The sequence below is a fragment of the Lynx canadensis genome, chromosome B4, assembly GCF_007474595.2.
Source record: "Lynx canadensis isolate LIC74 chromosome B4, mLynCan4.pri.v2, whole genome shotgun sequence".
NCBI classification, from domain to species: domain Eukaryota; kingdom Metazoa; phylum Chordata; class Mammalia; order Carnivora; family Felidae; genus Lynx; species Lynx canadensis.
In genome coordinates this window covers 133,795,170-133,933,935 of record NC_044309.1, presented here as the reverse complement: position 1 = coordinate 133,933,935, position 138,766 = coordinate 133,795,170, and the positions used below count along the sequence as shown (strand labels likewise).

General features: G+C 52.9%; 4 protein-coding genes across 10 annotated transcripts in view; 2 read left to right on the top strand and 2 right to left on the bottom strand.

Moving 5' to 3' along the window:
* The window catches only part of ZC3H7B (zinc finger CCCH-type containing 7B), a 60,796-nt gene extending 9,135 nt beyond the window's left edge, over positions 1 to 51,661 (bottom strand). The window contains exons 1-16 of one of the 4 annotated variants that reach the window (XM_030320761.1): positions 51,423 to 51,661; positions 26,577 to 26,635; positions 22,758 to 22,791; positions 22,426 to 22,623; positions 21,309 to 21,467; positions 18,421 to 18,501; positions 17,571 to 17,627; positions 11,068 to 11,110; positions 10,101 to 10,294; positions 9,431 to 9,752; positions 8,409 to 8,467; positions 7,482 to 7,581; positions 5,877 to 6,038; positions 3,617 to 3,822; positions 2,445 to 2,545; positions 1,304 to 1,485 (exon numbers count right to left, since the gene is read on the bottom strand). In XM_030320761.1, coding sequence (XP_030176621.1) covers positions 1,304 to 1,485; positions 2,445 to 2,545; positions 3,617 to 3,822; positions 5,877 to 6,038; positions 7,482 to 7,581; positions 8,409 to 8,467; positions 9,431 to 9,752; positions 10,101 to 10,294; positions 11,068 to 11,110; positions 17,571 to 17,627; positions 18,421 to 18,501; positions 21,309 to 21,467; positions 22,426 to 22,623; positions 22,758 to 22,791; positions 26,577 to 26,629 — 1,951 coding nt within the window. In that variant the 5' untranslated portion in view covers positions 26,630 to 26,635; positions 51,423 to 51,661. Of the gene's footprint in view, positions 1 to 1,303; positions 1,486 to 2,444; positions 2,546 to 3,616; positions 3,823 to 5,876; positions 6,039 to 7,481; positions 7,582 to 8,408; positions 8,468 to 9,430; positions 9,753 to 10,100; positions 10,295 to 11,067; positions 11,111 to 17,570; positions 17,628 to 18,420; positions 18,502 to 21,308; positions 21,468 to 22,425; positions 22,624 to 22,757; positions 22,792 to 26,576; positions 26,636 to 37,781; positions 39,453 to 41,306; positions 41,398 to 41,423; positions 41,682 to 51,422 lie in introns of those variants that run through there. The other 3 variants (XM_030320762.1, XM_030320760.1, XM_030320759.1) reach the window with 3 other exon arrangements.
* A 9,438-nt stretch (positions 51,662 to 61,099) lies between these two features.
* RANGAP1 (Ran GTPase activating protein 1) lies at positions 61,100 to 94,002 on the top strand. 3 transcript variants are annotated; one of them, XM_030320756.1, is made up of 16 exons: positions 61,109 to 61,377; positions 64,528 to 64,677; positions 70,025 to 70,152; positions 73,068 to 73,127; positions 76,826 to 77,005; positions 79,726 to 79,860; positions 82,596 to 82,754; positions 84,001 to 84,114; positions 84,534 to 84,633; positions 84,720 to 84,804; positions 85,815 to 86,001; positions 86,941 to 87,060; positions 89,077 to 89,179; positions 90,371 to 90,459; positions 90,717 to 90,838; positions 92,952 to 94,002. In XM_030320756.1, the coding sequence occupies exons 2-16, from the start codon at positions 64,566 to 64,568 to the stop codon at positions 93,019 to 93,021; spliced, it is 1,764 nt and encodes a 587-aa protein (XP_030176616.1). In that variant the 5' UTR covers positions 61,109 to 61,377; positions 64,528 to 64,565; the 3' UTR covers positions 93,022 to 94,002. The 3 variants fall into 3 exon arrangements, with proteins under 3 accessions (XP_030176617.1, XP_030176618.1, XP_030176616.1); XM_030320757.1 differs by lacking the exon at positions 86,941 to 87,060 and having other exon boundaries at positions 61,100 to 61,377; positions 92,952 to 93,041; XM_030320758.1 differs by lacking the exon at positions 82,596 to 82,754 and having other exon boundaries at positions 61,103 to 61,377; positions 92,952 to 93,041.
* A 5,829-nt stretch (positions 94,003 to 99,831) lies between these two features.
* CHADL (chondroadherin like) lies at positions 99,832 to 111,185 on the top strand. The gene is made up of 6 exons (XM_030320753.1): positions 99,832 to 99,886; positions 101,395 to 101,563; positions 102,116 to 103,822; positions 104,401 to 104,567; positions 105,664 to 105,862; positions 111,101 to 111,185. The coding sequence occupies exons 1-6, from the start codon at positions 99,879 to 99,881 to the stop codon at positions 111,125 to 111,127; spliced, it is 2,277 nt and encodes a 758-aa protein (XP_030176613.1). The 5' UTR covers positions 99,832 to 99,878; the 3' UTR covers positions 111,128 to 111,185.
* On the bottom strand, positions 108,721 to 129,331 carry L3MBTL2 (L3MBTL histone methyl-lysine binding protein 2). Of its 2 annotated transcripts, none has more exons than XM_030320754.1 (17): positions 129,238 to 129,331; positions 127,157 to 127,400; positions 125,749 to 125,882; positions 122,410 to 122,533; positions 121,567 to 121,646; positions 119,835 to 119,952; positions 119,260 to 119,394; positions 118,899 to 118,987; positions 115,480 to 115,711; positions 114,965 to 115,041; positions 114,683 to 114,787; positions 113,869 to 114,016; positions 113,381 to 113,463; positions 112,823 to 113,057; positions 112,275 to 112,340; positions 111,177 to 111,293; positions 108,721 to 110,791 (listed from the first exon to the last, which is right to left on the bottom strand). In XM_030320754.1, exons 1-17 carry the CDS (start codon positions 129,259 to 129,261, stop codon positions 110,679 to 110,681), a joined length of 2,124 nt encoding a protein of 707 aa, XP_030176614.1. In that variant the 5' UTR covers positions 129,262 to 129,331; the 3' UTR covers positions 108,721 to 110,678. The 2 variants fall into 2 exon arrangements, with proteins under 2 accessions (XP_030176614.1, XP_030176615.1); XM_030320755.1 differs by having other exon boundaries at positions 108,721 to 109,358.
* Between the last annotated feature and the right edge of the window lie 9,435 nt (positions 129,332 to 138,766).

The following is a 138,766-nucleotide window of genomic DNA, read 5'->3' as shown; positions in this document are numbered from 1 at the left end:
AACGTGGCCACTCCGTTCTTCCAGTTAGTCTGGTCAAAAATCTTGCAGTCGCTTGATGCCATCCTTTGTCTCATGCTTCGTATCCGGTCCATCGACAACTCCACTGGCTCCACCGTCAACGTATCCCCAGAGTCTGATCACTCCTTCCACCCTGCTGCTGTCACCCTGGCCTGAGCCACACCTTCCTGGGCCCCCTCTGTCCACCCTCACCCCTGCATTCTCTACCCAGTAGCCAGAGCGAGTTTTTAAAAATACTGATCAGACGCTATCTACCCACTTAAACCCTCCAGACCCTGCACATCCTATCTAGAACAATCCTAACTCTGTGTACGGCCTAGAGACTTGTACACACGTGGGTCCTTACCTACCTCTCAGGCCCTCCTCCCCCCATATGCTCAGCCACTCGGCTGTCACAGACAGCCTTTCTGTACCAAGCTTGCTCCGGCCTCAGGGCCTCCAGCTTTGCCATTCCCTCTGCCAGGCATGCTCCCCTTACCCTTCCTTGCTCAAATGCCACTCTCCTCGGAGAGACCTTATCCCAAATGCCCCAGCCTGAGTCCCTCCCCATCCCATTGCTCTGCCTTACTTTCCTCACAGCACTGAGCACATCTGAAATTACATAACCCTATTTCATCAACTCTAAGAAGACATCAATTGTTAGATGCACCATTATTTTATGTTACACCCCCCCAAATGCTAATTAGATTACCACACGCAGTGGGGGATGGGGGGGTATGTGCATCCTCGAACAGATGGAATACGGGATTTATTACCTACTTGTTGCACTGCCTGCCTTGCCCCCGCTTACAGATATCAGATGTTCTCTGAGAGCAAGGACCTCGAGTAGTCTTGCTCGGTCCCTGACACAGAGCAGGTACACTCGTCATCCTATTAGATGAATGAGTGAGGGAGTGATATCTTTTCATCTCCTCAGCTCTGAGGTGGAGATTAGGATCCCCAGTTCACGGATGAGCAAACGGAGGCTCAGTGAGGGGGAAGTGACCTTGCTGATGACCAATCAGGCAGCCCAGCTCCGCCCCCTCTCCCTTTTCCGTATGTGTTTCCCCCTGGCACGGCTTGGATAGGGATCAACCCAGGACCCTCCAAGCCTGGAAGCTCCCCGAGAGCAAGGCTTTGTGTCCTCTGTGATGTCTGGGGAGCACTGGCTCCTGCAGAGGCACCCCTTCCCCCGCTAACCGCCCCTCCTGAACTCGAGTCCCCCTCTGCCACCTGCCACGGGCCGGCCCATCCACCCTCAGCCAATTGTCGCCGCCCTCTGCCCGCCCCTGCCCAGCCCCCTCACCAGAGTACTGCTGCAGCAGCCAGACTTTGAGCTCGATGAAGCTGTGGGCGAAGTGGCAGCTGTCCTCCCGCAGGCAGCCGTAGCGCACCTCATGGCGGCACACGTCGAACTGGAAGTGCTCCTGGAACTGGCGGATCTTGGAGTACTTGAGGGAGGTGGAGCGGACGATGTGCACCAGGCACCTGGCGGGCACGGGGGCGGAAGGCACAATGCAGTCTGCAGCCCCAACACCCCCTACCCCCACTGCCACTATTCTGGACAGGGCCAGTCTCCCCAGTGCCGGGCAAGCCTGAGGGGAGAGGCTTCTCCCTGGGTGTTCCTGCCCTATTAACCACTTCTAGAACACAACACCACAATAGGCAAGACATGGGGATCCTACACTCGGCTGTATGCTTCTCCCCTGGCCTCAAGGCAGGGCCAGCTCAAAGGTAGAGCTGCCAGCAGGAGGGCACAGATGCCACCTGCTATGAGGCTGGGAGAAGGGAGGGCCTGTGGATGGGGGAAGGGGCAGGTTCCCCAGCTCAGTGCTCCAGAGCCACTCCTGCGGCCAGGGGAACGATCATTGAGCATCTCCTCTGGGACAGGAATTTTAATTACGCTCACAGCAACTCTAGCAACTTTACAGACAGGGAAACCAAGGGTTGCACGCAGGGCATAAAACAGGCATTGATCGGGCTGGGATCTGAACCCAGGTTTATCTGACCCCAGGGCCTGGACTTTATCATCCATGCTGGGGCAGAGCCAAGGGAAGAGGGAGCGAAGGTTGAGTGTCAGACCTGACTCAGCCCCTCCCACTCACTGTCCAAGGCCAATGTCACGACAGTGGAGGGCACCAGATGGGAGTCGGAGATGTGGCCTCCCACGTGCCTGTTGCGTGAGCTACTCCCAAGCCTCATCAGTACAACAGAGACTGTGTCTCCTCCCTCATAAGACAGAGGAGACCATTCAAATACCCGAGAGAATGCCTGGAATATAGATCTCAATAAATGGGGTTTCATCCTTTCCAGGTGGATGCTGGATTCTGCCCCTTGCCTTGACGCCCTAAGTCAACCCTCTGGCCTCAGCTGCTCCCCAGGCACCTGAACTACCCCAAGTCTCTGTGTGCCCCTGGTCCCAGGCCCGGGCTGTGAGTCCCACTCACTTGTTGTTGTGGAAGCTGTGCTTGGCAGCCAGGTTGGAGCAGACAGACGGGGAGTCCTTGGTGCCTTTGCTGATGATCCGGGGCTTACTGTCAAAGCAGATCTGTCCGAGGAGAGGGTGGGCTGGGACCTGGCATGGCCACCCGGGGAGGGACAGACTGGGTCCCTGCAAGCCCTGCCCTGAGTCAGGGGAGTGAGAAAGGGAACCCCAGGATCTGTGGCCCCTATCTCTCTGGCTCTAGCTCACAGCCTGGACTGTAGCTCTCGCTGGTCCCCCACCCCAAATGCCTGGGGCGGGGGGGTGTAACTCCAATTCTCTGAGCCCGAGTTTCCTCAACTGTAAACTGGGGTAACCATGCCCGCTGTCCCATGGGTTCACTGTGAAGCTCAGAAAGGACATAACAGAATGGCGAGTGCTTTGAGAGCACATGCAGCTGCAGCTGGGAGCGGTGATTCCAGGCTGACTGCTCTGAAGGGAGCAGCTGGTCCACCTGCTCTAAGAGCTGGGGGGAAGGGCCGGCCATGCAAAGGGTCGGGGTTGGGCTGAGCTGCACCAGCAGCCTGGATCCGGAGCTCTCACTCCACGGACGTGGGCCTGACACTGTCACTGCCCTCATCATGCTCTGATCGGGCGGGGGGAAGCAGGGGGCCAGCAGGGTCATCTGGGGCAACTCAGGGGAAGGAACTAACAACAACTTGGTGGCGCTGCTGGGATCAGAGTGGAGCCTCGGAGGGTCTGAGATGCAGAAACACAGGGAGGGTACTCCCAGGACAGGGGGCAGCCTGGACACAGGCAGGGGAGTGGGCAGGAAGCTGTAATGGGCATTGGAGTCAGCACAGTGAGACAAGGAGGTGTGGGGAAGATGAGTACTGAAAGCCCCCGGCGCCGAGCCTGGCCTTTGATGGTCAGAAGGAAAGAGGGGGTATGATTATCTCTCTTTCTGGGCTCAGTTTCAGCCTCCCCCAAATGAGGGGGCTGGATAGGATCTGGGCTTTAGCATGCTAGGGTCCAATGGACCTTTCTGACAGTCCAAGGACCTACTGATTCTAAAGTCAGGCCTCCCAAACCCACGGTTCCAAGATGGACATTTTATAATGGAGTGCACTGGGGAGCCCCTCCCCCAGCCCCATGTGCGCCATTGACCGTGGAAGTGGCAGGCGAGTGGGCAGATACCTCACAGAGGAAAGTGAAGATGCCCTGGTGCTCCTTAAGGAGCTTGGCGATGGTGAGGCTGCCACGCTTGACGCCCCCCAGCGGGTCAAAGAGCAGGTCACGGTTGAGGGTGCCCTTCCGCTCCTCTGTCCACACGTCGATCTCCTCCTGATGGTAGGCGAAGGTGCAGTTATCCCCGTACTTACAGTCCTGCTTGTTAATCATGTCTGCAAAGAGGCAACAGGACACACGTTCTGCCAGGCGGGACGGCAGCCCGCAGAGCTCCTGGGACCGCCACTGCGGCAGGCCGGGCCCAGGTTCATCTCCGCCACGGCGGGGGTGGGGGGGTTGGCCTGCTCATCACAGGACTGGGGAGGGGTCCGGCAGCAGAGCTGGGGGAAGCCCTTCTCAGGCCAGGTCCCTTCTTTGCCCTGCACCTGTGTTGGGGGGAGGACCTGTTTTTCCATCTACAAAGCATGCAGTTACCCCACCCCACCACCTCACAAAGCAGCCTTATGTGGGTCGGGCAGGATGAAAGGTAGGATAAAGGGCTTTGGAGAGGAATACAAGCCTCTACATAAACAGGAGGGGTGTTTCTCTTACTATTCACCAGGAAAATACCATTGGTTAAGGGCCTAGGCAGATTGGGCTGGGATTCCCTGGGATTCCTCAGCTGTCGGTCCCATAAACAGAGAACTGGGTTGTTGTGAGGGTTAAGTGAAATAATAAATAAAACCCCTGGGGACCAGGAGGGCCTGGCGGGCTCAGGCGGTAGAGCGTGCGACTCTTGATCTTGGGGTTGTGAGCCCAAGCCCCACGTTGGGTGTGGAGCCTACTTTACAACAAAAAACAAAAAACCGAAAAATTCCTGGGGACCAGGGAGCTGGGAGGGCAGCAGGCTCACAACCCAGAGCCCTGCCATTTCCTGGGGGCAGGAACTGCTTTTCTTCCTTCCTCTCCCCTGCTCACGCTCTAAGTCTGCACTGCCCCATCCTGCTGCCAGACCGCAGACACACGAGGACAAGTGAGCCGGTGCACAGATGATCACCACCGGCTGCTCTGTGCTGGAACCAGTCCTGCATCCCTTGGGGAGCCCTGCAGGGAGTGGCTTCCTAAGATCTGGGTGCCGCTTGACCAAGTTCAAAGGAGTGTGCAAAGGAGTCAGGATTCAGTGTATTTGGGGGGTGGTTAGGGCAGAGGGGGGGACTTGTAAGGCTCACAGAATTTGGACTTCACCCACACTGGCCAGGGGACAGCTGAGGCCTTTGAGCCCAGGAGTGACATGTCCTCAAGATCCTGCTGGGAGGACAGCAAGCTGGTCCAGAAAGCCTGGGGCTACTGCCACGAGCTGGGTGGGGGGACAAAGGCAGAGCCTCCCAAAGTCTCAGTTTCCTCACGTGGAGTTGTGAGGAGCGTGATGGTGCGTACAGAAGGGTGGCACGATAAAGCGCTTTACAAGGTCGTGATTGTTCATGCAGTGCCAGGTAGACTGCGCCAAGACGCTTGGTCGGGAAACAGAAGACCCCAAATAAGGTATGTGACAAACGTCCGTCAAATACTGGCCAAATCCACATGAGCCAGAAGTGAGGAAAATGACAACATAAGCAGCTTTAAAAGCTACTATTATCCACTCTATGTTAACTGACTAGCATGTAAATAAAAACATAAAAGTGATACTGAAAAAAAAATAAATAAATAGGGGCACCTGGGTGGCTCAGTTGGTTAAGAGTCTGACTTCAGCTCAGGTCATCATCTCGCGGTTCGTGGGTTCAAGCCCCGCATCGGGCTCTGTGCTGACAGCTGGGAGCCTGGAGCCTGCTTTGTATTCTGTATCTTCCTCTCTCTCTGCCCCTCCCCTGCTTGTGCGCGCTCTCGCTCTCTTTCTCTCTCTCTCTCTCTCACAAATAAGCTTAAAATAAATAACCAAATAAATAAAAGCTATTATTCATCAAGCCCTTTACTATGTGCCAGTCTTAGATGCTTTATGTGGATTCTCTCCACATCTCTCCAACAGCCTTTGCGACCCTGCAGTGACAACCACCACTCTCTGTGAACTGCTTGACCCTCCCACTCAGTAGGGGCTCCAGCTGGAACGGAACATCTTGAATATTCCCACCAGTCTGTGGAGCTGTCGGGGTGGGGAGCTAGACGCTCACTCTGGTGTGGGATTCATCCTCGGTGAATGGCCACCAGTCTACCCGTGATGAGGGGCAGAGCCCAGGTGGGCGTGAGAGGAGCGAGGCCCCGGCTGTGCTGCCCACCCCTGCCGCAGCCCACCCACCTTTGCACAGGTAGTAGGAGCCCACAAAGCTGGTCTTGGTGGGCCGGGGCCGGATCCGCTTCCAGGTCTGGTCCTCGGAGCTGCGGAGCCGGCCAAGCAGGGTATCGCGCTTGCACTTGTGCTCGAGGCCCTCCCGGTAGGTATAGTCACCCGCCCTCGGGCCTGTGGGTACACGTGGACAGAGACGAACTTCAGATGTAGAAATGAAGGCTGACAGTGGATGGGCCCAAGCCGTGGGAATTGGACTCCTGCCTAAAAACACACCTCCTTCACCTGGGCTTCCTGCCAGTTCCTGCCACACTCTTCCTGGCCACACGTTCCCTGGAGGCAGGTTGAGGGGAGGCCCCCTCCAAAGCACCCTTTCTAAGGCACCCAGCCCCCTTCCTGACCCTCCAGTGAGCCAGACATTTTGTGTTTCCCTAGAAGGTATCGTGAAGACAGTACCTGGCAGAGAGCAGGTCGGCCCCTTTCTGGTCCTGCCCAGCGTGGCACTGCCCCGATTCACCCTCCCCCGCCCTGCTCCCGCCAAGTCTTCTGACGCAGAGCCTCCTCTGCCCTAACAGTGAGGAATCAGCCCTTGTGGGGACCCCGAATGACCTGGCTGTGCCAGCACCAGGTGCATAGCAGTTCATGGGGCGTTTGTCAGCTTCTCGGCACAGGGGCAGCAGGCGTGTGGACTGGGGAGGCAGTCCGAGGTCCTTGTGAGGAAGAACTTCGGCGTGGGCATAGCCATCCAACAAGATGGCGCTCTGTTCCCCACCCCCGCAAGCCCCTGGGAACTTTGGTGAGATGACTCTCATGGGTGACATGTACGTGGCAGGGGGATGAAGGGGGACGTCTTGTAGGGGGTAGACGACAGCAACTAGACAACCTCTAAGGTCCTGTTAACCCTAATACCCCTGAGACAGAGAATTCTAGACTGCTAAGATTTTTAACCCTGGCATCCTAAGAGAGTATCCCATGAAAACTTCAGGGCTTCTGGCAAATGAGTCTTAGTCTAGAATTCTGAGATTCCAGGCGTGCTGAAAATGGTCTCTAGGCATTGGGCATCTATTCCAAACTTCTGTAGCCTCCCTTGGATTTGGGAGCTGGGGATTTAGGAACCACATTTCCCAGACTCCTTTGCCACCTGGGTTCCAGGCAAAGTTTGCATTCGCCAAGGAGATGCAGTCGTGAGAAGCGGACCAAGAGGTGGAGGTGGAGTGAGGTGTGGGCCAAGGTGTCCCTGCAGCAGCCGGCGGGCCTCCACTCCATGGCCAGGAACCAGCCTCCGGGCTGTGGGCGGCTGTGGTTCAGGCCAGAAGGTCCAGCGGCCCCCCCGATCGCTGTGTGGAGCAGCACAACCCGACTCTGGTCCTCAGCCTGTGGAAGAGCAGCCTAGAGGCCAGTGGAGCCTCCCAGCTTCCGCTCCTCCAGCCCTTCTAGCAGTTTTGAAAGCCCAAACTCCCATGTTCTATGCCATCCAAACTCCCCCGCCCACCTGCTTGAAATACCCGGCGGGGATTCTGTTTTCCCATGCTTCTGACGGGTACATGAGGGTTCTGTTATTTTGGGATGTGATACTCTCCAGGTTCCCAATATCTCTGGACAGAGGGGTGACATTACCTGTTTTAGGGTAACAGAGTTGGCAGGCCTGCTTGAACTCGTGGGTGGCAGCCAAGGGGTTCTTGATGAGCAAGGCGGTGTTGGGCATGGAGGGCTCTGGCTGGGATGGGAGGAGGGTGGCCATCTTGGGCACTGGACCATGGCCAGAGCCACCAGGGCCAGCCTGGGCACCAGAGGCTGGGGGACTCCGTGACCGCCCCCCGCAACCCACTCAAGATCAGAACTGTAGCCCAGTACTACCCTCCTATTTCTCCTACCCTCCCGGGCAAGGAATTCCTTGTAACACGATCCAAGAATCTATAACATAGGGATCAGAATACCCTAGTGGGGGTACACGGGTGACCGTGACCTTGGCCCAGAATCTTCCTTTGAGCAAAAGCCCAACATGAAAGCAGAGAAACAGGAATGGCCCGACTGGGACCTGTGCACATGCCCTCCCCACTCCCAGCCTCTATCTCCCAAGCCCCCAACACATCAGCAGCTGGGGAAGGAGGCAAGACTCAGAGAGGTTAGGTTACTTCCCCAGGGCCACACAGCTCGTGCCTAGGCTGAGGCCAGAGTGCAGAGCGCAGGCTGCCTGACACCTGCTCAAGTGCTCTCCTAAACTCAGAACCTGGCTGAGTCCCGAGAACAGGGGTGTTACGAACCCCGGAGAAGTTACTTAACCCCTCTGAGCCCCAACGGCCTCTTCTGTCGGACAAGGGTTGGGCCGTGCCCTCAGCTCACCCTGCCAGCAGGCGGCTCAGTCCAGAAGGGCTAGGAAGAGACCATCTCTGGCCCATCCATTCTGAGGGTGCCTCTCCTTGGGAGATGCAGTACCCCATCTCATGCAGAAGGCTCACCCCTACTTTCAAGCCCACAACCACTTCCCTGCCGCCCCTGGGAGGGCCCAAAGTGCCTGGTTGTGGATCTGGGCCAAGTACTCACCGAGGGGGCTGGTTTCTGAGTACCACTTGGGGGACGATGGTCCTGGGACTTGGATTCCTCTGGGCAAGAAAACACAGGGGTCACCTGTTCTGCTCTGAAGGGTGTGAGAAGCCCTCTGAGGACTTCTTTGTATGCATTTCTAACTTGTAGGAACCCCCCAGGCCACACATCCACTCCTAATTTGTGCTGATCCCCTGACTCTACTCTCAAGACCACTGCCCAGGAACAGAGAAGTGTCCCAGCCTGCACATGTCTATCCTGTGCTTACCTGCTGTGGTCCCCACTGCCCCTGGGAGAAAGCCCAAGCTCTCAGCTTGGATCAAAGGTCCTCTGACACCAGCCTCAGGTCTTCAAGGCCCTTCCCCTCTGGTTGACTACTCTACTTGTCAGCGAGTCTGCCCATCAGGCAGGCCTGTATCCTACTGCTCTTTTAAGACCTTCTCCTTCAAGACCTCGCTCAGCCATTACCTCCACCAGGAAGTCTCCTCTGACCCCAGAGCTGAGTGAAGCACATCTGTGCTCCTGCAGCCTCATGGATCCCCAAGGGATTCATCCCCTGGGCTAGGTCCAACTGTCAGAAAGCTGGTCCAGTAAGGGCCCAGACAGGTCTGCTTCCTCTCTGGGTCCCTGGCACCCAGCTCAGAGTGGTGATGAAGGAGCTTGCAGGCTCGCACTGCTTCCCCCAGCCTCAGGAACATCCCCATGGGATCCTACCGGCCTGCCCCAGAAGTCTGGGCAGAGAGCAACATACTGCAAGTCTGGAGTCCTGGATTCTCCCAGCTCTGCTGTTTGATCTTGAACAAGACACCCAACCCCTCTGGCCTCAGCCCCACACTGTGCTGAGCACTGCAGGAGACACAGCAACTCAGAGGCCATTGTGGCTCTGGACCACAATGGGGTGAGAGGGCCTGGGCTTTGGCCGAATAGAGCCATAATCCTGATTCCAGTCTCCAGAGATTGGCGATGTGGTGGCACTTGAACAGTCAAGGGGGTGGGGGTGAATGTGCCCACCCAGGTCTCACCCACAAAGGAGTTGGGCTTGTCCAGGGAGCCACGGGTCGACCCAAAGCTGTCGAGGGCATCCAACCGGGTATCCGAGTATGGCAGCAGGTCGAGGGAGTCCAGTGCGGAGCCTGGGGGGTCGAGGGCATCCAGCACAGAGGCGGCCAGCTTCTTGGAGGGGTCCATGACGAGGCCAAAGGAGGCAGGGGGCAGTGGGCTGGAGACGGGAATGGAGCCACCCACTACAGGTGGCAGCAGTGGGGTCCCACCGGGAAACACGGGTATCAGCTGGGGCAACTCGCTGGGCACGCCGCTGCCAGGCAGGCCTCCCTGGACCAGGGACTGCGAGGTGGGGAACAGAGGGAGGGGTTGGAGGAGAACTCGACCACCCAGGCCTGGGCAGAGACAGGCACTGTGGACCCCAGGCAAGCCAACTCCTCTGTGCCTCAGCCCAGAGCCATCCCACGAGTGGAGCTAAGGATCTTCGTGGTCCCTCTGGTTGTGTATTCTAGAGCTTCAGGTCTGTACCCCAAGCAGGTCGCTTTCCCTCCCCAGGCCTCAGTTTCCCCAACTGTGACATGGGAATGGGACCCTCCCTCCACCCCTTGTGGGACAGGTGATGAAGGTGCTGGGGCCCTGGGGAGGGGGAGGGGATCAGGGGAGCAGAAGAATGGGGGCAGCAGGGCTCACCAGTGAGTCCAGGAGGGTGTCCAGCTCCGGACCAAAGACATCCCCGTCGGAGAAGTCGTCCAGGCTCTCAGTGCCAGGGAGGGCCCTGCTGCTGCTGTCCAGGGGGACCAGCAGGTCCAGAACGTGAGGGAACAGGGGCATTGTGGGGGTAGAGGGGAGGGGGGCCGGGGAGCCTCGCAGGTCCACGTAGCAGTCTGTGGACGGGAGGGAGGGTTCAGTAGCTGCAGGGGGTCCTGCTTGGTGGGGGGTGGGATGGGGAGGTGATCCAGGGCCCTCGGGTTCTCCTGCAATACCTTCCCTCCTTTCCCTAGCTCCTGTCAGGAATCCTGCCTGTCCCGCCCACCTTGACCCCATGCCTGGAGGCTCAGTCATAGTAAAAGAAGGCCTCTACAAAACAGGAGAGGGTCCTTCAGTCCTACAATATCTCTCCAATGGGCCTGGCCCAGTGCCTGAATATTGTCCCCCTGGGCTAAGCAATGCCCTCACTAAGGGACACTTTTTAAATGTGACTCTTGGGGCGCCTGGGTGGCGCAGTCGGTTAAGCGTCCGACTTCAGCCAGGTCATGATCTCGCGGTCCGGGAGTTCGAGCCCCGCGTCAGGCTCTGGGCTGATGGCTCAGAGCCTGGAGCCTGTTTCCGATTCTGTGTCTCCCTCTCTCTCTGCCCCTCCCCCGTTCATGCTCTGTCTCTCTCTGTCCCAAAAATAAATAAACGTTGAAAAAAAAAAATTTAAATGTGACTCTTCCTGGAAGCCAGTGAGGAAGAGAAGGGGACTCTCAGTTGGGAGAGGGGCTGGCCTGGAGTGGAGGACATGAGACCAGTGTTACTTTACTGTGTGGCAGACCCCCCACCTTCCTCTCCCTGAGGGGGAAACCCCAGGGCAGGGAGCCCTCAGGCCCAGGCTGGGAGCGTCTGAGCCTTCCTGGGGTCCCATCTCCACCCTGTCCCCTCAAATCAGGGACACTACCTGTTTCGATGTCATCTATGGATCCCAATCCATTGGAAGTTCCCTGTGGGAAGAAAGACACAGAGGGTCAGGCAGACATGGGCTAGGAAGTCCATGGTACCTCCTCCATGGTACCTCACCTCAGTGACCATTGTTGGTAGTTTTTAAGTTTACTTATTTTTGAGAGAGAGAGAGAGAGAGAGAGAGAGAGAGACAGAGAGACAGAGACAGAACACGAGTGGGGGAGGGGCAGAGAGAGAGGGAGACACAGAATCTGCAGCAGGCTCCAGGCTCTGAGCCGTCAGCACAGAGCCCGACACGGGACTCAAACTCAAGAATTGTGAGATCGTGACCGGAGCCGAAGTTGGGCACTTAACCGACTGAGCCACCCAGGCGCCCTGGTATTTTTTTTTTTTTTAAGTAGGCTTCACACCCAGTGCAGAACCCAACGTGGGGCTTGAACTCACAGCCCTGAGATCGAGACTTGAGCTGAGATCAAGAGTTGGATGCTCAACCGACTGAGCCACCCAGTTGCCCTATTGCTGGAATTAAGCTCGGGTCTGGACAGGCAAGAGTCAGGAGGCAGGAGTCACACAAGTCTCACATCTGCCCTTTGCTGGAGGAGAGCCCCGGGCGGGGAGAGATATAACCTCTGAGCCTCGGTTTCCTTACCCATCACAGCATAGGGTCCATACCCCGGGCCAGGTGGCTAGGATTTTACTGAGCCCTCCTACACCTGTGCCCTGCGTGGATAGTTTGCAGCTCTATGACAAAAGTGCCACCCCTCGAATCACCAGTGTCACTCCCCCAATTACAGCCCCAGGCCGAATGAGCCCTGGTGAGATTCCACTGCCACTGGTGGACCTGCTGTTGGAGGGAAAGCTGGGCCTGAGCTTGCTCTGTGGCCTTGCCAAGTTCCTCATCCTCTCTAGGCCTGTTCCTTTTTCTGTGGAGTAAGGATAATACAGTCGCCCACCTTCTAGGACAGTTAGAAGTTTGAAATCACTTGACATTTGCATAGAACTCAGAACAGTGCCTGACACACAGGAAGTGCTCTCTGTGTCTGTCAGGAGGCTGGCCTGGGGGGCCTGGGTGTTTCCGCTCACCAGCCTCCACATTCTGTCCCCACAGACTCGCCTGCCGCATCGTCCCTGCCTGGCGTCCCCCTCTGGCTGTGGCCCGAGTCATTTCTCGAGCCTGGCACATCCTCCCCTTCCCCAGCTGGGCCCCTGGGTGACCCCACGTTCTCTGTGCACCCACCGAGGGAAGCAGGGGGACCAGAGCCTCACTGCTAGCCACGTGGCCCCGTGGATCTACAGTGGAGCCAACAGCAACAAGATTTACCCAGGGCCCTGCCTCACGCCAGGCCGGGCCCGCAATTTACAGCCAGACAAGCTCAGCCCTAGGTCCAGGTGCCCTGAGAGGTGTTCTCCCCCACACAGAGGAGACATTGGTCCAGGGACGCGGCCACTCCAGGGCCAGAGAGGGGCTGTCTGACCCCAACCCGGGCACCTGCACAGAATACCTCCTTCTTGTGCCCTGGAGCCTGGCCCTGCACGGGGAAGTTGTGCCGTTCAACGTCCGGGGCGGGGCGGGGGTTGGCTGCACAAACCCAGAGCTGCCGTGCTGGGTCACAGCTGCTACTCCCACGGGAAGCATATGAAACACGTGAGGTGGGGACAGAGGTGCCAGAGGAACGTCTCTAGGGACGGCCGTGCGTCTCCCTGCTCGGTGCTGTCCACGGCTCGCCGGGGCCCCTGCCAGCCACCCAGCTCCAGCCCATCATCTCTCCCTGCCCCTTCCTGCTAGGGACACTCAGGTAGCAACGAGTATGGAGCGCCTCCGCCCCGGCGAGCCTTGTGCCCGTGGCTGTCACAAAATGGCAGGCCCTGGCAGCTCTCCGGGAGGTGGAGTGGCCACCTCAGATAAGGGTGCATTCAAGACCTGAACCAAAACACAGGCCCGGCTGTAGCGCCCGGCTTCTTCCGAACTAGAACTAGTCTTGTGGCCTGGGATACGCGTTTCTCTCTCCCGCCGCTAGGCCTGTGCTCGAGCTGTGTCTCTGTCTTTGAGTTTGGCTCCCTCCTCCCCAACCAAGGCTGCCTCGCGTTCTAATCTGTTCCTAGAACTCACGGCCTTCCTTGTGTCTCGCCCTTCACGCTGCCGACGGGAGCGCTGGTACGGACCCTGTGCCTGCCCGTGTCATCTCCAGGTCGTAAGAAGCTCCCGGTGGCTGCAGCTCATGAGTCCCCACTGCCGGTCACACACGTGGAATGACTTACTGGCTGAATGACTGGGACTCCTGGGCTGGGGACCCCTGCCAGGATCCCCGCAGCCAGGCTCACACACGGTGTGTGTGTCAAGCTTCCAGGTCAGGGGATCTGGCTGGAATGTTCCCCCCTCACTACTCTGTGGAGCCTTAGGCCACCGTGTGTGTACATATGCATGTAAGTACGTGGCTCTGTGTGCGTGGTACGTGGACACAGAAGCGTGTGGATGTGACTGGGCGTATGCACGTGCGTGTGTGCATGTGGACACGCGCAGCACCACGTGGCCCACAGAGGCAGGATCTGTGGGGTCCACTCTGCTTGGGCTCCTCACAGACCCCGACCCCCATGGCCAGTCCTGGCCCCTGTGCACGTGGTGGGGGCCCCAGCACGGTTGCGGGGATGGTTTGGCAGGGGCTGGGGTGCCCAATGCCATGCGTGGCACCATCGTGGTCCCCTGGCTGCAGACTCAGTGGACACTGAGGGCGGGCCCTTGTGGAGCCGGGCATCCCTGACCTGACTCCAAAGTGGTGCCAGGCAGAGGCACTGAACAGAGGAAGCCATGGTCCTGCTCTCAGATGAGCTTGTCAAGGAGCCCACACACACACACACACACACACACACACACACACACACACACCATCTGGTGCGTGAGGAGGAGGTGAGGAAGGAGAGGGAGGGCAGATCTAGACTGCAGGGGGCCCTGAACGCCAAGCAAGAGTATCCGGAGTTATTACTTCTAAACAGATGCTTTAATTAATAACCACTGAGGGTCTCCATGCTGGGGAGAGACTCATGAGGCCTGGCTGTCAGAGTTCACCCTGGGGAACAAGAAGGGGAGGCTAGCCCAACCTGGAAGACTGGGATGTGGCCTTAACCAGGGCAGTCACTGTGGGAAGAGAAGGAAGGAGCAGGGGTACCCCATCACGTACCTAGCCAGGATCACCCCAGAGTAGTCCTTTAAGGTACAACATGTCACTATCAGCAGAAAACAGAAGGGAGCCCCTGTTGCTTGAGCTCTAGGAATGAGGCAGGAGCCGTTGATACCCAGAAACTCTGAATCGGATTTGCCTGGGGGCTCCTGGGTGCCTCAACTGACTAAGCGGCTGACTCCTGGTTTCAGCTCAGGTCATGATCTCTTCATAGTTTGTGAATCTGAATCCACATCGGGCTCCACACTGATCAGCGCAGAGCCTGTTTGGGATTCTCTCTCTGCCCCTCCCCTATCTGCATAGAAGGAAGGAAGGAAGGAAGGAAGGAAGGAAGGAAGGAAGGAAGGAAGGAAGGAAGGAAAGAAGGAAGGAAAGAAGGAAGGAAGGGAGGAAGCTAGCTTTAAAAAAAAAAAAAAAAAAGAAAGAAAAAAAAAAAGATCTGCCTGAGTAACTCCCTGCCTCCCTAAACCCTCTAGAAAGAGGAACGAGGAGCCCTGCACAGTCCCCTCTAGCCAATATGGCCTCCTGGCTGTTCTCCCCACACACTGGGCACACTCCTACCTCAGGGCCTTTCCACTAGCCATTCCGTCTGCCTGGTCCCCCAGACCTCCTCAAGGCACACCCCTCACCTTCAGGTTTTTGCTCCAGTGTCTCCTCACTGAGGTCTTCCCTGCTCACTGTTTAAAACTGCAACCCCTCCCAATTGCCCCAGCATTCCCCAGCCCCCTTCTCCACAGCACTTATCACTTTTTATTTGTTGTCTCCTCTAGTTAGACTGTAAGTTCTACAAGGGTGGGGCTCCTTGACTATTTCTTTCTCGGCTGTATCTCCAGTGCCTCAGTCAATTCTATGCTGGGCACATAGGAGCCCTCAATAAATCCCTTCTGAATCAGGAGCACCCGAGTGGCTCCCTTAGTTAAGCATCCAACTTTGATTTTGGCTCAGGTCATGATTTCCCTGTTAGTGGGATCTGTTTGTGTCAACAGAGCAGAGCCTGCTTGGGATTCTCTCTCTCTCTCTCTCTCTCTCTCTCTCTCTCTCTCTCTCCCTCTCTGCCCCTCCTTGCTCTCTCTCTCTCTCAAAATAAAGAAATAAACTTAAAAAAAAAAAAAAAGGAAAGGAAAGGAAGCAAAGTATCATTTACAAAAACAAAAGAAAAACGCCCTTACGAATCAATGAACTGAATCAATACTCTTCCTCTCCAATACCTTTCCAACACTCCTGTGACAAAGACTCACCTCACCAGGGGGTAGGTGGTCTGGCTTCTATCTAATGTTCCAGCCCCACTAGTGCCCTGCCTCCCTTCCTCTGGGTTCCTCCCATACTCTGAGCTCCTCCAAGCCTCAGGGCCTTTGCATATACCGCCCCATCTGAAATGTTGTTTTACCAGCACCCCATGCGCTGCCTACTCTGCAAACTTCCGGTCTCATTTTAAAGGTCACTGATGCCCAGTCTAAATCAGGCCTCCCTATTCCAATGGCCCATGGCTCCCCACACGTTGTCTTTACAGCTTTCATGATGGTTTGTAACCAGAAATAATCAGGCTAGTGTCCATTCGACCTGGACTGTGAGCTCTTTGAGAGCAGGAACCACGATTGTTTTCTTTTCCATGTACCTACTCCAGGCTCAGTGGACTCAGACAAGTCACCCAACTTCTTGGTTTCTCCTTGGTAATAGGGGTAGGCAGTACCTCCCTCAAGCAGTGTGAAATTATTTGCAATTGTTCAGTCAGTCAGTCAGTCAGTGCTATAGTCTGAATGTTTGTGATATGTTCAACGAATGTTAAGTTCATATGCTGAAATCCTACGCCCCAAAGTGATAGTATTAGGAAGTGCGGCCTTTGGGAAGTGATTAGCTTGAGGGTGAAGCCCTCATGAATGGCATTAGTGCCCTTATAAAAGAGACACCAGAAATCTCCCTTGCCCCTTCTGCCATGTGAGGTTCCAGCTAGAAGGTGCCATCTGTGAACCAGAAACCGAATTTGCCAACACCCTGATCTTGGACTCCCCAGTCTCCAAAACCGTGAGAAATGAATTACTGTTGTTTATAAGCCACGTAGTTCACGGCAATTTGTTAGAGCAAAATGCTATAGCTTTTTTTTTGAGCATCCAGCATGTGCCAGGCCCAATAATATCTGGTTATGATCCACAAGGAGGGCTGTACGGGCAGATCCACACTGGTCTCCCTCAGCACCCAGGAGTCCCAAGGGCAAGGATGTGCCTAACTCAGCTATGTTCCAGCTCCCAGCCCAGGGCCAAGAAGGGGTCCCCTGGGAGTTTGCTGAGTGAGTGAATGAAAACCCTTAACGCTAAGAAGGCAGGCGGGCCTGCTGCTGCTTTGCTGTGGGATGTTGGCCAAGTCCCTTCCTCACTCTGTGCCTCAGTCTCCCCTTACGTACAAGAAGGCAGGACACCAGCCTCCACCAGCGCTCTTAGAGCCCGTCCCTGGTCTTCCAAAAGGCGTCGAAGTCTACCTGAGCATGTGTGGTGAGCAGTGGGAGAGTCCAGTGTGTGTGCTGGGCCCTGGCACCGCCCCGAGGGTGAGCCAGGTCTGTTGGTGGTGGCACAAGGGTCTTGGCCCCGAGGAGTGGGGACGTCCCAAACCCAGGGTAATGCTGTAGTCTCAGCAGTTACTGCTCCTCAGCTCCCTCAGGTGCCACACTCCTCTGGGTATACTCCCCTGTTCTGGGCGAGGGACAACACCCCTGTTTCACAGCTTTAAAAACTGAGGCTCAGAAGTGAAGGTTCTGCTCAAGACCACAGCTTGCATGCTGTGGAAGTGTCAGGTGTGAGCTCTGACCCCCACTTCTGTGCATCTCCCTGGCAGTTGCTTAGGCAGGGGTATCGGGAAGGGTCTCAGTGGGGGGTGTACACTTGAGCTGGGCCTTGAAAATGAAAAGGCAGAGAAAGCAGGGTATGGAGGAGGGGAGACATTTGAGACCCAGAGGCCTAGATGCAGAATGGCCAGTGAGGAGGAAAACAGCAAAAGAAGGGTGGGGGTGAGACTTCCCTGCCCATAGTGGCCGCGGCCTGTCCCCACACTTTGCCCCTGTGGTCACAGGAGGCCCCTCTTAAGAGGTGGAGGTGCTGTGCGTCCCAGAGGTGTTATTAGTCTCATCCAGGCCCAGGCTATCAGCCAGGTGCATGGCTCACATCAGTGGGGGCTGGGACAGATTGAACCCAGCCCTTCAGTCTAATGGCCCAGGATCCACTGCTGGGGGCATGATACCCCAGAGAGTGAATCCAAAGCTCTCTTGAGGGATGAACCAAGATAGGTTGATACTGGGGGCAGGGAGGGAGGCCTGGGGTCCCAGCCCCCATCCTACCTGATCCGCCAGGCCAGCTGCAGTGCCATTACTGAGCAGAGAAAATGTTTCCAATTCCTGCAGGGATTAGAGAGGTGGGAAGAGATGAAGGTTCGGGAAAGATGCTCAGGGTCCCATCAATTAGGGCAGCTGGCATCCATAGTGCCCTAAGGCTCCCTGCCCCAAGGCCTGTCAGAAGTTACCTGTTCTCTCTCTGGAGCAGATTTGGACGTTTTCTTCCTGTAACTGTGACCTGGCAGAGGACGGACCTCCACATACATGCTCCTACTGTGTGCCAGGTGCCACATCAAACATTCTTTGATTTTGATGATCCGCCCAGGAACCCCCTGAGATGGGCATAATCATCCCCATGTTCCAGATGTAAAAACCACAGGGGGGAAAGAACTAACTTGCTCAAGGTCACAGCAGACTCTAGAGCCGTACCCTCTCCTACATGCAGCTTCCTGGCATACAATAGGTGCCAAGTGAATAAGTGTGGATCTAAACGAGCCAAATAGATATCTGCATCATACAGAGGTTATGTGAGAACATGAGGCGGAAAAGACACCAGTGTCATCTCAGGCCATCTCGGGGGTGCTTAAGTCGGCCAGGGCAGGGGAAGGAGGAGGTGTTAGCAGCTGGTGTCTAAGGTGAATTGGAAGCTTTGACTGTTCTCTCCTTTTTCCGAAAGGTTCTGGAAGTCAGTCCAGGGCTTTCGGCCAACAGAGAGGGAGGATCACCTGTTATCATTCCTCTCTGTCCTGGCCTGGCCCTGGCCACCCTCCCCCACTTCTCCCCAGAGGTGCCTGGGCTCCTTTCAGACCTCCCCATCTCCACCCCCGTGGACTCCCAGCACCCAGAGCCCACCTACCTGGGGCCTCTTATACGCTTTCCGAACTCGAAGCCCAAGCTTCTGAGCCAGCTCCTGACCAAGCTGAGTTACGCTCTCATCCTGCAACAGCAAGACACAGGGTGGAGGGGGTTAGTCTGCCCTAGCTCAGCAGCTGTGCTCCAGAGACCTTGAACAGCACTGCAGGGAAGGGGTGGGGGGGGGTCTGCTGTTACCCCAAGTTCTACAGATGGAACCAGCCGAGCGCCCCACCCCATGTTACTGACAAGGAGGCGAGGCCCTAAGAGGGGTCACTGGCTGCCCAGGTCACACGACTAGCATGTGGTGGGGCTGAACCAGAACCCACGCTTCCCTTTTTCCCTTTCACTGTGGGGAGGGGAAAGGAATAATTTTTGCTTTGGATTTTAAAATTATCTTTTTATTTCTAGGGGCACCTAGGTGGCTCAGCCAGTTAAGCATCCGACTTCAGCTCAGATCATGATTTCATGAGTTTGAGCCCTGTGTCGGGCTCTGCACTGACAGTGCTGAGCTGGCTTGGGATTCTCTCTCTCTCTCTCTCTCTCTCTGTCCCTCCTCACTTGCACTCCCTCTCTCTCTCTCTCAAAAGAAATAAACTTTAAAAAATTTTTTGAAAAAGAGGTAAAATTAAATTATCTTTCTATTTCTAAAATTCAGCAAGGCGTAGTGTCACTCTACTGTAGACGGTTGAAATGTTGCAGGGAGAGCAAGAGCTCCCCTGGATCACCCCCTTCCCCATCCTCACACTAGGCTCCTCCCCGGAGGGAGCATGCCTTGTGGTCTGATGTGCTTCCCTGCAGCTCTTTTCCAGGAACGTGCATAACGTGCCTACAGATCTATAAAGGATGCTCAGTTTTGTTTTGTGAGGATTTTTTTCTTTTTTTTAACATAAGTGAGATCACATTATACCTATCGCTCTACGACTTACAACTTGCTGCTTTCACCACACGATGTCCTGGAACTCTTTGCAAGGAAGGACATGTGGGTCGTGCCCGGGCCCACGGGAGCAAGAATGCAGGAAGTTTGGAACATAGCCAGCCGGCCCACAGTTAGCGCTCAATAACAGCACCCAGCATCCCTTCCTCCCTCCAAGGCTGTGTTACTGTATATGCATTAAGTGCCAGGCAAGGGCTAGGACCAGAGACGCCACTAGCAGAGGGCAGATGGGGCCCAGGCCTCGAGGAGGCTCCAGTCTAGTGGGAGAGACTAACCAGTAAAAAAGAAACGGTGACTGCGGTCCAGGCAGCAAAGAGGCAACAGGGATGCTGTAATACCCCGAGCATTTGTCCACCTCCCTACCTGACGAGCTCCTGGAACCCAGGGCCAGAGTCTGAGTCATCTCTGGTCCCCAGTACCCAGCACGGAGCAGGGCTCAGCCAGTATTTGCCAACAAAGACTGGAGCACGGGGGGATCCCCCAACTCAGAGTCAGAGGCCCTAACTGGGCCCTGGAGTCCTCACCTGTACAGTGAGGTAAGCACCACCCTGCCTGCCAAGGAATGGCAGACATGAGACTTGGATGTGGACGTGCTGGGAACACTAGGAAACGCTGTAGGACCAGGGACTATTGTCATAAGAAAGGTTCTCAATTGTGAACTAAGCTGAATCGGAGACGCATGAAAAATAAACAAAAGGACAGTAACAGTGAATGTTTTCTGAACCTACTGTGTGATCTTCAGATTCCATCCTCATAGCTCTATGATGCCTGGTATATTACCACCCCCGTTTGACAGGGGCGCAAACCGAGGCTCAGAGAGACTAAGCTGTGTGTCCAAAGTCATACAGCTAGTAGGTGGCTAACCCAAGATTAGAATTCAAACCCAGGCCAGCTCTCTGACACCAACATCCTTGACCACTATGCGCATGGCCTCCCACTCTCTGTTCTGACCACCAGATCCTTCCTGCTTCTTCTGGTCCTACTCAAGCCCACCTTCCTCCAGGGAGCCCTCCAAGATCCTGATCACTCCTGGGCAGAATTGAGCCTTTTCTGAGCCCTTTTACACTCATTGTTTCAGGGATAAAATAGGAGGGGTGCTTCATAGACAAGGAGCTGATGTGCAGACGGGGGAGGTGTTTTGTCCAAGGTCATGCTGGGGGTCAGCGGTGGAGTCAGACCTAAACCCCAGGGATGTTTCCACGTCTCCCAGCAGACTGTGGGTCCCTGAAGGGCACAGATCTGGGTAGTTCGTGGGTGCTTAGTAAATACTTAAGTACTTAAGAAGTGGGTGAATAAAGGAGGAGGGGGCATGCACCCAGCTGTGTGTGGGCCAGGGCAAGCAAGGCTCACTACTGGTCAATTCCCTGCCTCTCTCCCACCTAGTGACAGCTTGGACATCAGGACCCCCACACGTGACACCCCTTTGAGTCCTTATTGCAACCCTAGAGGTTAAGAGTGCCAACTCTAGGGGCTCCTGGGTGGCTCAGTCAGTTAAGCGTCTGACTTCAGCTCAGGTCATGATCTTGCGGTTCGTGGGTTTCAGCCCACGTTGGGCTCTGTGCTGACAGCTCAGAGCCTGGAACCTGCTTTGGATTCTGTGTCTCCCTCTCTCTCTGCCCCTCCCCTGCTTATGCTCTGTCTCTCTCTCAAAAATAAACATTAAAAAAAATTAAAAAAAAAAAAAAAAAAAAAAGCAATGCCAACTCTAGAATCAGACTGCCTGGGTTCAAGTGTGAGCTCTGCAGCCCACAGCTGTGATTCCCGGGTAAGTTCCTCCGTCTAACTCAAAGGGCTGATGCAAGGATTAAGTGAGTTAATACACACTGTGTATTTTCAGCAGTGCCTGAAACACAACCAGAGCTCAGTGTAAATATCAGTATCTGCCGGTCCACGGCACAGGGGGGGAAAACACGCTCAGCAGAGCCCAGCCCTGCACCAGGAGTCAGGGCACTCACGTGGGGCCGCGCGAGGGAGCACCGGCTGCTGCATTCATATGCCTCCTTGTGACGCCCCAGCTCGCTGAGGGCACGTGCCTTGCGGAACAGCGCCCGGATGTTCTCGCCGTCCAGGCCCAGCGCTTTCTCACTGTCCTCCAGCGCCTTCTCATACAGGCCCTGCGGAGAGGAGTGGGAGGCCACACGGTCAGCTCTGGTTATCTCCCTCCCACCCCTTTCCCTGCAGAGACGGGGGAGGCTGGAGGATCGGGGAGGGGGCTCCAGAGCTCCAGGAAACACCTCTGACATTCATACTCTGGTCAAGGGCAACTGTATGTCCAGCTCAGGGGGCTGCAACGGGCACTGGCAGGCCACTGGAGGTGGGGGGATGGCCTTCAAATTCTGCAGCAATGAGCCTGGCCATTCAGACACACCTACTTCCATATCTGCCTTCAGCTGAGAACTTCATGGCCCAAGAGTAATCAAGGTACCTCTGAGAGGAAGTGAAATCAAGAAGGCAGCTCAGGGTACAGAACACGGTGTGAACAGGTACCTGGTAGACCTGCTTATCCAGAACAGTCCACTCTGGATTGCAGAGGTGTTAGGGGGTCCTCTAAAGAGCTCACGGCAGAGCATCCCTAAGGATCTGGTGAGTGACTGAGTCAGTGAGCAAGCAGGACAGGGAAGAGGAGGAGGCCAGAGCTTTCGGGAGGATGGGGGGAGATGGGAGGGAGCCCAGGAGGAAGGAGCAGGAGTGGCCAGGGGTTTGCAGAAAGAGGCAGTGCACGATGAGGGTAGCGGTTTTCAGTCCTGACTCCCTACAGACTCCTATCCATGCCCAGGCCAGCCTGATGAGCGTCTAACAGTCTAACATCTAACTTAATTCATCGGGGGTGGGGCTCAGGCATCCGTATCCTTACAAACCACTTTTTGTACAATGTATTAGTACTTTAAGGGCTCTCCAGGTGAGTCTGTGGTGCAGCTGGGGTTGAGAGCCACGGAAGCAGGCGGTGACACTCCCACAGGAGGGGGTGGAGGAGCCGGGCCTGCAGAGGCTCACTGGGGTGCGGGCCCAGCTTGGCTGGGCATCTGCAGGAAACGGCGGGCAGAGTGAAGAGGGGAGGGGGTGCGGGCTCACCATGGTGAAGTAGCAGGCAGCCCTGTTGACATGTAGCTTGCACAGCAGCTCCTGGGGTAGGGCCACCTGGTCGGAGGCAGCGTAGTCGGCCACGTTCAGCCCCTCCATGTACTGTACCAAGGCCTGCTTGTAGTCCTTCTCCCGGAACAGGTCATTGCCCTCAGCAAACAGGTTCTGCACCAGCTTGAGCAGAAAGGCCTGCCAGGGAGTGGGGTGCAGAGGGGGCTCAGGGGTCTGCATGCGGCCCCAGCCCTGGCACCCGGCCTCTACACCCCCCTTCTCCTGGGCACCCCTGCCCTTTGCCTTCCCCCGGCCCCGCCGCCGATGCTCACCTCATATTCTTCTTGCTTTAGGGGTAGTGTCGACCTAGCAGGAAAAAGGAGAGAGACACAGAGTCTGGGTGAGCCCAGGGGTCTCAGCCTCATGGAGGCCCCAGGAGCCAGAGCCAAAGGCCACAGATCATGCCAGGAGTGGGCGCCTCTACCTCAGACCTCAGATGTCACCTTGTGGATTGGGGTAAGGGAACAGCAGCTTTTTCTCCCCAGACTAACACATGCTGGTCTTCCGTTTCTGCTGGAAGGGAGGGAGGAAGGCCTTGTGTTTGCCCCAGGCTTTCCGGGTACAGATGCTGAGAAGGCCAGCCAGCTGGTCTCTTCCTGAGAAACCAGTTCTCTGGGAATGACCGTGCCCCCGACACGCTAAACTTGTAAATGCAGGACCCAGGCAGCAGGAAAAGTCCACCTCAGGTCCCCCCAGTTGGACAGCTTCTGCCCTTCTCCCATCCCAGCCCCCCAAACACACATGACCTTGGCCAAGGCCAGGTCAGAGCCTGACTCCTCATTCCAGCCCAGCAGATGGGGCTGTGGGCACCCTCTCCTCCCCTGTGGCCCACAAAATGCCAGCTCAGTATAGAAGAAAGCATCAGTCCAGGAGAAAAGAGCCACATCTGTCAGGCTAAAAGGCTAAGCTAGAAGAGCAGCTGGGGTTTGTCTCCCGGTCCTTCATGTCACAGAGGTGAAAACAGACACTCAGAGTGGACAGTGACTCAGCCAAGGTCACACAGCAGGTCGGCATCAGAGCCGGGACTAAAGCACAGGGCTGGGGCTCTTTCCTTTGCCCAGAGCTGCTGCCGGCACCTGGGCAAGAGAGAGCAGCCTGAGCCAGTCAGCCAAAGAGGTGAGAGAAGACACCGAGGTCCCTCCCCTGTGTGTGTGAGGGAGGTGGTGTCCCTGATTGTGACAATGGGGCTCCCATCCTGCCCTCCTTGCTTCCCCACCGTCAGGGGCCAGGGCCCATCGCTGTTCCCTGTACTGCCCAGCCAGGCCCCACGGCTACCCTCCTTCCTGGCTTCCCACCTCCAGCCTCTCCCCTCCAGCCCCAGCTCCCAGGTCAGTAGCGCACACTCTGACCTGAAGGTCACCTCATCCACACAAGCCAGTGCCACCCCACCCATGCAAGCTGCTTCACAGCTCCTACAGTGCTCCGTGCCCAGAGGTGCCTAATAAATGCTAAGCACACAAAATCTACATGTGATAAAAGTTAATTTTAAAACCAGCAGGTCCTACTGTGTTACCCTGTAAAGCAATCCCTTAGGAGACTAACACAGGGGTTCCCGGGAGGCTGTCCTATCGCTGAACCTTCTTGGAGCTCCTCTCTGGAAAGGGGAAGGAGGACACAGAGCGACCTACCATTTACCTCCAGCACAATGCCTCTGTGAGGGAAGGGGCCTTGTCTCATTTCGCAGGTATGGAGACCACCCAGGGAGGTGGGGGGGGGGGGGGGGGCTCAGAAGGCAGGGCTCAAAGGTCCAGCTCCACGGAAATCAGTGACTTAAGTTAAAGACAGAGTTCTTACGAAACACTGTATCTGCAAGACTGGCCTCTGAATAAAATTTGAACACTCCCCCCAAATCAAAGCCCTCCCTAGGGGCGCCTGGGTGGCTCAGTTCGTTAAGCAACAGACTCTTAATCTCGGCTCAGATCATGATCTCCCGATTTGTGAGTTTGAGCCCCGCATTGGGCTCTGCACTGACAGTGAGGAGCCTGCTTGGGATTCTGTCTCCCTCCCTCTCTCTCTCTCTCCCTCTCCCCCGCTTGCACTTTCTTTCACTCTCACAATAAATAAATAAACTTAAAAAAAAAAAAATCCCTCCCCCAAATGGAAGACTGGCCTAGAGAAGAGGGAAAGGTGGGCCACAGCCCTTGCAGTGGCCTGAACAAGACAAAGTGACCGTGTTCCAAGCTGAGGAAGGACAGCATGTGAATGTCAACACAAGCACCATCAGAGCGATGGGGACACTGTGTGTGTGACAAGGGATCCAGTCTGTGGTGAAGAGGCAGGTGGTGTTTTAGAGGTCTGTGTGAGAGAACAAAATTGGGGAGTTTATATGAGGGCATGTAGACATAAATCCTAGTTTTGTGGGGATTCCTATTTAAGAAAAGAAACACAAGGGGCATCAGGGCGGCTCAGTCGGTTGATCATCCAACTTTTTTTTTTTTAACTTTATTTATTTTGAGAGAAAGAGAGAGCGAGCGTGTGCACACACGCGAGTGAGTGAGCGGGGGAGGGGGGGAGGGGCAGAGAGAGAGAAGAAGAGAGAGAATCCCAAGCAGGTTCCGCCGTGGAGCCCCACGCGCCCTCAAATTCACGAACTGCGAGGTCATGACCTGAGCGGAAATCTGGATCGGACACTTAACTGACTGAGCCACCCAAGCGCCCCGATCATCCAACTTTTTAAAAAAATATTTTCTTCTTTTTTTAAAATGTTCGTTTATTTTTGAGAGAAAGTACAAGCGGGGGGAAGGGGCAGAGAGAGAGGGAGACAGAGGATTGGAAGTGGGTTCTGCGCTGACAACAGTGATCCCGACACAGGGCTTGAACTCACAAACCGTGAGATCATGACCCAAGCCAAAGTCGGGGGTTCAATCAACTGAGCCAACCAGGTGCCCGTATCCGACTTTTGATATCGGTCCAACTTTTTTTTTTTTCTGGTCCAATTTTTGATATCCGTTCAGGTTGTGATCTCTCAGTGCTGGGATCGAGCCCCATGGTGGGCTCTTTGCTGAGCAAGGAGCCTGCTTGGGATTCTCTGTCTCCCTCTCTCTCTGCCCCTCCCCTGCTCTCTCTCTCTCTCAAAATAAATAAACATTAAAAAAAAAGAGAGAAAAGAAAAAGAACACAAAATTAGAAACTAAGAATTGCTAAGGGAGCCTTCCAGGGCTTTGGAAAGGACCCACACAAATCAGGGGCCCTGCAGCTTACACTTCCTTAGTGTCGTGATAAATACACCTCTGGAGATCTATTTAAGAGGTAAAAAAAATTTACTGAAAATATTTTGTGTGTAAAGAAAAAAATTAAAAACAAACATGGCATGTGTTTGAGGGACAAATAATGGAAAGAAATGTGGGTTTGGGGTCAGCTAGACCTGGGTTAGAATCCTATCACTGGGGGCGCCTGGATGGCTCAGTCGGTTAAGTGTCTAACTCTTGATTTCAGCTCAGGTCATGATCTCACGGTTCTGAGTTTGAGTCTCACCTTAGGCTCTGCACTGACGGTGCTAAACCTGCTTGGGATTCTCCCTCTCTCTCTCTGCCTCTCCCTTGCTTGTGCTCTCTCTCAAAATAAATAAACATTAAAAAAAAAAGAATCCTATTACTTTATAGCTGCGTGACCATAAACGGGTTTCTTAACATCTCTGAGCAAAATGGAGAAAAGACCACCTACTTCACTGGGCTGTTGTGAGGATTAAGAAGATGATGGACATGAAGGGTCCAGCACAGAGCCTGAGAGGTGTGCTTAATAAATGGAAACTGATTTATTGATTGATTATAAGCTGTGCACAGGCAAGCAGGAGAATTAACAGGGAGCGTGCCAGCGTGTAAGGAGGGCGAGGGTACAGTGGTATGCTGAGCGGGACTGAAGGGTGACCAGGGTCAGGGAGTGTGTGTGCATGGGGGTGGTTTCACAGATCGCCCCCCGGCCGCCCAGCCCCTGCCATGCCAGCCCCTTCCTAGCACAACCCACCTCCTCACTCTCCAGCACACAAGGGAGCCTGAGCAGCAAAGGATGAGTGAGAAGAAAAGGGAGAGCTGGAGAGAGCCCGGGCATTGCCGTCCCTGGCCCCCCGCCCGCCCAGCCAGCCCCACACTCACTGAATGAACTGCAGCCCCTTCTCGATGTCCGCCTTCCGTCTCTGCCTCTCCATCAGTCTCTGGGGGAGAGAACAGTCCATCAGTTAGTCAGCAGGGGCCGGTGGCTGGTCGCAGTCCCCATCCCACTGTGCACTCCCTCTCATTCCTGCACTCATCCCATTTCACAGGTGACGCTGAGGGGCAGTGACCTATAGAGACCGTCTGAACCAGACCACGCAGCTCCTGCCCTGCACGCCCAGGCCCCACTGGACTCTGGTTCTGTGCTGTTCCTTTGATGGGCAGGGAGCTGCATGGAGGCCTCCTGCCCTTTCTCACACATGGCTTGGGCTGCAGTGCTGCACCAGACACCCTCAAGTCCCAGGAGAACACCTTGTTTGAACAGCAAACTCAGTCCAGGGAGAAGAGACAGGGAAAATGCAAAACGATGCCAGTGACTATAGCTACAATGCAGCACCACACACTTTGTATAAGGGTTTCTTTGAATCATTCAACAGTGGCACGAGGCAGGTGTCATTTTGTCTCCATTTTATCAAGGAGGAAACAAGTTCAGGGAGCCCCAGTCTTGAGCCCGCTCATAGCTGAGGCAGGATTTGAACCCAGGCCATCCTCTTTTACCACCAGCAGCCCCTCTGCACTTTGAACCAGCCTGGCCTGGAGCAGGCCAGGGGGCATGGTGTATGCCCTGTCTTGGCAAGGGAGGGAATCGCCCATGTTCTGGATGAAGAAGACAGAGGCTCTGCAAGGCTGAGGACAGGCCTGAAGTTGCACAGCAATTGAATGGCACTGAGCACACGCAGGGGGCCTGCTGCAGAGAGGCAGCGAGTGGAAACTGCTTAAGGAGAAGGGAGGCTCGGCAGTAGAGCTAGAGGTTTGGTCTTTAGGGCAAAGCCCCCAGGGGCTGGGAGCTCCCCGCCAGACCCAGACGGCCCAGCTGGCTTCCGTGGCACTATGTATGGGCTAGAAGATCAGTTGGGATCAGCTGGTCCAACCCAGTGGCAGCCCAGAGTGGGGTGGGCCTCCCTGAGTCAGAACCTGAGCCTGGGGCTCCATCACCCCGCGGGAAAGAGGCTGGAAGCTGCCTGGTCTCAAGCCAGCATTTTCCGTCCAGGCCACTCACGGGCCTCTTCCACTCTCTCCCCCACAGTGTGGCCCTCACTCTCCCCCCATCAAGTGGTTACAGAGAGAGGATGGTGGGCAGCCGGGAAGGTGGGCCTGCATCAGCAGAAGGCAGGTACGAAGGCGTGAACAGGGGCACCAAGGTGTATAACGGTGTAAAAACATGGCACAACAACAGACACTCAGATCAACGGAACAGAATAGAGAACCCAGAGATGGACCCACAAATGTATGGCCAGCTAATCTTTGACAAAGCAGGAAAGAATATCCAATGGAATAAAGACAGTCTCTTCAGCAAGTGGTGCTGGGAAAACTGAACAGCGACATGTAGAAGAATGAACCTGAACCACTTTCTTACACCATCCACAAAAAGAAACTCAAAATGGGTAAGACAGGAAGCCATCAAAGTCCTCAGGGAGAAAGCAGGCAAAAACCTCTTTGACCTCAGCCACAGCAACTTCTTACTCAGCATGTGTCCAGAGGCAAGGGAAACAAAAGCAGAAATGAACTATTGGGACCTCATCAAAAGAAAAAGCTTCTGCACAGGGAAGGAAACAATCATCAAAACTAAAAGGCAACCGACGGAATGGGAGAAGATTTGCAAATGACACGTCAGATAAAGGGTTAGTATCCAAAATCTACAAAGAACTTATCAAACTCAACACCCAAAAAAACAAATAATCCAGTGAAGAAATGGGCAAAAGACATGAATAGGCACTTCTCCAAAGAAGACATCCAGATGGCCAACTGGCACATGAAAAAATGCTCCACATCACTCATCATCAGGGAAATACAAATCAAAACCACAGTGAGATAACACCTCACACCTGTCAGAATGGCTAACATTCACAACTCGGGCAACAACAATGTTGGCGAGGATATGGAGAAAGAGGATCCCTTTTGCATTGTTTGTGGGAATGCAAGCTGGTGCAGCCATTCTGGAAAACAGGATGGAGGTTCCTCAAAAATCTAAAAATAGACCTACCCTACAACCCAGCAATTGCACTACTAGGTATTTATCCAAGGGACACGGGGTGCTGTTTCGAAGGGACACATGCACCTCCATGTTTATAGCAGCACTATCGACAATAGCCAAAATATGGAAAGAGCCCAATGTCCCTCGGTGGATGAATGGATAAAGAAGATGTGGTATATCTATACAATGGAGTATTACTCAGCAATCAAAAGGAATGAAATTTTGCCATTTGCAACTATGTGGATGGAACTGGAGGGTATTATGCTGGGTGAAATTAGTCAGAGGAAGACAAATATCATATGACTTCACTCATGAGGACTTTAAGATACAAAACAGATGAACATAACGGAAGGGAAGCAAAAATAATATAAAAACAGGGAGGGGGACAAAATGTAAGAGACTTAAATATAGAGAACAAACAGGGGGTTAAGGGAGGGACTGTGGGAAGGGAGATGGGCTAAATGGGTAAGAGGCATTAAAGAATCCACTTCTGAAATCATTGTTTCAGGAGTGAAATCTACTCCTGAAACCATATGCTAACTAACTTGGATGTAAATTAAAAAATAAATAAATAATTTTTTTAAAAAGATAAAAAAAAAAAAAAAAAAAAAAACAACCAGGTATAAAAACACCCAGCTACTTTAGGGAGGGAGCAAGTGTGTTAGTTAATACCTTCTAAAACTTCCTTACCTTGTTCTTTATTTCCATCCGGTCAACCACATCCTCACAATCCTGTCCAGTAAGAGGGGCAGGTGTCACTAACCCATTTTACAGATGAGGACAGGGAGGCACAAAGAATGAAATTTCTTTGCCAAGGCCACTCAACCAATGAGCAGGCAAACGGCTCTATTAGACCGAACGCCACATCCTTGGCCACGCCCACAGCTGTGAGACACCCTGTGGCCAGGGCAGGCCATCTCACTTCTCTGTGCCTCACTTTCCTCCTCTGCGTAACTTGTCAGCTGATAAGCCCTGCCTGGCAGGGTGGCTGTGAGGCTCTAAGAGTGTGAGATCGGGAATCTCGGTTCCCTGGATCTCGCTCCTCCCATGTGTCCTTCCCAGGGAGGGGTGAAGCCACGCGAGTCTTCAGACTCCGCATCAGATCCTCACACTGGGCAGGGCCAGGGCCCATGTGCCCACTAGACATCTGCTTGCCCTGCCAGGGCCATGAGTCAGGGCTCTGGACTCAGACAGATGGGAGTGTGAATGTCAGCATTTACACCTGCCGTGTGACTTTGGGCCACGGTCTCCTAATGGGGAGCATGGGGCTGAAGGCAGCTCCTGCACCACTGGCTGTCAGGAGGGCTCAGGAGACAGCACGTGCAGAGCGCTTGGGGCAGGACAAGTCCAACAACCACAGGGCACCTGGGTGGATCAGTCGGTTAAGCAACCAGCTCTTGATTTCGGTTCAGGTCATGATCTCAGGGTTCGCGGGATCGAGCCCCTCATCGGGCTCTGCGCTGACAGTGTGGAGCCTGCCTGGGAGTCTCTCTCTCCCTCTCTCTCTGCCCCTCCCCTGCTCGTGCTCTCTCTCTCTCTCAAAAGTAAACATAAAAAAAAAAAAAATGGATGAATGAATGAAGAAATAAATAAATAAATAAATAAAGTCCAACAACCTTGGGGATATGTGTTATCCAACCCTGTTCCTCCCTCCTGCAAAAAAACTTCAAGTGTTTCCTGGGATGACCCTGTTCTCCTGCAGGAGGCAGGCAGTGATGGGTCTGGACCGCCTTGCCTTGCCAAGCACACCTCTTGGTCGGTCTCTCTGTCCTCAGCTTCCCTGTCTAGGAAACCAGTGCTCATCGCGCCCACACTCAAGCTCCCCTCCAGGCCTCCAGCCAGAACGGTCTGTGGTGGTCGTCCTGTCCCCCAACTTTTGCCATTGCACTTCTTTCCACCTGGGCAGCCATCCTGTGAAGGAAATCCCGTTCCTCTTTCAAAGCCTAGCTCCTCCATGGAGTCTCTCTCCTTCCCTTTTTTTTTAATTTATTTTTTCATGAGAGAGAGAGAGAGAGAGAGAGAGAAGGAAGGAGGAAGGGGCAGAAAGAGAGGGAGACACAGACTCTGAAGCAGGCTCCAGGCGCTGAGCTGTCAGCACAGAGCCCAACGCGGGGTGTGAACCCACTAACTGCGAGATCATGACCTGAACCGAAGTCGGATGCTTAACTGACTGAGTCACCCAGGTGCCCCTCTCTCCCTCCCTTTGATGGGACCATCATATACCCATTTGTCCTGTTTCCTGGGAGCCTGGGGAACCACAGATGGGTGAGACCAGTCCTGGCCCTGGAAGAGAGGTTCACCTGGTGGGAGAAGCAAGGGTGCACCCGTCACCACACAGTGTGGCCCAGCGTGGGCAGCAGGCCTGTGGCAGGGGAGCAGACCCCCATGGGCCTAGACAACCAGCACTACAGGGCTTGGTCACGGCCATGACCACCAAGCCCTGTCACTTTGCCCTAGGTCACAATCCAGCCCCCATCCCTCCCTACCACCTGGGCTGTTTCCTGCCCCCAGCCAAGGGGACCAGCTGCCTCATTGCCCACCCCCCACCTCCTTGAGGCCATCACGGCGGGGGGGGGGGGTGCTTTCAGGCCCACAAATCCGACCCTGCCCTCCCCTACCTAGAGTGTCTGATGACTCTCTTTAACTCCGAGTCTCTTTCACTGACTCTCTCCCACTGGTCACATTTCCCCAAACCCCCACACCAGCTCACACCAGGTGGGAGCGGCTGCCCCCCTGCCCTCCCCCAGCCCTGTTCAGCCTGTAGTTCTCTCAGAAAACTGCAGCAGTCAGAGGGGAGTGTTGTCCAGTCTCCTCCCAGCCCTGGAGTCTGAGCAGACCTACCAGAAACAAGCACTGCCCAGATCCATCCCAAGTGAGAATTCCTAAGTCCGCATCCAATGCCAAGGAAAAAAATACTCCCTGCCCCAGGTGGTTATGAAGGAGGTTCCTCACACAGCCTCGGGCGAATCCTCCTCTCTGACCACCAAAAACCCAGAGCAGCAGCACTGCTGTGTGCCCGCACCACGGAGAAGGGTTCAAATCCCAGAGCAGGCTACTCTACCTCCCTGATTAGCAGCTTCCCGCTTTGTACAATGAGGATTACAAACAGCACCTCCTGGTGGGCTGAATACAGAGGAGGGTCCTCATTTCAGAGCCGGGCACATAGCAGACACTTTACAAGTGGTAGCTTGTAGATCAGGATTTCTATGGGGGGCATTCAACATTTGCTACAGGCCCATTTTATAAGGTGAGGCCAGCGTGGCCACCTGCACCCAGGTCTTATAACCTAATTAGAGACATGGCAAGAACATCCCACCAACTCCACCCCAAACCAGATTTCTGCGGTAAACGCAGGCTGGGATGAGGCACAAAAAAGTTGAAACATTTAGGAAACAAAGGGGGCGACATTTGAATTGGGCTTTGAAGGGTGAATAGGAGTTGGCTCATTGGTGTCAGGGAAGGGAAGGCCTTCTGTCAGGCTGCATCCAATAGTTCATGAAATCCCTGACATCTCTCACATTTTATCTGATCTTGACTGATGACCCTCGGGGCTGAGCCGATCTGGGACCCACATGTGAGAGATGGAGAAAGTGAGGCTCAGAGAGGTCACAAGGCCTGCAGCCAGCAAGTGGGGGCCAGGCCTGGAAATGCTGACTTTAGGTCAGGAAAGAGGCTGCTGCTCTCCCTCCTCGAGGGTACAGTAGAGGTAGAACCACTTAGGAGCCTTCCTAGGCACCTCAGCCTGTGTTTGGTGTTGAATACTCATGGCCCAGGAAAGGCAGAGGTCTCTGGGGCAATTTGGGGGAAGACTTCTGTGTGAAAATATTATGCTTCTTCCAATGTCCTGTTCTAGGATCTATTATCGACCACTCTAGGGTCATTCAATTGAGAGTATAGACCCTAGGCCAGGGCTGGCAAACCGATTTTATTTCATAAGCAATGTTGCCAGGCTGGTAGAGGCTGGTAGGGCTGTCCCAAGGGGCTGGGCCCTTGCAGTGCTTAAAAAAAGTGCCACCATACGCAAGATCAGCCAGAAACCAGGGATGCTTGGGGGAGATGCATATGGCTTGGGCCTTCAGACACCCCCTCTCCAGTGAGAGTATAACCACTGCTAAAATTCAGAGTAATACAAAGTAACACCAAGCTGGAGGCCCAGGTCTTACTGGGGCCCAGGATGCGGAGGGAATCCCCCCTCCTTCGGGAAGATTTTCTGACTCCCCCGACACATTGGTGAGTTAGTATCCTCTGAGAGAGCCCCGGAGAGTGAGGGTATAGTTCAGTCTAACCAACATTTATGCCCTCCTGCTTGGGGCTAGGTGTGGGGGCAGGGGAGACACAAAATGAATTGGTGGCTGAGGCCCAGTCCCGCCCACCAGGACCTCCTGGTCCAGTGTGGGGGGCGGGGGGAAAGACAGGTGGGCCGTCAGCTGTGATGCAGGCTGGCTGTGGGTGCAAAGGGCCTGGGACCTGAGAGGAAGGAGCGGTGGGTCCGCTGGGGGAACCGGGGAAGGCTCTGCAGGAGGTGGTTCCTGAGCTGGATGTGAAGGAGAATGACAAGTTTCTTGAGAAGACTGGGAGAGAACGGACATTCCTTACAGGACACCTGCCCAGAAACACTCACACTGAGACTGGCTTGAGCCTCCCCCCACCCCCAACAAGTCCCTGTGGCACCCCTCAATCTGCACAGCCACGAGGATGGGGAAGCCCAGGCCCCAACCCGCCTCGAGGCTGCCAACAGGGGTCAGCCAGCAGGCCTGGCCCACAACTAGGAGAAAGCCGGAAGGTCAGGTGGCAGGAAGGGAAGGAAACCCATGCCTCCCGGGTGCCTACCATGTACCAGATACTGGGTTCACCTCTCCCTGATTGAAGGACCTTCTGCTGGTCGCTCTCGTGGGCCCTGCTAACGAGGAGGGGGACAGACCACCCCAAGAGCTGCGTGGTCTGGTACTACGTCTGGCTTTGCCCAGTCGTGTGCCTCTCAGAAAGTAAGCTAGAGAGCACCTGCTAAGTGCCAGACACCCAGATGGAAGGGGCAAGTAAAGTATGAAGCATACCACCTGGAAAGGAAAACCACAGCGGCTGCCAGGCAGTGGCCCTGTGCGAGCAGGGGGAAGTGGGCAGAGCAACAATCAGGACCTCAGTCTGTCATTAAATGTGAGTGGCTCCTCCACTGTGCCAAGCGCTGCTCTGGAGGCAGGGGACTCAGCCATGACAGAAACGAAACCCCTGCCCCTCGCAGTTTAGTGGGGAAACCAGGCTGCAGGGACACAGCCACAACATGAAGAAAAAGGAGCTTCACTGGAGGCAGCCAGCCAGCCACCTGTGCGATGAGCCCTTAAGGGATTCCTAAAATGTTCTAGGCCCTGGGGATTTAGCAATTAACAAAAGTGACAAAGTCCTCTTTTAGAGTATATGTGCAGGTGGAGGAGAGATAGGAGAAATAAATGTATAACGTCACACAGGAAGGATACACATAGGAAAGGAAAAAAATAAGGTGATAGAGTGGCAGGGTGCTATAATTATATAGCAGACTCAGGGAAGGCCTCTTTGACATTTGAACAGAGATCAAAATGACGGAAGGGAGCAAGCCACGTGGGGAAACGTGTTCAAGCAGAAAGAATGGTGAGTGCAAAGGTCCTGAGGTAGAGACTGATCAGTGTATTTGAGGAAGAGCAAGGAGGCCAGTGTGGATGGAGCAGAGTGGGCAGTGGGAAGAGTGGTGTATGGGAAGGTCTGTGACATTACCAGGGAAGACCATATGTGAGGTCTCCATCAGCAGAGCAAGGGCCGTGGCTTCACCCTAAAGTAAGATGAGAAGTCACAGGTTTTGAACAAAAAAGCTCTGTGTCTGGCTTTACCGTACCTGAAAATGAGACATCGTTAAATAAATGTGATTTTTTTTTTTTTGAAGTTTCACTACAACCCCATCAGGGAGGGAAAAAGTGTTCCAAGAAGCCAGGAAAGTTGCTCAAGGCCACACAGTGACCCTACAGCCTGGGTTCAAAGGGTCTGGAGAGATGGGCATTGGACAGCCTTGTTAAAGTGCCAAGTAAGCAAAAGCCCCCCAATCCCCAGCAAACACCTAAGGCCCCACACCCCTCCCTCCTTCCCAATGTCTTTCCTCTGGGAGAACCTTTGTATGTGTGGTTGTTATGAACTGAATGTTTGTGTCCCCGCCAAATACATACGTTGAAACCCTATCCCCAGTAGGACTGTATTGGAGATGGGGCCTCTAAGAAATAATTCAAGTTAAGTGAGGTCATTAGGGTAGAGCTCTGAGCCAGTACTTTATTCCCACAGCCTGAGTAGGCGAGTACAAATTTTGGTACCAAGAGGTGGGGGTGCTGCTGTAACAAATACCTAAACATATGGAGGAGGTTCAGGGAGCTTTGAGGTGCAGCTAGAACAACCCCCGATGGCCATGAAGGGATGGCCGGTAGAAATAAGGATGTTAAAGGCAATTCTGGTGAGGCCTCGGATGGAAATGAAGAATAAGTTCTTAGAAACTCAGGAAAAGGTGATCCTTGTCCCAAAGTGGCAAAGAACTTGGCTAAATTGTGTTCCAGTGGAGAGCCTGGCTGGCTCAGGAGGATGAGCACACGATCCTTGATCTCAGGGTTGTGAGTTTGAGCCCCATGTTGGGTGCAGAGATTATAAATAAATAAACTTAGATAGATAGATAGACAGACAGACAGACAGATTGATAAATAAATTGTGTTCCAGTTTCTTCTGAGAGGTAGAACCTGCAAGCAATGAAAATGGATATTTAGCAGAAGAGATTTCTATGCAAAGTATGGAAGGTGTGGCATGCGTCCTCCCTACTGCTTATAGTAAAATTTGAGAGATGAGAGATGAATTGAAGAATTGTTAAACAAAAGGAACCAGAATTCAAAGAGCTGGAAAATTCTCAGCCTATTCATATTGCAAAAAAAAAAAAAAAAAAAAAAAAAAAAAAAAAAAAGGAACACGTGTTCTGAAGAGAACAGTAAGGATGCGGCTGAACAGCCATTTGATGAGGTGAGTGTGGGTGTGAACCACAGACTTAATCAGCTAGCGGCAGAAGTCAGAAATAGAGATGGGGTTATACCAACAGAAACTCTGCCCGTTAGAACCAAAGGGGTCAGAGAAAAGTGGACAGCAGAATGCAGGAAGGCTGCTGGACTTCTTGAATTCTACAGGACCGGACCATAGAGCTATCTGGATGCAAACACGCTCTATCCTTCAAAAAAAAAAGGAAGTCTGACCCTGATCCACAGATCATCAGAGCTGCCTGGGTGGGGCCACCAATTTGTTTTTTAGAGCTGCAGGGGGTGACCCACTGCAAGAGCCGTTGGGGGGCCGGTGCTGTGCCCCAGCGAGCCAGCAAGAAGGAACAGCAAGCCAAAGAGGATTCTCAAGCCTTCAAAGCAAATGGAATTTGCCCCCACCAGGTTTTAGACTTGCTTGGAGCACCTCACCTCTTTCTTCTTTGCGACTGATTCCGTTTGGAACGGGAATGTCTATCCTACGCCGGTCCCACCATTGTGTTTTGGGAGCACATAACCTGTCTGGTTTCACAGGATCACAGCCAGAGAGGAATTTACTCTGGATGAATCTACCTCCAGTCTCACTCAGACCTGATTTAGATATTTAGATGAGACTCGGGACTTAGAGTGGATGGCGGAATGAGTTAAGACTTTGGGGGCTGTTGGGACAGAATGAATGCATTTTGCACATGATAAGAACATGAATTGGGAGGAGGGTAAGGGGCAGAATTTATATACTGAATGCTTGTGTCCCCCCAAAATTACATGTTGAAGCCCTAATCCCCAATATGACTGTTTGGAAATAGGGCCTCTACAGAGGTCATAAGGTGGGGGCCCTGGTCTGACAGGGTTAGTGTTTTTATTAGAGGAGACACCAGAGAGCACTCCCTCTCTCTCCCTGTCCACACCCAGAGGAAAGGCCAGATAAGGCCACAATGAGTAGGCAGACATATGCAAGCCAGGAAGAGGGTTCTCATCAGAAACTGAATCCACCAGCACCTTGACCTGGGCCTTCTAGTTTCCTGAACTGTGAGAAAATAGATTTCTGTGGTTTAGGCCACTCAGTCTATGGTATTTTGTTATAGCATCCCCAGCACACTGAGACAGTGGTTCAAAGACCATTTGTTCTCAGCTGAAGAGGGAGGTGAGTTCCTTGATGATGAGGGTAGGGGTAGGGTATGGTTGGTGAGGGTAGGGGTGAGACATGCTCAGGGCACTTGCTAGAAGAACAAGGAGCATGTGGGCCAAATGGATCTTGTCTTTTTTTTTTTTTTTTTTTTTTTTTTTTTTTGAGAGAGAGAGACTGTGTGTGTCTAGGGGAGAGGGGCAGAGGGAGAGAGAGAGAGGGAGGGAGGGAGAGAGAATCTCAAGTAGGCTCCATTCTCGGTGCAGATTCCAACGTGGGGCTCGTGACCTGAGCCAAAATCAAGACTCAGACACTCAACCAACTGAACCTCCCAGGCTCCCCAAATCTTGTCTTTTTTTTTTTTAAACAAGTTTATTTTATTTTTTTGTAGTATTTATTTTGAGAAAAGGAGATAGAGCGAGCAGGGGAGGGGCAGAGAGAGAATCCCAGGCAGTCCCCATGCTGTCAGCACAGAGCCCGACATGGGGCTCAAACCCACAAACTGTGAGATCATGCCCTGAGCTGAAACCAAGAGTAGGATGCTTAACTGACTGAGCTGCCCAGCTCCCCAAATCTTGTCTTTTTTTTTTTTAATGTTTATTTGTTTTTGAGAGACAGAGACAGAGAGCAAGTGGGGGAGTGGTGGAGAGAGAGGGAGACAGAATCTGAAGCAGGCTCCAAGCTCTGAGCTCCCAGCTGTCAGCACAGAGCCCCATGCAAGGCTCAAACTCACAAACTGTGAGATCATGACCTGAACCGAAGTCGGATGCTCAACTGACTAAGCCACCCAGGCACCCCAAATCTTGTATCTTTTTAAAGAAAAAAAAGTGCAAGGGATAAAAAATGTCAAAGGAGAAAACAGGCCCAAGCCTCCCCAGGACCCCACTGCCAAGTGGGGAAGTCCCCTCCCCCCTACTCTAGGTCCATGTTCTTATAATTTGGGAATTTCAAGTGGGACCTACCTCAAACGGCTCTTCGCAGAAATAGCCATGAATTAAGGAACCAACAGGAAACAATTCCAACATGTCAGCATAGTCTGTGACCACATACCCAGGTTCACAGGTGGGTTCAAATTCGAGACCTGTTCCGTATTAACTGTATACAAGCTGCTTGAGTTCTTTGTGTTTCACGCCCCCGCATCTCTAGAACAGGGATACTAATACCTTCTTCTTCTTCTTCTTCTTCTTTTTTTTTTTTTTTTTACTAATACCTTCTTTATAGGGTTGTTGCCAAGGTTCAATGAGATGCCAGGGGCAGGATAAGCATTTAATGTCAACCATTACTATTTTATAATCATTATGATTACTTAAAAAGAGGGGCAGAGAACATAAACAGGAAACCCACAGGAAACATGAATCATGAAGAAGAGACACTCAAACTCACTGATAAAAGAACCACACAATAAGCAGCAACTTTTCACCTCTGAGACCACGGTAAGAAGAGAGCCTAGTTGATGCAGGTGCAGGAATGGGCACTTTCCAACACTGCAAGTACACTGAGAGGGCGAAACGGCAGCATCGCTGCGAAGTGGCGTAGCAACATCTACCAAAACCAGGAAGCCAGCCGGTTTGCCCCTCTACCTCCCTGCACAGCCCCAAGGCTGTTCCTTTCCCAGTCACTCAGGTGAACCTGCACTGGATTAAGCCAATCACAACAGTCCCTTTGGTTGCCAGTGATTGGCTTAGGTAAGGGCATGTGACATCGTCCTGGCCAATGAGAAAGGAGGGGAAGTCAGCCAAGGAACGGTTTTCTTCACACTTAGTACAGGGCAGAAGCAATGATCTGTTACTTGCTGCTGTAGGACGGGGAGTATCGAGAAGATGCACACGCTGGGGATGGCAGAGCGCAAAGACAGAGCAAAGGTGTTGAATGACGTGTCTGGCCCAATAAATTAGCTGATCCTGGAACTGCTCCGCCTCATTAATCACGTGAGATTATAATGAACTCCGGTTTTGAGGTAGGAATTGTTACTTGCAGCCAAACTCCTTCTAAATGATAAAGCACCCTTTCGACCCAGAAACTTCACTTCCACGAACTTAATCTACCCAAATCCTTGTACAAGCACTCAATTATATTTGCACAGGATGTCTTTTTTTAAAGAGTGAAAAGCTAGAAGGAACTTCAATGTCCACCAGTAGAGAATTAGCTTAATCCGTTAAATTACACAATACCCCTTACAGTGCAGCTATTGAATCTACGTGCATCGTCATGGAGATGCCGCCATACAACATTGAGAAAGAAAAAAAGCAGCAGATTCCAGAACACTGTGTGTCGTATGATCACATCTGTGTGCAATGTGCGTTTACATCAAGAAGTTTGCAAGATATTCTCCAATTTAACTGGTTCTCTCCGGGGACTGGGACCTGCCAAGGGGCAACAACAGGACACAGAACACTCTGCTTTGTACACCTTAGAATGATTTAGATTCTTTTTTTCCCACAAAGTATTCACCTTGAATCTAAAACGCAAAATGACATGACTGACTTGAGATCAACCCAGTAGGGCAGAGCCCAAGTGGGAACGAGCAGCCTGGTTTTAAACCCAGTGTTGCAGGTCTGCCCGAATGTCCATGGGCTGTTCTTCCCAAGAAAAAGACCAAACCATTGACCTGAGAACCATGAAGGGGTTTTTTGTTTGTTTGCTTTTTGTGTTTCTCCCCCCTCCCCCCCCCCCACTTTGGAGAAGAGTTTGAAGATGAAAGACTCAGAAATTCAGATCTTCATCAGACCAGGCAGGGACTGTACCAGCCTCTTGAAATCTCGGTGCCTGGCCCTGTGCTTGGTGCAGAGCAAGTGCTCCATAAACGGTGGTAAAAGAAATGGATGAATGAATATTAACTCATCTAACCCAGGCATTATATAGATAAGAATGAATGAGTGTTGGAGCGCCTGGGTGGCCCAGTCGGTTAAGCATCTGACTTCGGCTCAGGTCATGGTTTCTTGGTTCATGGGTTCCAGCTCTTTGTCAGGCTCTGTGCTGACAGCTCAGAGCCTGAAGCCTGCTTCAGATTCTGTGTCTCCTTCTCTCTCTCTCTCTCTCTCCCTCTCTCTCTCTCCCTCTCTCTCTCTCTCTGCCCCTCTCCCCGCTTACACTCTGTCTCTTCCTCAAAAATAAATGGATATTTTAAAAATTTTTTAAAAAAGAACCAATGAGTGTTAAATAAATGACAAAAACAGAAATACTTGAAATAAGCAATAATAACATTTTCTGAGTGGTTACCTCATGCCAGAGGCTGTCGTGATCTCCCTCTCTTTTTTTCTAGGCACGTCATGATCTCTTTATACATAATATCTTCTAGCACCCCCTGTGAGATAGACTATTAGTCTCACTTTGCAGAGGGAAAAAGAGAGGCACAAAGAAGTGAAGTGAGTTGCCCAAGGTCACACAGCTGGTACACGATAGAGCTGGGATTCAAATTCGGGCAGCCTGGGCCCACACATATCACCATCTCTGTTGCCCATGAGGCAACAGGACCCAGTCCCAGGACCCCGCAGCCTGTCAGCATGCTTGTGTGTCTCCCACCTCCAAGTAACTCCCTCCCCTTCTGGATCATGCACAACCTCTCCTCCTTTCCTTGGTCACATTTCTTTTTCTTTTCTTTTCTTTTCTTTTTTAATTTTTTAAAATGTTTTTATTATTTATTTTTGAGAGAGAGAGAGTGAGCATGAGCAGGGGAGGGGCAGAGAGAGAGGGAGACCCAGAATCCAAAGCAGGCTCCAGGCTCTGAACTGTCAGCACAGAGCCCGAAGTGGGGCTTGAACTCATGAACCACGGGGTCATGACCTGAGCCAAAGTCGGCCGCTTAACCGACTGAACCACCCAGATGCCCCTCCTTGGCAACATTTCTTGTCCACACTGTCTCTAGAGCCTTACCTCCCCCTGCACCCCCCACATCTCAGTAGCCCTGGTCCCACTCCACCGAAGGTGCTTGCCACGGGTCCTCCCCATTCCAGGAACCTTCTAGTTGCTGAGTCCCATAGAGGGACAGTTCTTCACTTGCCTTTTTCAGTATATTCTCGGCTGCGTCTGCCACGTCCTCCTCACTCCTCTCTGACCATTCCTGCTCTGTCAGGGGCTTCTCTTCCTCTGCCCAGGTCTCAAGACCAACGCACCTGAGCTTCCATTTAAGGGACAGCGCTTCTGTCCTCCTCCCTCTACATGCTCTCCCCAGAGGAGCTCTTGCATGTCATGATCTCGTGAGTCATGTCGATGACTCACAAATCTATTCCTCCTGCCAGGCTCACCCCCTCCCCAATATTTCAGATTCATGTCTCTTAACCCCTGGGCAGTGCCACCTAGATGTCCAACACCCAGGCCGCTTATGACCTCCATGCCTTTCTTAATCCTAGGCGCTCTACCTGGAATGCCCTCTCCCTACACACACACCTAGCCAACTCCTGTTCATCCGTTAAGACCCAGCTCGGATGCCCATGTGTCCACAAAGTCCTCCCTGGTGCCCATCCCAGTTGGGTGCTCCTCCAACTTACCACAATCCAAACTTCGCAGCATCTCCCCTGCTCCCGCTCCTCCTCCATTTTCCCCAAACTCCATTCATAGCTCCAACTGCCATCCTGTTCTCAGTCCCCAGTTCCTTCCACCGTTACCTCTGAAACATCCTCCACCCTGCAGCTCCTCCTGCCATCTCCATGACCACGGGTCTCAGGCCCTCAGCATCTCCTGCCAACAGCCTCCAACGAGCCCCCTCCAATCTACCATTTGGTGGTTGAGGAGATTTGCCTAACACACATGTCAACGTCACTCCCCTGCTCAAAACCCTTAACAGGTGCACATAGGCGCACACACAGATGAATGCAGTTTTTTTGTTTTTTTGTTTTTTTTTTAAAGATGAAAGGTGGGGCACCCGGGTGGCTTTGTGGTTAAGCATCCGACTTCAGCTCAGGTCATGATCTCACAGTTTGTGAGTTCCAGCCCTGCATCAGGCTCTCCGCTGTCAGTGCGGATCCTCTGTCCCCTCTCTCTCTCTGCCCCTCCCCTGCTGGTTCTCTCTCTCTCTCTCAAAATAAATAAACGTTAAAAAAAAAACACTTTTTTTAAAGATGGAAGGTGAATAAGATCGGTAGTCTCACAGTGAAACAATGCCGATTTTCTGATTCTGATAATGTACAACCACCATATACCATCAGCAGGGGAGGCTGGGTGAAGGGAATTCTTTGTACTGTTTTTGCTACTTCCTGTGAATAAAAAATCGAAAAACAAACAAAACCTTCACGACACCCACTACCAGGAGGATGAAGGCCAAGCGGCTCCCCCCAGGCACACCACACCATAGGAAGTACCTCACCTCCCCTCCGGCCCCATGACTGGCCTGGAATGTCACACTCTGACAATGTCAAACCCAAGCTGCCCACTCTGTGTGGAACAGCCTTCACACCCACTGCTTCCTTCCCACCCTGGCTAGTGCCCGGCGCCTCTTTAAAGCTCAGCTGAGGTGGCTCCTCTACCGGGAAGACCCTTTCCCCAACCCCCAGCTAACACAGCACCCCAGCTCGGCACAACCATTGCACTTACCCTAGCTAAAGGACAGGGTGTGCTTATGTCCCCCTCTCCCTAAACCCTGAGCTTCCTGAAGGCAGACGCTGCATCTGATTCATCTCTGGGCAGCACAGAGAAGCCGCGCTCTCCAACCTATTTTCCAACTATGTGAGCGGAATCTCACAGACCCTCGAATAACAGCAAAGGTGTTGATTTCAGTCCTTTATTAAGCGCTCTCGCCTACCAGATATTGCTCAAAGAGCTTTCAATAGAACACATAATTCTCACAACATGCCATAAGAAAATACTATCATCATCCCCATTTTACAGATGAGGAAACCGAGGCACAAGGAGGTGAACTAACCTGCAAGAGTTACCCAGGCTATAAGGGACAGAGCGGCGACTTGAACCCCGGCAGTTGGGCTCTGGAGCCCACACACTCTGACCTCCCGACTCAAAGGTGCTCCTCTCCCATCCCTGCAGCCTGCCTCCAGCTTCATCTCACACTCTGCCAGCCTGGCCCTCACCTACTCCAGGTTTCATGAAAGGCGAGCGGTCGGTGCCAGATTGGCCGCGTATCACAGATTGGCCTCGTATACTGCATGAACACTACCTGAGGTTACGTCATCTCCAAAGATGCCTGGCACTTCTCCTGACTCACCAGGCCCTCGACAGCTTACTCAGAGACCAGCAAAGGTTCAATTTCGCCATCCTCGACCTCACCAGTCAGAATTCCGGGTCTGCACGAATCTCTTCCCCACGGTCCCCGTGCACCCTGTCTGTCCACCTGAGGCCCCTCTGCTCCAAAGAGGCCGAGCAGGGGTCTTGGCTCATTTCTGGAGGTTATGTGCTGGGTGTCATCCACCTTTTATGCCAAGGGTTTTAGGCCTGCGGCCCCCAGAGAGAACTCAGGAGTCCATGAACTTGGATGGGAAAACATTTAGAAGTTTTTTTCACTACCCCCTACCTGGTATTTAGCATCCCCTTCAATTACAAAGGCAGGCAACACGCTGCAATAGTGTCGTGCTAGGAATCACAGCTCTTTCACATTTCAGCTACTGCAGGCACAACAAAATATTGTTCACACTCATCACAACTTCAGAATTATGGCGCTTATGTTAGACTCACTGCCAGATCTGGTTCTCAGTGCACTGATAAAAAGCCCAGCTACGGTTCAAGAGAATTGGGTTTCCTTTGCAATCCTGCATATTTTACTTTATGCGCTTAAAAACGGTATTCTGAGAAGGTGTTCATGGGCTTCCCCAGGCTGCCCAATGGGTCTGCAGGACAGAGATGATTTAGAAGCCCTGTCCTAAGGAATCATGTTTATCCCTACAATAATCTCAAAGGTAGGTGCCACCATGTCCACTCTCCACAGAAAAGCTAGGCTTGAAAAAAATAAAATAGAGTCTTGGGGCACCTGGGTGGCTCAGTAAGTTAAGCATCCAACTCTTGATCTCAACCCAGGTCTTGATCTCAGGGTTGTGAGTTCAAGCTCCGGGTTGGGCTCCACACTGGACATGAAGTCTACTTAAGGGACGGGGGGGTGGGGATGGGGGTGGGGGGGTGGAGAAAAAAAGGAAAGAAAAGAAAAGAAAGAAATAATCTTTTAAAAAGAAGTGAGGGTTGGAGAGTCCACGACTTGCCCAAGGCCACCCAGCAGCTGAGGAAGAAAGCCAGAAGCAGCGTAGGTACCACCTCAGGCTCCACCAGAAACCACCTGTCAAGGAATGACGGAGAGAAAAGGACCACCCACAGGCCTCAGCAACTTGCAATTTGTTTTCTTTTAACTACCTTGAACAGAAACCAAAGTTCAGGAAACCTCCCTCAGGCCTCCCCCACGGCACCACCATAAGTCAAACCAAGAGTCAGCAGTTACAAAGGGCTTTTATGCTCTTGCCTTACCCTCCCAGCTACTTGGGGGCCAAACTGCACAGGAAGGGTTCAATCCCACATCTGTGTCTCCAGGGGTCCAGGCTCCAGCTTCTTCACAACTTCCCAGCTATCAAGGGAGATGAGATGTTTAAACTAACTTTTCTTTCAAAGAAAGGTAACAGAAGCTTGGGGCACCTGGGTGGCGAGTTCGAGCCCTGCATCAGGCCCTGCACTGACAGCTTGGAGCCTGGAGCTTGCTTCGGATTCTGTGTCTCCCCCTCTCTCTGCCCCTCCCCACTGTGCTCTGTCTCTCTCTCTCTCAAAAATAAATAAATAAATAAATAAATAAATAAATAATAAATAAACCTTAAAAAATTTTAAAAAACAAGAGAGATGCATTTCTATATTTCTCACACTGCTGGCACCAGCATGGTCAGGCTCTGGGGAGAGTGGAAGGAAGGAAGAAAATAAAGAAAAGGAAAGGAAAGGAAAGGAAAGGAAAGGAAAGGAAAGGAAAGGAACAGAAGCTTATTGCAAAAGGCTTGGGAATTATGGGCAAATATAACACACGGGGGGTAGGGCGGGGAGAAATCATCCAGTGTCCCATAGCTCAGAGTGATCACTTACTATTGTGGAGTGCTTTTTCTTTTGAGCAATTGAGAAGTCACTGGCCCTGTGCACAGAAGCTCAGGAATCCTTGTGGTCATACCACTTGGGCACCAAGAGTGTTCCATGGATTGCTCAGCCCGCTTCACTGTCTGAAGACAGAGAGGCAGGCTGGGGCAGTGCAAAGGACTCTGAGCCCGGGAGTCCGCCACAGCCCCAAGCTGGCTTTCAGGGCACCTCTCTGAACCTCTGTTTTGTCATTTGGAAGAGGGAACTCATGATACCCAACTTGCAAGGCTGCTTTGCAGGTTTATATCGTGGGCCCCTAACCCCCACATCCAAGAGGAGATCAGAAATTTGTGTTTCTGCTGAACCTGTACTGTCAGAGAGCGCTGGCAACTTGCAAAATTACCCTGTAAGCGCTTTTTGATCAGTCAACACCAATTCCTTTGCAGTTTATCTATCTAGGCCACTCTTTTTTGGCAAGGGCTGATCTGGACCACCCTGCTACTATTATTCATTTATCCAACAAATAACCAAAGAACACCTTTATATGCCAGATGCTGGGGGAACAGGGTTAATAATGTCCCCGACCTCGTGGAACATGTGGTCCAGGTGTGGGAAGACAAATAAACAGGGCAATGTTAAATGCAAAAGACAAGTAAAGCTACAGAGAGTGGCAAACACGCTGAAATAGGAAATGTGGCAGGGAGTGATGGGGGGCAGGGGGTAGCGGTGCTGGGAGTTTAGGGATGGCCCTTCAGGGAGGTGGCATTTAAGAGAAATAAGATGGAGCCCACCATGGGAACACAGAAGGTAGGTAAGCGTGCACCGGCTGAAGGTACGGCAACGGCAATGGCCCTGAGGTGGGAACAAGTTCAGAATGTTCAAGGAAAAGACAGAAGGCCAGTGTGACTGCAGCGCTGGAGTGAGGGCAAGCCAAGCAGGAAGCAAGTTTCGAGGGGCAGAGTAAGGCTGGTTAGAAGGCTGCATGCAAGCCACACTGGGGAGCCAGCACTGTGTTCTGAGTCAGGAAGCTACTGGGAGGTTTTCAGCAGAGGAGTGACAAGGTCCCACTTAAATCTTGAGAAGAGCCCTTACTGAGGCTGCTGCATTGAAGACAGATGACAAGAGGTGAGGCTGGAAGGTCAGTTAGCAGGCTACGGCAGTGGTCCAGGCCCGGATCAAGGTAGGCAGTGGAGAAGATTCAGGAACATTCTGGAGGTTATGGCCACCACAACCACGCTGTCACACCAGTGGCCTTTCTAGTTTTCAAATCCTCTTCATTTGAGCCTCACAGCAAACTCAAGGAAGGTAGGACTGAATCAGTGAGGCCATTTCACAGAACAAGAAACTGAGGCCAAGAGTGATAATATGATTGTGCCCCTGAACATGCAGCTAGTATGTGCTGCAGCTGGGAGTGAAACTCAGGACTTTGGACTCCCTGCCCTAAGTTCTTCTGGCTGCAGGGGGACAGGGCATGGCATGGAATGCACCAGAGAACAAGAGCACAGATGGACCTCTGTTAACCCCAGAAGGGTCACAGCCTCCACTTCCCCCTGCAGCCTTCCCAGGAAGTGCTCAGTGGATGCTCCCTGGCCGGCCCCAGCACTTAGGAAGACGTGGCTCTCGGTCCAAGGGAATGTGACACCCTGTCCCCTTTCCAAAGTCATAGCAGGGACAGGGTAGCAAGAGCTGGAGGCTGGACCCCTCAATTTTCTTCTGCAAAAGAGGGACTTCTTACCGTAAAGGGGCATCAAGAGGATTAATGAGAATATGGCCAAAAGCACAATACAAACAACAGATAATTGGGATTTCCAGAAGGATAAGAAAAGACCTTCATGGAGACTAAAATAACTTGAGGGGTGCCTGCCTGGCTCAGTCAGCAGAGCATGCAACCCTTGATCTTGAGATCATGGGTTCAAGCCCCACGTTGGGTGTACAGACTACTAACTAACTAATAAAATAACTTGAAGGTACTTCTCCTGCATAGCAGCAAAGACCTTGGGCTCAGGGGTGTCATATGCCTGGCTCTGTCTGACCCCTCCCCGCCGACTCCCTGCTCTGCCACAGCCATGTGATCCTGGAACATCAATCTCCTCATCTGCAAGATGGGGCTGCTAATACGTGTTCCTGCCTCCAAGAGCTGTGAAGCGGAGTCAATAAGAGAAGGCCCAGAAAGCGCCAGGCCACACACAGCAGCCTTAAATACGCGGTGGCTGGTGTCACTACTGCCGATGCTGCCATCAAGCCTGCGTTGTCAACTTCGGATTCGGGGCTTGGGATGTGCGGCCGAACTGAAGTCGGCTACAGCTGGGTTCTGGAACGCAGCAGTGGTCCCCACAGCCTGATGCAGACACAGTGCTCGTACACCTGCAGAAGCCATCAGGGTACTCGCAGGGGAACAGACTTCCTAGGGAAATAAATAAGACGGGAAGGAGCCCCGGAGCTGGTGATGACAGAGAAGAGGAAACCGAGCCCGTTTTCTATGGGCCATTAAATGTGATGAAAGGAGCTGGCTTCTGTGGAGGCTCCTGGGAGCAGACACGTAGCAGTCACTTCATCAGCCTGGGCCAAGGCTCCGGCTTCGGGTTGCAGTGGGACCTCCTCAGAGGACACCTCCTCCTCTTCCACCTGAAGTTACCACTGCGGGGGGGGGGGGGGGGGCCCTGTCGCTCTCCCCTCCCTGCCCCGCCTCTCCCAGCCACCCCTCGTCCCACGCTGGGCCAAGTCAAGAGCCAGGCTGCCTGGTCGTCCGGGTCTGCTCTCCAGTTCTGCCACTTAACCTCCCTTGACAGTTTCTTCATCTGTAAAATGGGGACAATCACAGTGCCTACCTTCAGGGCTGTTTACAAAGATTAAGTAAACTCATCTAGGAAAAAAACACTCACAACAGGGCTTAACTATCAGTAATTGCTGGATTGGTTAATGGCTAAATGATGACAAACTTAAAAACCCCTCCGCTTCTAGTTCCTCTCATCATCGGACTCTCCTGCCCCGATCCCCAGGCACTGGGCGTCTCCCACAGCTTACCATCACACAATCAAACCTCAAGGCTTGCTTTCAGAAAGGGAAATTTAGGCCGAGAGCCCAAGGGACCACAGCGGTAGAGCCTGACTTGAACTTGATCTCATGCCTGCCACCCACATGGTGGCTGTACCAGGTGACCTGCGCCGTCGTTTACGCTGCCTTTGCCCGACTCGGTGCCTCTTCTCAGAAAGCCTTCTCTGGCCTTTCTTGAACCCGTCTCTCAAATGTTCGAATGGCACTTCTTCTACAAAGACCCTCCACCCTGGGGCAAAATAAACCTTCCTCCTCTACACTTGGGGTATAATTCAACATGACAACACACTGGCCGAAAGCGTCCTCCTGGCACCTCCACTTGAGCCTGGGGCACAGGGGGTGAATCAGACCCAGTTCTGCTCTTGGGAAGCTCGGGTTAATCAACCATATCTTCGTCCTTTCCAATCTACAAGCTACTTCAAGGTGTCAAGCCAGACACCCATAGGCATTAGGGAAATGGACTAAGATTCCACACTCAGGGCCCAGACCTCCTTCACCACCATTCATCCTGCCTTCTCGAGGCATGCTTCCAGAAATCTCCTAAGTACTTTCTTTCTTTTTTAGGTTTATTTAGAGAGAGAGAGAGAGAGAGAGACAGTACAAGCAGGAAGAGGAAGAGAGGGAAAGAAAGAATCCAAGCAGGCTCTATGCTGACTGTGTGGAGCCCAATGCGGGGCTTGATCCCACAAACCGCAAGACTATGACCTGAGCCAAAACCAAGAGTCAGATGCTTAACCGACTGAGCTACCCAAGCGCCCCAGAAATCTCCTAAATACTTTCACAGGACCAGGCCCTGGGACATACGGTAGTTCAGTACAACTCCCTGGCCTTTTGGAGAGCCTGCTGGTCTTTGGGCTTAAGGCCCCATCCCCACTGCATCTGCTCAGTCACACTATCCTGGTCTCTACATATTCGAAATGGAGGTGGTCCAATTGTGACATCGATTCCAACGTAACACACTCAACAGTCACAAATGCCTGGGTTCAAATCCAACTGGGTGACATCGAGCCAGCCACATTAATCCTGTGTTCTTCAGTTTCTTCATCTGTGAAATGGAGATAACAATGCCCGCCCCTCTTCAGCTTGAGTCATGATCTCATGGTTTGTGAGTTTGAGCCCCCGTCAGGTTCTGTGCTGACAGTGTGGAGCCTGCTTGGGATTCTGTCTCTCTTTCTCTCTCTCTCTCTCTCAAAATAAATAAATAAACTTAAAAAAAAATAAGAATAATGCCCACTCCTCATGGTACCACTGTAAGAATCAGAGAGAATGTACGTCAACCTCCCAGCACAGAAGCAACCATGGTGAGCTCAGGAATTCCTTCCTCTTCTGTCCCCCAGCCAAGCCTCCCCATTCTTTCAAGCTCAAGATCCACTTCCTGGAGGAAGCCTCTCCTAACTTTTCCAGGTTACCCTGAGAGCTCTCTCTCCTGTTCACTCCCACTGCATTGACTCTGGTATTAGAGCATTTCCTGGTCTTATCGTGGGTTCCGGTCAGGCTCTCAGTGACAAACTCAACCCCAAGCCTGCCCTTTAGCACCTCACCATGCTCACAGGAGACATTTGAAAACTAACTTGTTATGGTGGCCCAGGACCCTGGAAAGACTGAAGATTTGGAGCCAGACAACTAAGTGGGAATCCTAGCTCTGCTATGTGACAGAGAGACCTTTGATTCTATAAGCCTCAGGTTTCCCACCTGGAAAATGAGGATTGAAAAATGCCCACCTGATGTGGTTGCTATGGAGGACAGATGAGCCAGCATATGTGAAAGCCCTTTTGTTATAAACCAAAAAGTGCTATTTAAGGGATTCTTATTTTCAGATTCTCCAAGCCAAACCTACTGACGCCTTAACTTTCTTATACCTAGAGACTAGCTCATCCCACAGAGCTTCTTAGCCCCAAATAATCCACCCACACCCACATTCTTAACTGTCCATCGCAAACAAAAAGCCAACAGCCTGTAATTCACGGCATCCACAGAACACAAACCTCATCCCAGCTCAAGGACCAACAAAAATCTCTCTCCCATGCTCAGATCTCATCCCTCCTGAACATAGGTTTCTCCTTCCCAGCTTAAGGTACCCCATGCCTCAAACCTGTTCCAATAGCATTTTGGCCATGCATCCCTTGTATGCAGTCTAATTTCTATGGGATGTCAAAATGGGGAAAGAAGACCTTGGCGGGTATGGTTGGTTGTATGTGGGGAGAGGGGTTGTAGTAGTCTTGGTAGTAGACGTAAAGATTCTGCCGGAATTTTGGGTTAAACAGTTGCTAAATGTACTATAATTATCGTGTTTGTATGAAAAGCCAAGGATCTGCATTCTGCTATTTTCATGGGGCTGGATGAATTGCAGACGCTGAGGAAAATGGTAAGAAGTTGGGGTTCAAAGTCTGGTACCTAGGCACCAAAGTCTGTGTGTGCAACCTAAGAGAAATGAAATCCCTAACAAAGCTGCTGTGGGCCCCCAGTCCCCCACTCCAGGCCCAATATGCTTTTCTATCCCAGACTCCCCAGCCCCCCTTTCTGGCCCCCAGCCCCTTCTCTTCCCCGTTGATGCCCTGTTGGCACCCCAGCCATCGGGGTCAGAGTAAATCGTTCCTACGATTTTTTTTTTCTTCCTGGGAAAACTGCTTTGTCTGTGTGAAAGACCCCCAAACCAGACATCTTATAAACATCCGAGCCAGACAGATTTTAAGGGGAAGGGGGGGGGGGGTAGGAGGGAGCTGGCCCGAAGGGGTCCCTGAGGCCCTCTGAGAGTGGGAGGAGGGTCCGAGACCGGGGTCCGCGGCTCCGGGGCGCCCATCCCCGCGGGGCGCCCCCCAGGTGCTGGAGCTGCGTCCCCCACCCCCACCCCGCAATCCCCGCGCACTCCCCGCCCGGCGGCCGGGCCGGATCACTCCTTCGAGCCCAGAGACGAATCCTGCGACCGGAAATTCCCCCCTACCCAGACCGCGCCCCCCTTTCCTGCCACCCCCTCCCCCCGGGCCGGGCCGCAGGCCCCGGATCCCCGGGCTCGCGTGGCCGCGGCAGCCGGCAGAGGCGACCCGTCGGCGGCCGCGGTCCACGGCCCTTGCTGCGGTCCCTCCAACTCTCGGCGCTGCGCACACAAAAGGAAGGGGCGCGCTGCCAGAGACGCCCCTGCCAGCCTCCTCGGCCCCCTTCGCGGGGGCCGGCAAAGCATCCGCGCACCCCAAAGCTCCGGACGCCGGGGCGGGAGCCCCCCACGACACAGAATTCCAAAGCACCCCCCCCTCCGGGAGCTGCAGGGACAGCCAAATCACCCAGCGGCAGGTGCCCCCGGCCGCACAACTTTGAAACTTTGGGGCAAGGCACGGGGAAGGGGAGGGGGAGCCCCAAAAAGGAGGAAATGAGGATTTGGCGGCTCTTGCTTTATTTCTGCAAAATGCACTTTCCAGGTGGCCCCGCGCGGCTCCGGCCTGGCCCGGATCCCCCGCGCCTCCGCCCGGCCCGGCCCCCGGGCGCCCCCGAGCCCTCCCGCCGCCGGCCGCCGGGACGCGGTCGGGCCCCGGCCTCTGCCCCTCCGGGCTCGGGCCCCGCGCAGCACTCACCTCGGCCGGGCTGCGCTCCCCGCGGGCCTGCGCCGAGCCCGATAAATGGTATGCTATGACTAGAGGTATGATTACGTTATTATTATTAGTAATAATAAGAGTAAATGCTATTTAATTACGGGCGGCCGCATCCTGCTCCCGGCGCCGCCGCCCCGGCAGCTCCGTCCATGTGGCTCCGGAGCGCTTTACTTTCATTTCCAGCCCCTTCGGCCGGCCGCTCGCGGCAGCACCCGCTGGAGGCACCGTCTCCCCGCAGCTCTTCCTCCTCGGGTCCTAGAGCGCGGCTTCCCTCGCCTGGCGCCCGGGGTGGGCGGCGCGGGCGGCGCACCTGGGGGCGGGGAAGTCCCCCTGCCCCGTGGTAAGCTCATGCCTGGAATCCACCTTTATTTTCTTTAAACGTGGCCTGCCCTTTCAGGGCTTTTTCGTTGGGCAAGTCTGCATTTCTGGACTGATGCTGGTCAGACTCCGCGCCACGGCCCTTCCCCCTGGGTGTAAAAGGCCCCCCGGGTTGCCAGGTGCTTTCACTGCAGGCTCCCCCAAACCTTAGCTGCTTGTGCCCTTTTCACGGATGACGACCGGAGGCTCAGAGAGGAATCAGACCCTCAATCGGCTGGTGTTTTATGTGTGAGATCTTTCCAGAAAGGATTTGAGGCTGCTTAGAAGATCCAATAGGTGAAGGGAGATTAACCAGAGAGACTGGCTGTATTTCTTGCACCCTTGGTACTGCCTCAGAGCTGGTCAGGACCAGACTGGATTTGAACCCAGAGCCTCGGATCCCAATACAATGTCATCCACGCTATTACTACATGTTCCATTGATTCCGGAGGACTCCCACATCTCTGTGAGAGATTTCCTTCTTTCCACCTCTTAATTTTGTGCACACATATATATGCACGTATATTTACACATAGGTATGTGTATGTGTGTGTGTGTATATATATATATATATACATAATGTGTGTGTGTATATACACGTGTGTATGTGTGCATTTAATTTATTGAAGATCAGCTGTGAGCCTGGTGGACTTTTATAAATGTTATCTTTTCCCCAAACATTTGTGCCAGACACATCTTAGAAGCTGGGATACAGCGGTGGAACACATTTTAAACATTTAAACACACTGTGGTAAGTGCTAGGTGGGACAAGAACCTGGGGCTGTGTCTATTTACTTCATTCTCACAACGATCCTGGAAGGTTGGTTTTGGCATGCCCATTTTACAGATGGAAAACTAAGGCTGGGAGAGTGACCCGTCCAAGGTGGCAGTTCTGACTCCAGAGCCTGTGCAGAGCCTGTGTGTTCTACACATACTCCTACGATTTCTACTATTTGCCTTAAGGAAGCCTTGAAGTGGGGGGGGGGGGGGGCGGAATGCACCTGCACCATCCGAAATTTCTCAGACTTTTTTTCTGTGTGTGCTTTCTGTCTCCTAGATACTCTAAGATTAAAGAACATAAAAGGTAGCTTCTGGCATGAAGAGGATGGGGATTTTTTATTCAGAAATGAAAAGCTGAGATACTCCTGAAACCATTGTTGCCCTATATGCTAACTTGGACGTAAATTAAACAAATAAATGTAATTTAAAAAAATGAAAAGCAGTGTCCAGAGACCTTCAGAGTGCGGTTCATTTAAAATGAAACTTTTTTTTTTTTTTACAGAAACCACGTATTTGCTTTTGTTTTAATTTTTTAAGGTTTATTTATTTTTGAGAGAGAGAGAGACGGAGTGTGAGTGTGGGAGGGGAAGAGAGAGAGGGAGACACAGAATCTGAAGCAAGCTCCAGGCTCTGAGCTGTCAGCACAGAGCCCGACAAAGGGCTTGAACCCACGAACCATGAGATCATGACCTGAGCCACCTAGGTGTCCCCAAGATGATGGGTTGAAGGCAGCCACATGTATAGCCTGGCAATTTAGGGAGGTGGGGTGGTATGTTGGCATTAGGAAGGCCAAGGTGGGTCAGAGTCCCAGCTCCCACCACTTGCTAGCTGGGGGACCCTAGACAGTCTCACAGCTTCAGTTTTCTCATTTGTAAAATAAGGACAAGAACAGGGTTGCCCAGCTGGCTCAGTTAAGCGTCCAACTTTGGCTCAGGTCATGATCTCACGGTTCGTGGGTTCAAGCCCCGCGTCGGGCTCTGTACTGACAACTCAGAGCCTCCTTGGGATTCTTTCTCTCCCCCTCTCTTTACTCCTCCTGCTCAAGCTTCTGCTCGCTCTCTCTCAAAGCAAATAAATAAACTTTTTTAAAAATTTAAAAATAAGGATAAGAACACCTAATAAACATAACCCCTTTACAACTTACAGTGAAACACTCTTGACAGTTGATGAGATTAGACACCACTATTTTTTATCACTCCCACATTACGGAGGAGAATGCTGAGGCCAGTTGGACCACCACATCTTGCCTCAAATGAACTAGCTGGTAAATGATATAATTCCACCATCCCAATCTGCCAGGACAATAACGTTCTTAAAAGACTGTCCGTCATTTAAAGGGGATTCAGCTGGACATCAGCTCCCCCTTTCAATTGGAGATCAACTAAACTATCTAAGCCGCCTGAGATGGTAAATGGCCTTTACAACATGTCAACCCTATGTGGTGGTGTTTTTGAAAGAAAACTCTCGAGGCTGGCACCAGCAGGCTGTTTTCTGGGAAGCCCCAAAATTATGGGGCAGCAAATGCTCTGCGTCCTCACATTAAAGCCTAAGTAGCAGTAGACCACCGCTTACTTACTGTGGGCCAAGTACTTTGTACATGTTGATTCTCTTATCCCCTCCCCCCCCCAAAACCCTATCAGGTGGGGACTGTTTTTTACCTATTTTGAGGTGAAAAAACGCACAGAGCAGTTAAATGATTTGGTTGAGGTCACACAGCTAAGAAAGAGGCAGAAACAGAATTTAGTCCCTGGCCTGTCTCCCTAGAAAGCCTGACCACTGCGCCATGATGGAGACAACTTAAGTCTGGATGCATCCTTTATTGCATCTGAGGACCAATCACCGGAGAGGGTTGCTAGAGAAGGAGAGTCAGACACTCATGCTCTCACCTTTCAGGAAATGACAGTTATGTCTTTCACTTATCCCTTCTCCAGTGATCACCTCCTGTACCAAGCTTAGGCCTGCCATGGCCTGGCCGCCAGAGAGGACTGGGGAGAGTCTGAGTGCATGGCAACCTTTGCCACAACCATGTGCAAAGTTTATTCCTTCACTCAACAAACACAAAGGTTCATTGCCAGGCCCCACACTGGGTCCTAGACTACAGAGAAACCCCATGTCCCCACAGCTCCAGGAAAGTCCCAGATCCCAGCCCTCCAGCAGGGGATCTTAACTTGGGGCAAGGGAAGTACAACTTGAGGCTTAGGTTGGTGATAATAAGAGTACTTTCCCTATAGGGTCACTCTGAGGATTAAATGAGCGCTTGCATGCAAAACATTGATAAATGTGCGACTAAAACTAAGTAATATGTTCTTCTAGGAACTAATCATAGAATTCAGATTCTCAGAGATGAGAGTGACTTAAAAAGAGAGAAGTGGGGGATCCTGGGTGGCTCAGTCGGTTACGCATCCGACTTTGGCTCAGGTCATGATCTCGTGGTTCCTGAGTTCGACCCCCATGACCCCCATATCTGGTTCACTGCTATTAATGCAAAGCCCACTTCGGATCCTCTGTCCCCCTCTCTCTGCCCATCCCCCACTTGCGCACATGCTCGCTCGCTCTCTCTCAAAAATAAATAAACATTTTTAAAAAGAGGGAGAGAGGGGCGCCTGGGTGGCTCAGTCGGTTAAGCGGCCGACTTCGGCTCAGGTCATGATCTCGCGGTCCGTGAGTTCGACCCCCGCGTCGGGCTCTGTGCTGACAGCTTAGAGCCTGGAGCCTGTTTCAGATTCTGTGTCTCCCTCTCTCTGACCCTCCCCCGTTCACGCTCTGTCTCTCTCTGTCTCAAAAAAATAAATAAACGTTAAAAAAAAATTAAAAAAAAAAAAAGAGGGAGAGAGAAGGGGAGGGACCCATGAACCTAGAGGCTACCCACCAGACTAGTACACAAGGGATGAAATGCAGGCAATAAAACAAGGTCACGGGCCTCCAGGGTGGCTCAGTCGGTTAAGTGGCTGACTCTTCATCTCCGTTCGGGTGTTGATCTCAGGGTTGTGAGTTCAAGCCCCACATTGGGCTTCGCACTGGCCATGGAGCCTACTTAAAAAAAATAAAAATAAAAAACATGGTCACATTGCTGAAAGGACTGTAAGTGAATACTCACATGCCCTAGTTTATGCTAAATTGTTGACAGTTTGCTATGTTACTTTATCACCTATTCATCCATCCATCCATCCACCTAACAATCTACATAACATTTTTGTTAAAAACAAAACAAAACAGGGGCAGGCACCTTGGTGGCTGAGTTGGTTAAGCATCCCACTCTTGGTTTTGACTCAGGCCATGATCTCACAGTTCATGAGATCCAGCCCCTGTGTTGACAGAATGGAGCCTGCTTGGGATTATCTCTCCCCCTCCCTCTTCCTCTCTCTGCCCCTCCCCTGCTTGTGCTGTAGCATTCTCTCTCAAAATAAATAAATAAACATTAAAACAGAACGGGTAACAATTTTTTTAAGATTAAAAAAATGTTTATTTATTTTGGAGAGAGAGAGAGAGAAAGCGCACAAGTGGGGGAGGGACGGGGAGTTGGGGGGACAGAGGATCCAAAGTGGGCTCTGTGCTGACAGCAGAGAGCCTGATGTGGGACTCGAACTCATAAACCATGAGATCATGACCTGTCGAAGGCAGATGCTTAACCGACTGAGCCACCTAGACACCCCTAAAACAGGTAATTTTTAATTTTTTCTTTTCTTTTCTTTTTAATAAACTCTACCCCCAACATGGGGTTCCACCCCAACCCCGAGGTTAAGGTTTAGAGTCTCAGGCTCTACCAATTAAGTCAGTCAGGTGCCCCTTAACTTTTTTTTTTTTTTTTGAGGGAGAGAGGGCACAAGTGAGTGAGGGAGAGAGAATCCCACAAGGGGCAAAGAGGGAGACAGAGGGAGAGAGAGAAGAGGGGCTCACCTGAAGCAGGGCTCGATATCATGCCACGTGGGTCTCAAACTCATGAACCATGAGATCATGACTTGGGTCAAAGTCCCGTGCTTCACCGAGCCACCTAGGCACCCCCACCCTTAACTTTATTCTGAAGACTCTCTTGCATTTATACTATTTTTAAAATTTTCTGTCAGTGTTCATTTAAAACATTATTTTCATTTTGGAACAAAAGAATTCTTAAAAGAGAAAATAATCCACAGAAAGCATTTGGTATCAGGAAAATCTCCGTAAACATTAGACCCAAATTTAAGCTCCCGTACAGATGCGATCCTTTTCTATCTCATTCACCATTGGATTCCCAGAGCTGGAATGGTGCCTGGTACATAGTAGATGCTTAATAAGGATTTGTGGGGGTGAATGAATTATTTTAATTATGGTTAGTCATCAAAGTTTAAAAAGGTCATGTATTCTGATGGGGAGCCCTGGGCTTGAACCCAGGGGAGAATGTGGTTTGAGTGGTCTTTAACAGATGATCTAGCAAACCCCTCCCACCAGGGGAGGTGACCCTTGAGGGACCATCTTTCTCTAGTGGTCTTGGGAGCACCCGCACCCAGTTAGATCTTGGGAATGTCTCTCCACATTCCTCACATGTCTGGCATAATTCAGCCATTTGTTTTTGATCTCACTAAATGGCAAGTCTGCAGCCTTGGTAGCTCTTCAGGAAACCAGTATAAATATTGTTATTTATTCCATTTACAATTGGCAATTAAGATTGTTTTCAGGCTCCACAGTGGAATTTAAAACACTCAGTTAAAGTAAACCAAACTAATCAGAGGCAGCCTGCTTTTCTCTTCAAAACATTCTTTAAAAAAAAGGGGGGGGGGGAAGCTGCACAACAGAGACAGAAAGATCTAAAACATTCCCCTTTCCCTTATACCCACTTCATACTCACAAAATGACTTGTTTTGCATGTGTGTTGAAATGGACCCCAGCAATCTGGCTTCTGCAGTCTCTTATCTTGGGGTGCCTGGCTGTCTCAATTGGTAGAGCATGCTACTTTTTTTTTTAATTTTTTAATGTTTTATTTTATATTTGAGAGAGAGAGAGAGAGAGAGAGAGAGAGAGAGCACACAGGAGAGGGGCAAAGAGACAGAGACAGAATCTGAAGCAGGCTCCAGCCTCTGAACCTGTCAATACAGAGTCTGATGCGGGGCTGGAACTCACAGAGCAGCGAGATCATGACCTGAGCTGAAGTCAGACACTTAACTGACTGAACCCAAGAGCATGCTACTCTTGATCACAGGGGCGTGAGTTCAAGCCCCATGTTGAGCACAGTTTATTTAAAAATAAATAAATAAATAAATAAATAAATAAATAAATAAATAAATAAATAAGGGGCGCCTGGGTGGCGCAGTCGGTTAAGTGTCCGACTTCAGCCAGGTCACGATCTCGCGGTCCGTGAGTTCGAGCCCCGCGTCGGGCTCTGGGCTGATGGCTCAGAGCCTGGAGCCTGTTTCCGATTCTGTGTCTCCCTCTCTCTCTGCCCCTCCCCCGTTCATGCTCTGTCTCTCTCTGTCCCAAAAATAAATAAACGTTGAAAAAAAAATTAAAAAAAAAATAATAATAATCCACTGTCTCTTGTCTAAATTACTGTGTAATTAGAGCAGGTTATTTAACATCTCTGGTTCTCAATTCTTGTCTGTTGAAAAGAAGAAAGGGGTGGCCTAAGATGGCTCTATCCATCTGTCAAAGGCTATGATGCCATTTGCTGGGCCTGGAAAACAAACTAGCTCTCAGGTGATAACTTGAAAGGGAAAGAGAGAGTTGGAGAGAGAGGAGAGATGAGAAATTTGCTGTTTGGAAACAATGATGGCTCTGGACTCCTCTGACTCACTGTGAACCCTCAGGTAACCTCCTCCTCCTTTTTAAACCCGTCTTCCCATTTTATTTTATTATCGTTTTTAGGTGTATATGTTTATTTTTGAGAGAGAGAGAGCAAGAGCATGAGCATGGGAGGGCAGAGAATCCAAAACAGGCACTGACACCAGAGAAACTAGATGCGGGGCTAGAACTCACGAAGGCTGAGATCATGACCTGAGCCAAATGAAGTCAGACATTTAACCCACTGAGCCACCCAGGCACCCCCAGTTTCCCCATTTTAAAGTGGTCTGAGATAGAATCTAGATTCAGGAGTAGCAAACAGAATCTGGATTGTTAAACAGAATCTGGATTGTTTTGCGATTTTAGCTTTAATATGAAGATGTTCCGGCAGAACATCTACTCTCTGGCTCTCCACAAGCTCCACTAGGCCCCCACTACCTTCTAATACCTCTCTTTTCTTTCTTTCTCTCTTTCTTTCATTAGGGAGGCTCCATACCCGATGTGGGGCTTGAACTCACGACCCTGGGATCCAGTCACATGTCCTACCAACTGAGCCAGCCAGGCACCCTGAAGGCTATTGTTTCTGCTAAGAATTCCCTTCCAGTCCTTAGGGGGAAAAAAAATCCCTTCCAGTCCTGAAAATCCTATGGTCCATCAGCTAGGTGAGGGCAGGAAAGATCACCTAAGATGTTCTACCTCCACCTTCCTCTTCTCTTTAGGAAGTCTTTGTCAGAAGGCCAAGGAAGGCCACAGGAAGTAAAACTGGAAAAAAGAGGCTGGGAAATCACCCCAAGGGAAATCCAGACTGATTTGATCAGCCCTGGTTGTAATCAGCACAGGAATAGCACCAGGCCTAATTGGGAGCATCTCAGCCTTCTCAAATGGTGACTCATTTTAAGCAAATATCCAGGAACTCTGATGGGAATCCAGTTCAAATGAGGAAAATGAAGCACCTGTGATAGCCTAATCCCAGAAAAGATGCTGTCAAGATGGGTAGAGTACCTGCCCCAAGGCTCTTGCAGGTTGAGGAAGCTGCCAATAATACTATTAACTGTATGGGAAAAGCCCTTAGAGCTTCAGATCAACCGCTGTGGGGGGTTGCAGCTTGCTGTGGGGCCCAGAGGAAGGTGACTCATTCTAGACGGAGTGCTGTAGACAAGCCTCCCAGAGGAGGTGGCCTTTGATATGGGCCTTGTATGCAGAGGAGAGGGAGGATGGAAAGAGGACCCACATCTCAGCAGTGGTGCGAACTCTGTGCTGGAAGGGGTGGCGATGATGCCCGCTTCCTTTGTGGTTGTAAAGAGTAAATGAACTGTGTGTGAAAGGATCTGGCACACAATATATTTAACTTTCAATTGCAGGTAAAGCAAAAGCATGTGCGTGGGCCAAGTTGTGAGAGGTAACTTTGCAGAAGGCTGCATATGTTGATGGTGATTATCTCCGGGTGCTAGAGTTTCTCGGGTAATGTTTACTTTTCTCTTTATCCTGTTCTATGTTGGCTAAAGTATTTATAGCAAACACGTTATTTATATAATGGATAAAATGTTCTTTGCAAAAAGATAAAAAAGCTATTTGTGTTCTGATACCTAAAAAATTCAAACCTACAGAGAAGTGGCAAAAGTGTTCAAAGAACTCCCCGTATACCCCTCACCCAGATTCGCGTATTGTGAAAGTCTGGCCACATTTGCACTCTCTATATGCATATACACATTTTTTGAACCACTGGCGAGTCAGTTGCTGATGTCACACCCCTAATTATTTCAGCATGTATTTCCAAGAACAAGGGCAGTCTCTTACATAACCCAGCACAATAATAAGAATCAATAAATGTAACACTGATACAATACTATTATCTATTGTATACTATTACAATCTATTGTAATACTATTACAAGTGTTGCTAATTGTCTCCATCTTGCCCTTAGCAGTAACTTCCTCCCCAGCCCGGGATCCAGTCCACGACCATAGATTGCATTTTGTTGTCATGTTTCTTAGTCTCCTTTAATCTGCAACAGTTCCTCAGCGTTTCTGTCTTTCGTGACACAGACATTTTTGCAAGAGTACAGACCAGTTATTCTGTTGTAGAATAAACTGTAACTCAGTTTGGGTTTGTCTACTGCTTTCTCATGATCAGATTAATTTTATGCACTGATGACTGGATGGTGATGGCGTGTCCTTCTCGGTGCATCACATCAGCAGGTGTGCGACGGATGTCAGTTTGTCCAGTTACTGATGTTAACGTGAACCATTTGGTTAAGATGGTGTCGCAGCTTCTCTACCATAGGGTAATTATTTCCCCTTTTTAATTATCAAACAATTTGCGGTTATTCATGTGAAAGGTTTCGAATGACTTCTCAATTTCATGGGACGAAAAAGGCGAGGCTTTCCTCTGAGGAAACGGATACCTATTTCTTGCAGAACAGATCTACCAGCTTGCCTTCGGCAGTTCCAGCCTTTGTCAATAAAGTTACGTGCACATGATCCTTTCCGGAAGGGCTGAGGCTGCTGGACCGCAAGGCACGACGGGAATTGTAGTCTCCCTGGGCACTCGAGGCTACACGCCGCCCTGTGGCCTCCCGGAGAAAGAGCCAGAAGCCGAAAAGGGAGGGCGCAGAGGGAGCCGAGCGGAGGCGCGCTGGGACGCGGTGCATGACGGGACTCGTAGTTCGCGGGCGCCCTCCTGAGGCGGTCGCCGCGCTCCGCGCAGAAGGACTGGACTACCATACCCGCCAGGCCACTCGAGCGGGGGAAGGGGAACCCGGCCTGGGCCTTGAACAAATCAAATCGAAGGAAAGAAACTGCCGGCTTTCAAAATCCTCCTCCTCCGCCATCATCCGCGGTGGTGCGGGGAGCAGGTGGTGTCGGAGACAGGAGTGGCGAGAACTGCCGGGAGAGCAGACGAAAGAGCGGGCCGGGCCTCGGGACCGCTGGGCTCGGGGGCGGCGACCCCGACCTGACCTGACCTGACCCGGACCCTAAATCAGCCCCCGCCCCTGTGGGGCGGACGCGCGCGCTCAGGTCGCCCCACGCGGCGGCGCCTCCTGTTCGCGGTAAGGGTCGGGGTCCCTTGCCTTTCCCCGTCACCTGCCTGGGATGGGGGCGGGGGGCGGCGCGGCCCTGCAGCTGGGCGTGGAAGGTGTGGCGCCCCTGAGCGCCTTCTGGGTCTCTTCTCGGCCTTCTCCCCTGCGCGTCGACGGCCAAGGCGGAGGGGCTGAGAGAGGCGGTGTTGGGGGGGCGCAGGCCCCTTTCCCAGGTGGAGAAACTGAGGCTTGGAGAGGGCATCTGGCGAAGCTGCCAGCAGCGGCGTCTCCTGTTGGCGTCGGTGACAACTGGGGGCGCGTCCTCCAGGGATCCCGGATGGGGCTCCCGCGCCGCCCGCCTGTCATTTGCGGCCCGCACTCGCGCGTCGCTCACTTGCCGCCGCCTCCCAGTAGTCCCACGCCCGCAGAGGGCCTGGACTGGCGCCGCAGCCCCTGGGATCGACATGAGTCACTGCTGACGCTTCGCAAGAGCGAGAGACGTGCACCTGAGAAAATCTGAGACTTTCGCGCCCAGAAGGGAGAGAGGCTGTTTGTGTGTCTACTGTTTGTCTTTGCTCTGTCGCCTACCCTTCGCAGACCTTGGACACATCAAGCCACCCCTGTGTGCTTCGCTTTCTCAGTCTTTAGAGTGGACGGTGTATATGTACACCGACTGGACTGAGGAATAAGCCTTTTTCTAGCTGAGAAGTTCTGTGTTCCGATGGGAACCTATGCGGGAGCCCCACCACCATTTTTCTTGCCTCAAATCGCCCCATCCCACAACTGCCAGAGGTGGTGAGGTTTCAGGTTAATTTGTATTCAGTTTCACGTCTTCATTCTTGGAGCACCTTCTAGATGCCAGGCCGTAGGTTGCACATAAGTGATGCTGTCAAAACGTCTGTCAGAGCCTGTCCCTTCTCTGCTAGAAACCTGTCAGTGGCTCTATTAAAAGCCACATTCTTGGGGCGCCTGGGTGGCTCAGTTGGTTAAGCCCTGGACTTCAGCTCAGGTCATGATCTCACAGTTGGTAGGTTGGAGCACGAGTTCGAGCCCCGTGTCAGGCTCTGTGCTGACAGCTCAGAGCTTGGAGCCTGCTTTGGATTCTGTGTCTCCCTCTTTCTCTGCCCCTCCCGCTTTCTCTGTCTCTCAAAAATAAATAAACATTAAAAAAATGTGTTTTTTTCTTTAAAAAAAAAAGCTACATTCTTTAAATGGGCTCTGTGATTTGGGCCTGTTGTTAATTCTCTTTTCTTATTTCTTGATTTTGTTTTCCTTCCCTCTCTGCACTCCAGCAGTTCCTCTGATCTCCCCTCCCCTCCCCTCCCCTCCCCCCACTCCCACCCCCACCCCCAACAAGAGCCTTTGCATTTGCTACTCCTTTGCAAGAAAGCTCTTCCCCCAGATATCTGCCTGGCCCAATCCTTAATGTCTTTCAAGTCTTTGTTTCTTTCCTCATAATACCTTCTCTAACCATACTGTTTTAAATTACAACCCCCAGAATATACCTTACCGCCTTCTCTGTTTATTTTTGTTCTTGTCATTGTCTTAAGATACTATCTTGTTTAGAACACGTGTTTTAAGAGGGCAGGATTTTTGTTTCATTCACTGTTGTGCTCCTGATATCTGGAGCAACGTCCAGAACACAGTGGTACTAATGAAAGTTTGTTGAATGAGTGATTAGATGCTTTCTTACCCAGAAGAATAATTCATGCTTATTGATAAAGATAGACAAACCGGGGGGCACCTGGGTGGCTCAGTAGGTTAAGCATCCAATTCTTTTTTTTTTTTTTTTTAAGTTCATTTATTTGCGAGAGACAGCGCGCTTATGTGCACATTGGGGAGGGGCAGAGAGAGAGAGAGAGAATGAGAATCCCAAGCAGGCTCCACAGTGCAGACAGCCAGACTCAGGGCCTGAACTCAGGAACCATGAGATCATGACCTGAGCCAAAGTTGGATGCTTAACCGACTGAGCCACCCAGGTGCTCCAAGCATCCAATTCTTGATATTGGCTTGGGTTGTGATCTTGTGGTGATGAGATTAAGTCCCACATTGGGCTCTGCACTGAGTGTGGAACTTGCTTGGAATTCTTTCTCTCTCCCCCCCCTCCCCCTCTCCCCCCTCCCCTTCTCTCTCTCTCTCCCTCTCTCCCTCTCTCTGCCCTTCCCCTGCTCTTGCTCTCATGCTCTCTCTTTCTCGAAATAAGTGAACTTTAAAATAATAAAAAAGGCAAACCAGGGTGATAAGGGTTAAGGTAAGGAGAAGGAAGTGGGAAGCAGACCTTTTGAGCCCAGAGAAAGCCTGGGGGAAAGAGAGGATATGGGAGCCATCACAGTTGTATCTCGAGGATGAATAGATTGGGGAAGGACATGTTCTGGATGAGGAGTCTCTAGGCACCTCCTAGTTCTATCCTCCACCTCAGTTTTCCTTGGTCTCCCCCTGATTGCATGCCATTTCCTCTTTAGGGAAATGGAGTGGGTCTTTCTGCCAGTCTGCTGAGTTCTCCAGGCTGGAAGCTCCTTTCTTCACCTCTGCCTTTGGTCTATTGTGATGGTGGCTGCTGTGATGTAGAGCCCTCTGGTCTCCTAGGAACCTGAGGTCTGGCTACCACGGGCTCCCCAGTCTCCTGGCCAGGGTTGAAATCAGACGTGTGGTGGGCTGACCCCTGTTCCCCAGCCCCAGAGACATGCCAGCCAGGGTGGTGGGGCATTTCCTGGGATGGATGAACTGGATCCCTTAGCCATCTTAGTCCTGTTTGAGAAATGGGACCCTCAAACAGAGAGCAACCAAGATGATCAGGCAGGTATGTGTTGGGGGCAGGCTTTTTGCCACTGTCGGTCTGGGACTCGATTGCCATTCACTGGGACCCAGGAAATGGGCAGCTCACACAGCTATGTTTGATGTCCCAGCTGGGGCAGTTGGGCAGGGAAGCTAAAGTGAAATGGTAACTCTTCAGAGGGTAAAACATGATTTTACTACTTTCTTGCCACTTTCTCCACCTTTCCTAGGATTGTTCCTTCCCTAATGCTGTTTCCATTTCTTCCAGTAGTTTAGCTTTTGGAGTCCCGAGAGCACAGGGGGAGGTAGGATCAAGCCCCTGAAATGGGTTGTCTCTTACCCGGCCCTCCCCAACCAGGGGCCCTCGGAAAGCTCTCTCTTTTAATGTAACTTCGGCCTGCTCAGTTTGCAGATTTCCAGGGGAGCCCGACAACGTAGCCAGCATGGCCTCTGAAGACATTGCCAAGCTGGCAGAGACGCTTGCCAAAACCCAGGTGGCCGGGGGACAGCTGAGTTTCAAGGGCAAGAGCCTCAAACTCAACACTGCGGAAGATGGTGAGTTTCTGCTTGGGCTGGCCCAGGGGAAGAAAGAGAGTGTGCGAATGACCGCTTACTCTCTCTCACGCTTGGGCTTGTTTAGCTCCATTATCATGTTCTTTTCCTGGTAGCTCTGTGAGATATCACTGGGCCCACTTCACAGTAAGGCTCAAAGGTGGTGTGCCTACAAGTGCATGCAGACTTCCCTGCCTGTTGTCACTTTTTTTTTTTAATTTTTTTTTAACATTTATTTATTTTTGAGACAGAGAGAGACAGAGCATGAACGGGGGAGGGTCAGAGAGAGAGGGAGACACAGAATCGGAGCAGGCTCCATCATCAGCCCAGAGCCTGACGCGGGGCTAGAACTCACGGACCGTGAGATCATGACCTGAGCTGAAGTTGGACGCTTAACCGACTGAGCCACCCAGGCGCCCCTGTTGTCACATTTTTGGAAGGTATCCTTGCTGGTGATGGCTTTAGGTTGGCAGGTGGGCTGTATCTTAGAGGGGATAGTAAGCAATAAGGGACCATGACAGTAGTCCCAGGATATAGCCCATGACTCCTTACTTCAGACCTTTACCACCACGGACCCAGCCCGGTCTGAGAATCCTGGGTGCCTTCCCCAGAGCTAAGACCCTTGTGGAGCTGCATTAAAACAATAATCCAGGCCCTTTTGGGAGGTCTAGTCCAGGTAGCCGAATGCCCTTGGGAGAGGGATGGATGGATGTTCTTGTCTGTGTACAGGAACCAGGGCTGGAGGGAACTAGGCATCAGAATTCAGGCCCTGTCTTTTCATCCCTGGCCAAATCATGACTAACACCAGTCAGCCCTGCATCCCCTGGTGTCTGGAAGTGAAGGCACCTACATCAGTACTTGTAAGGCCTCTTGAAGTTCTGGCCCGACCAGGGAAACTGGTCTGGACTTGCCTGGTTGTCCTGGAGTGCAGGCAGGCTTGCTCCTCTGCGCTGGCTTAGAAACGACTTGAGTCCTTGGGTGGCTGGGAACGTGGTAGCACATCTTCCGAATATCTCTGAAAGGCCCTAAGATTTAGAGTTTCTGCCTGTGCTGTTATCACTTTCAGTCATGCATCATGCCTGAGGGAGGGAGGTAGAAATGTTACCATTTTATAAATAAGGAAAAAAGATTTGGAAGAACTAACTTGCCCAAGATCACACAGCTGGTAAATAACAGAGCCAGGATTTTAACTGATACCCAGCTGAATCCCTGTGCCTGTGTTTCTCAGTAGACAGTCAGCTCAGTTCAGGAAACATGAATTTGCTATTAAATGCCATTCACTGGGGTGCCTGGGTGGCTCAGTCAGTTGAGCATCCGACTCTTGATTTCAGCTCAGGTCACGATCCCAGGGTTGTGGGATCAGTCCCTGTGTTGGGCTCTGTGCTGTGTGTGGAGCCTGCTTAGGATTTTCCCCATGCCCCTCTCTCTCCCTCTCCGTCCCTCCCCCGTTGCTACTCTCTCCTGCTCGCTCATGCGCATACTCTCTCGCTGTAAAGTAAATGCCATTCACCGAATGCCTAGTCAGGCAGTCTTAAGTGCCATGCAAGCAATATCTCAGTTTATCCTCACAGAAGTCTTTGAGGTAGCTTTACATCCGCATTTTGGAGATGGAAAATTGAAGCCCAAGGAGGTGATATGACTTGCCTAAGGACGCAGCTATAAGCAATGGAGCCGGGGTTAGAACTCAAGTTTGTCTAGCCTTAAAATCCATGCAGATGGGGCACTTGGGTGGCTCAGTCAGTTAAGTGGCCACCTCTTGATCTCAGCTCAGATCTTGATCTCAGGGTCTTGAGTTCAAGCCCCCCATTGGTCTTGGCGCTGGGCGTGAAGCCTGCTTAAAAAAAAAAGAAATCTGTGCAGATAGCCACTTCATGAGTGCAGGCTGGACATGCTGCTTCCATTTTGTAGGTCACCAGGGAGGCCCCGCTTAGAGCCCCAGCTTCTGAGGAGCTCCTAAGCTGGAGTGGGAAGGGGGTACTCAGATAACTGCCGGGGGACAGAAGACGAGACATGCTCTGAGAAACGTGAACAGCAAGTTCTAGAAAGAAAGGCAAGGCACAGGAGTCACTTCTAGTTGAGGAGGGCCCAGGAGGTCTCCATGGATGAGGTCGTGTTTGTTGAACTGTCCTTGAAGGAGAAAGGGCACTGTAGGCAGGGAGAGCCACATGAGGTAGGCACAGGAGCTGAGACACACAGGGTGGGCTTAGGAGAAAGGAAATCAGGGTGCCATAGGGCGGCCAGGGCAGAGGCTCTTGAATGCTGTGCAGAGGAGCCTGGCAGCCTAATCCTGGGCCCAGACAGGCACTCCAGGTTGGCCGGGAGTGAGCTGGCACAGTCCAGAGAGGGCAAAGGCCTGTGTGAGGAAGCCATGAAACTGATGACCGGAACAGGGTTCTTTACTCTCCCCAGTAGGTCATTTAAGGACCAAAGAAAGGACTTTCTGCTTTACATGGCCGAGTCGTACACACACGGAACTTGGTACTTTGTGAAGTGGTGGAGGCTGAAAGGCGGTCCCTGCGGCGCAGCCTGGTGACAGGTGGTTTTTCGGGGGTGGTTGGGACCCATCCCTAACCCGTTGCTAAGTTACGTATAACTCCGTTTGGATTGAAAACCAAGTGAGAGAGGCAACCCAGCGGTGATCACCTTCTCCTGTCCCAGCTTTTCCCGTGTTGGTGCTTTTTCTTCCAGGCTCACTTTGCGCTTGTGACTCTCCCCAGGGCTGAACTTCTGCACACTGCCCGTGAATCTCTGTACTTCCGTCCCTTACAGGGCGTCTGTCTTCCCTTGGGGCCCTGACAGCTCTGTCACCTTACTCTTAAGGGCTGCATAAACATTCCCTTGAGCGGCGCTCCATTCTCCTCGTTAACCTGGATGTTAGAGGGGCTCCATTTTTTGAGCAGGTCTTTCAAGGGGCTGAGAGGTTATTTCAGCCCTGGTGCTGTGAGCCAGCTGCAGAAGAGGCCTGGACAGCTGGGATCCGGAGTTGCAGCTCCACAGTGGCCCCCCAGGGGCGGGGGGTGTCTTAGGGGCTTCCTGCCGGGGGGCTGCATAAAGTCCCTGGTTGTATAGGAAGCAAGGATATGGGGGAGGAGCACATGGGTAGCAGTTTGGAGGACCAGTCTGAAGCTTTAACTCTGCTGTTTTCCTGAACTGGGCAGAGTTGCTTCATTCCTTGAAACCTCAGTGTCCCCTTCTAGATAATGTGGGAGGCTCTTCCCTGGCCTGCCCTCCTGGTCGTGACATGAGAAAAGGAAAATGAATGCCGGCCACCACTGTCTGGCCGAGTGACCTTAGTAGGCAGTTAGTACCTTCTCTGTGTCTCCACTTACTCAGCTGTGAAGTAGATGTAACAGTAATTACTTGAGTAGGTGTGGGAGAGAATGCTAAGCACTGGTCTCTGGGGGGCAGAGTCCATGGGAGCAGGACCCAGTGAGGAAGGGGGTAAAGTCTCCACATAACAATCAAGTGTAGAAGTGTGTAAAATTGTAGCAAGTGTAGAAGAGTGTAAAATTGTAGCAGGCGGCATTTGCAAGGAGACCAGGGCTGTGAAACCTGCCAGGCAGGTTGGGAGTTTGGCTGCTGGGGTGGAGGCCGAGGGAGGGAGGCAGGTACAAAGGCCCCACTGGGACAGCTTCTCAGGGAGCTCCTTCCCACCTTCCTGAAGCCCCGTCTGTGGTCTTTGTCACCTAAGAGGTCAGGTCCAGCTTTTCTCTCCCACACGCACCTCCACCCCACCACCTCATCCCCTTTGCATCTCGTGCCAGCCGGACTAGATGGGCTTTGTCTCGTGCATCTAGTGTGTTTTTGTTCAGATTGTAAAATTTTAATACATGCTCGTTACAGAACACAGAAATATGGAAATAAGGCAAAAAACCATACCTTTCATTATTTCACAGCCCAGGATACAACTACTGTTAATTTTGGTGCATTTTCTTTCCAGTGTTTTTTCTAAACATAGGTGAGTTCCTTCCTTCATTCTTTCTTTCTTGTTTACTAATTGGGATCATAATGACAGGTACTTTAAAAGTTGCTTTATAACCTGGTATATCAAGAATATATTGAGCAGATTAAAAAAAAAAAAAGAATTTATCAAGCACATGATGGAAAAAGCACAGAATCAGCCATAATCCCAGCACGTAGAGAAAACTGTTTGAACATTGGGTTTCTATCCTTTTAGACCTTGAGAAGAGGGTGTGGGGGGGGGGGCGGGGAAGGAGGGAGAGAGAGAGAGATAGAATACATTTTATCTTTTTGTTTTTATTTATTTTTTAAAAGTTCATTTTGGGGCGCCTGGGTGGCTCAGTCTGTTAAGTGGCCGACTTCGGCTCAGGTCATGATCTGGTGGTCCGTGAGTTCAAGCCCCGCGTCAGGCTCTGTGCTGACAGGTCAGAGCCTAGAGCCTGTTTCAGATTCTGTGTCTCCCTCTCTCTGACCCTCCCCCGTTCATGCTCTGTCTCTGTCTGTCTCAAAAATAAATAAACGTTAAAAAAAAAAAAGTTTATTTTGAGAGAGATTGTGTACACACGTGCAAGTTGGAGGTGGGGGGCGAGGGGGCGGGGAGAGAATCCCAAGCAGGCTCCTTGCTGTCAGCACAGAGCCCCATGCGGAGCTTGAACTCACAAACTGTGAGATCATGACCTGAGCTGAAATCAAGAGTCGGACGCTTAACCGACTGAGCCACCCAGGCGCCCCGTATGTATTTTTTAATAGGTATAATATGTGTGGTCAGACCAAACACCAGTGGAAAACCTCATTATTCACTTACCACTATAACATGAGTATTTTCCAAGTCAGATAAATACCTGTGTCGCCATTCATGATGACGGCAGCGTAACCGTATAATGTATCCCAGTGAATTAACCTGTTCTCTGCTGATGGGCGTTTAGCTTGTTTGGGATTTTTCGTCATAACAAAAACAATACAGTAATGAGCACCCCACGCATGAATCCTGTGACACTGACAGCCTTCATGTGGTTGTACCCCTGGTCCTCTGACTTGGACGCTGTTTTCCTGCTTGGAAAACACCCCCCATGCAGAGAGCCTCCGCACACACCACCTATAAAGTGCTTCAAGCCCCTTTGCCCTGTGCGGCCTGTTTCTTTCCTCCTTTGTCTCCCAAGCCTTCCGTACACCTGCCTCCTTTAACACTCATTGCAGAGGAATTGTTTTTGTAGCCGTGTTCCCTGGTAGAATGTGAGCCTGTCCAGTCTCCTTTGCAAGCCAGGGCCCAGCACACAGCAGGCATACTATGGCTGTTGGAATTGTGAGTGATGAGGTAGTGGCCGGGCTCTCTTCTGCCTCAGTTATTGGTGATTCCAGAATCTAAGGTTCTGTTCTTTGGTCCTTCCAGCCAAAGATGTGATTAAAGAGATCGAAGACTTTGATGGCTTAGAGGCTCTGCGCCTGGAGGGCAATACGGTGGGAGTGGAGGCAGCCAGGGTCATCGCCAAGGCCTTGGAGAAGAAATCAGAGTTGAAGGTAAGATTTGCAGGGCGAGCAGGCCCAGACTGGTTGGGGCTAAGCTTCCGCTCAGGCCACCACAACCCCTGCCTATGTCTAGACCCTTCTAGGGTCCTGCCTTGTTGGCAGTCACCATGAACAGCTCCTCTTGTTGCTCTGGCCTCCCGGTGCTGGCCAGAGCCCCTCCCTCTCCCTGCATGATATGTCCACTTGGGTCCCCCAGTAACAGATACGAATGTCAGGTTTATCCAGTAACATCCATGAAAGATAAAGGGGAAAGAAGCGGAACTGGACAGAGAGAGCCTTCAGCTAGCCCCACTTTAGGGGACTCCCATGAAATTCCAGTCCTTCAAAATGCTCTGTGAGAAGAGTTGGGGTATCATGTGTTTAAAACGTCAGGAAGGTGTCCCTGCACACTCTCCATTCCCGGGAATCCTACTGTTTATTAGCACATTAAAGCCTCTGCAGAGCCACGAGGGAGAGCCCTACTTTCCCAACTGCAAATGGTGCTCAGTGCCTGTGGGACCAGGCTTGTGCTGGGCTCTTCTGCACATGTCATTTAATCCTCACTGCACCCTGGGGAATAAAGACTGGGTCCCTTTTGTAAGTCAAGGGAACCAAGGCTCAGAGGAGCTGAGTAAACAGCCCAGGATCCTAATGCTGACAAGTAGCCCAGCCACATGGCACACTCTCAAGTCCAGTGCTCTTTCCCAGCCCCACCGTGCTTTCTGAAGGGAAGGAATGCAGGGCCAGGGCCGGCAGAGCGGGTTTGCCCAGTGAGGACCTAGAGCTAGTTCGTGAGGTGGCCTTGCTGTTGTTTCCTCAGGAAGATGGCAGTCAGGTTAATAGCCAAGCCGTTGGCTGTTTCTTCTCTTCGGCCCAGTGCCTGTTGTTTTCCTGAGCATAAGCTGGGACGCTGTCCTGCAAAAGAACTCAACCCACCCCAGCGACCAGTGAAGGGGCAGGAATGGAGGAGCTGTGGCCTGGGCCCGGAGGCCACACGAGTTGTGCTTTGACATCTGAGGTCTGGGTTTAAGCCCTGGTACCACCACCTTATCTGCGTTATGTGGCCTTGCACCAAACTCCGCTCTGAGTCTGGGCTCCTCTGTAAAAGGGTTTTCTTCCCTGTGAGTTTGCCTCGGTGACCAGGCTTGTGCAGGCTTGTGTCGTGAGAGAGCTTGGCCATCAGGAGTGCCTTGTGCATCTTGTCATCCTGTGCAGACCTAGCGCCTTGAGTCGCTCCGCCCAGCATCTCAGCTCTGCCCGTGCAGGAGGGAGCCGGGGTTGGGTCAGGGTCCTGGTTGCAGGGGTGTTCTGGGCAGGGGTGCTGATTCGAGTTAAGATGTTACCACCCTTCTTGCAACACAGGCATAAGCTAGGTCTTGACAGATGAGAAAAGTGTGGTCCAGGGTCAGACATCTCAGGAGTGAGGCGGGATCGGAGTCCAGATAACAACAGCCCAGCATCATAACTGCTCTGCGGTTACTACTGCTCACTTAGAGATTGTTGAGGCCAAAAGCTTCATTCCAAAGAGGGGATCCCAGGGGTCAGAGACTGGGCGGGGTGAGTGGCAGGCCTGGAGTCAGCTAAGATGGAATTGGAACCTAGTCCTTGTGCTCCAAATCCCCATGCTGACCCTTGACCCATCAGACATGGGTTTGGGAAGCTTCGGGGTAAGGTGCCAGTTGTTAGGGTTCTGGCGCTCAGGCTGTGGCTGCCTGTCCTGGCCCAGAGCACCGGTCTTCAGATGTGACTCACTGAGCCCACCCATGTAGACTGCCCCCCCCCAGCCCCGCCCCCCAGGCCCTGCGGGTGTTGATTTGTTTACTGGAGGCCTTGAGAATTCTAAGGAAACCAGTTTGCCCAGTACTTAAGGTTCGATTCATTTAGTTCAGACATTTCAAGGACTGGATTTTCAAGGGAAAGTTGCTTTGGGTTCCATCATTCCCAGGATTGGCCCAGGAAAGGCTGGAGCTGCCTGAGTTGATATTTTGGGTGGACATAGCAACCAGAGTTGAAGGGTAAGGCTGTGTGCTTGGAGCTTTTAAACTCTGCTGGCCTATCATAGAGCCGCCACCTTGGTGCCATTACCTGATATTTTGTTTAAATCCGCTCACTTTGATGTCATGTAAAAGCAAACATCTCTTCTGTAAATGTAAAGTGGTTTTCCTTACCATAAAGGAAACAAAATAGCGTTACTAAATTCTGGTTTGACGCATTGTCCCCTCTTGAGCTTGAGTCCTGCTCATCCTTTTTTCAAAGGCAGATGAGCAAGGAGCGGAGAGGTGGGCAAGATCCACCAGCCCCAGAGCAAGGCTACCTTCTGGAGGTGATCAGAGGGTTGAAAAAAGCCTTGAAGGGTGTGTGGCTGGTGCTCTCCCAGTCAGTAGAGCATGAGACTCTTGGTCTCGGAGTCATGAGTTTGAGCCCCCCATTGGGCATAGAGATTACTTTAAAAAAAAAAAAAAAAAAAAAGCCTTGAAAAATTAGTAACTTCCTGGCTGCTGGATCCTATATTGCTTATTTTCTGCCCCTGCCACCCAAATCCTGACATGTGTTGCTTCACCCACAGTGTATGGGGAAACTGATGTTGGAAACGAGCGCTGGGCCAGGAGTCTGGCATATTGGCCCTGGTCCTGCCACTGCCCTGGGCCTGGGGCCAGTCTTTTCCTTCTCAGCCTGGCTTCTCTCCTGGAAAACGAGAGGATTGGGCCAATCAGGTTTTCCTGACAGTTCTGCTGAGCCCTGTATGGCCTTTGGAGGCCGCCAGGTTCCCCCAACTTCCGCCAGAGCTGGGCCAGCTTTTTGCTGAGGAAACTCAAATTAAAAATTAAAAAGCATTGTAACTGTCAGTGGTCCACGAGGGTGAGGTGCTGCCTGCAGGCCACCTCTGAGGGGCACCCCTAATGCTTCTCTTCCTCCTCCTTCCAAAGCGATGCCACTGGAGTGACATGTTCACAGGGAGATTGCGGTCTGAGATCCCACCAGCCCTGGTAAGTGCACAGTCCGCTGCTCCCCTCCCCTGGGCACAGGAGCCCCTTTAGCAGTTCCCAGGGCTTTTTTTCATACTTTTGTCCACACTTTCTTCACCCTGTGATGAAGATGCTGGAATAGAAGCCAGGGGAGCACAGCATCTGTCTTGTGTCCTGATGGGCAGGTGGGGGTACAGGTGAGAATGGAGACTCGAGGCCTAGTGATAGGAGGTACAGCAGCGCCCAGGGATTCCAGGGTTCATTCCAGAGCTTTGTGGTTTCACCCTCACCGCAGATCTCACTCCCTCCGCTCTTACTCCTCTCTTAGCTTTGCACTTCCCTGTGCTCCCCATCATGCCCTTCTGTGGCCCCCCCCCCATCTCCCCCTGGGCCCTCCCTTTCTCCATACCACTGTTTTTGCTTTGCTTCTCATCATGGGTGGCTTCCATCCACACTGTTTTCCATTTCCCCGTTCCTGGGGCTCAGCTTGGCTTGGGTCAGGTTCCCAGCCTGGGGTTCGGTGGGTGGGGTGAGAGGGGGCATCACTGAGCAGAACGTGGCTTGCCTGGGGCTCAAGGGAAAGAGGCAGGGCTGGTAATAGGCCGCCTTTCAGTAACATGGGGCCTAGTACATGAGATGCCTTCACGGTGAGGTTCTTGGTCAGTTATTTGTTGTGACCATCTGTGTTATGGGGTCTCTCACCCTGATTGTGCAGGCTGCCTTCTCAGTCCTCCGTGCCTCTAGTCAATGCAGGGGTTCCTGAGGTGCCCATGTACCAACTTCATTTCTAAAGCACCTCACTCTGGGGGAACCTGGCTCAGTGGAGTGTGTGACTCTTGATCTCAGGATCGTGAGTTCAAGCCCCATGTTGGGTGTAGAGCTTACATTTAAATGAATGCATAGATCTATAAACAAATATATTAATAAATTTACGTAATAATAATGGGACACCATGGGGCGCCTGGGTGGCGCAGTCGGTTGAGCTGAGCGTCCGACTTCAGCCAGGTCACGATCTCGCGGTCCGGGAGTTCGAGCCCCGCATCAGGCTCTGGGTGGATGGCTCGGAGCCTGGAGCCTGTTTCCGATTCTGTGTCTCCCTCTCTCCCTGCCCCTCCCCCGTTCATGCTCTGTCTCTCTCTGTCCCAAAAATAAAATAAAAATGTTGAAAAAAAAATTAAAAAAAAAAATAATAATGGGACACCTGGGTGGCTCAGCCGATTAAGTGTCCAACTCTTGATTTTAGCTCAGGTCATTATCTCCTGGTTGGCGAGATCAAGCCCTGAGTTGGGGTCTGTGCTGTCAACTTGGGATCCTCTCTCTGCCCCTCCCCTGATCTCATGTGCACAGTGTGCTCTCTCTCTCTTTCTCTCTTGAAATAAGTCAATATTTAAAAAATAATAAAGCACCTTGGTCTGGTAAACAACTAAAGGTGATTCAGGAAGTGACAGGTGCCCTAATGGGGACTCCAGAGGGAGGGCTCCTCTGTTGGGGGATTGAGGAAGCCCTTGGGGAGCTGGTTAAGTTACCAGCCTCAAAGGGTGAACAAGAACCAGGTGAAGGTAGAATTTAGAGTATAAATTTCATGAATTCATTTGGAGGTTTGTATGTAAAAGGATTGAAAGTTAGAAGAGGTTGGGATGCCTGGGTGGCTCAGTCAGTTGAGCGTCTGACCTGACTTCGGCTCAGGTCATGATCTCATGGTTTGTGAGTTCGAGCCCTGCATCAGGCTCTGTGCTGACAGCTCGGAGCCTAGAGCCTGCTTTGGATTGTGTGTCTCCCTCTCTCTCTGCTCCTCCCTTACGCACTTGCTCGCGCTCTCTCCCAAAAATAAATAAACATTAAAAAGAAAAGTTAAAAAAAGTTAGAAGAGGGAGGGAAGAAAACATACTTGTTGGATACGAACTATGGGTCCCTGTGTGCATTATTTTACCTGAATTTTAGCATTTAAGTTTCTCAGTTTTTTTTAAAGTTTATTTTGAGAGACTCTGTGTGTGTGTGTGTGTGTGTGTGTGTGTGTGTGTGTGTGTGTGTGTGTACAGACACATGGGTGGGCAGAGAGCAAGAGGGAGAGAGAGAATCGCACGTTAGACCAGAGCCGGATGCGAGCTCAAACTTATGAACGGTGAGATCATGACCTGAGCTGAAACCAAGAGTCAGACGCTTAACCAGCTGAGTTACTCAGGCATCCCAAGTTTCTCCATCTTTAAAGGAGATATTCTTGGGGCGCCTGGGTGGCGCAGTCGGTTAAGCGTCCGACTTCAGCCAGGTCACGATCTCGCGGTCCGTGAGTTCGAGCCCCGCGTCGGGCTCTGGGCTGACAGCTCAGAGCCTGGAGCCTGTTTCCGATTCTGTGTCTCCCTCTCTCTCTGCCCCTCCCACGTTCATGCTCTGTCTCTCTCTGTCCCAAAAAAATAAATAAACGTTGAAAAAAAATTTTAAAAAAAAAATAAAAAAATAAAGGAGATATTCTTATCTCCGTATTACCAGCAACAAGAGTGAATCTTAGAAAGGCAGATAAGAGAATTTGGGGTCAGGGAAAGGCGTGAGATGCAGGGATGGTGGAGCAGACACAGAGGGTTCAGCAACTCTGACTGCTGGAGGGCTGGAGGTCCTCGGCGCCAGATGGCAGGGGCGTGGCCTTCTCCCAAGGTTGGGGCAGCCAGAGAATGGCCCTCTGTTGCTGAGTCAGTGGTGGGGAAGACAGTGGAAACTGCCTCAGCTATCCTGTCCGTGGCCTGGGCAGGGACGGTGTCTCTTGCTACCCCCTGCCCTCCACTGGGAACCGTGTGCATGATGAGTGCCCCGCCTGTTTCTGCCCCCAGTTTCTGGTAGAGCCTCCTCCTCACCCATCTCCTGGGGAACTGTAGGTATCCCCAGCCCAGCAGGTTCCCAGGAGAGCTCAGTGTCTCCATGCCACGTCGGTCCTGGGCTGTGGCTCGGAGACAGGCACCCATCTGCCCGGCGCCCGCCAGAAACCCCGGAGGCCTCAGCGGTGCCTGCCTCCCTCCTGCACATCCTCTGAACGCCCAGCTTCTGCAGGTCTTCCTCCATCTGTGAGGCCTGTGACCTGGGGCTCATGTCTCCCATCTCCCACCACGCTGGCCAGCCAGCTTCCTCCTCTGCTGCCTGGATCACTGTCTCATGCTCCTGGGCGGGCAGTCGGCATATCCGGCATCCCTCTGCACATCAGTGTCCCCTCCTCAGACTTGGAGGATGTGTCCTCTCTGTCCCTCACCCACCTCAGAGCCCTTTGCTCTCGGGCTTATAGGGTCACAGTCCTTGGCCTAGTGTTCGGGGCGCTTGCCTGATTTGACTCCTCCCTTTCCTTCCAGCCTCAACCTGTTCTGGAGTCCTAGACACACAGTAGGCTGCTTCACGCCTGTGTCTTTGTTTATGTTCTTTTGTTTGCTTATGTTCGTGTTTTTACTGTTGGCTGGAATCGCCTCATCTGTGGTTAACTGATTCTCATCCAGCCTGAGCTCATATGCCACCTTCTATAGGAAGCCTTCCTTGACCACCCCCATGTATACCAAGCCCCACGCCCCACCTGAATTGGGAGTCCTCTTCAGGGTTTCCAGTCCTGGATATAAAATAGGGACAGCTCTGTACTGAAACGGTCTGTGTCTCTGCCTGGGTGCCCCCTGAGGGCAGGGGTCCTGGCATAGAAGCAACATCTGGTGGGTGTCTGTGATTCTGAGATGAGCCCTTTCTGTGCCCAGACCTCACTAGGGGAGGGACTCATCACAGCCGGGGCGCAGCTGGTTGAGCTGGACCTGAGCGACAACGCGTTTGGGCCTGACGGCGTTCGAGGCTTCGAGGCCCTGCTCAAGAGTTCCGCCTGCTTCACCCTTCACGAGCTCAAACTCAACAACTGTGGCATGGGCATCGGAGGTGGCAAGGTGAGTGTGGCGGGCCCTCCCGCATGTGCCTGTTGTCCCTCACCCTTCTTCCCTCCCTGTCTGGTCTCCTGCTGCGTTTGCATCCATTGGAAATATGTGCCCTTGGCCACCATCTGGGATGGCTGGGTGGTTGTTTTTCTCTTCAGAGGAGAAAGGCCTCAAAGGCAGCTGCCTGTGGCCAGTGGGGAGAGGAGGTGGAGGCCTGGAGGGCGGGGTTGCCAAGCAACCGTTCCCCGGTTCTCGGTGTTGTCTTGGCAACACAGAGGCAGTGTCGCATACATGCTCGACCTGCTGGCTCTGCAGAGTGCAGGGCTTGGGCATCCCAGACTCGCTGTGCCCTCAGAACAGCTGGCAGAGCCACGTGAGGCCCAGTGTGTGCACGTAGGGGAGGGAACCCAGGAAGAGAAACTGCTTGGGCCTGGGTACAGCTCACCCTCTTCCTGGACAGGGCCCCCCCCCCCCCCCCCCCCCGTCCCCCCAACCAGTTGGGCTGGTCAGCACAGAAAGGTGTGTCTTCTCTTCCCAGACCTGTACTGGGGGAGCCCGGCCTTATTCTCTTTTCCGTCGTTCTGGCTCCTTTAGGCCCAGATACCAGAAAGACCAATTCCCATCCTCCCTACCTCCATTCACATTCTGAACAAAAGAACAAAAGGGTTGGGACACAGGGACTTACAGCGACTGGGGACATCTTTTTGAAGGTGTGTTAAATGCACACCCTCGTTCTCCCACTCATGCTGAAATGGGGGGTGACGCTCTTCCCAGTCTTCCAGTTAACTGGACTTGGGTCAAGCCCCCAGATGGCGTTGCTAGGGTGGGACTAATGTGGGATTTGGACCTGCTTCCGTGCACCCATCAGAGCAGCAAGGGGAGCTTGTGTTGTGCTCGCAGTGTCCCAGGCTGAGGTCCCGGAGCGGCCTCCCCTGCAGGGGGTGCCTGTTGCCTCTCGCCCCCTGGGAGGGAGATTTGGGGCATGCTCCCAGCTGTCTCGACCTGCCCCCCCACAGTCTAATTGGGCAATAAGCCGTGCATGTGTTAAGACATTAAGGTGCTGACATCAGCACAGAAAACAGGTCCAGCCCAACCTAGAGTGGGGTGTGCTGGGGGAGCCGGACACCTGCCTGTAATCTGCCTCAGCCTTCCATTAGCTGCCTTCTGTGCAGCGTCGGGGGGTACTGAGCTTCCAGAACTGGCTGTCAGGCATTGCCCTTACTTCAGCACGTGGGATGGCCCAGGGAACACAACAGTTTGAACCCAGGGGCCTCCTAGCAGCCCCGCTCCACTCTCGAATGTGGTTTGTACTTAGCTTTACCTTCCTCACCACTCATTCGGTGAGAGCTTTTTGTCTCATCTCGTGGGTGCCGGCCTTGCTGATCTGAACCTCCCGGGGGCCGCAAGCACCAGGGTCTCCGGGTCCTTCAGGATCTGTTCCCTCCAGCTGGAATGCATTCAGTGTGGCCAGTGTGCCACGCACATGGGAATTGGAGGGGCCTCGAGGATTCACGTGGGAATGAGACATAGCCCTCTACTTGGAGCTCTCCAGACCCAGAGTCCCCAAGCTGGACTCTTGTAGGAGCGATGACCTCACCACAGTGACTCCAGAGGGAATTGGGGAGAATGGGGGGTGCTGGCACAGTTGGCTGCCTCCTCTGCAAAGGTTCCTCAGGAGGCTGGTTGGTGGCGGAAGTCCACAGTCTCTACTGAGCATGTGCACGGCTCACCGCATCAGGAGTCAGGCTGGTGGTGGCTCCCAGGGACAGAGAGCTGTGCAGGCAGGCTGACCTGGCTGTCAGTTGCAACTCCGATGCATATTTGCTGTGGGACCGTGGCCAGCTCAGTTACCTGTCTGAGCCTCGGCTTCCTTGTTTATAGTTGAAAGCCAATACCCCTTGCCTCCCAGGCTCGTCTTGAGGTTGAAATGAGGTGCAAGAGGACCCTCGTTGAGCGTGCTGATGGCCTGTCGGCGCTGTGGAGACATTGCTTCTCTCCTGATGCCCTTCTTGTGAATCTTTTATGTTTTGTTTACTGTGGTGTCTCTGATTCCCAGCAGCCAGCCAGTATTTTTTTTAACTCTTGGCTCTGTTGGTATCACCCATGTAGAAGCCACCTCCTGGCACCACCTCAACAGCAGGACAAACTGGGTTTCCGGTTTTTCCTCCCAGCCCCTGAGACCCTGCCGTGGGTGGCTGGCCTGGGCACAGGCATGTGTCCGATGAGTGTGGCAGGGCCATGGTCTCAGCCAGCTCCCCTTAGGCGTTGGGGAACATGCAAGAGATGGCAGAAGATTTAGGTTCTGGTCCAGACTCAGCCACTTGCTTACCGACTAGAGGAATGTTTCTGTCCCTCCTGGAGCCTGAGTTTCTTTAGCCAGAAAGTGGGAATCACGATGGTCCCCACCTGACAGGGCATCTGGCAGTAAAGTGAGCTGACTGAAGCACCTTCCCTAGGACCTGTCTTTCAGTTGACCTGTCCATGTTGGTGTCTCCCTTCCTGCCAGGTCTCTATCTCCCCGTCTCTAACAGGCACAGGGTGGTGGGACACGCAAGTGAAGTGGAATATGGGAAAGCCCTTCGTTGTAAGCTGTGGGTGCTGGCACACGTGCAGTACGGCCACGGTGCTTACGAGCAGTTCTTATCCCCGTGTCCACCGCCAGTAGGCGGCGTGGGAGGTTGAAGACCAGGCCTCCTGCCTCAGGGCTGGGCCCCTTGCCTTTTCCCCCACAGATCCTGGCAGCGGCTCTGACTGAGTGTCACCGGAAGTCCAGTGCCCAGGGCAAGCCACTGGGCCTGAAGGTCTTCGTGGCTGGCAGAAACCGTCTGGAGAACGATGGAGCCACTGCCTTGGCGGAAGCTTTCGGGGTGAGGCTTTTAATCCTGGTCTGCATCCCTACTCTGGAATTGAGCTGCGAGGCCTAGGGCGAGCCGCTTCCCCTCTCTGAGCCTGCTGGCTCATTCTGCAGTGGGGCAGAGTGCCTGTGATGTGTCTGAAAAGCCACCCCATCCAGCACTGCAGGTGAATTGGTAGTGGCTCCTGGAATCCTGTTTGAGAAGATTGTGTGTGGCTCTGATCAGTGAGTGAGGTCTGCCTGGCTCAGACATGGGAGTCAGGGGTGCCAGAGCAGCGAGCAGGACGACAGCCTGGCATGACGTCGGCCTGGGCTCCCTGAAGGTCAGTGTCCCTGCCTCTAGTGGGTGGGGCACAGAGATGGAGTGAGTCCTCAGACTCAGCCTTGAGACGGAGGTAGGGGGCAGTGGCCCAGGTGCCCTTACCCCCTACTCCTCTCCTTCCACTCTCCTCTCTCCTCATAGCTGCCCTGGTGCCCTGCCCCCTCCCCTGACACTGTTGAGATCTTGACTGTGAGCTCCGGGAGAGGGCCACCCCTACCCCACGGGGCTGGGAACGTTGGAGTCTGTCTTTTCACTTAATGTAAATGTTTTCTGTGGCAGACAGTATCCTAGCGGTATTAACTGTATTCAGGCCACAGCAACATTCCCCATAGTGTTGCTACTTAAGACGGTCTACCTGGTGGAGCGCCTGCCTCAGGCAGAGAGTGAGAATAGCGGGGGGACAAGTGCCTTACTGGACCCCGGGCTGCAGGAGAGCTCTTGCTGCCTCTGGAGCCGGAGGAGCCTAGTTACCGTCCTTGTAAAGATCATGACATTAAAGGTTACGCCTTCTCTGCGCCCCTTCCCTCACCTTGCTGTCCCCAGTGTGGTGGGTGGGAATGGGGATGTGCTGTGGTTGTGCTAAGCATCCATCAGATGTCCTTCTGTGCTCTTGGATTTGGGGTCCGTAGGATGCCTCTAGTCTGTGGATAGAACCCAGGGAGTCTTTGAACGTGGATGGGGGAAGATTGCATGATTATTAACACTAACGTAACTAAAATGTAGTGGTTTTTTTTAATTACTTTACTTTGAGAGACAAAGTGCAAGCGGGGAGGGGCAGAGAGAGAGATTGAATCCCAAGCAGCCACCGCACAGAGCCTGATACGGGGCTCCATCTTACGAACTGTGAGATCATGCCCTAAGCCACCCAGGTGCCCTTAAGATGTAGTGTTACCTTCAGTTGTGAAAGTAGACGATAAGCCTCAGCTGCTTTAGAAATGCCCACGATTGGGCACCTAGGTGGCTCAGTCGGTTAAGTGTCTGACTTCAGCTCAGGTCATGATCTCAGGGTTCGAGAATTTGAGCCCCGCATCGGGCTTGCCTGCTTCAGATCCTTTGTCCCTGCCCTCTCTGCCCCTCTCCCTCTTGCACTTTGTCTGTCTCTCTCAAAAAATAAACTTAAAAAAAATAAAGAGAAAAGAGAAAACACCCGCCCGTGATTGTGTTGATGGTAGAAATCACAAATGTTTTCACGTGAAATAGTTGTACCGACCTACAGAAACATTTCTCGTGCGGTAGCGTCACAATAACTGCAGACTTGCCCCGAGGTGCTGTTGTTCAGTGCCTTTGTAATATGGTGAACACATATTACTCCAGCACACCTTTGGGGTTTTTTCTAACTGTTTTGAGGATTGTCTTCCAGTTGAGTTGATTTCCTTTGTAGTCCTATATAATTTGTTTTAAAATTATTAAACATGCTAAGAAAGGTGTCGGGGGTTTTACCAGACCGCCGGAAGGGTCTGCGGCACAGAAAATATTGAGCAGCCCTGACTGGTAGTGTTCCTCAGTTGGCCTGCCTGTATTTGCTTGTGAACCCTCTGCGCTGTTCTGGTACCCTGGAACAACGAAAGGCCTCTAGTTGGAGAGTTCTTGCAGGCCTGGCTTCAATCCTTGGTGGAAGCGGAGACTGGGGCATGGGCTCCTTCAGAGCTCAGAAACTGGTGGAATGTAGACAGGAAGGTGTTGTTGATAGTCCAGATGACGGACACCATGATAGTGGAAGGACAGAGTGCTCTGGGGATACAGGCAGAGCACTGGCCTGTGCCTGGGGTGGGGGTGGGGGCATCCTGGAAGCCCTCCTGGGAGAGGAGGTATCCAAAATGAGAGGTATATAGGAAGACTGCATAGGAGTCAGTCTACCAAGAAAATGCCAACAAACAAGGACACAGAGTGTTCCAAGCAGAGAGAAGGGAAGTGTCAAAGGGTTGGGATGAAGAAAGGCTAGGTGGTTGGGGAAGACCTCGCCCCCTAGAAAAGGAGGTAGATGTGGGGTACCAGTCGTACCGTGTGAACAGGGCAGGAGAGCCCCAAGAAAGACAGGCCCAGTGGAGCTGCAGTGTGCAAAGAAGGACCAGGGCAGACTCCTGGGCCAACACCCAGGGTCCTCCCTGTGTGGAGGACACCAGACCCAGAAACTTGTGTTCTGCGCTGTGTGACCCTGCACAAGTTACTTAGCCTTTCTGATCCCTAGTCTTTGGTGGAGTTCCTAATCCCAGGTCGGTCTCCCTCGTGAGGCTATGGAGGGGATCAGATACAGCCATGCCCAGAGTTCTGCTTTGAGATCACCCAAAATATCCATGGACAAGCCCGTGCCCAAGTGGATGGCAGCCCCTCCCCGTATCTAGTGTGTAGTGCCACCTTCCTGCCTACTGGATGTCCCTGGAGCTCAGGAGCCCACCACTCTGCTCTGTCCCTCCTGCCCCTCACAGATCATCGGGACTCTGGAGGAGGTCCACATGCCACAGAATGGGATCAATCACCCCGGTGTCACTGCCCTGGCCCAGGCTTTCGCCATCAACCCCCTGCTACGGGTCATCAACCTGAACGACAACACCTTCACTGAGAAGGGTGCTGTGGCTATGGCCAAGGTGAGGCGGGAGTGGCAGGGTCAGAGAGCAGTAAGCAGGGTCTGGCTGCTGCCTTTCTTTTGTTTTTTAAACTTATTTATCTATTTTGAGAGGGAGATAGCAAGGGAGGAGCAAAGAAAGAGAGGGAGAGAGAGAATCCCAAACAGGCTCCACACAGAGCCCACTGTGGGGCTCAAACCCATCAACCATAAGATCATGACCTGAGCTGAAACCAAGAGTTGGATGCTTAACCGAGCCACCCAGGTGCCCCTGGCTGCTGCCTTTTTAATGCACGAATCAGCAGGTGAGCTGCTCTGCCCACCCACCGGATGTGTACCTCATGGGTACATTACAGAACAGGCCATGTGTTAGAAGCTTACCTGTGCTCTCTTTGGGCAGCTCTGAGTGTCCATACTGCCTTCCTCCTGAGCTGCCTCTGTGTAAACCCATCTGTTGGTGCTGGATTAGTTCTCAGAATCTGCATGGAAGATGGTTCCAGCCCGACTGCTTTTTTCATTGATTCTTTGATCAGCTATTTATCGAGCCCTGTCCAGTGCCCAGCCCTGTGCCAAGTGTGGGCCATGCAGAGTTGAGTCAGAGTCTGCCTTCAAGGAGTCCCTAGTTCATGGAGGGAGGGGAGAGGCCTGTGACAGCGCAGGGCTGTGAACGTAGGGCTGTTTGGGTGTCAAGACCTCGCTGGACCCTAAGACTCCACAAAAGCCTAGTCGTGCTGCTGTGGGGGATTGGCAGAAACATCTGCAAGCGTAGGGGATGTACAGGAAGTTCAGATCAGACTTAGGGCAGGCTTTCTGGAAGAGGTCACATTTTGGCCAAGTTGTTTAAGACAAACGGACCTTGGACGAAGGGGAGTTTCAGGCGAAGGGATCAGCAGCATGGGAGAGGGTCCTGGTTTGAAACAGGCAAGGTTCGGGAGGTGTCTGAGGGTCAGACGATAGGAGAGGGAGGCAAAAACTCGTGGCCTTGCTGATTCTCAGGCTCTCCCATGAGTAATAGGCAGCCATGCAGTGTTTTAAGCTAGTGTGCAACTTGGTCAGATTTATGCTTCAGGAAGGTTCTGGATATAACAGAAGTAGAGTGGAGGGAGGTTAGCCAGAGGCCAGGAGGTGACAAAAGCTGGTGAGGTGCTGAGAAGGCCAGACTGGATGGAGGAGGACAGTGTGGAGGCTGACACGGGGTGTGCCATTGACCCTCAGAGGGCTGCTGGGGGGCCTACACCCTCACCCTGGCCTTTGCTTCCTCCTCGCAGACGCTGAAGACCTTGCGGCAGGTGGAGGTGATCAACTTCGGGGACTGCCTGGTGCGCTCCAAGGGTGCTGTCGCCATTGCAGATGCCGTGCGCGGGGGCCTGCCCAAGCTGAAGGTGCCGGCACCACCCGTGTCTTCCCCTCGGGTCTGGGCTTCCCCCACACTCGGGGTTGCCGCCGTGGGTGGCAGGGGTGTGGTCTTTAAGGCCAGGTGGGCCTGGGTTTGTGGCTCAGCCCTGCCACATCTCTCTCATTTTGTGGAATTCTCTTCACCTGTGTGACGTGAGCCACAGTTTCTTCATTTTGGAAATGGGAGGAGGGAGCAATGGAGGTCATCATAGCATAGTGTAAGAGAGCGCCTTGAGTACCTGGTGCATCGCTAGCTAACTGGCATTATTATTGTTGTCGCTGTCACTGTGCCCAGCTGGAGCTAGGAGCCTGCCTTACCCTCCCTTGGGGAAAACAGGCTTCAGAGGAGAACGTGGTCTCCTGGCCTGTGATTCTGCTGGCCTCTACTCCTTTCTCTTATTTTCAGGAGCTGAACTTGTCCTTCTGTGAAATCAAGAGAGATGCTGCTCTGGCCGTTGCTGAGGCCGTGGCCGACAAGGCTGAGCTGGAGAAGCTGGACCTCAATGGTAATAGGAGTGGTGGCCTTGGCCCACGCCTGCCGGGCGGGCCCTGCTGCCCATCCTGACGCTCCGTTCCTCCTCTCCACGAGCAGGCAACGCGCTGGGAGAAGAAGGCTGCGAGCAGCTCCAGGAGGTGCTAGACGGCTTCAACATGGCCAAGGTGCTGGCCTCCCTCAGGTAGGGAGCTGTGGGCTGTGGTTCTCCTTTTATTCATTTAGGAACCATTGTTTGAGCCCCTGTATGTGTCAGATGCTGTGCGAGGCATCAGGGGCGCAAGGATAAGACAGTGAAGGTTTCTGACTCGTGGGACTTCATTCTGGCTGGACGGGCGGCCAAGAGTGATTAAGTTCCTGTATGTTCAGAGACAGTGAAGGTCTGAGAGTGGTCACCCTTTGGAGTGGGTGAGGTGGGGAGGCTTTTGAAGGGATGACCTTTGATCTGAGCTGACAGATGGGGTAGAGTAGCAGTGAGGTCAGGGCAGCGATGGGGGTGTGGAACCAGACTTGGAGACAGAGTTCAGAAAGGAGGAGGTTGATGCAAGAGAGCAGGGAGTTCAGGGTTTGCGGAGCCACATGGGCTGTGGCCATGGCCGTGGTGGCAGGGCTGCCTCCTCCGTGTGGGTGGGAGTCAGTTTGCGTCATCAGCACCTGCTCCCTCTGCCCTTCTGGCCCCCAGGTTGGCTTCATTCATCTGTCAGACCCTCACTTGTGTCCCCTCAGTTCTATGCCTGTGTTGCTGCTAGGAACTGGGGGCTCAGATGGCCTTGAGGGGCTCACAGTCCCAGAAATCCCCATCCCCCCTCGCCCCCCCCCCCCCCCCCCCCCAGCCACAGCTTCCTGTGAGCAGTGAGATACGGCGTCTCAGCCTGGGCAGTATTCATGCCAAGCCCTGGGCCTCAGCTGTGACGGACTGTTCTCTTCCTTTTCTGTCTCCCCAGTGGGGGACTACGGGCGAGGGTGGATATGTGGTTTCTCCGTGTTCACAACATGGGCTTCCCTGGGTGATGAGAGTTGGATAATGGGCTCCCTGGTGTGACCCACATGCCCTCACCCTGGGAGCAGCGGCGCCCCCATCCTCTGTAGGCTCCCTCCCACCTGATTGGTGTCTGTGGGTTGTGGAGCCAGGCCTCGGAGCCAACATGGGCCTCTGGGCAGGGAGGGTCTGCTTTAGCCAACTCCCCTCTGCAGTGACGATGAGGGTGAGGATGACGAGGAGGAGGAGGAGGAAGAGGAAGAAGAAGACGGAGAAGAGGAGGAGGAGGAAGAAGAGGAGGAAGAGGAGGAGGAAGAGGAGGAGGAGGAAGAAGAGCCACAGCAAGGGCAAAGAGAGGAGTCATCCACACCATCAAGGAAGATTCTGGACCCAAACAGTGGAGTGAGTTCCTTGTCGTTTGGCAGGATCAGAGCCCTGGTTCTCGAATGTGAAGTCCTGGGACGTCTTCACGGGGGCGGTGGGTGTGGAATCCACTTAAGTACGTTGGGTGCAAACTATTTTTGAATGCGCACCCCTGTAAGTGAAAAAGGAAAAGTCATCCCAATATAGCTGTATTCATCCATATTTATATTTATCCCAGTACAGATGCGTTTATTCACTTACGCGTCATGATGTGATTATAGCATATATGACGCGGCTGTACCGTTTAGTATGAAACATACATAAATATCTCTAAAAGAAGAGAGTAAAAAATAGGCATAAATAGAAATTCTTTTCCTACTCATCTTGGCGACCTGCAGGGACAGCCCCCCCTTCTGGAGACTGGTCCAGCTTGAACACTCGGTGTCCCTTCGCCTCGCCAGGAGGGCTGGTGGAGTCAGGGCTACCGTGTCCTTTTCCTCATAAGCTCCTGACTAAAAACTCTGGCGAACCACAGGTTGGACGAGGACCCCCACACTCATGTTGAATTTCACTTTTTTCCTGGTTTATGGAAGCATTTCGACAAGTGGCTAGACACTTTCCAGTTTTTAGTTTTTCTCTGGGCACCTCGCTAGCAGTGCTTATCCGGGCTAGACTCCAGTTCCTGGTGGGGTCCACTTTGGCCCCCACGCACTTCTTACATCACTTCTGGGACGTCGTATGTCCTGGCAAGGAGGCGCTTGGCCTAAGGAAGTGGCTTGCCCCCATCCTAGAGGCTCCCATGCTAGGAGCCAGCAAGGGCCGGCGTCTGCGGGCCCCTCACCCTTTGGGGGCTGCACGTGAGTAGGAGGAAGAATCCAAGACTCTGAGCCTTGACTACCTAGAGCGAAGGTTGCATGTTCTGGGTGAGGAGTCTGGGTTCGGACCTCCACAGAGCCACCTGTGCCGCCTGTCCCTCAGGAGCCAGCTCCCGTGCTATCCTCCCCGCCTCCTGCAGACGTCTCCACTTTCCTGGCTTTCCCCTCTCCAGAGAAGCTGCTGCGCCTTGGGCCCAAGAGTTCCGTGCTGATAGCCCAGCAGGTAGGCGGCCACGCTTCCAGCCTCTGAGCCCAGCGTGCCGTGGAGATGGGGACGAGCAGAGCATGGGATTGGGAGGGGACACTGTCGGCGGGAGTGGGGACTGCCAGGTGCGTTTGTTTAAGTGTTATTTATTTATTTATTTTTCGACATCAGTAGGCAAATTTATTGGTGGCAAGAAATTCCAATCAATACTAATCAGGCTCAGCTGGCCCACTTTTCCTTGCTGTTTTTTTTTTTTAACTTGTTTTTTTATTTTTCTAAATTTACATCCATATTAGTTAACATATAGTGCAACAATGATTTCAGGAGTAGATTCCTTAGTGCCTCTTACCCATTTAGCCCCTCCCCCCTCCCACAACCTCTCCTGTAACCCTCAGTTTGTTCTCCATATTTATGAGTCTCTTCTGTTTTGTCCCCCTCCCTGTTTTTATATTATTTTTGTTTCCCTTCCCTTATGTTCATCTGTTTTGTCTCTTAAAGTCCTCATAGGAGTGAAGTCATATGATTTTTGTCTTTCTCTGACTAATTTCACTTAGCATAATACCCTCCAGTTCCATCCACGTAGTTGCAAATGGCAAGATTTCATTCTTTTTGATTGCCCAGTAATACTCCATTGTGTATATATACCACATCTTCTTTATCCATTCATCCGTCGATGGGCATTTGGGCTCTTTCCATACTTTGGCTATTGTTGATAGTGCTGCTATAAACACTGGGGTGTGTGTGTCCCTTCGAAACAGCACACCTGCATCCCTTGGATAAATGCCTACTAGTGCAATTGCTGGGGTGTAGGGTGGTTCTATTTTTAGTTTTTTGAGGAACCTCCATACTGTTTTCCAGAGTAGCTGCTCCAGCTTGCATTCCCAAGTGTTATTTATTAAGTGGTCTCTGTGACCCACATGGGGCTCGAACCCACAACCCCGAGATCGAGTTGCATACCCTTCCTTCAGACTGAGCCAGCTAGGGCCCCTCCCCCACATTTTAAAAATACACATAAATGAGTGTGACCAGTGTATCTGTCAACCTCCAGAAGTGGACCCCGCCACCGGGAACACACTTGGGCTGCAGGAAGGGCAGGCCTGCTGCACCTAGTGACACCTGGGGCATTTTCCCAGCACACTCGTGTGCACACACCTAGGCTTCCTTCCTGTGTTTTAGAACAGCTGTCCTGCCCAGGGCTCCTGTGGAGGTCACGTCCTTTAGTGTGCCCTTGCTCCCGCCTCACTCGTTTGTTGGTTCGCTGGCTTGTTCATCCATTTGTTCGCTTCCTCATTCCCTGATTCATATTGAGGTGACTGTTCAGTGCCTCCTGTCGGCTAGGCACTGCTCCGAGTACTTAGACATGGTTTCATTATGTAACCCTCTGGGCAGCCCAGAGCGTAGACCCTGTTACGCTGGGTTATACCTGAGACAGCAGGGTTTCAGAGAAGTTAAATGATAAATACAGAGAAATAAAATGTGTCCGCTCTCAGAGCTGGCTTGGCCTTTTGGCTGACTTCCTTTTCATGTTTTCTCTGTTTCTTTCCCTGACAAATGAGATTAAAGGCCCACTTTTTCATGTAATACCATTCGCCATCTCCTGTGTCAGGAACCATGCCCGCTACCCCAGTGAGTGGATATAGCACTCAGACACTGTTTCTGGACATTCACGTTGCTTCCACCTGTCTCCACCCCAGTGAAGTTAGGTGAAGTTAAACTTCCTTGTGTTGAATGACGTCTAGCCTATATCCTGGATTATTTTGTTCAGGTTAGATTATAAGAAGAGGAGCACTGGGTCACGGGAATAACCCATTTTAATACTGATGCACTCCCCCTGTATGCTTTGCATACCTGCCACGGACCGGACCATGCTTGGCTCGAAGGGGACAGTGTGGGCGCGAGGCAGGACCCATCTTTGCCCACCAGAGGCCCGTGTCTCACCAAGGCCTCTTCCAGCCAAGCCAGCAGCAGAGTGCAGGCACATCTTCCCTGGGGCTCTGGCCCCTGGTGACTAGCCATTGTCTCTTGTGTTCTCAGACTGACACATCTGACCCGGAAAAGGTGGTCTCTGCCTTCCTGAAGGTGTCGTCTGTGTTTAAGGATGAAGCCACAGTGAGGACAGCAGTGCAAGATGCAGTAGGTAACGTGGGGTGGGCGGGGCACGGATGGCCCTGCCTTCTTGCTGCATCAGGGCTCAGATGACATTTATGGTGGCTGGAACCCCTTGTTCCAACACTAAAGTATGTACTGCTCTCCACCCCCTCCTGCCTATTTTGTTGGGTTCCTGCCACGGAGTAGGCTGGCTGCTCTCCTGTTTTTTGCAGATGGGGCAACTGAGGCCTTTCCAAAGCCATACAGTTACATACAGTTAGAACTCAGCCAGGCGTCTGCTGTAGGAAGACCAGATAGTCACAGCCCCGGGGCCCTGATGGGAGCTTCTCAGAGGAGAAGCCATGAGAGAGCTGAGCTTTTGTCCTCACCTGAGCCTCTGCACACAGTCCCCTCCACCTGCAACCCTGGAGGATGCCTGCTTTCCCCATTTCTTTCACAAGGCTTCCCAAGATCTCTGGTCCTGTCATGACCCTCCCTTGCTACCCCTTTCCCTGTTACCTCCATCATAGCACCTGTCACCTTCCACTTCACCACGCATGTCTGAGCTCTGCAGTGTGGTCAGACTTGGGAAGGCAGACAGGGAAGGAAGGGCCCAGCACGTGGAGAAGAGTAGAGAGGAGTGGAGAAACGTGATGCTTTCTCCTGGATTGGTGCCCTGTGGGTGGCATTGAGGCAGGAGGGTCAGCGGGGAGCAAGGCTGGGTAGGCTGGCGAGGCCCAGATAGAGTCACTAAGTCTGCTCCCTGAGGTCCCATCCCCATGAGCATTGATGGGAACAAGTAACCTGAATTGTTTCCCAGAACAGCCTAGCACGGAAGTGCGTGCCCACACAGTGCCTATAGACCCTCGGCCACTCCTTCCCCTCCCTTCTCTGCTCATTCCCCCTCACCTCTACAGAACCGCTGAAATCTCCCCCAGGGTGATCTGCCTCACTTAAACTTGCCCCCTGCCTGCCCCACCTTGGTTGTGCAAGGTCCCCAAGCCCTTTTGCAGTGTGTGAAGTCAGCATGAGAAGGACAAGGTGTCGCAGCTGATAGGTTGAGCCCTTCTCCTGGCTGTCCCCTCAGCCTGGGACCACGGTTTGCTGCCCTGTGCTCACCTGATTAGTGCAGAAGAAAGGACCCAACCTGTGTGTGCCAGAGCTACGTGACCTTGGCTGGTGACCAGCCATTTGCTGCCACAAACTCATTTGTGGCCCCATTGCTGCTTCTGTCTTGCAGATGCCTTGATGAAGAAGGCCTTCAGCTCATCCTCCTTCAACTCCAATGCTTTCCTCACCAGGCTTCTCATCCACATGGGTCTGCTCAAGGTGCAACTTCAGGGGAGGAAGGGAGTACACCTGCTCACCCACCCACCCTGTCCCACACCTTGAGTCCTGTCGGGGGACCTGTCACCCACCCTGTCTCTGGGTCTGCTTAAGCAGCCTCGCCTTGGTGATGGGATTCAGCCTGACCTTGGCCATGGGGCTCTCTGGGCAGGGGGCTGGTGGTGGAGACCTACAGCACCCCAAACCCCGGTGGCCCTGTAGCTCACTCACCCTGTTTGTGCTCTGTGTTCCCCTTACAGAGTGAAGACAAGGTCAAGGCCATTGCCAACTTGTATGGCCCTCTGATGGCATTGAACCACATGGTGCAGCAGGACTACTTCCCCAAGGCCCTCGCACCCCTGCTGCTGGCATTCATGACCAAGTGAGTGTGCCCTCATTGGCTCACACGGCAGCCGGTTCCGGCGTCTGCAGGCCCCTCGTCAGTGCAGCCTTCCCTGGCCTGCACGTTCAGGCCTATGAGAGACCCTCGTGCCTCCTGGGCTCTCAGCATCCATGTTTCAGTCTCTCCTCCCCTGTGCCAAGCTGAGGACAGGGGGCTCAGGAATAGCGTCTTTTCCTGAGAGAGAGAACGTGGAAAGGCCCCTATTTTCCAGACGAGGAAACAGCACAGGAGGGGAGGAGTTTGCCCATGGTCGCCCTGGTGCTCAAGGTCCTGTACTCCGGGATGTCTCTGCGAGCAGTTCTGTGTCCCTTCTCTCAGCTATAGGGCTGAGGCTGAAGGGGCCTGTCACACCCGTCTTCCGCAGCCACAGGCCCCTCCCCTGCGAATGCCAAATGCCCAGAGACCTGGAAATCTTGGCCGTGTCCTGGAGGAGGGTCCTGGCGCCTGGTGGGGCAGTAGCCATAGCTGGATAACAAGGAGCTTTCAGACTCCAGTGCCCACCAGGGATGAGTCAGAAGGCTTGTCCCCTGCTCTCACTGGGGCCCTCTGTAGCCCCAGCCGACCTCTGGCCCTCCTCAGGCCTCAGTCTTCCCATCTGCCCCACCAAGTTGCTGAATGAGGTGGTCTCTGGGGGCTCTGACCACCCGTACTTACCGTGAATCCGGTGCTTTGGGAGGGAAGTGGGAGTGAGGCAGGAGAGAGACAGAAACTCCCCCTCACCTTGGCGGGGGGGGTGGGGGTGACATACGTGTGGCTCGTGCCATCGGGTCGTGCCTGGGTGTGTGAAGTGTCGGGGGTGGTCTGGCTCAGGGCACAGTGAGGAACGCTGGCTGGCTTCTGGGACTGCTCGCACCGTGGCCTCTCCGCCACCGCGGCATCTTGCGGTTCCCTGCGCAAGCACTGCCTCCTCAGGCCTCACGCTCTCGCATGTCTGCCCACCTGCCTGCCTCCACACCTGCCCCTCGCCACTGCGGCTGCCCAGGCCACCCATTCTGTTGCAGGTGGACTGGCCCGAGTGAAAAGCCGGGCTGAGGGGTGCCAGGCGGGCTCAGTCGGCGGCGCGTGCGATTCTTGATCTCGGGGTCATGAGTTTGAACCTCACGGGTGTAGAGCTGAGTGCGTGGCCCCTCTGCCAGAGTCCAGCGCGAGCCCTCAACGTGGCCGCACGTCTCATGGCCCCGACTTCCCAGCAAGCTGCATTCTCCCCATGCCTGTTCCCACAGCAGGGGACATCGCCTTGACCCCAGCTCTTAGCTCGCTGGAGCATCTCCAGTCAATGGCCCTAGTCCCTGCCTTCCCCCCTTCCCCCCCCCCCCCCCCCCGCCCTGCCCCACAAAAGTCCGGCTCCTTTTGTCCCCTTCAGCTTCTAGTCGGCGTTTTTCCTTTGGGCCTTCTTTTATTCTGAGAAGAAGCCCTTGCCCTTGTTGGTCTGTCACAGGTGCCTCCTTCAGCCGCCTGCCCGCCCTCAGTGCAGGCCTCAGTCTATACCACTTTAAAACGGGGATTTATAAAAGCTGTCCCTTAGGTCTTCTTTGAGGTGACCGAGTGGCCTTGAAGTGACAGGCACATCTTTCCTCCCTCAACTCCTGGCCACATGGTGTGGGGTCTCACAGCTGCGCTAGACCAAGGTGTCTGTGGGCTGCGGGTCCTGGCTGCGCCCCACACTCGCCTGGCCCCCTGGATGTCTCGCCCACGTTCTTCCTGTGTAGTGATGTTAATGATCTCAATGGTGACAGTGGCCAGCCCATTACTCATGAGGGCCCAGGTGGCACTGTAGGGTCTGTGAGGACGCCCTGGGAAGGGCAGCCTGGTGGAGAGCAGAGGCCTGCGTTCTGGCCAAGTCTGGGCTGAGGGGCCTTGGGTGTGCTGCCACCTCTGAGCTTCACCCCCCACTCCCGCCCGCCCCCGCCTCCTGGAAAAGTCGTCCTGAAAGTTAGAAAACTGGATGCTGGCATGTTTTTAGCCTCAGAAATGGCCCCCACTCCCTCTCCATAGGTGGGAAACTGGCCCCTGCTGCAGCCTGAACTCCCTGGGCCCCAGTGGTGTGTGTCGTGCCCTCCCACCCCCTGCACTGACCCTTCTTTCCCCACAGGCCCAACGGTGCCCTGGAGGCCTGCTCCTTTGCCCGCCACAACCTGCTGCAGACGCTGTACAAGGTGTAGATGCGAAACCGACCTCTCCCCACCCCTTGGCCTGAACCAGTGACTTGGGAAGGGACTCAGATGAAGGACTCTGGCCAGAGGCAGGGAGGGTCTTTGTCTCGTGCGTCATGTCAGTCCCTGAGTATGTGTGTCGGTGTGGTGTGTGTGCAGGTGTGTGCTTCCTGTTGGGGTTTGGGTTTTTAATGTCTCCCTGCTGGACTGTTCCTGGTCCCGCTGGAGAGGAGCTGGCCCACCCCCCGCACCCCCCTCCATGAAAGGGCTGAAAGCTGCTCTGCCATTAAACTTGTTACCACCTGAGGGCGCTCTGCTGATGCGTGCCTCCAGCTCCAGGCCCTGTGGCGGTCCCCTCCCACCTTGCCTTCCTTACCCTTCTGGGCTGCGCCAGCGCCTAGGGAATTGCGGTCTGTGCACTGTCCCCTCTCTCTGTGCTGTGGCCGGGCTGCGCTTCATGCCCTGCCTGGGGCTGCTCACTGAGTGCTTCCTGTCACTAAGCCCTGGTCCTAAAGCCATTGTCATCCCTGTCGTCCATCCCTGCTGTATTGATCTCTGCAGCCTGAGGGGCAGCGACTGCCACCGGCGTGGGCCTGTGGGGCAATCAGTAGAAGGCAAGGCCCTGGTTCCCGTGCCACGTGGACAAGAAGAAAAGCCAGTGGCAACACTGGGTGTCTAGGAGCAGGAGTCGCGGGTAGATGATGCTGGCTCCAGACCCATGGGGCCTGGTCCTGGCTGCTGAGATGTCTGTGACTGGCCCGAGGGCCACGCTGGAGGGGGCTCTTTGGCTGGCCCAAGTCTGTTCTCCGGCCCAGGGGCAGGGGCGGGGCCCACTGAGCGTGAGCTGCAGCTCGGGCGCTCTTAAAGGACCCAGACAGGGTGGGGACTGGGCTGGAGCTGCCCCCTGACGCTCTGTGCTTTCCCCTTTGTGCTCTTTGTGTGTCTGGGCTGTGCCCGGGGCTTCACAAATAAAGTCATGTGTGGCAACTGTGGAGACTGAAAAGTCTTTCAACCCTTAAGTGGGCGGTTCTCAGGGCCTTAATGCCCAGAGTCCCACCTCCGTCTGTACGGGGTTGTCCATCACCAGAGGAGCTCCTGTGCCAGCCTTGTCCCGTGGGGCAGCCTCTCCTGCCCAGGCCCGGATGTATCCAGTTGTGCCAGCTCCCCTTTTAACAGCTGGCCAGTTGGTGCTCAGCAGGGGACAGCCATTCCTGGGGGCCAGGGAGGGTGGGAGGCCCTTCCTCTCTGGGCACTGAGGGCCCTGAATTGGGCCTGTTTCCATCTGCTCATCACCATCTTACCCTTGACCTAGCCTTTGGGCTGCTGGCCCCTGTGTCACTCCATTTATGGACCTAAGCCAGACACTGTCCAGATTTTGCCACAAAACCCACTGGCTGCACAGTCAGGAGCCTCCTGGGTCTGTCTAGCAAGGTCACCTTGCAGGGTTGAGCTTGGCTGGGAAGCCGCCACAGGGTATCAGGCTCCAGGGCCTGGAATGGAGGGCACCTCCCTTGGGGGCCTTCCCTCCTCCCTTTGCTACACGTGGTACAAGGACAGCTAAGCAGACCCTCCTTAGGGCCCTCCTTAGACAGCAGGCACACTTGGGGAACCCGTGTCTCCCACAGGATTGAAGAGGCCCCTCCAAAGTTTCTTAGGGGACAGCGCTTCCTTCTTGGCTGTGGACCACTCAGGCAACATCTTTTTTTTCTTTTTAATTTTTTTTTAATGTTTTATTTCTTTTGAGAGAAAGAGCGTGCGAATTGGGGAAGGGCAGAGAGAGAGGAAGACACAGAATCTGAAGCAGGCTCCAGGCTCCGAGCTGACAGCACAGAGCCTGATGTGGGGCTCGAACTCACAAACCGTGAGATCATGACCTGAGCCGAAGTCGTCACTTAACCGACTGAGCCACCCAGGTGCCCCTTTAATGTTTATTTTTGAGAGAGAGACAGAGCATGTGTGGGGGTGGGCGCAGAGAGAGAGAGGGAGACACAGAATCCAAAGCAGGTTCCAGGCTCTGAGCGGTCAGCACAGATCCCGATGCGGGGCTCGAACCTGCAAACTGGGAGATCATGACCTGAGCTAAAGTCAGACACCTAACCGACTGAGCCACCCAGGTGCCCAGGTAATGTCTTTCTCGACCAGGTGGTGGAGGAGATGCCCGTGCCTTGCCCTCCTCCCCTCCATGTGAGGCGATGTGGCAGAAGGCGGGTGGATGTCCAGTTGACCCCCACCCCTTTGTTAGGCCCTGTTTTGAGCTCTGGGGCCACAGCCGCAGCTTTGGGCGGGGGTTCCCACTGTGGTGTAGGAGACCAACAACGGTGGTCCAGTGTCAGAATGGTGGGCAGTGAGGCCAGGGAAGTCTTAAAGAGTTAGGGATGCAAGACCTGAGTCTTCAGATTCGAGTACAACTTCTCACGAGTGATAATTGAACAGAAGGAGAGACTGAGGTTCAGGGCTGAGTTGGGGCCTGGCTCTTCCCTCCAGGCTGCCTGGAGCTGGCCCTTGGTGCCTCCTAGGTTACGTGAGTGTGAGCTTCGGTCTGAGAAGAGCCCCACAGATCTCACTTGACCTTGCGGCGGCTCAGCACTCCTGGCTTCTTGGGGCCACACACTGAGGAGAATCCTGTGGTCCCAGGAGTGTAGGCCCAGCCCTACTCGGTCCTTCAGACCAGCTCCAAGGTCAGGTCTCCACTGTGTACCGAGAGAGCTGTGTAGCCTTTGGAATTTTTCTGACTCAGACGCTCCCAAGAGCTACAGCTAGTCCCGAGACTGCACAGGCTCCGGGTCCCTGAGCACCATGACTTGGAATCTGCAAGGGCAGAGGTGCCTCAGCCTAGACGGTGCGTAACCACCACGTACGAAAGGCCCGCTCAGCACCGGGCTGTTCTCACAAAGGGAGTTCAACCATGGGCTTGGGGCTAAACCAGCAATAGTTCCATTCTGAAGCTCAAACTAGTAAACCCCCAGGAAGCATGGCCAAAGGGTCTCCCAAGCAGCACTTCCTGATAACAAGAACCCAGAAAGGCCTCTGGACGACATCAGGAACACGGGTCAGATGCAAAGCTATGCAGTATAGGGTTGGACGACCGAGAGCCATCGCATCAGCTCTAGCCACATGCATACCACGATGAATCCGGATGTCGGGTGAAGATCTTCAGCATATGCTTGTATGTGATAAACCCTGCATTCAGGGTGGACGGTGGTCTGGGGATGGCAGGGGCCAGGATGGGGTGGAAGCACAGTTGTCTGCAATGTTCAGAGTGATCCTCATCCATCCGTTTACCAGCCATAGTTTTTTTTTTAAGGAAGTAGAACGTAAGAGCATTTAAAAAAATTTTTTTAGGGGCGCCTGGGTGGCTCAGTCGGTTGAGCGTCCGACTTCGACTCAGGTCATGATCTCGCAGTTTGTGGGTTCGAGCCCCACATCAGGCTCTGTGCTGACAGCTCAGAGCCTGCAGCCTGCTTCGGACTCTGTGTCTCCCTCTCTCTCTGCCCCTCCCCCGCTCACATTCTCTCTCTCTCAAAAAATAAATATTAAAAAAAATAATTTTTTAAATGTTTATTTTAATTTTGAAAGAGAGAGAGCACGTGTACAAGCTGGGGAGGGGCAGAGAGAGGCTACCAAGCAGGCTCCACGATGTCAGTGCAGAGCTCGATGCGGGGCTTGATCTCATGAATTGTGAGATGAGATCATGACCTGAGCTGAAATCAAGAGTCGGACACTTAACTGACTGAGCCACCGGATGCTGCAACACAAGAGCATTTTCTGACACGCCAAAAGCACAAGCCACAAGGAAATTTGCCTCTGTCAAAATAGAAAGTGAATAATAACCAAAAATACCATGAGAACTGGCAAGGTGATAAAGTACAAAAAGACACTGTGACTTACATATAAGAGTTAGTGTTGAGAATAATACATCCAATTGAAAACCGGGCACAGGATATGAACAGAGTTCACAGGTGATGAAGTGTGAAAAGCAAACAACGTTACTGGTAATTAAGGAAATGAAAACAAAACCACAGAGGCATCATTTTGGACCAGACTGGCAAATGTCACGTAGAGGTGACATCAGGAAAGCAATGAATCTCCTACATTTTGTATGTTGCTGGAGGGATGTCAAACTAATAAAACCACTTTAGATAACAATATGGCAGATACTAAAAAAGGTGAGGGTATGTGTAGCCTGTGACCTCAAATTCCATTTCTAAGGATCTACCTTAGAGAAACCGTTCTGTGTGTATACGAGGTGACAAGTTATAAGGGCAACTTAATAAAGGATTCCAGGAAATTAATAACCTAAATGTCCATCGGGAAAAGAATGGTTAATTACAGGTGTGCATGCAATGAGATAATCAGCAGTTAAGGGGCGCCTGGCTGGCTCAGTCAGAAGAGCACGCAACTCTTGGTCTCGGGGTTGTGAGTTCGAGCCCCGTATTGGGTGTAGAGATTACTTAAAAGCTTAAAAAATGTTTTCTTAATGTGTGGCAGTGAATACAGCAGATGCAGGAGCTGTCTGCATTCATGTTAATAAACGAATTTCACTGAGCGCAGAGTGTGATGTGAGGCTCAAACTTTCATGAACCGTGAGATCATGACCTGAGCCCAAGTCAGACGCTTAACCAACTGAGCCGCCCAGATGCCCCGATTGTATTAAGTAATCTCTACGCCCAACATGGGGCTGGAACTTATGACCCCAAGATCAAGAGGCGCATGCTCCACCGACCGAGCCAGCCGGGCACCTCTGCAATATATATTCTAAAATAATTCAGAGGGGCTCCTGGGTGGCTCAGTCAGTTAAGGACCCAACTCTTGGTTTCAGCTCAGGTCATGATCTCATGGTTTGTGGGTTCGAGCCCCACAACGGGCTCTTCACTGACAGTGTGGAGCCTGCTTGGGGTCCTCCCCCACTCTGCCCCCACCTATTCATGCTCTTTCTAAATAAATAAACTAAAAAAATAATTCAGAATATATAGAGTTCCTACAAGTTAATAAGACAATAGCAAAACGAACAAAAGGTTTGGGGGCTTCACAATAAAGCATATGAATAGGTGCTTACTTTCATTAGTCTTCAGAGAAACGCGCATTAGAATCATCCCGTGATGCTGTCCTACCCTCACTAGGATGGCTAAGGTACAAGACAGACCATAGCAAGCACTGGTGACAGTGTGGAGCAACGCAAGTCCCACACTGCTGGGGGAAAGTGTAAATCGGTACAAACACTTTGAGAAACTTTGGCAGTATCCACTGAAGCTGAAAATAAGCATATTCTAACACCAGAAGTTCCACCTGTAAGTATATCCCGACAGAGACAGGTCTCGCCATGTTCTCCAAAAGACACGCAAACATGGGAAACACCGCTCTCCATAATAGCCTCACCCTGAAGCAACCCAAATGTCCAAGAGTGGAATGGATTGTTGCCTGGGTGGCTCAGTCAGTTAAGCGTCCAACTTCAGCTCAGGTCACGACCTTGTGTTTGTGAGTTCGAGTCCTGCATCTGGCTCTGTGCTGACGGCTCAGAGCTGGAGCCTGCTTCGGACTCTGTGTCTCCCTCTCTCTCTGCCCCTCCCCTGCTCATGCTCTTTCTCAAAAAATAAACATTAAAAAAAAAAAAAAAGTGGAGGTGAGAATCCTCCGCCTAAGCAGGGAGGAATATTTTAGCATTGGCGTTGTTTAGAATCGTCAGCCAGCACGTGATGACAATAAAAAGCAAACCAGTGGGTCTCATTGCATTGAAGTTCCCTACGGACAGCACACCCCCTTATTGCCTGCATCTGGGGCAGATGGCTCTCCTACCTCTGCCCCCATGCCACTGCTGTGGACTATTTATGGAACGGAGTGCTGAAATGGTATATAAAGATGAAAATAAGCACATTCTTAAAATATGCATCACAGATGAAGCCCACAGACATAATGTCGAATGGAAAAAAAAGCACCTAGAGGAGTTCACACTCAGTGATGCCACTGGCATGAGATCTGCTGAGTGAAATAAAGCACACGGAGAAGTCTGAGTGGTGTGGCGCCATTTCTGGTTCAAAACAAAACCAAACCCAAGCAAACTGAATAATGACAGAAGCAAATGCACCAGAAACATGGATCTGAACAATCCCAGGATATGTTGAAGTTTGCTATGATTGAGATGAACTTTGCAAGTGTGTCCAGGAAGGTAAGTATTTGGACATTGTTTTTGCAGTATCGTTTGTAACAAAGTTGGAGGCGACCAAAATCTCCAAGATTAACGGATAAGCGGAGTTGCCACCTGTATACAATGGAATATTAGACAACAGTTAAAACACGACTAAGAAGAATCAACCAGGATCACTCCTGATGATTTGATGTTAGGTGAAAAAAAATTGCAGGATATTGTCTGTACGGTGTTAAACACTGTATGTAAATGTGTGAAGCAGAAAGGACTGAGGGAACCATTCTTGAGCACCTGCTATGTTCCAGGTACCTTCCTGGACCCCCACGGCAACCCTGTGAGCTGCTTACTAATACCGTTTTTCACAGAGCAGGGAACTGAGGCTAGTGAGGGGCAGCCCGACGGGACAGCCCACAGCTGGGAGGGAGCCCAGGGCCGGGACCCACAGGCTGGCCGCTAGAAGCTCCCTGCCAGCCAGCCCGGGACCAGCTGCCCAGGCTGGGCTCTCAGGCCCGGGCCACCATCCGGAGCCCTGAGCCGGCGCCGGGCAGGAGGCCCTGTAACTCCAGCCGCCGCTCCCGCCCCTGCCCGCCCCTCCTTCACCTCAGCCTCCGGCTGGACTGCCCACAATGCCTCCCATTCAGCCCTGTCCCTGCTGCCAGGCCTGCGGGCCAGAGAGGGGGGCTCCCGCGGCATCCAGGCCGACTGGCAGTGTGAGCCGGACGGCATGGAGGGGTGAGTGTTTGGGCCCTGGGGGCAGAAGGGGGTGTTTAGAGAAGCTGAGGGGCTGCGGGCAAGCTCCGGGCCCTCTCTGGGCCTCTGAGGGCTTGGGGGACAGGGGCTATGGGATCTGCTGGGGGGAGAGATCCCCCGAGGGTGTCCCTGAAGCGGTTTCTGAGGAAGATGCTGAATGGAGTGCAGCTGCTCCAGCGAGCTCCCGTGGGCTAGTCCTCCAGGGCTTGTCTGAGAGCTCAGCAGGCCTCTGAGCCCTGGACACTTGTCCCTGAGGGATCTGCCCCCACGGGCCCCGTCCCCTGTCCACCCGGAGCCTCGGCCTCACCCCAGGCTCTGGAGGATGTCACCGGCCCCGGCCTTCTAGAAGACTGAACAACAGATGGTGACCATCGGTGAGCAGAGCTGGGGAGGCCGAGGGTGGAGGCCCGGCCCAGAGGCTGTGATGTGAGCTGAGAACAGAAGGAAGAGCTGGGCGAGTTAGGTGTCGGGTGGCGAGGAGGAAGGTCTGTCATGTGTGTTGATGGTCAGGGAGCCGAGGGTGACACTGGACAATTTGAGCACATTCCAGGTGGGATCAGGAGTCAGGGCTTTCCACCAAAGGCCGTGCAGAGATGCTGGAAGGCTCTCAGCTGGTGGCGTCAGGGCCCATCTGCATTTTGGAAAGTTCCCTCTGGTTGGTGGTGGGCGAAGCGTGGGGTGGGGGAGCCAGGAGAGCCCTGGGGCACAGTCATCCCTAAGAAGTGACAAGCAGTGGGTGTAGTTGTGAGGCCAAGGGGTCCACTTGGGTAATGGGTGGAGAAGTTGGGGGACGATGGACAGGCAAGGGGACAGAGCTGCCCAAAGCACAGCCCAAGCCCGTCTGTCTGCTCAGCTCCCCCACCCCAGTCTGAACTGGAGCGGTGGCAAAGATGAAGGGACAACAGGGGCATAAACAGAGGCCCGAGCCTCCTGCTCACCTGCCAGTTAAGGCTCCCTGAGGCTCTCAGACCCAATACCTGGTCCCCCAAACCTTGCCTTACAAACTGGGGCCTGGCCTGGTTCCCCCCTGGCTGCCGGGCTGTCTTCTCACTGTGGGTGCCTGTATGCTCCCCGCCACCGTGGAGCTGGCACCACATCTGTCTGAGGCCTGGCTGCCTCTCTCTCTGCCACCCTGACACCGGGAGGCCCCAGCCTTCCCCTGGACCCCGGAGCCTCACCACAGCCCGGCACACCCTCTGAGCCCTTGGCTCATCCTCACATTCAGCAAGTACTCATCGAGCCATGGGGCAGATAGATGGCCGAAGGGACTTGCCAGGTCTCCTTTCTGAGCCTCAGTTTCCTCCAGCGTTAAACCAGGCTGCGAATGGAGCCTCTGCCACACGGGGCGTCGTGAGGCTCAGGGCAATGACACTTTCCCTGGGGCCAAAGGAGAAAGACGTCCGAGGGGCTCTGGAAACAGGAGCTGGGCTTGGTGAAAGGACAGCGTGGGACATCTGCCCCCGTGAACTGACCCTCCCTCCCCCTCCCAGGACCCAGAGCGTCTCCTTGGTGCTGCTGCTTCCCCTGCTGCTGCCACCGGGCCCAGCTTGGCATGCGGCTGCCCAACGCTGCCCACAGACGTGCGTTTGCGACAATTCCAGGCGGCATGTCGCCTGTCGGCACCAGAACCTCACTGAGGTGCCAAACGCCATCCCTGAGGTCAGCGGGGCGGGGGGGGTGGGGGGTGGGGGTGGGCAGGGAGGACAGCAGGGGGGACCTGGGTTGGCACCAGTGGATCTGTCACTGCCTAACTGGGAGACCTTGACAAGTCATTTTTCCTCTCCGAGCCTCAGTCCTCACGTCTGTAACATGGGAATAACAACCGACACTGGGGAGACGACCTAGTTAAAGTTCTATGTGTTTGGAACAAGTAGGTGACCTGTAAGATAAGTCCTGGATGAGCTACAAAGCATGTGGGAGAGAACTGGAGAGAACAGGGGATATGCTGGAATAAGATACGGTCTCTGCTCTGTGGAGTCAGGAGCTAGTGGAGAGGAGAGAAAGTACATGGGCAGTGACAGCTCAATGTGAAAAGTGCCCAGGCGGCTAAGGAGGAAGGCTTCCTGGAGGAGGTGTCAGGGAGCAGGATGAAGAGAACGAGGGAAAGGTGTGGGGGAGAGGAGCGTCCAGGTGAGGGAACGGTGCGTGCCAAGGCCAAGGTTGGCAAGGTGCGCGGGCCGCTCAGCCTCCCCCCTGCTTCTCCCCGCTCAGCTGACTCAGCGGCTGGACCTCCAAGGCAACGTGCTGAAGGTGATCCCCCCAGCCGCCTTCCAGGAGCTGCCTTACCTGACACATCTGGACCTGCGGCACTGCCAGGTGGAGCTGGTGGCCGAGGGCGCCTTCCGCGGCCTGGGCCGCCTGCTCCTCCTCAACCTGGCCTCCAACCGCCTGAGCTCGCTGCCCCAGGAAGCCCTGGACGGGCTGGGCTCACTGCAGCGGCTGGAGCTGCAGGGGAATATGCTGGAGGAGCTGCGGCCGGGCACGTTCGGGGCACTGGGTGCGCTGGCCACCCTGAACCTGGCCCACAACGCCCTCGTCTACCTGCCCGCCATGGCCTTCCAGGGGCTGACGCGCGCCCGCTGGCTGCAGCTGTCCCACAACGCGCTCAGCGTGCTGGCCCCCGAGGCCCTGGCCGGCCTGCCCGCCCTGCGCCGGCTCAGCCTGCACCACAACGAGCTGCAGGCCCTGCCGGGGGCAGCCTTGGCCCAGGCCCGCGCCCTGGCCCGGCTCGAGCTGGGCCACAACCCCTTCACCTACGTGGGCGAGGAGGACGGGCTGGCGCTGCCGGGCCTCCGGGAGCTGACGCTGGACCACGGCGCCCTGCAGGCCCTGGAGCCCAGGGCCTTCGCCCGCTGCCCGCGCCTGCACACGCTGGACCTCCGTGGGAACCAGCTGGACACCCTGCCGCCCCTGCAGGGCCCCGGGCAGCTGCGCCGGCTGAGGCTGCAGGGGAACCCTCTGTGGTGCGGCTGCCAGGCCCGGCCGCTGCTCGAGTGGCTGGCGCGGGCGCGTGTGCGCGCGGACGGCGCGTGCAGGGGCCCCCGGCGCCTTCGAGGCGAGGCCCTGGACGCCCTGAGGCCCTCAGACCTGCGCTGCACCGGAGGCAGGGCGGAGGAGGAGGAGGAGGAGGAAGAGCTGCTGCTGGCGGCCGCGCGGCCCCGCGCCCCCGAGGGCGCCTCCAAGGGGGACGACGGGGCGGCCGAGCCCTGCCCGCGGGCCTGCGTGTGCGTCTCCGAGTCCCGGCACAGCGGCTGCGAGGGCCGCGGCCTGCAGGCCGTGCCCCGCGGCTTCCCCGGCGACACCCAGCTCCTGGACCTGAGGCGGAACCGCTTCCCCGTGCTGCCCCGGGCGGCCTTCCCGGGCCTGGGCCGCCTGGTGTCGCTGCACCTGCAGCACTGCGGCATCACGGAGCTGGAGGCGGGCGCCCTGGCGGGGCTGGGCAGCCTGATCTACCTCTACCTCTCTGACAACCGGCTCTCGGGCCTCAGCGCTGCTGCCTTCGAGGGGGCCCCCCGCCTCGGCTACCTGTACCTGGAGCGCAACCGCTTCGGGCGAGTGCCGGGGGCCGCCCTGCGCGCCGTGCCCGGCCTCGTTTCCCTGCACCTGCAGAGCAACGCCGTGGACCGCCTGGAACCCGGGGACCTGGCAGGCACGCAGGCCTTGCGCTGGCTCTACCTGAGCAGCAACCGCATCGCCCAAGTGGCCCCCGGGGCAGTGGGCCCGGCTGGAGAGCTGGAGAAGCTGCACCTTGACAGGAACCAACTGCGAGAGGTGCCCACTGGGGCCTTGGAGGGGCTGCCTGCCCTCCTGGAGCTGCAGCTCTCGGGGAACCCTCTCGAAGCTCTGCCGGATGGGGCTTTCCGGTCTGTGGGCCAGTCACTGCGGCACCTCTTCCTGAACAGCAGTGGCCTGGAGCAGGTGGGCACAGGGCTACAGGGGGGGAAGGGAGGGGGGCGGGCCACAAGAGGCCTCATGCAGCGTGCGTTCACTCAACAAACCCTGCTGCCCCCACAGTGCCAGGCCTGAGGCTGGGGCGTGGTGACCCTGAGAGAAGCCAGACACTACACCTGCTCCCCGCCCCCCCCCCCCCCCCCGGCCCAGGGAGCTTAGGGGTGGTGACAGACCAGGCAGATTTCGGTGCCACACAGGCCTGCCAGGGAGGGTACCGCCTAAGCATGGAGGAAGGAGGAATGTGGGTCCATGCGGTTGTTGCACACTTTGAGGGAGGGCTGGAGCCACCAAGAGGATTTGCCTTTAGGGGGGCGTGTTCAGGCAGAGCAGAAAGAACCATGAACTGGGCCTCCGAGTGGCGTGCAAAGGGCAAGTGCTTTGGGATCAGACCAGCCTGGGTCTCCATCCCAGCACGGCCCTTACTGCCCCGGCCACCTTGAGCTCTCCGCCTCCCCTCTGCTGGGAGAGCACGGGGCTACCTCCCGGGCCTAGGGGTGAGACGGGCCCGGTAGGAGCTCACGCCAAGGCCTGGCGTCTCCTTGCAGATTTCTCCCAGGGCCTTCTCGGGCCTGGGACCCCGGCTCCAGAGCCTGTACCTACAGAAGAACCAGCTGCGGGCCGTGCCTGCCCTGCCCCATCTCAGCCAGCTGGAGCTCATTGACCTCAGCGGCAACCCCTTCCACTGCGACTGCCAGCTGCTCCCGCTGCACAGGTGAGCTCCCCAGCTGGACACCCACCAGCTGCTCTGAGTCAAGCCCCCGCCCTCTTCGCAGGGCACCGTGTCTGTGCCAGCCTGCGGCTTCCGGGGGGAGGGTGCCGCCAGAGCCCCCTGCCCTTCCCGAGGGAGCCAGAAGTGCGTGAGGCTTGGGGACTTGTCTGGGCCCGGATTCCCTCATCAACAAAGCGGGAATGAGATCCACCCAGCCTAGGGGGGTGGAACCTAACAAGTACTTGTGGGCATGTCACTGATTTCATAGGAGAGCAAAAAGAACTCAAGTCCTTCTCTGCGATTGACTTGGGGCCTGGTGACTTCTCTGTGCCATTCCCTCATCTGTGAAGGGGATGACAGGAACTGTGTCCACCTCATAGGCGTTCTTTGTAAGACTTACCTTGTCGGGGTCCCTGGGTGGCTCAGTCGGTTAAGCGTCCAACTTCAGCTCAGGTCATGATCTCACCGTTCCTGAGTTCGAGCCCCACATCGGGCTCTGTGCTGACAGCTCGGAGCTTGGAGTCTGTTTCCGATTCTGTGTCTCCCTCTCTCTCTGCCCTTTCCCTGCTCGTGCTCGCACTCTTTCCCTCTCTCTTTCAAAAATAAACATTAAAGGGGCGCCTGGGTGGCTCAGTCGGTTAAGCAGCCGACTTTGGCTCAGGTCATGATCTCGCGGTCCATGAGTTCGAGCCCCGCGTCGGGCTCTGTGCTGACAGCTCAGAGCCCGGAGCCTGTTTCAGATTCTGTGTCTCCCTCTCTCTGACCCTCCCCTGTTCATGCTCTGTCTCTCTCTGTCTCAAAAATAAATGTTAAAAAAAAAAAATTAAATTAAAAAAAAATAAACATTAAAAAATTAAAAAAAAAAAAAAAAAGGATTACCTTGTCAGCTAGCATATATAGGTTGATTTGAACATTGTCTGGAGCGCCCTAAGCCCTCTGTAACTATTTATTACTATTCCTATCCCCTTTTTACAAAGAAGGGATTTGAGGTTTGAAGTGACTCGCTCTGGGTCCCCTAATTGGTGACGGGCTGGGCCAGGGTTCCCTCCAGAGTGTGCCCTCGCTGCCGGTTCCTGAGGATCTCCTCTCCTCTCCTCAGGTGGCTCACTGGGCTGAACCTGCGTGTGGGGGCCACGTGTGCCAGCCCTCCCAGTGCCCATGGCCAGAGGGTGAAGGCTGCGACGACTGTTTTTGAAACCTGCCCAGGCTGGGCTGCCGGGAAGGCCAAGCGGACGCTGGCCGCCAGGCCCAGTGCCAGGAGCAGCCCCGGGAAGGGGAGACGGTGGAGAGCAGACAAGGTTGGCAGGTTGGTGGGAGGCCTCGGTGGGTGGGTCAGGTTCCAAAGCCCCCAGGGTAGCAGAGGTCTGGCTTCTCTTGGTCCCAATTCATGTGGTTCCAGACCCGGGCAATGACTCTGCCGTTTCCATTCTGTCGTATCTGTCCCCGCTCCTCAGCTCCCCCACCTTTGGCTGGGCCCAGATGGGTCTGTGAGGAAACAACTGCACAATTTCATCCTGTGGGACACTGGCCTTTCCGATAAGCCACAGAATACCTGGACCCAACGTGTCCCTAAAAGTAATGCCACCGTCACCGTATTTGCCGGATCATCGTTGATCCCACAGTTTCCTGACCTCCAGGGCCCAGCTCACACCTGGGACAGAGAGAGCAGGAGCGCAGGGGCCGTCGTGGCCTCCCACTGCTTGCCGGCCACGGGCTGCACCCCGCTCCGTGTCGTTCCATCACCCGCCTGACATTTATGCTCACATCCTCGAGCCCCCGGTTGTAGCCAAGTTATGCAGCACGTCAGAGAAGGGGGAGCACGATCCGGGTGCCCTGGCCCGTGGGAACTGCTGCTGTGTGGTTGGGGGGGCAGTGGGGGCTCTAGGGGAGAGGCCGGTCCTAAGAGGGAAAATGAGAACAGAAAAGTGGGCCCTGGGGAGACGAAGGCTCAGCCTGCCTCTGGACCTGCGTGGTGAAGACTTGGGGGGCCTGGGGTCCATTAGAAGGTGTATCAGTTCCCAGGGGCTGCTGTAAAAAAGTACCACACGCTGGGCGGCTTAGGACAAGACATTTTTGCCTCGCTGTTCTGGAGGTTCGAAGTCTGAGATGAGGGTGTCGCCGGTGGGGCTGTGCTCCCACTGAAGGCTGCAGGGGAGAGCCTTCTGTGCCCCTTCCAGCCTCCGGTAGCCCCAGATGTCTCTCGGCTTGTGGTGGCACCATGCGGTCTCTGTCCGAGTTCATATGGAACCTCCCCGTCCCTTCATGTCTTCCTGCCAGATCCGAGTCCAAATTCCCCCTTTTCTTAAGGGCAGGAGTCATACTGGATTAGGACTCAACCTAATGACCTTGTTTTAACTTGATTACCTCCGTGAAGACCCTATTTCTGAGGTCTCACTCTGAGGTACATCTTCTTTGGGGGGGGGGGGGTTACACCATTCAGTGTTCCTTGTGAGGTAGGCTGGGAGGAAGGAACTGCTACAACCCCAAGCTGAAGGTGAGCAATTGTGCCTTGGAGATCAGATCTGGAATTGGTGTCAATGACAGTGGCGTTAATCTCGGCTGACACCCGTGTGGCAGGGACTTCCGGCTAAGGCTAACGAGCAGCATCAGCGTTCCCTCCCGACAGCGGCCCCGGGGGAGGGCGTGTGGAGGCCGAGCTTGGCTCAGGAGCTGAGGCTGACGGGCCCAGCTGCAGGCCAGGGCTTGTTAAAAGGAAAGACCCCGCAATCCTGACTCCCCGTCCCCGCATCCGGGCTGCAGCAGGAATCGGTATGTCTGAGGCTGTCCCTTCCTCCAACCCCTCGGACATGGAGATAATCCCCTGAACGCTAGCCCTGGCGTTACATAGGTCTTTCATTTTTATTTGGGCGGTTTCCTCCCAGGAATACAAAGGAATTGAAAGATAAGGGGCCCAGGGGTGCTTGGCCGGCTCAGGTGGTAGAGCGTGGGATTCGTTATCTTGTTTCTATGTTGGGTGCGGAGACTACTTAAAAAAAGGGGGGGGGGTGGAGTGGGAAGAGAAGGGCCCTGACCTCAAGGGTCACACAGGGCCCTGGGCCCTCTTCTGGGCTGGGCGTGTTCACCTTGCTGATGGCCATGGCTGGACCACGCACGCCTTGGTCTCTTTTTTTTTTTTTTTTTTTTTAATTTTTTTTTTTTTTTTTTTCAACGTTTATTTATTTTTGGGACAGAGAGAGACAGAGCATGAACGGGGGAGGGGCAGAGAGAGAGGGAGACACAGAATCGGAAACAGGCTCCAGGCTCCGAGCCATCAGCCCAGAGCCTGACGCGGGGCTCGAACTCACGGACCGCGAGATCGTGACCTGGCTGATGTCGGACGCTTAACCGACTGCGCCACCCAGGCGCCCCACGCCTTGGTCTCTTTTGAGGCCCAAACTCTAGCGTGATGTCTGGCATGTGGAAGATGCTTCAGAAAGAATGAATGAATGAGTGAATGAACGAATACCAGTTGTAACACAGCAGACCACCCTGGATTTAATCCCACTGCTGTCATTTTACTGTTGTGAATTTAAGAAACGAAGTTAGCATAAGCCTTCTCCTCATCCGTAAAATGGAGTTGACCCTCACCTCAGGGCTCCTGTGAAGACGAACTAAACTGTGTAAACGTGTCTGACTTAGCACCTGAGGCTGTTACGAATGGCAGTTCCCTTGCTGCCCCCATCCCTCGAGTAGAGCCAAGTGTCTAGACTGGGTGACAGGGGGGTGTGCGTTTGCACCCGGTCCAGTCCGCACGAGGGAGCCACTGCAGATCGGGCAGCAGTGGCACGAGGCGGGGAAGGGGTGCTTCAGGAGGATCTCCCAGCCAGCAGCCCCCCTGCCCCCAGGACTCCAGACCAGTTCCCTCCAAGGGCAACTGAGGTGCAAAGCTGGTCCCGTGCCTGGAGTGTAAGCATCTCCGAAGCCAACAGACACCTCCACCCAGGATGGAAGAGACAGATCTTTAGGCCCCAGCAACACAAGTCACGTATTTTCATGTCACATGCTCACACTCACTGGGGTAACTTGGGACCAGGCCACTGGGGCAGACAAGGCACAGGCCCAGCCTCTGGGGAACTCAGGGTTTTGCAGGAGAGGAATGGCAGAAATGTAAAGAAGGATCATCCAGCATGTGGTTGCTATGGAGATGGGGCACTCAAAAGATGACAGGCAGCATTTATTCATCGTCCTCCTGTGTGAAGCCAGCCTTTGTAATCGATACTGGGAGGTGCCCGATCACAATACTCTGCTCTAAGAAACGGAAATCTGACAAACGACTTCAGGAAGTCCGGGGAGGCCAGTTGAGGGCTGGAATGGCAGCGACTTGTTCTCCGCCTCTGCCATCCTTATTGGGGCACGCGCAGGCATCACTTCTTCATCCAGGAAGGAGCTAAAGGTTATGATCCTATATGGTCCAGTTTCCCCAGAAGCCCCGGAGCTGGCCCTCCAAACTGCAGGGGCTTTGGGGGCGATGAGCTAGCTTCAGCTGGGAACACGACCCTGCAAGCCCTCCGTGGGTGCACAGCAGAGCCAAAGTGCATACCCAGGCTGTCTTCCTCCTGGCGGTGGGGTGGGGGTGGGGGTGTCTAAGGCCACTGACCCATCACCGCCCAGGTCTGGGGTGTAAGTAATAGCAGGGGAGGGCATGGCCCCTCTGTCCTTGATCTTCACAGGTTCCAAATCTAGTCACGTTCTGGGGAATGCAGGTTGCAGGGACAGGACACTTTCTGGGCCTGGTTTCTACAGCGGGCGGGCTTTCCTAGTGCCTTTAGCAAAGGAGTCAGGATCAAATTCTGTCTGGAAGAAATGACTGGAAATCAGCTTCGCTTAGGCGGGTCACCCCATCTCTGGGGAAGCCCAAACAGCCCAGGTCCTGAACAAATGCACAGCCAGCACCCTACCCAGCAAGCACAGGCGGTGGCAGCCTGACCAGCTCAGAGGAGGCAGCTGGACGCCCACAGGAACCCGCCTGGCAGCGCCTCTCCACCCAAAGACAGGAAATAAAGGTCAGCTGCCCCACCTTACGTTTGGGAAGAGTTATTGGAGAGACAGAGGGAGGGGACAGTTTCCAAGGAGGTTAACTGGGAAAAATGAAAGCAACTGAAATTTGGGCAGACACTAGGTGAACTTCTAAAATGTACTATCAGAGAGGGGCATGGACAGGAAAGGACAGGGAGCCAGGAAGCGTGTCCCGTTACCCTCATCTCCCTTCCTCCAGGGGCTCCCTTAGGGTCCCCTCAGCCAGCAGAGCTGACCACTGCCCCTCACCAAGGCCCCGCGACTCTCCCTGTCAACCGGAAGAGAAGTGGGGTGGAAAGGGCAGGTCCCAGCCGAGCTGGGCTCCGAGCAGGTGAAGCACAGCTCTGGCGGCCGTCTCCCTTCCGGCCCTGCTGCCTCTGCAGGCCCCTCCTCCAGCTCCCCACGTGGCACAGGGGCCTGTGTGGTCCTCGCCTCCCCAGGTCCCCGCCAGCCTACCCTGCCCTGGGGAGCAGACTCCACCTCTACACTGTTCTAAGAAACGGGGGTCAGTACTCATGTCAACAGCAAAAACAGGGTCAAAGTCATCCCACGAGTCACCGAAACCTGTATCCCGGTCACTGCTTCTTAGCTGCCAGGGCTGGGTGCCTGCACGGCTCCCTGATCTCCCTAGGGTGCGAGAAGCAGGATGCCAACCCCAGAGGCGAGAGGCTGCTCCACGTGGCTGCTTTCAGGCACCCACGCCACCCACCACCAGCCCGCAACGGCCTCCCCCTCAGAGCTGCTCCAGGCCTTTATTACAGGACTTGCTCAGACACACACACCCTTCACGGACTTGTCTTGCAGCGTGATGGGGGACAGCCCCCGACCCCGGCGGCCGAGGGGTGTGGTGGGTGTGGAGGGAGGTTGCTGTAGAAAGAGCTTTGGGAACTCTAGCTGGAGGAGACACTCAGAGACCAAGGCGGAGGCCTCAGGCAGTGCCAGTCACTCAGGCCTCGCCAGGGAGGAGGACAGAGGTCCTTGGGGGCCTGGCCTTCACAGCACCTGGCAGAACTTATGCAAAAAAGGCTCATTCTCCCAACTAAAGCGGGGTGAGGGGCGGTAGCAACAGAGAAGCCCCGGGCTGGCTGTGGGGAAGGCTCAGTCGTCTGTCTCCTGTTTGATGTTCTCGATGGGAACAGGCAGCTCTGGACTCGGGGCTTTGTCAGGTGTGGCCATGTCTAGATGCTCTTCCTTCACACGCACAGCAATGACTAAAGAGGAAGGGAGGTGGGGAGGGCGGGGAGAACAGAGTGAGTGTGCGTGAAACTCCGGAAGGGCAGGGGGCTCAGGCTCTGGCTCCCTATGAAGGGGGGCCCTCAGGAAGTGGCGGGGAGGCGGGAATGGCGCCTTGCCCCTGCGGGGCGGGCCGCAGAGACGGAGAGGGCCCGGCTGGAGGTGTGCGGCTCCGTTCAGAGTCGGGGGTGGGTGTTTGGGAAGCTCTCCAGGCCCAGTGGTCCAACAAGGACTGCTGGGTGCCCAGAGAAGTCCCTTCACACTTGACTCTCCTCTTCTGTGCCCAGGTGGGGAAGGAGAAGGGCCGCCTCTGAGCACTGGCGCAGGCCGGCCCTGCCTTGATCCCGCCCGGGAGGCTCTTACTCTCTTCAGGAACAGGCTCCGATGAGATCTTCTCGGCGGCCTGCAGGTCGTCCTCCAGCAGGGGCTTCTTGGACCCCTGTCTGAGGGGCCGGGTCTTGCTCGGTGGTATTCTTTTCCCTTTGAATAAAAACAGAATTAAACCCAGCACAAGGCGGTATCCACGTGCGGCTTGAAGGCTGGGTCTCAGCCAGCGGCGAGCAGGGGCGGTGACACCAGAAGAGCCAATCTGGGGGAACCAAGGGCCTGAACGCCGACGCCGCCCCTCAGAGCTGTGTGCCCAAGGCTCAGAGAGGCTCTCTCCAGTAAGGGGTTAACACCACCCCGTCCTGCTTGCGGAGCTTCCTTCCCTCTTCCGGTCTTTCCTTCCTTCACCTGTGAAGTGACTTTCGCAGCCCCACTACTGTGAACGGTACAGGGTCTTCCCATGTGATCAAACCCAAACCCTCATACGACTTTAATCCCACCCAGGGACCCCGTCTGTTTCCTCCTTATTTCTGGACAACCTCTTCTGTGTATGGTGCCACATCGTGGAGACGACCTCATGGCCACACGCCAGCGGCTCTGAAGGATGGCTTTACCTTCTCTCCTCCCTACACCCCCCCATGCTGTCCCCTCAAGCTGAGCCCACACAGGGCTCAGGATCTGTTAAGAGTGGGGTCTCGCCTAAGGAGATGACACCAAAGTTCAGTGGCTGCCCTCTCATCCCTGAGTGTCACAAGGGAAGAATGACAGGCTTGGGGAGAAACCGCCACCCCCTCCATACCTCATACTTTCAAACAGCCGACGGGGTTGCAGCGACTCTGACCACAGGGCAGCAGAGATGGGGATCCCTCCCCCCTTTCTCGCTTATAATTACAATCTCTTGCCTTTTTTCCTCGCCATCCTGACCAGTGCCAGAGACTGAAGACTCCCTGTGTGTCCTCGGGTCCCTTAAGACATAGGCTGACAGGTATGTTGGGGCCAAAGGGCAAGGAAGAGGAGATGGAGGGATCGAGAAGAGTGCTACCTAAGTGGTGACTCCTGCTCTACGTCCAGGGACACAGGCCCAGCTGGTCCCAGGCCCCACACCAGCCCCGCCTGCTTTAGTGCATCACTTACTTTTCTTCCCAAACTGTTTCTTTTTCTTCTTCGTGGCCTCTTTGGCCTTCAGAGGTGTGGTCGGCTCTGTTAAAAGATGAGAGTAAGAGGTAAGAAGAGAGTTCTAAGAGAACAAGGTATAGGCACGTCCCAAGACCCCCTGCCCACCCCTCACTTGCCTCCCCTACACATGGGACACCCCAAGAAGGAAAGCCAAAGTTGGGCAATGAGAATGGGGGAGGGACTGGAGAGCAGCTGTCCCTTCTTCCCACCCTCGTCACCAGGGCTGCTCCGAGGGACCTGGGAGGTTTACCTGTGTGCACAAGGGCACGAGCATATGACAGAGTGGGCAAGATCAAGGAAGGCGCTCTGCAGGCCAGAGGGAGAGGGAGACAGAGAAGTCAGGAGCGGGAGGTGGGGACACAAGGGCCACTCTAGTTAGAAGTGGTCCAGGAGACTTCTCGATCTCATGCCAAAGAATGAGGTAGGCACGGGGCAGCGGGAGTGGTTGGCAGGAAGGAAAAAGGAAAGCAACGTCAAGAGCCTCTTGGGGCCGCGAGAGCCCAGACCTGCGGCCACGGGTGGCTGGAGCTGGTAGCCGGTGAGCTCACACCAGCCGACGGGGTAGATGTCCGGAGACTCACAGTCCACCCACTGGTCGTATTCGCTGTCCCAGCCGTCAAAGTGGATGCTGAGGAGCCTATGCACCACCCGCTTCACCGTGGCCACGCAGATGAGCCGGGGTTCCATCAGGTCCACGGCCTCCAGCTTCATGCCCACCTTGAAGCCGTGGTTGGGGCAGTCCTAGGGACGGGAGGAAGCAGCAGTGACCATGGCCAGCTCCCGGCCCCGGTGGGGCACAACTGGGGAGAGGCAATGGGCTGGGAGCGCCTGTGGGGAAGGGTCCCTTGACAGTGATCCCGCTGCCCTCTGCTCCCAAGCACCAGTCCCTCCGGGAAAGGGACCGGCTCGACTGTTAGGTAGAATGCCTATGGCAGAGTTTGGGACTTCTCCCCGGAAGTGGCTGGTCTCCGCAGTACTGACTCGAGGGAAGAGAAGGGGGTTGGAATTAACACCCCGAGAGCAGGCAGGGCCGCCCAGGCCCCGTGCTTCCTCAATTTCCTTACCATGTTAAAGAGTCTCGATGGAGCTGCTTTTGACTTGGTCTTCTCCAAGTAGGTGTCCCAGCTGAAAGTGTGTGATTCGTAGCCTGGAGAAGCAGAAAGTATAAACGTGGAGGGGAAAGGAGGGGAGGCAGGAGGGAATCCAAGAAAGGAGCACATGCCAAAGGGGCACCTGCAACTGGATCAGGACCCAGTCTGGAGTCTCCCCAGCAGCCTTCTTCTCTCCTCCCCGGACTGGTACCTGCTCTAGGACCATGGTCCTGTTGTACAGGTTGTTCACTGCCCAAAGGAACAGTTGGAGCTCTGCTCACCAAACCACACACTAGTCATAGAGCCCGGTCAGCCCAGTGTAAGGGCTGGTAGTGTTGGCCTTGGGTGGCTCAGACACCTTTCCAATCCACTCTGAGACTCCAAGCCCCAGGGTCTGGCTTGGCCAGGAATCTGGGCCTGTGGCCACACTCTACCCTTTCTGACTGTAAGGCCGGTCTTACCTTTAGGTGGTGTGAGCTCAATGTCATTCTTTTGGCAGAAGGTAGCTGGGAAGATAGCGTGGGAGGAGGCATGGTAACAGAACCAGTCTGAGCCATCTGTGGAAGGCCCCCCGTCCACACAGATCATGAGGTAGCCGTCCAGGAGAACCTAGCGGGTGGGGAGAAGGCAGACACCACGGTATCATGAGCTATACCCCCATCCAAGGGGCGGGTGGCTAGAGAGCCGGCCGATCAGCGGTGTGCGGAGAGCTAGATCTCGGCCTTCCGCGAGCTTCTGCTTTGGAGCACTCAGCGCCCCTGTGACCCGTACGTGTGACATTATTTACCTTCCTCACTGGACAGCAAATGCTGTTCCTGCAGGGACTACATCCTTTCGCCAGTGTTTTCAGTGATGAGCACACGGGCCCAGCCTGGAGAAGTCTGGCTGGATGGACAAATCAGCATGTCCCCCAGGGGCCATTTGCTCCTCAGGTTGCAGCAATAACGTACAGTGTGCAGCAAAGTCAGCATGGCTGTGGCTCCAGCCCTCAGAGGAGAGGACACGAAGCAGTGAAAGGCCTCCAGGGAGGCTGATGGCGCGGGGCCTACACCTGACACAGGACCAGGCTCGGGCCAGGTGTTCAATAAGCACCTGCCCATTGTGCCTCGGATCCGACACGAAAGCAGATGTTGAGCAAGGAGCAGACGAGCCCTCTCCTCACAAAAGTCCGGTACTCCAGGAGCAGCCGGAGTGGGGAAGGTGTGCAGAGCTCGGAGCCACCTCAAAGGCTTCAGAAAACCGCACTAGAGGCTGTAGGGTCGGGCCCAGGCTCACCTTGCAGATGGTTGCCACGCAGATGTTGCCCAGATTCAGGGGGTCAATGGCTTCCAGTTTCATCCCTTCCTCAAACCAACCACCTTCCGTGTAGACAGCTCGAACCTTAAAGGAACGGGGCAGCTGGGGAATCTCTGGGTGGCCCAGGTGGAGGGTGGGGGAGCAGGCCTCACCTGCCATAGGCTTGGGAAGGAGACGGGGGAAGGAAAGGAACATCCCAGGGTCCCAAGGTCTGGAATGGACCTACGGACAAGACGAAAGGCTCCAAGGGCTGTGCCTCACCTTCTTGAACAGGTAAGGAACAGCATCACAGTAGATTTTCCGGAAGGTGGGATGGTGGGCCATGTCACTGCGCCTCTCTTTTGGGAGCAAGGGAGAGAAGGGAGTTGAAGGCTGCCAACAGGGCCACCTCCATACTATCCCCAGAAATGTGGAGATTGCCCTGCATATGCTCTAACCTGTATCTCAGCACCCCCTACCTGCCTATCCCCCCAGACCGGAAGACAGAAAACATCAGGAGCTCTCTGTAGGGACTACTGAACCCTTCAGATCCAGATGCTTCCCACATCACGTGGGAGAGGATGGGGTCTGCAGCCTCTGGGTTCAGATCGATCATACCACTTACAAGCTGAGTGACCTTGGTCAAATCACCCAACCTCTCTGGACCTTGTTATCACCAACTACATGATAGAAATGCTCACCTCTACCACAGAGGATTGTTGTGGGGTATAGAGATGCTCCCACCTAGGACCTGGGGCAGCAGAACCCGTGTCACGCTGGCCTGGGGCTCTGCTAACCTGAAAGCTTGATGCCATGGCCAACGCGCCGTGACCAACCCACTGGGTGGATCAGGGGGCTCCACATGTGGCACCAGAAGTCGTCATCGCTGTCGCCATCCTCATAGAGGAGCCGAAGGCGACCCCCAATTACTGTGTCCACAACGGCCATGCGGGTCCGTGACACCTGGGCCTTGTCCACCACCTCCAGCCGCATGCCTTGCCGAAAAGGGTACTTCATGCTCTCCACCATCTGCAACATCAGAACACAGGCCTGCTGTGGTCTTGGGGACCCTCCCCCCCGCCCCCACCTTCCTGTTGTGTCTCTTAAAAGTAACCAGAGATCAGGGAAGGTGTGTGAAAACCACACTCAACACTAAGTCAAGGAAGTGAGCAGATGAGCCTTCCCTTCCCACCAAGTTCAACCCTTGTGGGACGGGAACGCCAATTGGAACCCTAATTCCCCAGAATGATACCGAGAAGCAGCACACAGCTTACAACATATGCACCAAGAGGCCAGTCAGTCAATATGATGGCAATTACGAGATCCGTTTCAGACTAAGGCAACGGGTATCCCAGAGAACTCAGGTGACTTAGCCGCACTTACCCAGAGCCATTGGTGCCATAGCTGAGCCTTGCAACTGTCCTAGGGTCCAGACTTGTGCTCTTTCCCACTTCCTGCCACCTCTGGGCAGATGGCACATACTACACTCGTGTCCAGAGCCCTGTGTCTCCAAATGTCAAATTATAGCTCTGAACTCCCTGGGCTGCTGTTCTGAACGGCTTTCCTACTCTGACCCAGCAAGGGATGGGGACCAAAATACCCACAAGCTGTCCTTAGTGCCCTGATGGCAGGCCACGGATAAGGGGTAGGAGATTCTCTTGGTTCACTGTGACTTTGATGCTGGCCTGCCTGGGGCAGGGAAATGGGACCAGTGAGCTCCATAGGGCTTTTCCAGCCCCACCCAGCCTAGCCCTGGTGCGGGCTGAGCAGTGCGATTTCAAAGCCCACCAGGAGGGGGAGCACCTCAGTGATCACAAAGCAGCCACCAGGAAAAGCGGACAGAGTCCTACACCACAGACCCTTCAGCCCTCCCCTCAAGGCCTGGAACACCCCCAGACGGACTGCCTGACTGGCTCATTTAGGAGACTCAGGTGACGCCTGGGTTGGGGTCCCCTGGGTTACCTCCCCCTCCTAGCCCTTCCCGTCATTCCTTTCTTTTGCACCCACCCAGCGCAGCCCACAGCCCAATACCACCTCGGTGCCCCTTTTGGTTAGTGACACCCAGAACTTGAGCCCAGTAGGGGCAGGAGTCGGGTTTGGTAGGATTCATTTCTACCTCCTCGGCTCCACGCACACAACTAGGCACAGAGTTAGTGCTCAGTTAATGTTTTTTTCTCGCCTGACAAACACATGTACACACCCTTGGCCTTGGCTGGTGGGTCTTTCATTCAAGACACTGTACTCAGCATTTCATTCAAAACATTGTACTCCGGCCCTTATCATATTGCGGGCATCCACGGAACTGGACTGGATGTGGATCAGGGATTCGTTTACAAACCCACCCCCTTTATCCTCCTTGCTGCCAAACAAACCTCAGAGGCAGCTGCTTCCGTATCCACTGCAGGATTGGGTATGTGACACCTAGTCACTATGTGCTTGCTGACCAGTTCACATGGAACCATGCTCTGCCACTGAGAAATCAAGCTCATTTTAGTTTGAGCAGAGAACAGGCCACCTTGATGACACTAGTGGCCCGCACCACCCACGATCATCTGCCTTGCCTTCAGACAAAGGCCAGCTGAGTGAATTTCAAATGCCGAACCCATCACCCATGCAAGGCATTCTGAGAAGCAGAGGAGACAAAGCTTATAGTTTTGGAAAGGGGATATGAAAAGATAAATTAGCAAAATACAGAGAAATAAAGAGTAAATGGATGGTACCCAACAAGATCAAATAAAGGAAAATTCATTTCTACTTTAGGAAAAAAGCCAGCGAATGCTTCCTTGAGCTGCTGGAACCGTTCCTTACCAAAGGCCCACTCTCCACCAGCCAGGCGGTGGCAACCTCTTCACCAGGCGTCCGGTACCTTGGATGAGATGGGCCCAACTTCTATTCCTTCCCTATTTTCAGCTGTTGGCTTCCATACCACCCACACCCTACCCATCAGGGTAGAATTCAAATGCCTTTTCTCCATGAAGACTTCCTTGATACAAGGCCGGTTCAGCAATGTGTCCCGGCAGCACCTGCTCTGCGTCTCCCTGCTCACTGCTGTGAAGCTTACCACAGCGAGGTGGGAAATGCACCTGTGAGCACCGACCAGGAGCCTCAGAGGCAGCCCAAGCCCCTATGCGAGCGAGCGCCACCACAGGAGGTCTGGCATACAGAGGTGGGAGACACTAAGTCTCCACCATGAATCCTGTACTCCCTTTGAATTTTTACCATGTGTGTGATTTTTTAAATTAAAGAACTAAATTTTTAAAAATTAAAATCAAAAGCCACAGCGATGATTTGGAGGCACACCTCCGGTTCATAATCAAGGCTATTTATAATTATTTCTGTGCTTAGAGGTGCCTGGCTGGGTCAGTCGACAGAGCATGCGACTTCTGATCTCAGGGTTGTGAGTTCGAGCCTCACGTTGGGTGTAGAGATCACTTAAACTTAAAAAATGTAAAAAATGTATATATATAAATAGAAATATATATATATGTGTGTATATATATATACACATATATATAAATATATATATGTGTATATATATATACATACACACACACACACACACACACACATAGAATTATTTCTGTGCTTGACTTTTTTCCTCTGCCAGACTGGAGAGTCCTAAATACAGGGTCTGTATTCCCACAGTTCCTTGTATCCATGTACTTAAAATCTATGCAACGAATGCTCTTTGAAAATGCTATGAGCAAAGGTAAGGATCTGGAGGAGCAAACAGGGGATAAAGCAACATGACTGACGTGGCTGGATCACAATCGGGATTGGTGAGGAGGCTGACACTAAACTGGGAAGGGAGAGAGCAACCAACATCCTTCCTTGAGAAACGGGAAGCTGGTGCGGCGCCTGGGTGGCTCAGTCAAAGTGTCCCGACTTTGGCTCAGGTCACGATCTCATGGTTCATGGGTTCAAGCCCCACGTCAGATTCTATGCTGACAGCTCAGAGCCTGGAGCCTGCTTCAGATTCTGTGTGTCTCTCTTTGCCCCTCCCCAGCTCACACTCTGTCTCTGTCTTTCTCTCTCCCAAAAGTAAATAAACATTGAAAAAATTAAAACAACAACAACAAAAGAAACATGAAGCTGCTAAAAACTGTCAAGCAAGGGAGTCTTAGGGAAAATACTCCAGTGAGTAGCATGGACAGAGAAAATGGGAGAGGGGCAGGAAGGAGATCAGTTAGGAGACCCCCAGGGCTCACTGCCAGACCTTGATATGGAAATCCACAGGAAGCGTCCTGGAGCCCACCAACCGTTTCATGAGGTACCCCTTCCAGTCGGTGAACTTGGCATGGATGGCTGTGGAGACACGGCAGAATCCTCGTTACAAAGCCTGGCAACACTCCCGCCGACAGGGGGTGCCAGAGCAACTGATTTCTGCCTCTTCAGGCCAGCGATCACAGGTTTAAAACCCGCTGTACCACTTGTCGGGCCCCGGGGCCTCTGGAACTGGGGAGGACAGGAAGCAGGCTGGCGAGTGAGTTCTGCTCTGGTCTAACCTAAGACAAAAGTGCCCCCTTCTACCATGGGCTCTGCAGGAACCAGGACAGGGAATGTTCTCATCAACTCACTCCGCGGGGGCACCAGGATCTTGCTGTTGATGGCACACCAGCCGATGGGGTGGACATCCACTGTTCCCAGGTTGCACCAGAAGTCATGGCTGGCGTCATTCTCAAAGCCCTCATACCGGAGCAGCACCCGGTACCCTGAAAGAAGGAAAGGGCACCAATGAGGAAGGGTGGGATGGGGAAAGGTATATTCTCAGGCCTTCCCTCTTTTCCAGCCTAAACTGACTCCTATTCCAAGAACTCCTTCCAGGCAAGTGGGGTCCCTGTTGTCCACAACGGTCACAGCCAAAACAAACCCATGTCATGTCCTGGGAAAGCGGTATGGCACCGCATGAGAGTTAATTTTTTATAGCCTGATTGTTCCTGGGAAAAAACTTAAAAGGGGGAGTTTCTAAACTTGCCATGCTTTGTGGCTTCCTGGAAGCCAAGAAGGGAGGCAGAAACTCCAGTGGGTGGGCTTTGTGTTTGATGCAGCCAACCTCTGCTTGCAACACTGCCGCCCCCCCCCCCCCCCCCCCCACCGTATGGGGATGTCAGTCTTCAAACTCAGACCCTGCCTTGGCCAGAGGAATACCCACCTGCGGCCTGAATGACAGAGGCAATCCAGTACACCCGGCTGGGGAGCACAGCGTCGCTATTGAGCACCTCCACCTTCATCCCCTTCATCACGTCCTCCCACTGGTCATACAGTGGGACCTGTGTGGGCACAAGAGCATTTGGGGGGGGGGGGGGAGACAGTGAGCTGCCTGAGCAGACAGGGAAGAGTGGCTGGCCTCATGAGTCATTGTGGCCTTCTCTGCCCCTCAACTTCTCACATCACTCACTGTCACTCCAAGCCAGGCATGGGACTAGGGATGAAGAGATGAGCAAAACGAGTCCACTGTCCTCAAAGAGCTGATTCAGGGCATGGGGTGGGGGCGATGGGAGGGGAGGGCCGGTGCAGTGGTCACACATCCAGAGTCATCCCCAAGTACTGATCTTTACAGGACCGCCTCCTCACTGTATCATCTTGGGCATAGCACACCTGTGACAGTTTGTGTGCCAGTGATGACACCTCCTAGTGCTCGCCACATCGCAGTGCCAGCGAGGCACTGTCCTTGGCACAAACACCACCTCTTTCAATCCTCACTCAAGCCTGGCCAGTAGTGTCTCAGCTATCACCACGCCGGCTCTCACAGTGGTCTACTCACACACTATTTCTGGCACATTCTTTTTCTACCTCTCCAACCCGTCTTCTCCTCTTCAGATGCTCTCCATCAGCAGCGGACCATTTTTGCTGGCTTTTCCCTGATATCTAAACCTCACTTTGAACCAAGAGCATCTTGATTCTCCTTTGGAGAAATTCACCGTTTTTTCATTCTCAGCCCTGGCTTAAGCTATTCGGGGTATCCCATTCTACCTCTCTGGCCAGAGAATGGGTCTGTCACAGAATCTAGAAACCATTATGCTACCCAGGCGCAAAGGGGCCGGCCTGGCAGAGCTTATCAAATCCAGTGTGTTGAGTGCAATTGTGACAGAATTCCCCTGCAGTGAAAACTCAGGGCAAAAGAGCTTCCTACTAAGGAAGGTGTGAGCCTTGGACTAGAGTGAGACTAGCATGGGACTACAGTGAGACTAGAGTGAGACTTTCCCACTGTCCCATGTCCACAGCACTCCACCGGGAGTCCAGGAGCTGCTAGGATGTGACTCTGGTCAGACGACTCCACGAGTCAAGAGGCCTCCTCCTTGACTTCCTGGGTGTTAGCAAACTGGCTTGAAAGGCCAAAGGAGAGCGTGGCTCTAGGTGGCTCCCTGGCCCGCAGGCTACCACAGGCTGCACGTGCTGCCTGCACTTCCACTCCAGGCCTAGCACCCCACCCCTCCTCCTGGCCTCACTCTTCTGGGGCTTCTCTGTGCTGAAATGGGCTCCAGGAGGCATCCACATCCGCCTCCCAGGAACTCGGGGGCTCAGGGCAGTCCAGAAGCACCAAGCTTTCCATGGGAAAACACGAACACAGGGGAAAGAAGAAGGAAAGGATTTCTAGCACGAAGCTCCAGTACGTAAACAAGCAGAGTGAGGACCTCAGAGAGGAAGCGCAGTGCTAGAAGGCCTCAGTGAGGGTTTGTGGGAGGACTCTGAAAAAAAAGGTGGACAGAAAGGGAAACCGGAGCAAGTGGCAAAGTTGGACTGCGCCCACCCAGACCTCATCACTGTTCGCTCTCTGGTGCCAGTGCCCAGCTTGGAACGCTTATGAGGCTGGCGGGTGAGACAGGTGGCGAGCACCCGAGTTCCCGGCTTGCTCCCCTGCCCCCCATCTCCAGGACACTCACATGCTTAAAACAGCTGACAGGAGCAGCTTTGTAACTGTGATCCTTCAGGAACTTCCCCCAGTCGAAACCCAAGACCAGCGCTGCAGAGCAGAAAGAGAAGAGTTGGAACCTGACGCCCAGGAGCCATAGAAGCAGGTCCTTCCCCACCCAGGCAGCCCCATACCTGCCCCACTGGTGGCCATCAGAACAGGCCTGGACCTTATCCAAAGGGTGACAGACTCTCAGGAGTAGAGGAAGCATTCAGGGGGAAATGTCTGATCTTTCTTCCCCGGAAAAGACAAGGAAATTCAAAGGCCTTTGGGCTTAAATTCTTTAGACCTCCCTCAACCTCTCATTGGTCACAGCCGATTGGAATGGATGGGAGGGGCACACACGTAGGCCCCTCCAACCCTTGTGCGTCTAGAGCTCAGCTACAGCCAAAAACAGACCACCTAGAGCAGAGTTGCTTATTGCCTGCACGCTTAGAAACTGCTGCGCACACTCAGAAGGTTACTTTCCTTATCCCGCCACCCCTCTCCAAACCAGACAGGGGTCTCCACTGCCCATGGGACACAGAAGCCACAGGGCTAAGAGCGATACAAAAGAAAAGCAGCAAATTCTGGGTTTCTGAACTATCAAGAGTAGGGGTCCTAGTACCTCAGAAGTGACTAAAGGGATTTTCTGGGGTAATTTGCACAATCCCTACCAAATAGGGAAGATGGCAGTCCACAGTGAGCCTGGGGCAGGACACTCTGTAGCTGTCCTTTTTTCCCATTCCCGGCTCCTAGGCAGGGCCAGCCCAGGCCTGGCACCCCATTCCCAACCCCTTGGCAGCTTCTGAGCACCAGTGTTCTGCTGTCTTACCATCTTGCCCAGTTGGCGTCCCATCTGCCAGCTGTCCTGTCCCTTGGGAGTGGAGGAAGGCTCCAATTTTGGCAGACCAGGCCGCCTTGTGGAGGACTTTGGCTTTCTTGGTAGGTGGTTTTCCCTGGAGGGAGGAGAGCACGTGGGTAGCCTAATGGCTGAGAATGGAGCGCTGGATCTGGAAGGTCTGGGTTTAAATCCGGGGATTCAGTCCCTCAACCTCTTCAGTTCCTTCATTTGTAAATCAAGTGCATAACAATAACAATGCTTGGCTCAAAGGGGGGCTGCAAGGATGTGAGTTACTGTCTGATGCCTGGCATTCAGTAAGTGCTTAGCTATTGTTCAAATGCGGAGGGATAGGTCACTTGGAGCTACAGGGCAGGGAGGGACACTTGTATCTTTTCTGTCTTTTAAGCCTTTGTTTCCTCCAGGGACTTTTCCCAGTGGCTTCAACTCTCAGCCATCTCCTTCATCAGGTGCTCCCACAGATTTATGGCAGACAGTGGGCTTCACAGAGGTCTAGGAGGCAACATTTTGTACACATATGGGAATGTTCTAGAGCAGGTCTGTGGCTTTCATCAGATGCTCCACGGGGCCTCCCCAAGAGTGAAAGGCCACTAATCTAGTCTACAGCTTGTAACTTAAGCACTGATGAGAAAAGCCCAGAGAATTTATTTTAAAAAATCAGTGATGGGGCGCCTGGGTGGCGCAGTCGGTTAAGCGTCCGACTTCAGCCAGGTCACGATCTCGCGGTCCGTGAGTTCGAGCCCCGCGTCGGGCTCTGGGCTGATGGCTTAGAGCCTGGAGCCTGTTTCCGATTCTGTGTCTCCCTCTCTCTCTGCCCCTCCCCTGTTCATGCTCTGTCTCTCTCTGTCCCAAAAATAAATAAACGTTGAAAAAAAAAAAAATCAGTGAAATAAAAATGTGAGTTTACACAGACCTGGGGCAAAGTCCTGGCTCTTCAATTTGTAACTTCTTTGAGTAAGTTACTAAAAATTTTTGAGCCTTTAAAAAAAATTTTTTTAACGTTTATTCATTTTTGAGAGACAGAGAGAGACAGAGTGCAAGCAGGGGTGGGGCAGAGACAGAGGGAGACACAGAATCCAAATCAGGCTCCAGGCTCTGAGCTGTCAGCACAGGGCCCGACGCAGGGCTTGAACTCACGAACCGCGAGATCATGACCTGAACTTAAGTCGGACACTTAACCGACTGAGCCACCTGGGCGCCCCTTCTGAGCCTTTAAAATAGGAATTTAAGGGGCACCTTTGTGGCTCAGTCGGTTAAGTGTCTGACACTTGATTTCAGCTCAGGTCATGATCTCAAGGTTTGTGAGACTGAGCCCCATGCTAGGAGCCTGCTTGGGATTCTCTCTCCCTCTCCCTCTGCCCCTCCCCCTGCTTGCTCAAAATAAATAAACATTAAAAAAAAGATTAATAGGGGCACCTGGGTGGTTCAGTCCGTTAAACTTCTGACTTCTACTCTGTGCTGGCAGTGTGGAGACTGCCTCGGATTCTGTCTCCTTTTCTCTGCCCCTACCCCGCTCGCACTCTGTCTCTGTCTCTCAAAAATAAATAAACGTTAAAAAAATAATAAAATAGGAATTTTTAAAAAAATAATAAAAAATAAAATAAAATAGGAATTTAAGGGGCATCTGGCTGGCTCAGTAAGTACAGCATGCAACTCTTGATCTTGGAGTTGTGAGTTCAAGCCCCATGTTTGGTGTAGGGATTTCTCTGGGGAAAAAAATCTTAAAAAAATAAAATAGGAAACTTTAAAAATTCATTTTTAAGAGAGCATTGGTTGGTTGGATTCAGTTAGCAAGTATCCCTGAATTGTAGCTATTAACAATACTATTTATTAGGTCACTGAGGAGAGAGATTTTTCTATGCCCTAACTAAAATCTACACAGTGAGGGAAACAACAATGATTATGCACAAAAGTGAGAAATAAAGTATACAGAAGCACAAAGCAGGAGACATGGTCTACTGTGACTTTCAATAAATGTCAGAGCAGTGGGTCTCAAACTTTGCTGCACATGACAATTACCTGGGTGGGGCTCTTTAAAGCCCCTATGTCCAGGGGGCACCTGGCTGGCTAGGGTGGTAGAGGCAGTGCATGAGACTCTTATCTCAGGGTTAGGAATTAGAGCCCCATGTTGGGTGCAGATTACTTAAAACAACAACAACAATAATAATAATTATAAAGCCCATGTGTCCAGGCCACACTCCATCCCAATTAAATGAGAATCTTTGGGAGTAAGACCAAGCATCAATATTTTGTTACTACTTCTTTTAAAGCTTGTTTATTTATTTATTTTTTTTAGTAATCTCTACACCCAATGTGGGGCTTGAACTCATGACCCCGAGATCAAAAGTTGCACCAAACATTAATATTTTAAACACTCTCCAGGTGATCCCAACGTGCAGGCAAGGTGTGAGAACCGGTGTCATGGACGGTGGCCATAGTTACCAGGACACAACACAACGTTAGGCGCCTGAGAGCACATTCCAGTCCCAGTTCTGCTGCTCCCCCAACAGAACCACCTTAGGTAAGTCCCTCTTCCTCTCTGAACCTCAGCACACTTCTCAACTAATGTGTGGGTGAGACAACACGTCTCTTTAAGAATCCTTCCATTTATAAAACTTCTATGAATGTCAGTAATTAACTAAAGATTAGTAAGACTTTCTAGGTGGCTGCCTATGACATGGAATCAGAGACCAGGCATCAACTTCCTAAACCCACCGTGGCTGGTAAATGTATGCCTGTCTCCTAATTTCCTTTCAGAGCATTTATAAAGGTATGGGGCAGGGGCACCTGCGTAGCTCAGCTGGTTAAGCATCTGACTCTTGATTTTGGCTCAGGTCAGGATCTCACCATTCATGAGGTTAAGCCCGGCGTCAGGCTCTGCACTGATAGCACAGGGCCTGCTTGGGATTCTCTCTGTCCCTCTCTCTCCCCCTCCCCTGCTCATGTCCTAGCTTTCTCAAAATAAACAAACTTTAAAAAAAAAAAAAAAAAAAAAGTATGAGGCAAAGACCAAAGGGCACCAGACTCCCCCAAGGCTCTTCTTTTCTTTAAAACTTACTAAAGGCATTAGACTCCTGGGGGCAGGGGAAGGTGGGGATTGAAGGGCACCTCTATTAGTGTGTAATTTACAGATTGATTCCCCTGCAGGCTAAATTTTGAGAGCATAATAAATAGCAGGAAGTTTACAACCTCAGACAGCCACAAGCAAACTCCTTCCAAAGCTCTCTTGGCCCCTTTGCCATCAGCCAGGTGGGTGTTCCTGTCTCAGCTCCCAGGGCCCCAGGAAAGGTCTTCCGAGTAACTGCCTCTTACCTGTAATCTGGCCAAGATACTGGCTTTCTTGGAGTTGGAGGAGTAGCTCCTAGAACAGGAGACGCTGCAGAATCTCTTAGTCTTGGAGAAGAAGGCTTCCCTTGTACCCACGATACCACACATCTCACAGACAGCTGGGAAGAGAACTTAGCACGTGACCCACCTGATACGGTCACCCCAGATCAAACAAAATGATGGGCCCTTCAAAACCCGAACAGCACATTAACCAGGTGAATCCAAGCCCCCACTCAGACTGACAGGCCTGGAACAGGAGGAGGAGGTTTGTATACAACTGAAATCTGCTTTGTCTGAGGTAAGCTGCCTGACATCCCTCGGTTATATGTCAACAGTGGAGCTAAGGCAAATCCACAGGGCAACAGGTGAGTATTGGAAAGTTTGTAAAGAAGAAAATGAGAAGCTAAAATGCCATTAACTTCTGTGGGTACCTTTTCTTCTCATCTATACAGCCACTGAACTAGATCAATGTTTCACGCCTGACATATTAGAATCATCTGAGTAGCTTTAAAAATACCCAGCCTGAGATTCTAATTAACTGGTCTGTGGTGGGACAAAGGCATCTGTAGTCTGTTAAAACCTCCCCAGGTGATCCTAATGTACAGCCAGGCTAGAGAACACCTGAACTCCACAGTCTCTAATGGTTCTTTCTAGTTCCAAAGTTCTAAGATTCTAAGAGAATGGCTGGAAGAAGACAGAAGGGAGAAAAAATAAAATAAAAAATAAATAAAAAAGGCAGGGGTGGGGGTGGGAGAAGACTGGTAGAAAAGAAGAGTCAAGTGGCAGAGTATTAGAGTTCAGGCACCAAGGGACAGGACTATCCTCACAGACATCTAGCCTGTCTTCACAGGCAGTCCACACACTGGAGGCCCTGACACAGGGGTCCAGCATCTGTCCGAGCATCACAGCTCAGAAGGTAACTAGCTTCCAGATGATCCATGGGAACTGTCATCAGTAATCCTCTCCCTCAGAGGTCACTGGATTCTGTATTCCCCCCACACCTCACATCCAACCCACAAGCTATTCCTTGACCTTCCCCAGATAGTAATCAGAACATTCTAGGTGTTCTTCTCAACATCCAGGTTTAAAAATCAACCAGCTACTCACCCAAATGTAAAAGCACCATATTAATGACTGGCATCTAATATGTTCCAAATAAATATAGTTGTAGGAAAGAACAAAGGAAATTGCAATTTGAAATCAGACTGCAGCAGAGGAAATACCCTTTGGGGCTGCTTGGGGTACTTGTGTCTCTGTCACAGGCCCTCAGACATCAGAGCAAACGGCTCCTTACACCTGGATGGCTCTGCCCACATGGCCTACGTCCCCCCACCCACCCTTCCTCCATAGCCTCCTGAAACCTCCCCATCTTCAGGGGACACTCTCAAAGCACCTGGCTCAGAACCACTGCCATCCAAGGAGCGGGGAGTCCCAGGGCTGAGCAAATGCAGGGGAGAGGTGGGCAGCTCCCCTGCTTCCCGATCCTCATTTTCTGCTTCACTTGACTCCTCCAGATAGGAGCTGCTCTCGCTGCCCGCACTGCTGTTATAGCTCCGGAAACTGTCATAGCCACCAAAGAGCTCCAAATCGTCCTCCTCTTCCTCTTCCTCCTCCATAGGTTCTGAAGATGGAGCTTCCTAATGAAAGATACAAACCAGGCAGGAGAAATCAGGTCTGACTTAGTGTATGCAGAGGGAGGCTGCAGGTGGGCTCTCAGCTCCCTTTTCCAGTTCTTGGTCAAGTCAACACCTCTGAGCCAAGTGGCACGCAGAATCAAATACCCCTTTAGCAAACACCAGGCTCCTTACTCTTGTTTGTACAATTCTTAACCACAACTCATCAGAATAGCTTAACGAGACAGAAAGTACGAATTAGGAATTGACCAAGCTCCTCCTGTGGATTCATAAATGATGACCTTTTAACATGATTCAAATAGAATACAATGATGTGAAAATACTCCAAATTATCTCGTAAAGACTTCCTGGGGAAGACGTATATTGGAAAATCATTCTTCCCCCTTCAGCATATGTACACCAAAATAATCTCAATTCAGAAACCATTTCAGCCATAGAAAAGTTAATCTGGGATGCAGACTGCCTTAAGGAGGAACTGGGAAGCAGATGACACGCTAGTCTTAGCACAGTGGTATGTACCATAGCTCTGGACTCCGATCCTCACTAGCTGTGGGTCCTTGGGCAAGTCATTTAACCTCTGTGGGCCTCAACTTTCTCATCTATGAAATAAGAAACGTAGTTGGCGGACAGGATGCGAAATGTAAATGAGATCCTGCATATCAACTTGACTGGCATGTAGTAGAAGAGGTCGTAGGGCTCAAATACTGTCTCTACTGCTGACTACTACCTGTATGATCTGCAGCAAGTCAATCCCTCAGGGCATCAGTTCCCACACCTGTAAATGAGGATAACACCACCTCTTTCAGAAGCTTTGCGGGAGAAATAGGGGGAAGACAAGTACAGCACTCCAAACAGCTTACAAGTAGCAAGTGGTCAATACGCGTTGGCAATCATTACTGGCTAAAAGCACGGGCCTTCAAAAACCAGATCTGCCTGAGTTTGGATCCCGTCTCTACCCGTCTCTGTTGACTGTATGCAAGATACTGAACCTCGCTGCTCTCGGTTTCTTCATCAGGGCAACGGCGACAATACGCCTTCTTTAGAGGGCTGGTGTGAAGACTGACATATGCAAAGCCTAGTTCTGTTTCCAGCTGGTAGTGACAGCTCTACAAGCGCGAGCTATTATTCTTATTCTCCTTCACCCTTATAGAAGTTTTGGGCTATTCCGTTCTGGGTTTACAACTACACACGCCAACGTACTAGAAAAGAGGCCGCATTTAAATAGGAGGTGACCAGAAGCCAAAGGATTCAAGGGAGCGTGGGTTACAGGTTGGAGGAGAGCGGAGGAAGTTTCGGAGCCGGACAGACGGACTGAGTGCCCATGTCCTTCACTTGCCAGCTGTGTGGTCTTCCTGGGGAGTCACCACCTGTCTCTAAGCCTCGGCTACTTTAACCCTAACAACGAAACAGTAACACAGGATTGTTGTGAGTACACTAGGAGATCATGCACGTGAACGCTGCAGGCGCGGAGTTTTTATTAAACTTTCAAGCCCTTCACGTCCCCACAGGAGGTGACGAGCCTCCTAATCCCTAAAGAGACGACCCCGAGAGAGGGAGGACGAAGAATATTCAGGAGCTTGGAGATCCTGAACTCAGTTCCCTTTTCCCCCAGGCCGGGGAGGCAGTTCCGCCCTCAACCACTCGCCGGACGTGGGCCCCAGCAGTGTGGGGGCCAAAGGCCACGCCAATCGCCTCTGGCCCTGCTCAGCCTAACTACCTCAGTTTATCCATCCTTCCACTCTCCACCCTCCAGGCGTCGCTAAAAGGCCTAAAGAACGGTCGCCCGTGCGAGGCTCTCGGGGTTCCCTTTCCCAGTCGCGAGAAATCCTCTCCCTCTCACCTCGACGCCCCGGGTCTTCTCCATGAGACCTAACACCGTTTCTTCAACCGTCACCAGGTGCAGGAAGCCATATTGGCCTCGCGGCTCTACCCGAGCGCAGTCATTGGCCGCCTCCCAGGGCCGCGAGCCAATCACGCCCCAGGAAAAAGGATAAGCCGGTTCCGCGCTCACTCACGCCCCTGCCCCTGGGGGCGGGGAAGCCGCGGGCGCTTGTGGGACTTGTAGTTTCCCCGTGGGTGCGCGGAGAAGGGGGCGTTGCTATAGTGATATGAAAATCCCGGCCCGCTGGCTGTGCCGAAGCTGGGGCAGGCTTCCTTTCTCCACGCCAGCCCCCTCCTCTCACCCCTATCTCGTTCTTTATCAAACAGTTATTAAGCACGTAATATAGGTACTGTTCTAGGCACCAGGAATGACATCGCATTCTCCCTGATAGAACTTTAAGGTGCCCTTGCGCCAGGATGACTAGTGGAGAAACTTATTTCCAAATCAGGCAGAAACTGTGCTATTCTTATGCCCAGTGCTATAAATGCTCAAACTCCTGCAACACTGTCCCTCTATCACCATTTCCTGAATAAACCTCGAATATGAGGCACTCTGCCTCACTCATTTTGGATGTCCCACAACCTCCTTAAACACTCAGAATTCTAGGGGCTGTTAGTATAGCTTTACAAACAGCTCAAATCTGAAGACAGGCCATCACCCTAAGAAAGGTGAAGCGGTGGCTCTTTCGGTATAGACCCTTTCCAGGATTACATAGGATTGGAATTTAAGGTTAGTCCAAATTATTTCCCTGTGCCATGCTGTGCTCTAATTAAGAATCTAAGGGACATCTGGGTGGCTCCGTCAGTTAAGCGTCCAACTTTGGCTCAGGTCATGATCTTAACCATTCCCGAGTTTGAGCCCCGCATCGGGCTCTGTGCTGACAGTTCAGAGCCTGGAGCCTGCTTCAGATTCTGTGTCTCCATCTCTTGGCCCTTCCCCTGCTCATGCTCTGTGTCTCTCTGTCTCTCAGTAATAAATAAACATTAAAAAAAAAAAAAAATCTAAACGTTGAGGCACCCTGGTTGGTTCACTCAGAGCTGCATGGGACAGTTGATCTCTGGGTCATGGGCTTGAACCCCACGGTGGCTGCAGAGATTTACTAGTAGAGATTATGAAAAATATGGGGCACATGGATGGCTCAGCCAGTTGAGCATGCACTCTTGATTTCACCTCAGGTCATGATCTCAGGTCATGATCTCATGGTTCTGTGCTGACAGTGAGGAGCCTGCTTGGAATTCTCTGTGCTGACAGTGAGGAGCCTGCTTGGAATTCTCTCTCTCTCTCTCTCTCTCTCTCTCTCTCTCTCTCTGTCTGCTGTTCCCCTGCTTGTGCGCATAAGCGCTCTCCCTCTCTCTCTCAAAAATAAGTAAATAAACAAACAAAAAAAAAGACGAAGGAAAAAAGAATCTAAATGTAGTAATTGGAGGCTAAATATATGTTAAAAATATTTCTAAACTGGAGGTCCGCCACATTCATGTGAACGCATTTCTTGATTTTTCCTTCCTTCAACCCCTTCTACCACCAACCCCACATCCCTGCTGTCATCCAGCATTGTTGGTTCTCCATTCAGAATATACCCTGTATCCCTCCACCACTATCCGCTGCAACAGACCTCCAACAGGCCCCTGCTTGAGTTTACACCTTCTTTAACCCACAGGTGATCTTTTAAAATCCTAAACCAGATCAAATTCATCCTCTTGATTAAGGGGAAATGCAAGCTTCCCCTTGCACTTTGAATAAAATCCAAACATTCCACAAGACCCCGAATGACCTGGCCACAGCTTTTTCTTTTACTGCTGCCTGTGCGACCCTTTTACTGCACCCATCCACTCACTTCTTGGTCTTGACAGCCAAGCTCAAGTTCCCCTTGGGACCTTTTGCACTTCTCTTCTTTGTGTGGGACGTTCTTTCGTGGCTCTTCTCATGGATGGCTCTTTATTTTTCAAATTCCAGCTCCAAGTCACCTCCTCAGGGACCTTATTTACTTATTTTAAATGCTTATTTTTGAGAGAGAGAGAGAGAGAGAAAGAGGGAGCACTAGCTGGGTAGGGGCAGAGACAGAGGGGGACAGAGGATCTGAAGTGGGCTCTATGCTGACAGCAGAGAGCCCAGTGTTGGGGCTCGAACTCACAACTGTGAGATCATGATCTGAGTCACCCAGGAGCCCCTTCAGGGACTTTATTGTTATTATTATTTTTTAAATTTTTAATGTTTATTTATTTTTGAGAGAGAGGAGAGAGAGCATGAGTGGAGGAGGGCAGAGAGAGAGAGGGAGACAGAATCCAAAGCAGGCTCCAGGCTGTGAGCTGTCAGCACAGAGCCCAACAGTGGGGCTCGAATTCATGAACTGTGAGATCATGACCTGAGCTGAAGTCGGGCGCTTAACCGACTGAGCCACCCAGGCACCCCAGGGACCCTGTTTAAAGTAGATTTCCCCTGCCCTCAGTCTGTATCCTTTCACCCATTTTATTGTTCTTCATAGTACTTGTCTCTGCCTGAGATTATCTCGTTCACTTGTTTATTTGCTTATTGCTGATCTCCCATCTCTGGAATGCAAGACCCGTAAGAGCAGGGACTTTGCCTTGTTCTCTACTGTATTTCCAGAGCCAAGAACAGAGGCTAGCATACACTAGGTGCTCAGTGACTAAAGAGATAGTAATAAGACTTCAAGGATTGAAACAGGTAGCTTTTTTTTTTTTTTTTTTTACTTTTTTATTCTAGAGAGAGAGAGAGAGAGAAAGAAAGAATGCACACAAGCTGGGAAGAAGGGCAGAGGGAGAGAGAATCTTAAGCAGGCTCCACACCCAGTGTGGAGCCCAATGTGGGTCTCAATCCCATGACCCTAGGTTCATGACCTGAGCCCAAATCAAGAGTCAAGAGTCAGACACTCAACTGACTGAGCCACCCAGGCACCCCACAATAGGCTGCTTCTTAAAGGTAGAGCACTGGATTAGGTAGCTTGCTGTTCTGACCCTTGTGAACTGTTTGGTTTTTAACATGAACAGGGTTCTTGGTCCAGTTCCTTCATGAGGAGACTTAGGCTTTCCTTCCCTGAGCCTCACCTTCTTTATCAGGTAAACCGGATTAAGTTGCTCTCATTCAGGGGTGGCTGGGTGGCTTAGTTGGTTAAGCGTCCAACTCTTGATTTGGGCTCAGGTCATGAACTCATGGTTCATGAGTTCGGGCCACAGTACAACGCCTGCTTGGGATTCACTCTCTCCCCCTCCCCCTGCTGGTGTGCGTGCATGTGGCCTTGCGTGCTCTCTCTCTCTCTCTCTCTCTCAAAATAAATGAATAAACTTTAAAAAAAAAGTTACTATCATTCAACTTGAAGACTTCTATGACTTCAAAGTGCAATAAACAAGATCCAACATTGAGCATGATAAACAGATAGAGTCTAAGTTTTAATTTGTGGAAATTAAATTAAAAATTAAAATTAAAATTAAAAAATTAAATTAAATTAAAATTTAAAATTTAAATTAAAACTGTCACATACTAGACACAGAAAATCATAGTTATCATCATCCTGTTAGACACCAGAATGGCGGCACCAAGAAGAATAAAACAGCCAAGAAGTATACCCTTTATGAGTTGCTTAATCTTTTATTAATTTTTGTAAAAGTATAACTATAGGGGCACCTGCCTGGCTCAGTTGGTAGAGCAGGCAACTTTTGATCTTGGGGTCATCAGTTCAAGCCCCATGTTGGGCATAGAGCTTCTTAAAAAAAAAGGAAAAAAAGTACAACCATAAATCTCACAGGCAGGGAATCTGCTCATAGTAAATCATCCTATTCATCAAATATCTAGTGTCTACTGCATGCCAGGCACAGTGCTGGACTCTGGGAAACATGGGTGAACATCTGTGTCCATCCACATGGAATTCACTGCCTCCTTCCTGCAGAGAGACAGTGAAAACAGCATATGGTTCCACTGAGAAGGAACTTGGCAGGGCGCTGTGATGTAGAGTAGGGAAGGGAGCGCCTAGAAAGGGATATGACTCTCAGGATGAGAAGTAGCCAGTTAGGATGAGAAGGTTGTCAGGGGAAGGGCATTCCAGGCCGAGACACAGAAGTTAGGGAGGGTGGTGAACAGTTCTAGTTGTCAGGAGAATGTAATGGGAAACCTTTGTAGGTTTTAAATGAGGGAGTGAATTGATGTGATTATGCTTTTTAAAAAAATTTTTAAATTCATTTTGAGAGAGAGAGAGAGAGAGATCATGTATTCAGGCAGGGGAAGAGCAAAGAGAGAGCAAACCCTAAGCAGGCTCCCTGATGCCAGCTCAGAGCCCTATGTGGGGCTCCATCCCAAGAACCATGAGATCATGACCTGAGCCGAAATCAAGAGTCAGATGCTTAACCGACTGAGCCACCCAGGCACCCCAATTTGGTTTTGCCTTGAAAGACCACTCTTTGGCTGCAGTGTGGAGAATGGATTAGAGGTGGGTTGAGAGAAGCAGCAGGAAAACCAGTTAGAAGGCTTTTGTAATGATCCTGATGAAGGATGATGTTTACTTGGAATGGAGCAGACTCAGAGGGCATGCAGAAAAGTAGATTTTTTTTTAAGTTTATTTATTTATTTATTTAGAGAGAGGGAGAGAGAACGTGCATGCGAGTGCGTGCGCACACATGCGCACAAGTGGGGGAGGGGCAGAGAGCGAGTGAGAGAGAGAACCCCAAGCAGGCTCCACACCAGCAGGGCAGAGCCTCACACAGGGCTCCAACCCCCAAACCGCAAGATCGTGACTTGAGCCAAAACCAAGAGTTGGACGCTTAACCAACTGAGCCACCGAGGCATGCTGAAAAGTAGACTTTTTGAGAAATGGGATAGAGGCAGTAATTCATTGTATGGAGGGGGTAGAGTGAGGAATCCAGAAGGACTCTGGGAAGACATGTCAAATGGGTAGATGCTGGGAGTATGTTTTCTAATAGTTAAAAATTGGAAGATGAATGAGTGAGGTTGGGTGGATGAATAGCAGGCATTAAGGATTCTGCTTAGTCTGAGATGCCTATGTGGAAGAGGGCAAGAGGGCAAGAGGGCAATTGGAGTTCACTGGAGGGCTCTGATCTTTAACCTGCAGGCTTGGGCATCCTCCATTTAAAATTGAGAGTCCCGGGGCGCCTGGGTGGCTCAGTCGGTTGAGCATCCGACTTCAGCTCAGGTCATGATCTCACGGGTTCGTGAGTTCGGGCCCCGCGTGAGGCTCCGTGCTGACAGCTCAGAGCCTGGAGCCTGTTTCAGATTCTGTGTCTCCCTCTCTCTACCCCTTCCCCGTTCATGCTCTGTCTTTCAAAAATGAATAAACGTTAAAAAAAATAATGAAAAAAAAATAAATAGAATTGAGAGTCCCTAGGGGCGCCTGGGTGGCTCAGTCGGTTAAGCCTCAGACTTCAGCTCAGGTCATGATCTCACGGTTTGTGAGTTCGAGCCCCGCCTCAGGCTCTGTGCTGACAGCTCGGAGCCCGGAGCCTGCTTCTGATTCCGCGTCTCCTTCTCTCTCTGCCCCTCTCCCACTTGTGCTCTCTCTCTATCAAAAATAAATAAATGTAAAATAAATATAATAAATAAATAAATAAATAAATAAATAAAGTTGAGAGTCCCTAAATCCATCTGCTCTGTGATGTATCAATTTTTGTATCTTGATGCATACATATATCAACAGTACAAGAAAGTAGACGTTTGAGGTTTCCAGTTTGAGAGCATTTCAACAAAAGTACCAGACTTGCAGAAAGGGAAAGAAGCAGAGTGGGGACCCCAGTGGCAGGAACCGTTAGCATAAGTTGAAATGACTGTTAATTAGGAATTCAGTTGAAACATCTTGTTCAACACAGGTTGCTAAGCAACAGTGGCCACCGAAACATGTGGCCATTCCTTTGCCACGGAGCTCCTGGGCCTGGGTCTCATGTTGTATGTACGGCAGGTACCCTTTCTGGTTGGTCTGAATCATGCCTTCGGGGACGCCTGGGTGGCTCAGTTGGTTAGGTGTCCAGCTTCAGCCCAGGTCATGATCTCACATTTCGTGGGGTTAAGCCCCTCGTTGGGCTCTGAGCTGACAGCACAGAGCCTGGAGCCTGCTTCGGATTCTGTGTCTCCCTCTCTCTGCCCCTCCCTTGCTCACGCTCTGTCTCTGTCTCTCTCTTTCTCTCTCGCTCTCAAAAAATCAATAAACATTAAGAAAAATCTGAATCATGCCTTTACACATGGACCTCCTACACCCCTCGCTTTTCAGGGTCTCCCTTTTGTGAGTCACTGCTCCTCTCTCTGGGGGTCATTGATCTCTTGTTTGCTACTGGATCATTCTCAGTAGCAACACGAATGTGCTCTTGTGTCACCCAAACTACACAAATAAATCCCTGGAACCCACCTTCTCCATCCCTTGTATTGTGCTAGTCCACCCCCAATCTTTTGGAAGACTTGTCTGCACACACTACCTCTACTTCTGCTTCTCCTTCTTCACCTGTCCCCACACTCCACCAAAAATGATTTTGTTAAGTTCACACACAGCTTCTCTGATGTATAGCCACACCTTCCTTCCCTCAGCAGCATTTGACATGAGTGATCATTGCATCCTTCCTGAAATGCTGTCCTTTCTTGGGTCCCCTTTGGTCTTCCTCCTGCCTCTGGCCAGCCTTCTCTCCTTTCTAGGGCTTTTCTCCTCTACCCGAACCCTAAATGTTGGCGTTCTCCAGGGCCCTGTCCTGGGCCTGCATTTTTCTCTTTACTTCTCACCATGAGTGACGTCTTTTATTTTTAGTGCTCTAAATATCATTTATATGCCCCAAATTCACATCTCCAGCCCATGTGTTTGTCATCTGAGCTCCAGACTCCTATACCCATCTTTATGGATGACAAGTGGAAATTGCATCATAAACCACAAAACAGAACACTTTATTCCCTTACCGCATATCTATTTCTCTTCTAGTTTTCCCCATCTCAGTACACAGCTCTACTAAGCACTCAAGAACTTTGAACCCATCAGCAAATCCATCCCTCCTTTCAATCCATCAACAAATCCCATTAATTCTCCAAAACCTGCCTCAAATATCTCCATTTCTTTCTATCCCTACTGGCACTGCTTAAATCCAGACCACCATCATCCCTCCCCTGGATGCCACTGGAGCCTCCTAGCTGGTCTCCTGTTTTACCCTAACCCATAAATTGGATCGATTAATTCCCCCGAATCACTGATTTGCAGGTTGGGTGCTCTTTTCTATACCAAATCCCCCACGTCTGCTGGGGTTCCCCCAATTATTTTACAAGACCTCTGGGAGAAGGGGCAAGGAGGGTGGCACAGTTCCTGTCCTCATGGAGCTTCCATTCCAATGTGATCTAAAGGAAAGGAGCCTAACTCTTTCTGGTCGTGACCTCGGGCCCACAAGGTGCTAACAGCTTTGACGCTGCCGGGCCACCTGTGACTCTGGGCAGGCCTCAGTTTGCCTCCTCTGCAAAATGGGACGACAACGGGCAGCTCCAGCCCCTGGCGCTCCACTGGTACGTTGTGGAGGTAAAAGCGGAGGGGTGAGGGGGTGGTCTCCCAGGCCCCGCCAATTCCAAGCCCGGAGAGGCGGGGCGGGGGCGGGGCCCGCGGCCACGTGGCTTGGGGCGCGCGCAGGTTCCGAGCGCCAACCGCCGGCAGCCCCGCCTGCCCCGCCCCCGCCCCCGGCGCGCGGCCGGCCCCTCCCCGGGGCTGGAAGGCTGAAGCCCTTTGGGGAGCGAGTCCGGCCGGAGCGCGAAGGAGCGCGGCGCGGGCTCGCCTGGGCACCGGGGCCCAGGCCGGGGGGGGGGGGGGGGGGCGGTCAGTGCCGGCCGGGTAGGTGGGAGGCGCCGGGGGTGTAGCGGGCCACCAGGCCCTGGAGAACCACTGAGCTGGGGGCCGGCAGAGCTGGGACACCGCCCCCGGGTTTCGCCGTGGGGGCGGGGGCGGCGAGACCCCTCCCCCTTTTGTCTTAGGTACTCGGAGGTGGGGGGCTGCGCCCGGCCAGAGCAATTAGCCCAGCGCCGGGCCTGGAGCGACTGGGACTTGCAGTGTCCCGGCCTTGATTGCAATCACTGTGCGGGGGTGGGGGGAGGGGAAACAGAAAGGGAGTGATAACTGGGCTGACGGAGGATAACTGCCATTATTAAGCACCCCGGGCTGGCCAGGAGCAGTGACCGCCTCTTCCTTCCCGAGGGGGCAGCCGAGGCACACGGGATACAAGCATGTGTCCTGGAATTGTGGAAGAGGCAGAGCTGGGATACGAACCTGGGACATGTGGCTCCTGGCCCGCACTGTGCCAGGATGAGGAAAACGTGTATGTGAAACAGGATTTGAAAACCTGGAAGGGTTTGATGAGTGGCAATAACCGGGCGAGCTCAGCCCTAATCGCCCGTGGGAAGACTTTTATCTTTTTTTTTTTCTTAATAGGCTACACTTTACTCCACCGTAAAAATGGCTGGACTTAGGAAAACTAATGACTAATATGTAAGTAGTGCTTTGCAACGCATAAAAAAGCACTTTCAATTACGTTGTCGTAGGTAATGCCTCACAATTAACTCCCCTAGTAAGCTTTTTTATTAGCCTCCTTGGAAGATGAAGACATTGTGTCCTAGAGAGTTTTGTTAGATCAGGGAGCAGTGATAGAGCATTATATTGAATAAGTCAAAGGTTTTTCAGGATAACTGCCTTGGATGAGCATAAAACTCAAGAACTCGAACATCCTGGGACCTCATCATCTGCTAGTTTAAAATACTTTTGCTGAATCTGCTTGCCCTTCCCGACTGTCAACAAACTGTACCCACGCAACCCAAACTGCTACGACACAGCTATTATTTTTAATATTTCTTTCGGGTCTTGGCTGTGCTGCGATGAGTCCTTCAGGCAAAGTCACAACTGAGAGGGAGTCAGATGGGGAGTTGGTTGCATTCTGAATATTCCAACTGTTTTGGGTCTTCTAAGTAACAATTATTTTGAGGGCATTGGTGATAAATAATAATAATTTTGTCCTTCCTATTGACAGGTCCACCTCCTAGCAAATGTTTGGAATGAACATGAGAAATGTAAGTAGGGATTTTGAAGTATCAGTTAAAGGAACCTAAACTGTTTATTTAGGAAATACTGGCAGTTAATGTGGTGATAACCATTTCAGGATGTATAAAGTTAATTGGTAGACGCTTATCAAATGCCCATTTTTGAGGAGTATATTTCATAATACATGGGGAGAGGTCTACACAGGTGGCAGGCAGTCTGTCATCGCAAACACGACAGACACCCCGAGAGATGCAATTTTTTTCAGTCCCTATGGGTCTGTTAAAGGGAAGATGGGCACTCTGTTTCCTAATGTCTGTGATGGGTACCAGGTGTTTTCTGGGCTAAATGTTTTCATTTATCCTGTAACCACTTTTATCCTCACAACACACTTAAAAGGCAGGAGGAGTTCTTATCTTTTTTAGAAATGAGACTTAAGCTGAGGAAGGCTAAGTAAACCAGCCTTCTTGGAGCCAGAACAACTTT

Excerpts from the sequence above, each read along its gene's own strand:
- RANGAP1 (XM_030320756.1), top strand. The coding sequence starts at position 64,566 with ATGGCCTCTGAAGACATTGCCAAGCTGGCAGAGACGCTTGCCAAAACC. Across the intron at positions 64,678-70,024 it reads ACTCAACACTGCGGAAGATG|CCAAAGATGTGATTAAAGAG; the intron begins GTGAGTTTCTGC and ends TGGTCCTTCCAG. Across the intron at positions 90,460-90,716 it reads TCCACATGGGTCTGCTCAAG|AGTGAAGACAAGGTCAAGGC; the intron begins GTGCAACTTCAG and ends TTCCCCTTACAG.
- CHADL (XM_030320753.1), top strand. Across the intron at positions 101,564-102,115 it reads TGCCAAACGCCATCCCTGAG|CTGACTCAGCGGCTGGACCT; the intron begins GTCAGCGGGGCG and ends CTCCCCGCTCAG. Across the intron at positions 105,863-111,100 it reads GACGGTGGAGAGCAGACAAG|GTGGGGAAGGAGAAGGGCCG; the intron begins GTTGGCAGGTTG and ends TTCTGTGCCCAG.
- L3MBTL2 (XM_030320754.1), bottom strand. The coding sequence starts at position 129,261 with ATGGAGAAGACCCGGGGCGTCGAG. Across the intron at positions 115,712-118,898 it reads CTGTGGATTTCCATATCAAG|ATGGTGGAGAGCATGAAGTA; the intron begins GTCTGGCAGTGA and ends CTGATGTTGCAG. Across the intron at positions 112,341-112,822 it reads CCAGCCACCCGTGGCCGCAG|AGCCGACCACACCTCTGAAG; the intron begins GTCTGGGCTCTC and ends ATCTTTTAACAG.